General features: G+C 38.2%; 1 protein-coding gene across 2 annotated transcripts; it reads left to right on the plus strand.

Annotated features, from left to right (window-relative positions):
• The first annotated feature begins 528 nt into the window (after nt 1-528).
• Nucleotides 529-97,301, plus strand: LOC149148863 (uncharacterized). 2 transcript variants are annotated; one of them, XM_089440822.1, is made up of 4 exons: nt 529-1,455; nt 55,432-55,653; nt 89,209-89,265; nt 96,770-97,301. In XM_089440822.1, exons 1-4 carry the CDS (start codon nt 799-801, stop codon nt 96,773-96,775), a joined length of 942 nt encoding a protein of 313 aa, XP_089296948.1. In that variant the 5' UTR covers nt 529-798; the 3' UTR covers nt 96,776-97,301. The 2 variants fall into 2 exon arrangements, with proteins under 2 accessions (XP_089296948.1, XP_089296949.1); XM_089440823.1 differs by lacking the exon at nt 89,209-89,265 and having other exon boundaries at nt 532-1,455.
• Nucleotides 97,302-123,538: the final 26,237 nt, after the last annotated feature.

The following is a 123,538-nucleotide window of genomic DNA, read 5'->3' on the forward strand; positions in this document are numbered from 1 at the left end:
GATCCCCTGTATCATGAGAATTACCACTTCACTGATAAGATTGATGTTTACAGCTTCGTGGTGGTGTTGGTAGAGAACATAACTGCACTGAAAGTAGTAGATTTCTTATGTAAGAAGAACGAGATCAACCTCCTTGCAATAACAAAAATTGGTAAATTGGTGTGTATTACATTTAACATTAAGATTTATTTTTTCATTTCTTTTCTCATTCAAATTTGGCAATAGTTAGATCACATAACATATCGCATTTTTTTCATCTATCCTCTTCTTCCATATGCACTATCGACTTACGACGTTTCTTTGGAACCTCTAATGCAAATGCTAGTATAATCTAATCTTTACCCATTAAAATGGAAAATCTAACAATAAATTGATAAAAATGGAACGACGGTATACCACCGCAATAGCGCTTGAGCTTGCTTATAAACAAGCGAAATATTACAATACAATAGAATCGCAGCGAATATATACTACCGGGATAGCCCTCGAGCTACTATAAATTTATAAATACAAAGACAAGACCTCCTCAAAAGAGACAAGTCTTGCGAAACTTTGAATATTGCTCTGATCCGTTAAAAGGTTAAAAAATATATTTATGCACTCCGGAGTGCATCGGTTGACTAGGCTTTGTCTTCCCTTTTCTCCGAGTTCAATCAGCCAAGCAAAGCTTTCAAAACTCGAAGAAATGGCGGAGAGGCCGTCGCTATTTGCTTATAGGGCTTGTACTTTCGCAAGGTGAGGGAAATGGGTGGAATTCTGTAACAGATTCGGCGAAACCGCGTATTGAATCGAATAAAAATGAGTGGTGAATCCCCAGCACAGAACATGTTAAACCAAGGAGGAGGAGGAGTTCACGGGAGCAGCGGCAATATTGGTGCAACAACTACTACCACCTCTGCATTGGGCTCCATGGGCTCCATGATGCCCAATTCAGTTGGTAGTCCAGCCGGGGCAGAACCCCAGCTTAACGCCACTCAGTTGCCCTCCAGTCAAGGGTCGGTGCCCCAAAATACAGGGCAGGTGTCCCAAAACTTAGGGACAAGTGTTCCTAATTACCTAGGACACACACAGATTTTAGGTCAACAGAAGCCAGGGATGGGAAGACAACAGCAGCAGCAACAGATGCTTGCTTGTCCTCCGTCTGCCCTACAAGCCCAGCAGAATTTGGGTTCCAATCCTAGCCAGTCCCCAACGGGTAGCCTCTCTTCCATGCATCGATCTTCTTCGGCGAATCGTCTTGGCCAGCTTCCGTATACTTCATCTGCAGTGAGGCCTCCTCCACTTTATGGGCATGGCCAATTACCCTTCAACCCTCATTTGCAGCATCAACAACAGCCACAAATGACAAGGTCAGGCATGATAGGACAGGGTCCAAGCCCTGGGCATCTCTCGATTCTTTCTGGCCAGTCTGGTCAGCTTTCTGGTTTTTCTCCCCAGTTCTTGCCTCAACAGCAGGTATCGTTCCTCATTCTCTCATAATTTAAATTTGAATTTTTTTTTTCCAAATCTGATATTAATACTCGACATTTATTCATTGCATGGCAGTACCAAGTGGTAAAATTACACTAGCACAGGCTCATTTAAACTAGGGTCCGATATGCATCTCCACGTTGCATATCTCTAATTCTAATACTTAACCCAAGATATGCATCCTCGATCATCTCATCCTCGACCTATTCAATCTTGAGGTGCATATTAAACCGGGATTTAGGTAGGCTTTTGCTAGTTACCGTATTCGATGCACCTCTTCTAGATTTATTGCACCATTATACACACAGAATGTCCTCAATCCTATCCCTACCCCCACCCTCAGCCCCACCCCGGTCCCCAACCCCAACTGTAGATACCTCACTTTTCTCTGGATTAGTTGTCCAGGTCAGTATTAATTCCATCACTTATACACCAGAAATTTCAGTTGTTCAAAAACTACTGGGAAGTTTACTGGTTTTATCTCTTGTGCCTCCACCTCCTTTATACTCAACCGTGACAGAAACAACAAATATAGAATGCCCGTAAGCAGGGTGAGAGAAAGGTCCAGATATTGGCCTCCAAACAATCATCGATCCATAACCTGATAAGTTATAACAACGTCACATAATAGTTTGACGCTGAGCATAACGACCAGGGTGAATGAACAGCAAATTGGGGTCAGAGGACCCAGTATTTGCCTCCTTCCCTACCATTCTTATTGTCTGGCCCAGTCATGGAGCCTACATTTTCATTTCTATCCAACAACAAGTTCCCATCTGGTGGCACTTGATTGACACCACACTTTCCTCTAGCAATGAGCGGCAGTTAAATGTCTGCTTCCTAGACGAGCTATCCACCTTGCCAAAGTGTTCCAATCAGGGCAGGTCTTGAGCAGCTCCTCTCCTACCTCTCGGAATTGTTCTTAGACCTCTTATTTTTTAGGAGATAGGCCGGGTACTTCTTATTTTGTTATGTTTACTAACCCTGCTCTCGATTCTTCCTCTCCTATTTCCCAGAGTTGTTGTTTGCCTAGACTTGTTAATTTTTTAGGAGATATGCTAGGCAGTTCTTATTTTGTTATTTTTATGGACCGTGCTCTTGACTCTTGATTTCCGTTGACCTTTCTTTGGTCATGAGTGGACACTGGTATAATTTCATTTTCGTTTATGGCTCTGGTAGCCCCATTCCCTAGTTGAACTGTTCCTAGGATCCTATGACTTCTCTCCCTGTTGCTTACCATATTGTTGTTTAAATGCCGATGAAAAGCTAGAATGGAAAGATTAGAACAAAGCCTGGGACTTGTGGATGATGAGTAGTTCTTTTAAGAGGACGATAACATTAAGGAAGTCATTATGGAGGAGCTATTAAAATTTGGCTCCTTGGGAGATGTTTGGGTGAGGCGAGGGAACATTTACAATCTAGCCCTGCATTCTGAATTATGACTATTTCTCCTAAAGCATGTATAATAGTTGAATAGATAATATTCACCATGACTGGGGAAGAAAGAAAGGAGGTTAAATCTAGCATGGCTAGGAGTTTTAAGGTGTTTGAGGAAGAAAGCCGAAAAGAGAATTACCACCTGTGGAGAGTGGAAAGAGAACTACCACCCCTCTTTCCGAAGGTTGTAGTTCTCTTTCTGACCCTCTTTCTCAGGCACCCCAAAATAACTAGCCATGCTGGCTTTAACCTCCATTCTTCTTGCACAAGAATGCTAGATTTTCTCCATTCTTTCTATTCAGCTGTTGTACATACTTCAGGAGAAATGATCATAAATCGAAATGTAGCCTAGGATGTAAGCAATCCCTCACCTCATCTGAACATCTCATGAGGAACCAAATTTTAATTGCTCCTGTGTGATGACTTCCTTAGAGTTGTCATCCTCTGATAAAAGACTACTCCTTTTCTCGCTATCCTAGTCTGCACACGGTTTGGGTTTGAGTTCAGGTTTGGGAACGATTAGGCTCGGTTCGAATTCAATTTTTCCAATGAGGTTTGGATGAGGTTCTCTGTTAGGTTCACTTCTCTCTCTCTCTCTCTCTATATATATATATACATATATGTTAGGTTCGCCTCTCTCTCTCTCTCTCTATATATATATATATATAGATATAGATATACATATATAGATATTAAAATTAGTATTATTGGAACCAGTGGAACTGACCGGTCTGACCTTTTTTTGGCCCAAAATTGTTCCGAACCGGAATAGGCCGGTTTGGTATCGAACCAACCTATTTCTTTGAACCAACGGGTTTAGGTCCTATTCCGTGCAAAAAGAAATTACCTTTTTTTTTTTTTTGATTTTTTAGTTGGTTGGCCCACTTCTTACTCTCCCCTAGGCTAGCCTAATATTCAAGCTCATGGCCCTCAACCTAATAATCAAGCCTATGTCCCTAGTATTGCTATGCAATATCCTTTTACTTAAATTGTTAACATTACTATGAAATGACTCAGGATGTTTAAGAGTGGTTCCAACCTCATTGGATTTCATATGGAGAAAATAGAATTTTAGATTTCACTCAAAATCCAGTAGACTTAACAGTTTTTCAGGATTGGGGGGATTGCAATGTTTTCATTGGATTTTGTCATGTACGAGGGTATAAGTATTTAATAAATAGCACCGAGCCTTCTATGTACTTTGATATTAGTGGCATTGGTTGTCGAACTCCTCTATCATGACTCTATTAAAATTGTACCCATCACTCAAACAAAAGCTTGACATGACATGCTACGTTTTTTCTATCTTATTTTAATGCCTAAATGGTTATATTGATGGCGAAGACCCCAATATAGGCAATGATTTGATGATATATAGGCATTTGTTGTAGGATGATTTTTTTGGATGCTAGAGGCCACCTAGAGCCTATTTGTTAATGTATTTTCGGTTCAGAGATGGATTGGACTCGATGGTATTTTGGTTATGTACACCCTTCACCATCTAGAGCCTATTTGTTAATGTATATTTGGTTCAGAGATGGATTTTTGCACTCGATGCTATTTTGGTTATGTGAACCCTTACATGTTATGTAAATGAGAACTTTTGCATATGTGTATAAATGGTTTGGATTCATATGGATGCAGTGTGCACGTGAATATATATGTTTTTCTTTAAGATGCACATGAATATATATGTTTTTCTTTAAAATATGAATATTTTGTGTTTTTGGTAAACTGTTTTTTTTTTCTTCCGTTTTTTTACCAGTTCCGGTCTGGTTCTCGGTCCACAAGGTTTTTTAGTTGGATCACCGTTTCGGTTCTGATAATGTTGATTAAAATGAAATATAACATAAAATAGTAAGAAATCAATGGCGGCAATAAACTAAAAAATGTTATGATGGACTTGGAAATTGCAAGGATTGAGCTTGAGCTGGGACACGAGGTTACAAGCTTGAGCTGTGGACTTGGTCAACAACGATGAGGTTTAATGGACCTCGAAACACTTTTTAGGTTCACTGAATTTCAAACTTCAAGGCTGAAGTTTGAATCTTGTGAGATAGATCCTAGGGGCCACAAGTCCTAGTCTTTGTTCTGATTTATTCATTCTAGCTTTTTGTTGGTACTTAAACCGAATGTTTGTTCCTACAAGCAATCACTATATCGACACATACATTTTTATTGGAGCAATTTAACTATTTGATGTTTTGAATTTTTTGGCTGGAATCCAATGATACAATTTTTGACGAGATTGTGATTTTTCGTTATTTAAAATGTGTTTTTGAATGCATAGATGGATTCAACATCATGAAAAAATCATAGGGCACTCAGATTGTGTAGATTACACGATGCAAACTTACGATTCCAACAAATCCCTGTCGGATTTTGGGCAAAATCAACCAGAAAACATGCCCAAAAAATGTTAAAACCTTGAATAATTAGGCTACACTATTTTCATATGTCCGCTGTTAGCATTTAGGATGGTTGTGGATATGAAAACCACAACTCCTGATCTTCTCTAATCATTTCTAGCGGCAGGCTGATGTATATTTGTCCAAATTGTAGATATTTCTGGATTTTATTATTATTACATTCATCCCTAACCATGGGGAGACTACTCGCTAGTCACTATTAATTTCTTGATACGTACATGAACATCTAATATCAAATATCTGTTGGAGAATCAAGTAGGGGCAGCTATTAAAACAATTCTCTTTATACTTGATAAAAGCTTGTGAATTTATGTTATCTTCTTGTTATTCTTTGTTAATTTTTTTTCATCAAACAATTATCAAGATCATAGACCATGAAGATCAAGAAAGACAATGGACACAAAATATAGGTTCCAAGCCAGGGCAAAACCCCTCTAAGGGGAGAACCTAGAAATAATTTCTTCTCTTCTTATAGAATCAAATCAAATGAAAAATCCAAGACCCAAACTTCAAGACCAAAACCTCCTCCAAGCACCAAGTCAACCCTCCAAAAGTCTCTTCCAAAAAGTCAAAGATCAACCAAGTCAACAAAGGTCAAACCTCCTCCAATCTATTCCAAATTACAGTTTCGACTCTCTACCTCAAGTTTGAAATTCAGACTTGCAACTTTGGTCCTTAGTGGACTGCAGAAACCCTAGCTTTCTCACACGTGTGAGTAGAAATGTGTACACAAGTTAAAATTTGGTTTCTTCTTGAGATTCTTCCTTCTCGTAGACCTTCACTTCCTCTTTCTTCTTGCTTCTTATTGCATATCGAAGATGAGATGATTGTGTGCTAATGAGGGTGAAGTTCCTTCTATATATATGCTTCTCATGAGGTTGAATTAGGCCTCTTCTAGGCCAACTTCCTCTAGCAAGGCCGACTTGGTCTTGGAGGTTACAAATGACTTTCTAGACACAAAAATAATATCTTTTACATGTTACAACTTGCCCAAATGGGTCTTATACAAATGATAATGACTCTCTTGACTCATGACAAATATTCTTTTGACTTGACAAACCCTAGAAGCATAAAATGTATGCTTGACCTAATTGACCAATCAAATGGAGCATGAAACCCATGCTTGAAAATAATATTTTTCTTTCTTCTTTTGCTTGTTACATAAGATATACATAATGACATGAGTACAATGACAATTATGAAGACCGAAATTAGTTACATTTTCCGACACTCCCTCTTAACTAGGGAGGTAAGTATTAATAATTGTAAAATCGATACAAGGATTCTCTCAAACTGAAATATTCTCATAAGAAGAGTTGGAATGATAAGCCATTCTTAAGCATCAACATTATAACCAACATTGTCAACATAGCAAGGCCTTTAACTAACAAGCTCTATCTATATCAGAGCATAATGCTAGGAGGCTTTACACGAGACACCACACTACCTCTTAAGGCACATACCCCTCCAGATGTTCACTAGGTATGTCCTTTTAGGACTTCTTTTCTTGGATTTCCAATCCTCAAAGAATATGGGTCCTTTACGACCACTCTTGTCTTGGATACCCTATCCAATCCTCAAAAAGTGTTGGCCTACTTCCTATTTTGGATTCTTTATCCTCAAGGAGTATCAATCTTAGATGCTTATCCAATCCTCCATTCTCCTTCCTAGTGCCTTCACTAGACTTACGACTGGTAGTCCTGGTCTAGTGCATGATACATGGGGAATATGATGTCTAACATCACTCCCTCTCAACTAAAAAGTAGATCCTCATTCCCTCTTGATTTAGGGAATATATCCTTGGTCCTTCTCAAACATTTTAAGGAGACTTCTTATTCCCTCTCAAGTATAGAGGAGATTTCTTACTTCCTTTCATTTGGGAAGTCTTAACCACGTGTCTTTATCAATACATCAACTTCTGGTTCTTCATGGTCTCTTCAAGTAGCAGTTGCATGGCTCTTCCTCCCCTTTGCATCTCATCATATTGAGCTTTTATTTTTCTGGATGTAATGGAGCCAAACCTTTTCTTCAATTTGTGACAGGGTTGAGGCCATCAACCTTCTCATATCTCTTTCCTCTGGTCATCATCAATAAAGGTATTATATTGAGCCAATCAAAGTAGAGCTTAGTCATAGCTCCCTCTAATCATGAAGTGATCTTTTTCGTCATTGAAACATGAACATCGGGTTATCTTTTTGTACGGCTACCTTTCAATCCCAAGATATGTAGACATCTTTAATCCTTCAAGGATTACTAGAGCTATCCACTCAATCCATGTATACTTTGAATTGAGTTCAAAACAAATAGTTGCAGATACACTTGCCTCAACTGCCATTATGCCTTTTTGCAACATTCTTCCAGGTAACGAAATTGTTTCTTTGAGATCAACATCCTTATGCATGGTATGTCTCCATATCGTAACAAGTTCCTTCTCCATGCTTTTACTTTTAATCAAAGTACCCATGGAATGAACTAATCAACAAGCTACAGTATCTTCTTCCTTGGAGTTTGTCATTTTCAACTCCCTTTCTTTCTTTAGGAGACTATATTTGATATTGATTAATATCATGTCTTATTTCTTTCTTTAGGAGACTATATTTGATATTGATTAATATCATGTCTTAAGTCATGTCATCTTATGGAAGAGTCTTGTTATTCCAAAGCATACCAACTCCTTTTTCCAAGCATCAAGTAACCGTATGGAAGACTTCTCATGCACATGTTACCAAGCATATTTTTACGACCAACTATTTCTGCAAGTAGACATGCATTATACCTTCTAGAGAAGAGTTACTGAAGACATGCATACCTTTAACCATCTAGCCATCCTTCCTTTGAATAAGTTTCCTTCTTATCCTTATCGAAGATAAGCTTCCCTTCCTAAGAGGAGAAAGACTTCAATTCTGCCTTTGAAACTGCAACTTGACCATCATCATCCCTTCATCCTTCAAGATTATTGTTTCCATACTAAATGGAACATATATTAGTCATGTCATGACTGAATGCATCTTTTAAAGAACCTTCCATAAATGATGGTACTTATTGAGGATCTTGATGATCCTTTCTACAAGATGACTACTTCTAACATTATGTTAGAAAATACTTGATGAATTGTGATGTGCAAGATGGGCCAAATCTTCTCATCCTTGTTAGCTAGATGACTTCTTCCAAATTCGTCTACTATCATATGCTTCCTTCTATGATGCCATGCTTCCTTTCATGATGCCACAAAAATGAAGACTCTTCAAGAGAATACAATAATGCATGCTACTCTAACTTTTACTTTCTAATAAAAGCAAGACAAATTACAAATGAACCTAATAGAGATGAAGCTTCCCTTTAATAGTATAGATCCTTGGGATCCCCACCTTTCAGCTTCTTCCCTTTCTTCATGTATGTGAGCTCCACTTCTTTCCTTCCTTTTGTTGGTTTTCTTGTTTGGACAATCCCTCTTAAAATGTCCATACTCATTGCATCCAAGGCATTGTATCTTGGACATATATGGGTTTCCTTTGGACTTTCCAAACTTTCTTTTCTTCTTCTCGAATTTGACAACAAAGACTTAAGACTTTTCATTGGATTCAATGTCATCCTTTGCCTTTATTCTTGTTTCTTCCAAGATACATTGAGCCCTTAGTTCATCAAAGGGAGTAGTATCTTTTTTTAAGTAGACACTAGTTGCAAAATTGCTCCATTCATTATACTTGTCATCATGTTCTAGACCCTTATTGGGCCTTTTGTATCAAAGAAGAAAAATCATTTTTATGTAAAATGGTCATTTACACCACCACCACCAAGTTGGCCCACGTCCTCTCCATGTCGGCCTCAAGATCCTTCATGTCGGCCTTATTAAGAGTGATTCAACCTCTACAAATGGGCAAGGCACTCGACCTATCGAAAAGCATCATAAAGAAGTATTCGATCTGAAATTGAAGTGAAGAAAGAGAGTGTGAAAAATATAGAAAAAGGTCTAAACCTATTGCCAAAGAAGAAGAATGCATGCGAGAAAGGAAGGAGCATTTTGTCAAGCCTAGACAGATCAAAATTTCTCTTTGTTTGTCACACGTGTGAAAAAGTCTGAGATAGAACAACAGGGTCGAGGGTACAAAAGTTGTAGAGATAAAAGGAAGGCTGAGATCTTGAATGGAGCAAAGTTTGCATTGACTTGGTTTGACTTTGATGGTATAACAATTTGTTGACTTGGGCATCTTTGTCTTGATGAAGAAAGGATAGTTGAAAGGCTAACTTGGTGGATGGAGGACCTACTATTGGTTTAGAGGTCTTGGTTATCTCATTTGATTTGGTTCTAAAGAAGAGGAGATTTTGGTTGGGTTTTCCCCTAGGAGAGGGTTTTTTGCTTGACTGAGAGCCTACATCCTGTGTCCTTGTTGTTTTGATCTTCATGCATTTATGTCTAAGTTGCACGATATGGGGAAACGGGTATGGGTACAAAATGTGACGCCCCCAAATTTTGGAAATGGGGAAATATATATATATATATGATCACATAATGAAAGTAGTGATATCGAAAATAAATCTTGGTAAACGAGGTTTATTATAAATATAGATCTAAAATCAACCTTTATATAAAAAATCCTCTTTTTTCCTTTCTAAAATCGCCCCTTTCCAAGTGAAATGACTTGCTTAATTCGTATGATGAGGGAATGAGGTGAGAGTCTTTTTATAACTTGTGAGAGACATCTAGAAACATTCACAAATTAATTTAATCACCAAATAAAAAAGTTAAAAGAAAAAAAAAGAAAAAAAAAACGACCTTTTTGGCCGAAAACGCGACCTTACGGATGAAATGTGTTTTAGGCAGTGTTGTTAAAATCGCGATAAAATTGCGATTTTATCGGAAAATTGCGATTTTTTCCCCTACCCGCTTAAATCGCGATTTTTATACCAAAAAATCGCGGCCTTTTTTTTATACCGATTTTTTCGGAAAAAATCGCGATTTTTATGGAAAAAATCGCAGATGGTCGGGGCAGCGGGCTTTTAATAGGCAAAAAACGATTTTTTTTATGTCATTGTGCTGTCTGCGCGCGGAGGAGGAGGAGAAGAGGTGAGGGAGAGGAGCTGAAGGGTTTCCGTCGAATTTGGGAGCGAATCCAAGTGGTTTTAGGAGAAATCCAAGACAAGATCACCAATTTGTCCATAAAAAAGGTATGTAGATTAATTTTTTTTTGTTTTGCTTCTATAAAAACTTTGTTTTTCATTGTTTTTAAAGAATTTTTTGTAATTTTTCATTGATTTGGGATGGGAAATTGGTTATGACTATGAGAACCAATTTTTTATTTTTATTTTCTCATTTTTTTTAAACATTGTTTATTTTTTTTGAATTTTCATTGTTTTTTGGCATTTGCCATTGGCATTTGGTTGGGTAACTTGGGTTTGGAAATTGGGATTTTGGAAATAATTAACTTGTAATTTTGTAAATGCTAAATTGTAATTTGTATTATGTAATCCTAAATTCCTATTTCCTAATCCTTATTTTTCCATAGGTTTGCAAATTCAAAATTCAAAAACAAACATGCCAAGGAAATTGGATCCTTTCTGGGAATATGGTGAACCTAAAACTCCGAATGATAGACAAAACTTGTATTGCAAGTTGTGTGGAAAAGAGATATTCGGGGGGGTGTACAGGTTGAAGTTCCACCTTGCACAAATCCCTGGACATGATGTGGGGCCCTGTCTAAATACAACTGCTGAAATTATCTAAAGAGCCATGAGAGCATTGGGAGAATTAGAGCACACTAGAGAGGCCAAAGAAGAACTCAAAAGGCAACTAAAAAGGTCAGCTGAAGGAAGTGGGCCAAGTGGCACTGGTTCTACTGCAGCGTCAGTCAATCCGGTAGCTGCATCATCATATTTTGTTCCTCGAACCACACCTGGTTCACAACCAACTATCGGTTCAATGCTAAAAAGAACTGAAAAAGAACAAGCTGACAGGTTGATGACAAAATTTCTCCTCTGGAGTGATATTCCTTTCAGCATTATAAGGAATAATCCATTTTTCCAACCTACTGTTGATGCTATTGCCAGTGTTGGCCCGGGGTACAAAATCCCTTCTCTTCATGATTTCAGAGGCCGGCTTCTTCAAGATGAAAAGCGTGACTGCACCCAAAGATTGGAGGATTTTAGGGCATCATGGGCACAAACAGGATGCACTGTTATGTCAGATGGTTGGACTGACCAAAAGGGGAGAACCCTTATAAACTTCTTGGTTAGTTGTCCCAAGGGGACTATGTTTATCAAATCTATTGATGCAACTCATCAAATCAAAGATGCAAGAACTTTATGTGATTTGCTGGATGTGTTTATTTTGGAGGTGGGTGCAGAAAATGTTGTCCAAGTCATAACGGACAATGCTGCAAATTATGTTGCTGTTGGTAGAATGCTTATGGACAGGCATCCTACTTTATTTTGGACACCTTGTGCTGCCCATTGTATTGATTTGATGTTAGAGGACATAGGGAAAATTCCCTTTGTCAAAGAGATTGTTGACTCATCAAAAAGCATCACAAAATTTATTTACAATCACACATCTGTGCTTAGCTTGATGAGAAAATGCACCAACAACAAAGAGTTGGTGCGCCCCGCCATTACACGGTTTGCGACGAGTTTCATATCTCTTCAATCCCTCTTGAATTCTATGTGGGATTTGAAGAGAATGTTTCTTTCAGAGGAGTGGCGTGCTTCGTCAATGAGCCGCAAACCAGAAGGAGAGGCCGTGTGCAGACTAGTTTCATACCAGGAAGACTTCTGGGCGGGAGTGCAGGAGGTGTGCGCTGTTACTGAACCTTTGGTAAAGGTTCTTCGGTTGGTTGATGGTGAGAAGCCCGCAATGGGCTATTTGTATGAAGCCATGGACAGGGCCAAAGAAGCCATTCGGTCCTACTATGATGATAAGGGAGATGATGAGTTTCAGAGACAACTCCTTCTATGGGAAGTCATTGATGAGCGATGGAACAACACACTCCATCGTCCCATTCATGCTGCTGGGCTTTTCCTGAACCCTGCATTTTCTTATGCATGTGGGTTTGATTTTGATGTTGAGGTCGTGGAAGGATTATTAACCTGTGTCCAGAAGATGGTGAGATCTCCAGAAGAACGTATAGAGATCTCTAGACAAATTGAGACATATAAGATGTCAGGTGGCACATTTGGCTTTGAGATGGCTGTCACTGATAGGACGATTAAAATGCCAGGTATTTTTTAGTTTGAACTTTGTACTTTGTAACTTTGTTTCAAATTTCATTGTCTCTTCAAATTCCATTTTTTTCTTATGTTTATTTAAAATTTTATTTGTAATTTTGTTGTAGACGCATGGTGGAAGATGTATGGTGTCAGAGTACCCCTTTTGCAAAAGCTTGCCGTACGCATCCTCAGCCAAACATGCAGCTCCTCGGGATGTGAGCGCAATTGGAGTGTATTTGAAAAAATACACAACAAGAAGCGCAATAGGTTAACACTTAAACATTTAAAATATTGCAAATTTCCAAATAAATTTTTGAATTCATTAAAGTTTTAAACAATATTTTTTTTATAATATTAATTATTAATTATTATTTCATGAACTTTGTACAGGTTGGAGTCCCATAGACTTAATGACATGGTCTATGTCTACTACAATCTTCGATTGTGGGTGAGACAACTAGAGAAGACACCTGATACGGAAGCCATCTCATTGGATGGGATTGACACCACTGCTGAATGGAGGGTTGAGACCGAGAGGCCTCTCATGGATCCCACTGATGATTGGTTAGTGCAGGATGAGGGGGAGGAGGAGGAGGAGGAGGAGGAGGAGCAGGAGCAGGAGGAGGAGCAGGTGGAGGAGGAGGAGCAGGAGGAGGAGGTGACACCGCCTACCCGGGCTACCACTACCACCAGTAGAGGACGTGGTCTCCGTCCACCTCAGCCTCCTGTCGCTGCTACTACTAGTTCTTCAGCTTCTAGAGCACGTCAGACTCCACTGCCATTTCCACCAGCACAGGCACCAGCTTCTACATCTAGAGTGAAAGAGAAAGTTGTGCCATTTTCTCGCAAGAGGGGCAGAGGAAATCAATAGGATTAGACTTTCATTTTATTGTATATGACATTATGACATGATGAGATACATTATCATATTTTTTGTTGATATTTTGAGGCTGAGTTGGGACTCAGGACTTACTATTCAGGACATGATTCAATGTTATGTGTGATTTTAGCGCTAGAAATGATATTAAACATCTTATATATTAGTTTTTTTATCATATTTATGTGTCAATGTATTTATTTTATGTTGTAGATGGTTTAGATATTAAAAAAATTGAAAAAAAATGAAAAAAAATGAATATTTTTGTGCCAAACGCTTTTTTCCCGCTTTTTTCCGCTTTTTTCCCGCTTTTGTCGATTTTTTCCGCTTTTTTCCCGGCGCCGATTAAATCCCGATCGCGCTTTTAACAACATTGGTTTTAGGCTACATGGGCCGTGTTTTAGCCTCGTGAAACGCTCAAGTACGGCTTGAAACGCGTTTCAGGCTAGTACCAAATGCGTTTCAGCGTTTCATTTCCGTTTCTAGGATGAAACGTGCTCCTGGCTAGCATTTCCTACAACATAGATTTATGTTTTGGTAGTTACTTGATGAAAATAGTATATAAAAGAAGCTAATAAGAGCACATAAACATCACAAGTGATCCGTGATAAGTAGGTGTCTTCAATAAGTAGGATCTGTGATAAGTAGGTGTCTTCAATAAGTAGGATTTGTGATAAGTAGGTGTCTTGGATGGCACTGAGGTCTCTGATAAGTTAGTTTCTTGGTAATTGACATTTGGATCCCTGATGATGATGAATTATATCCTTGAATTTGTGTCTTCGCAAGAAGCCTAGATGACACCTGGATATTTGTCAGGTGGGTACTGTTACCGCTCAAACTAGCAAGGGACATAAAGGGGGCAAATGCTAGACCAAGGGCAACAAATGGAGACTTAGCCCATTGTCACCTCAGCTAAGGCTCCCTACTATTTATGGAGTTTCACTGATGGGAGGAGACCTGATATATATGGAGTCACAATTGAAGGATAAAACGACAAATGGATATAGAGTGACCCAAATAATCCCTTTTTAGAAGAGTTTGAAGAATGGAGCTTGCTCGTTTTCTAAGCAAGGTACAATGTCTTCTAGGAGAAGGATGGGAAGATTTGAGGGTTAGGCTTAAGGGAATATGACTTGTGAGAGAGTTTCCTAATCCTTGAAATCCTCATTGAAATTGGTATCTCGGATGGTTCTTGAAGAATTTCCCTTTCAAAGGAATGGGACCACACGGGACCAGGTGGACCTAGCCTAGGTTAGGAGGTAAGAGTTTATCGACCAACGATTTTCTTAACCCATACATGAAGGGGGAAAGGATCAAAGAAAGGATTTTCACTTAAAGGTATTGATTTGATCCTATGAGGCACTAGCCTTGGTATACTAGGGAAAAGTTTCATTTTGGAGCTAGGGCTTGGCTTTCCTCACAACTCCATCGTCAGAATGGCTTCGAAATTGGAGGAGGCCTTGAGGAGACACCAACGTAGGGGATACTAGGAGATCGAACTTTTTGGAGGGCTATTTTGTCGGGAAAATGATGCCCTAGGTGACCCAACCTAGCTAGACCTAGGAAAAAGTGAAAAAAGGATTGATTTAGGGTGACCACCTCTTGGTAGATCAGTGCCTTAGCCTTGGGAGAATGGAGTCTATGATAAATATGAATGAAGACTTCGTTTCTTAGTCAAGTAGGCCTTAAGACTACCTCGCTAGCCTTCTAGGGCAAAGGGAACTAATCTTACAACTTTTATACTTTGACTTGCAAAAGGAAATGGCTTATCAAGATGAATTCACTGATAGAATTATCCCTAGAAAATTTCATTCAAATTACATGGCCCATGCATTGAGAGATGCTATATAGAGACAAAATTCCGCAATTTAAGCAGTAAATGCATGGAGCAATTAGCCCTAAAAATAGAGAAAATTCCAATCCAATGTACATGACAAAAGTAAAACAAGTACAACATTAAAAACATGTACTTACATGTAATAGAAGATATCCAACCATCCACATCTTGACAATAGAGAAGCTCCAAGTCAAGATAAACGAAATCCACACATCAAAATTCATCCATAAAGCTCCAATTCGTCCTCCAAGAAAAAGTTCAAAGCTCTCAAGAGAGAGAATAGATCCAATCCATTGTGATGATGAGCAAATGAACTCATCTCAGTTGTATTTATACACTAATGAGGAGTTCAAATTACTCTCCTTGGCCCACATAAGCCCGAAAAATAAAATAATATGCTATTAGCTAATAATGGTGACAAGCCCATCAAACCAACTCACAAATGAAAGAATAAGCCTCTTAATAGGTCAGATGATGAATAATGCATTTCGTAGGGTCCTCCAAGAGGCTTGATGAGGTCCATGGGTACCATAATGAAGAGTAGGACCCTCAAAAGCGATGGACAAGGGGTTGGCCCCTTATTATCCAAACAATAAACCTGTGGTGGTCCCAATGGGCGTGGGGGCACAATAATAAAGTCATGGATCTCCAAATGAGTCGAAGATGCATGTAGATCGTCTGCAAGGGTTCTGATGATGGTGTAGGGGATGCCACATCATCCTACAAGTCCTAGGCTAGCTTCCAAGTGCATGGTACATCTATGGGGTTGACTGTGCAAAGGTGCACCAGGTGCATCTTCCTCGTCCAATAAGAGTATCTCGAGCATCTCTGACCATCTTCAGGGATCCATGGAATGCTGTCTACTGCTATGGAGGCCCATGGCTCTCGACACACACCCTAAATGTGCCAATGTAGCCCTTTCGAGGATTAGGAACGTGTATAGGGAGACCAAACCCAGATCAAGACCATCTGCAATATTGCATAAGATCCAATGCGTCCCCTAGCCTTCTAGTACAAGTCATTAGAGAAATCGAGTAAATGAGCTTACCAGTCCTGGACCATAGGTGGGGACTTCATAATGGCCTGCCCTTCCATAATGGGCTTCAAGATGTGCTAATATCTCCTAAACTCCAAATGGGGTTGACCAAGTATTTTATTAGGTGGTTTCTACTTCTAAAGGGGATAATATATTTAAGGTACATCCTTCAAAAGGTGGTGGCATGTGATAGATAGGTGAATGAAGTAGGGGATGAGAGGGGGCAGCCTTGGGCCACATGCTGGGGTACAAGGGTAGCTAATAAAAGGGAAGCCCACAATTGGGTTCATAATGTATAGGAGGGAGCAATTGTGGTACATGAGGTGCCTCGACCTTGATTTTTCCACCCTTTTTTTGATGCTTTTTGCCTTTTTATGATTTTCTTTGATTAATTTCTTGGGGCTCAAGGGGTAAGAGCATAACACATAAGATATTGCAATGAGGACCCCCTTTAATGGTAGGGTGATTCATTGCCCACCAGGGGTTGGGACAATCATGGGTTCCTATATGATGAGGGAGGTTCATAGAACTTGTAGGAACCAAGATGATGCCCATGATGATGGGGTAGAGCTCATGTTTTGGCTTTTGCCCACGTGCTAAATGTGTTTGTCCTGACCATCTTTTGCATTTTGTGGTACATTTTCCTATTGAATGTGGCCAAATATGCTTTTATTTTTATTTTTAGCTATATCAACCTCCAGGTTATCATTCCAGGCCTAACCCAAGGTGTGGGCAAGGGGAAGGGGTGAGCTAGCCTTATGTGGACCCAATGGAGGAATGTGGACCTAGGTGGGAGAAATGATGAATGGGGTAATAATGAGTGGAATGGGGGTAATATATGCAGATAAGGGAGCGAGACCACGTAACCAAAATAAGGGTTTCTTGTGAAATACCATCCCTAAAGCCAAATGGTTAGTAAAATAGATCCCACGAGACTAGAATCCAAGTTTAATATCCAAAATGGGTCTATGGGACAAGAGCACAGACCTAGCCCATTCTTTACACTGAATCCCCCAATTAATGCATGCCCAAAAGTGTCCATGATAAGCAAACTACAATACTCAGTTACCAAATGACAAGGCATACCTTTAGGTTCAGGAGGCCCACCTTTTAACATATGATCATGACAGATGGGCGAGGGACCACATGGCTGGCTCAGGCGGCATAGAAATTGCACAATGAGCTAGTTGGTGGCTGCAAGGGGCTGCTGGCTTTCGGCTGAGGACCATCTTGGAGAAATTTTTTCTTCTAGGGATATCACCTACAAAATGGTGGGTAACATCTAGCTCCAACTGGACGTGATCTCTCTCGAAGTGGGCAAAGCTACTCGAACGGGAGGTCACAAGAGCTCCAACAATCTCTTGGTTACCATAAACTTGTTACCTGCACATATACTAGATGAAAAACATGGGGCAACATGCTTTTGCGGCGTATCATGATCGCACATGTTAAATGTTGGGCCATAAAATCAACAAACAAATAAAATATGCAAATATGCATATATCTACCATGAGAAATATCATATGATGTTAATTCCAATGCAAATATCATCATGCAATGCATCCTACCCTACCATACATATGACGAAGCTATTATTAACTGTAATCATAAAGCCAGTGCAACCAACATATTATCAAGTCAATATAAATATGCCTGCCTCTATGATTACTTATGCAACAAATCCCAAAGCGAATGCAAACCCAAACACATGGAGAATGCTGCGGGCAGGAGGTGGGAAAACATGATGCCCAGACATGGATGGTTATGTGAGAAGAGGTAAGAAAAGGATGTAATCTAGTCCACGAGATCTTCTCTTGCAACCAAAATACAGACCAAGCTCATAAGCTTTTGATGGATGGCAATCTTTGGCATATCTCCTTATTATTTATGTCATGGCTTATGACCATCATGTTATGATTAGTAGAAAAGGGAGGCCGATGAGATGGAGAAACATGAGTAAGTTGCACATGGTGATTTCACTGGAGAGGGGAGATTATGGAGTGATCAAAACTCTGAGGGTGCATCAAGGGGGAAAAGTATAATCAATGAAGGGCTTTTCCTTGACACCATACTCGGGAGGAGGGAACGCTGACAGTTACTTGAGATCATATGACCAAGGGTGAGGGAATCACTTGATGAAGGCTCAAGATGATGACCAATAGGAAAAAGGGAGAAAGAAATATTGTATTCAACGGGTTGTGCTTTCCCAAAGTCATAATCTAAAGGCTCAAGTGATTTGAACATAGAATCATACTCAGGAGAAGTAGGAGCCTTATCGATTTCCTTAGTATCAAAGATCGTGTCTCTCCTAAAAGGAAAATCGATTACTTCCAATTGCCCCTCTTTATGCAAAGGAAAATGAAGGTTCTCCTTTGCAAGGGTATCAATGGGTATGTCATCATAAATAGTGCCTGAGGGGAAGGGAAGACCAATCTCATCCTCACCCTCCTTGTCAGTGTCGTAAATGGGAGCATAATCAAATTGAGGACCAACAATTTCCCATTTCTCCTTTTCAATGTGGAAATAACCTTCAATGTCATCTTCCAAGGAGCTAATGGTAAGGTAAGGTTGGTCTTAATTTCACTTTCCATAAACTTATCCATCCCAGCGCATGTGTCCTCAAAATCATCATTTTCATCATGTGGACCCAAGGAGGACTCGTCCTCTTGCTCATTACCTAGATTCTTAATGTCTTGATGATGCTCGATGTGTTCGAAGTGTAATTAGGTTTGGTCTTCATAATGACATGTAATTATGACTTTTGTAAATGATGTAATAAAATTATTTTTGTATTCCTTGCTTCATGGGTTTCATGAGCAAGAAATTTTATTTATTAGTGGCTGCCATTGAGAGCTTTAGGATTTATCATTAAGTCAAAGAGTCAATGTCATCTATGAAGAGCTCTTCTTGAGCATGAGTTAGTGTATACAAGTCTATGAATATGTCTAGAATCTAGATAGCCCTCCAACGACAAGCACTTACCATCCTCTTCTACATCGGGCTCCAAATTGTGTGGAAGATCTCATGTCGGCTCACATCAATAGACCCATCCATTAGTAATGCCATGTTAGCTTAATATATGGAACATACTACTATATATAGGAGTCTAGGCTCCTCACATTTGAACAGAATAGTACTTTGCATCTCTGAAATTTCGGTGAACTAGGATACCAGAGGAATGCAGATCATCTATATTTCTGTGGAAGGTACAATTGGAAGGTTACAAGATCACAATTCTACGGAGAAAGGAATTTAGATCGCTCTTGAATGTAGATTACAATGCAAGAAAGATTAATCTATGGTCAACAAATTTCGGATATCCTCTGAGTTTTCGGTGATGATGATCAGTGGAGCATCTCTATGATTTGAATGTGAGAACAGAGCTCGGTCTATCAGACAAAAGAAGACGTTGGGTGTTTGAAGGAATTCAGATCTCTATACAGTTCGTGTTTCAGTAGCAACAAAGAAGATGATATAGTTCGTAGGGTACCACAATCATACATCTCTATATTATGAAGGACATGATAGTGAGAAGAAGATCTTGAAGACAATGATGAAAGAATCTTGATAAGACAGTAATGTGAAGACGCAAAGAAGGTTGAAGCGAAGGACGAATCACGAAGAAGAAAAGATAGTCAAGAGAAGCAGTGTCTTGGTCTTGGAGTGGCTAATAGGTCAAGGGTCTTGGTCTTGGTATTCGTCAATTGGAATCTCTATAAGAAGAATTTGTGCGGGTTTTCTGCTCAAAAAGTGAGAGGTTTTGGCCCTAGCTTATAGCCTACATGATGTGTCTCTTGTGTATTTATGTTCATGCATTGGTTACTGTTTGATGAAGAAGAACACTAATAATCTAACACGAAGAAGAACCTAATCTAAAGAAGTAAAAAGCATTCACAATCAGTCACTAATGGAAGAGAAATCAACTAACACTAATGCCCTAGATTTCTTAACATGGTACCAGAGCTAAGTTGCTGAAGTTAAAGGAAGGGCATCTAATCAAAGAGACATTCAAGGATCAAAGGGTATCAAAGCAAGTTGAAGGTTATCAAAGCAAAAGATCAAGATATACCTTGAAGAATCAAACCCTAGATCGAAGAAGCAATCTACAACAACAATAGCTTTTGTTTCTATAGTCATCATCAAAAGGCCACAAAGACCCTCATCATATTGTCTACAAGGCAAGATAGCTCGAAGGACTTTAAAGATGAAGATCACATTATCTTGGAGAAAGTTGAAACCCTAGAAGCATTTCAAATCTACACTACAAGAGGAGTCGAAGTATATCAAAGGCGAGAAGGCATTGTCACCATTTTCAAAGTTATAAAGCAAGCAAGAATCCTCTCCTTGTCCTAGAAGAAGATCATCCAAGGAAGCAACAAATCATCCGCATCAAAAGGAGCAACCTTTTCTATTGAAGAAAGGCTTTTTCATTTGGAAGAAGATCATCCAAGAGGGATTACTAATACATCTTCTTCAACCATTATCAAAGTGATCAAGGTGAAGATTTCATCTTCACTTGTCAAGTAAGTATTTTTCATTTTTTAATCAATTTGGTAAAATGACTTCGTGTTTGTAAGGAGATCTATAAGTTGGATGGGTCATCAAAATTCCTTGCATTTTAAAGGAGGATAGATATAGTCCTCTAAGAAGTTCAAGTCATTGAGCATATCAATGGAATAGTGTCCTTCAAATTCATGGAAAGGATTCTTATTAAAGGTCCCTTCATATAGCAATATTGGAAACATCAAAGAGATGTATATGATATTCTAGTAGGAATACTCTCTGAAGATGCGGTCTACGCAAAATCAAAGGTATCAAAGGATGAAGGATATCTTCATAAGATCTCATCTACGAGATCTAGGAAAGAAGATAATCATCATTGATCTATAATGCACTAGTTGATGGACAGGGTAATAGATATCCATGAGGATAAGAAGGTTACCTCATTCAACAACTTGTGATTTCTATGCAAGATAGAAGCAAACAAGTTGATGGCAAAAGTGTTGAAGGATGAAATGAAAGGATTCAGACACTTTGTCAAAAGGAAAGAAGAACATAGCTAAGATTCATTGCTATGAACATTATAGGAAAGATTGTCCTTAGCTTAAGAAGGATAATAACATGAAGGATAGAAAAGAAGTCCATTTCATCGAAGAAATGGAGGAAGCTGAAAGAAAGAAGTCCAAGGAAGAGAAGCATTAGAAGCAAGAGCTCGTGACATTACCATAGGGAAACATGAAGGACCGTTGGAACAAAATATATGGTAGTCAACTTTGAAGGATATAGCTCTTGTTGACCTCATTGAAAGATCAAAGGAAGAAGTCATCTGGGACAAGTCTCATCATACATCAGTCAAAAGGGAAACATCTGCTGAATAAGGATATGCGAGATGGAATCCTCATTGGAGGATTCACCGATCTAGAGAGGAAGCAAGTGTTTCATCAGGAACTCCAACTTGTGGAGTTCATGGGATGATGGTATGATGACATGAGAAATGAAGCAGATCAAGGGGTTGAAGATCTTTTCAATCAAAGAAGCTGCTGAAAGAAGTCTAGATGACCTAAAGGTAAATAAGGTATGCTTGTATTTAATATTATAAAGTCATGTTGTATGGTTGTAGGTAACAAGGATCACTACTTCTATTTTGGGAAGCATGATAAAAAAGAATCTCCTTCTATGAAAGAATGTCAGAAAGGCATGAGTCACACTAGATGAAATCAAAACAATATGTCCTCATATGAAGTATGAGGTGGTTGACTACGATTGAAGAACTCTGATTAGAAGCCCCTGGGAATGAAGTGTATGAAAAGATAGGAAGAGATCGTGATAATATGCAACAAAGAAAGAAGGCATTCAACATTCGAAGTCCAAGAAGATTTGACTGGAAGATCTCCTCGAAGGATGTGAAGGCTCTGATGGAAGTCGGAAAAAGATAGAGACCCTTGACACTGAACATCTGTGGGACGTGTCAATCTGCATACAGGATGATGATACTTACAGGAAGATGTCATCGTGAAAGATCATCACAAAGGTAAATCTGATTTGAAGTGTTCAGTGATTATTTTTGAACTAACATCTGGTTGGGCTTATGTAGGATTGTCAACGGGAAGGCCTATGAATGACTTCCAAGCAGACCATATAAAAGGATGTAGTGTCCTTCTGTGAAATATGGCATGCATGCAGAATGACATGAAGCAAAGCTAGATGGAAAATCTGATAGTTCACTTTCTGATGAGCTAAGGACATGACTAACTCGTGGATAAAAGTGATGGATGATCTGTGCCCTATATATAGAAGTTCCCAAAAGTTGAAGACTCCTTAAAGGAATTCCTGACATCGAAGAAAGGAGCCCTTCATGCAGCTGATTGTTTTAGGATCTCCACATGAAGAGCTACTATAGATCCCTGGTTAAGAGGGAGCTTGAGAAGAAGTTTCTTACTTGGAAGAAACTCAGAAATTCCTAAGTCGGAAGCTTAGGTAAATTCCTCTATGATAGGAATGAGTACATTCCTTTAATGGAATAAAACCTCTTGGTATAAAAAGGAGTGATAGACACATTGTTCTTCTTCACATGGGAAGACAGAATGGAGGATTGTGCAATCATTTGGCATCCAATGCTCTTGTGGGATGAGATAGGGCATCCCATGAAAGAGTAGTCTTGGAGGACCGATATTCTTTTGGGACTGGGGAGTCCAAGAAAAGAATAGTCCTTATGGAGCATATCCTGGGAGAACCCGGGTGGGGTGTGTTCTAAGAGAGACAATGATGAGTATGCTTATAAATCATTGGTCTCACCAACATTGTGCTTTGATCTTGTGGAGAGATAGAGCCATTAATCAAGGCCTTGCTATATAACAATGCTGGTTGATATGATGCTATACAAATGAGTTACAAATCCGAATTCGTCTTATGATAAATTCTTCAGATTGAGAATGACCAAGTACCATTATGAATACCTCCCTAGTTAAGAGGGAGTGTTGAAAAGTGTAACTAGGTTTGGTCTTCATAATGACATGTAATTATGACTTTTGTAAATGATGTAATAAAATTATTTTATTTGTTAGTGGCTCCCATTGAGAGCTTTAGGATTTATCATTAAGTCAAAGAGTCAATGTCATGTATGAAGAGCTCTTCTTGAGCATGAGTCAATATATATGAGTCTATGAATATGTCTAGATAGCCCTCCAACGACGAGCACTTGCCATCCTCTTCTATGTCGGCCTCCAAACTGTGTGGAAGATCTCATGTCGGCTCACATCAATAGACACATCCATTAGTAATGTCATTTTGGCTTAATATGGGATGAACTACTATATACAGGAGTCTAGGCTCCTCACATTTGAACAAAATAGTACTTCAAATCTCTGAAAAGTTAGTGGATTGGAATTTGGGACACCAGAAGAATGCAGATCATCTATATTTCGGTGGAAGGTACAATTGGAAGGTTACAAGATCACAGTTCTATGGAGAAAGGAATTCAGATCCTCTTGAGTGTAGATTACAATGACAACAAAGATTAATCTATGGTCAACAGATTTCGGATATCCTCTTTGAGTTTTCGGTGATGATGATCAGTGGAGCATCTCTATGATTCGGTTGTGAGAACAGAGCTCGGTCTATCAGACAGAAGAAGAGATTGGGTGTTTGAAGCATAAAAAATGATAGCTTGTAGGGTTGAATGTAAAAATATACAAAAGTATTTGTAATAATAATTTATTATATATAAAATTGTACAAGTGATGATCAAATGTTACAATGAGGACCCGCATATATACCTAAGCAGGTGTCCTTTTGTGACTGGGCATGTCTTTTAGACATGCCTTTTCACTTAATTTAATGACTATTTAACATAATCAATATTTAATTATTTAATATCTACATTTATTTACTTGTTATGAATTATATTCATAATAGTGTCTGAAGGAATTCAGATCTCTATACAGTTCGTGTTTTAGTAGCAACAAAGAAGATGAGACAGTTTGTAGGGAACCACAGTCATACATCTCTATACTATGAAGGACATGACAGTGAGAAGAAGATCTTGAAGACAATAATGAAAGAATCTTGATAAGGCAGTGATGTGAAGATGCAAAGAAGGTCGAAGTGAAGCACGAATCACGAAGAAGAAAGGATAGTCAAGAGAAGCAATGTCTTGGTTTTGGAGTGGCTAATAGGTCAAGGGTCTTGGTCTTGGTATTCGTCAATTGGAATCTCTATAAGAACAATTTGTGCGGGTTTTCCTCTCAAACTGTGGGAGGTTTTGGCCTTATCTTATTAGCCTACATGATGTGTCTCTTGTGTATTTATGTTCATGCATTGGTTACTGTTTGATGAAGAAGAACACTAATAATCTAACGTGAAGAACAACCTAATTTAAAGAAGTAAAAAGCATTCACAATCAATCACTAATGGAAGAGAAATCAACTAATACTAATGCCCTAGATTTCTCAACACGATGAAGGCTTCCTCTTGGATGCTTAATGCAGGGTGTACTTGAAAATGTCTAAGAAAGCCATCAACGAACTCTTCAATAGATGAGATGCTCCTAGGTTCATGATCATGCAACCATGAGTTATGACCACCGAGAGACCCCACGAACAATAACATAAGGACATCTTGATGAACAACCTTCTCTCTTGAAGCATGTGCATTAAATCTTTCTACGTGGTCAATTGCGGAGAGTGAGTCACCATCAAACACGGGCACCCCATGTGCCATCCTTCTCGAGACATGATTAGGATGCCCTAGGATGCTAACAATGTCCAAAGCGGGAAATTTATCAAAGAATGACAACCTATATAAGGTATACATGAAAAATATGTAGGAGTCGCCAGGGTGAAATTAAAGATGCCTAGAAAAATGCTTGCTTCACCCTACAAGCATCTACCTTAAAGTTCAATGAAGAACTAAGGCTTTGTTCTTCCAATGGAGTCGCCAATAATGATATGTCAGTATGTCATATGGGGAACAAAACACACGTTTTGTGTCCCCGACAAAGACGCCAAAATGCTACCACTCAAACTAGCAGGGGACTTAAAGGGGGCAAATGGTAGACCAAGGGAAACAAATGGAGACTTAGCCCAATATCACATCAACTAAGGCTCCCTACTATTTACGAAGTTTCACCGATGGGAGGAGACCTGATATATATGGAGTCACAAATGAAGGATAGATCGACAAATGGATGTAGAGTGACCCAAATAAGCCCTTTTTATAGAGTTTGAAGAATGGAGCTTGATCGCTTTCTAAGCAAAGTACAATGTCTTCTAGGAGAAGGATGGGAGGATTTGAGAGTTAGGCTTAGGGAATATGACTTGTGAGAGAGTTTCCCAATCCCTGAAATACTTATTTAAATTGGTATCCCGGATGGTCCTTGAAGAATTTCCCTTTCAAAGGAATGGGACCACATAGGACTGAGTGGACCTAGCCTAGGTTAGGAGGTAAGAGTTTAGCAACCAATGATATTCTTAACCTAGACAGGAAGGGGGAAAGGATCAAAGAAAGGATTTTCACTTAAAGGTGTTGATTTGATCTTATGAGGCACTAGCCTTGGGGATATCAGGGCAAAGTTTGATCTCGGAGCTAGGGCTTGGCTTTTCTCACAACTCCACCGTCGGAATGGCTTCAAAATTGGATTAGGCCTTGAGGGGACACCAACGCAGGGGATACTAGGAGATCAAACTTTTTGGAGTGCTATTTTGTCGGGAAAATGATGCCCTTGGTGACCTAACTTGACTAGATCTAGGAAAAGGTGAAAAAGGATTGATTTAGGATAGAAGATATCCAACCATCCACATCTTGACAATAGAGAAGCTCCAAGACAAGATAAACTAAATCCACACATCAAAAGTCATCCATAAAGCTTCAATTCATCCCCCAAGAAAAAGTGCGAAATTCTCAAGAGAGAGGTGATCCAATCCAAAGTGATGATGAGAAAATGAACTCATTTCACTTGTATTTATACACTAATGAGGAGTTTGAATTTGTTGGACACCTAATCCTCTAAGGGTTAGTGTGGAAGCCGAATAGACTAAGGAAGTCCAAGAGACCTTGGGACGTGGAACCCAACAGTCACACCATGTACTATAAATGTATATCATTTGTTAATAATAAAAGTACTCTCATGTTTTATTTTTCATACTCTTTCTGCCATGTGTGTGTTTAACATGTTATTAGAGCGGGCGAACTCCTGCCCTGCTCAAGTGTGAGCTGCTTGTTTTCCTGTGGCCTTGATGTGCATGTCAGTCTTGCACCTCTACCCATAATCTTGAAATAGTAAAATTGGCGTCCTAGGTCTGCAAATTCAAATGTTTTATATCAGCTTGCGTTACCAGAGAAACCTCCTTCACTCAACATTATTTGTGCCATTTTTATCATTTCCATCCCGATAAATTTGCTCCATTCTGGCAGCACTGCCCTCTCCAAAGAATACGCTTCTGACTGTTTACAACACTTGACTTCGGGCCACGAAAGCTTGGGTCGAACGGTGGTATCAGAGGGCGGAATTCAACATCTATTGAAGTACTTGGACTGCTCTCCTCCTTGTGGGTTCTGATAGAGGTAACGTCCCTCAGTTCTGCCATTCCTTTGTACTGCGCAAACCTATTCTTATGACTGTAGAGAGGAATATTTCTTGCTCTGTCCTCGATGAATAATGGAGCGTTCTTATCATTTCTATGATAGATTCCCAAAATCCATTATCCGTTTCACTGCGCACATGTCCGTTTCAGAATTAACGCTTTGCTTGTAGTTGCACTGTTCAGGTAGCCCATTCACCTCCTCCCACGCTGCGCTGCTCACCTCGGCCATACCCCATCTCACACCTTCCTCCACGCTGAACACTCCCATCACTACGGCTGCGTTCCTTGATGATCTCTTGACATTCACCTGCAGCAAGTAATTGACTGAAAATCATTGCATCGCATCAACACGTTGATAGGCCACTCACAACGAATTTGCACTGAAACGAAGGCTTTCATAGTTGGTGATTGTGTCTATCTTCGACCCCAACAGATGTCAAGGCCAAAGGCAAAGATCTATGTGTTGTTTTCATATATATAGATGTTGTTTTGATATATATATATGCATTGCTTTTACACACTGTTTTGGCATATATACGTTGTGTCTATGCTGTTTGGCCTCTTAGATCTCGAGCAAGCTGTGTGATACCATGTTAAACACACACATGGCAGAAAGAGTATGAAAGATAAAACATGAGAGTACTTTTATTATTAACAAATGATATACATTTATAGTACATGGTGTGACCGTTGGGTTCCACATCCCAAGGTCTCTTAGACTTCCTTAGTCTATTCGGCTTCCACACTAACCCTTAGAGGATTAGGTGTCCAACATTCCTCCCCTTAATCCGAAGGGTTATGTATGAGTCCAAGAAGAGAGTTGTAATACAAAATGTGCAAAAATGCATGGCAGCACTAGGCCGAAATGTTGGTATAAAGGGCGGTGGTTTAAGGATGACCACCAACACTGGAACGCTTAGTGCAGTTCCCTGAACTCTTCCAATTCTGGCATGATGCTCAAGTCTTTTGCTAGAGGAAGTGTTCCTGATGTTTTGAAGAGGGAAACCTTCAACCTTGAAAGGGAGGTCTCACCCCGCATGAAAGGGAGAACTTCAACCTCAAAAGGTAAGCCTCAACTTGTGATGGTTTAAGGATGACCAACAACTCTGGAATGCTTAATGCAATTCTTGGAACTCTTCCGAAACTGGCAAGAAGTTGAAGTCTTTTGTTAGAGGAAGTGTCCCCAATTCTATTCTTGGAACTCTTCCAAAACTGGCAAGAAGCTGAAGTCTTTTGCTAGAGGAAGTGTTCCTGATGTTTTGAAGAGGGAAACCTTCAACCATGAAAGGGAGGTCTCACCCCGCATGAAAGGGAGAACTTCAACCTCAAAAGGTAAGCCTCAACTTGTGATGGTTTAAGGATGACCAACAACTTTGGAATGCTTAATGCAATTCTTGGAACTCTTCTGAAACTGGCAAGAAGTTGAAGTCTTCTGTTAGAGGAAGTGTCCCCAATTCTATTCTTGGAACTATTCCAAAACTGGCAAGAAGCTGAAGTCTTCTGCTAGAGGAAGTGTCCCAAATTACCAACTTGAGGCATGCTCATGGGCATCTTTGTCTCTGGCTACAACTCTGAATCTAGTATGGCAGGTTGTGGCTCAGGCTCAGTTGATGTGGCTTTGAAGCTTGTAGATGACCATCATTTCCCCCCTTGTTAGATACAAGGTGAGATGATGGAGAAAACTCAACTGCAAGACTGTTCAATACTCTTGAACAAGTTCTGACATGTGACTGAAATATCTTCTTGGCTGTTGTTGCCCATTACCAAGAAGCGATCCATCCAAGATGAATCTTTGTTCTTGCAGGAGGTTTGTTTCTGAAGCATCTGTTTGAAGAATGACTGGTTTTATGATAGTGCTTACATGGATGAAGATCAAAACAGTGATCTTTCAGATGGCCAACTCGGTCACAGTGTTGGCATTTCACAATCTGTTGCTGTGCAAGAGGGGCAGAATCTGGAACAACTGGAGGTGAACTGTCATGAGGAGCAGGTGAATCCAAATCCAGCACTTTGAAATTGGATTCACCTGCTCCTCATGACAGTTCACCTCCAGTTGTTCCAGATTCTGCCCCTCTTGCACAGCAACAGATTGTGAAATGCCAACACTGTGACCGAGTTGGCCATTTGAAAGATCACTGTTTTGATTTTCATCCATGTAAGCACTGTCATAAAACCAGTCATTCTTCAAACAGATTCTTTAGAAACAAACTTCCTACAAGAACAAAGATTCATCTTGGATGGATTGCTTCTTGGCAATGGGCATCAACAGCCAAGAAGATATTTCAGTCACATGTCAGAACTTGTTCAAGAGTATTGAACAGTCTTGCAGTTGAGTTTTCTCCATCATCTCACCTTGTATCTAACAGGGGGGGAAATGATGGTCATCTACAAGCTTCAAAGCCACATCAAGCGAGCCTGAGCCACAACCTACCATACCAGATTCAGAGTTGTAGCCAGAGACAAAGATGCCCCTGAGCATGCCTTCAGTTGGTAATTTGGGACACTTCCTCTAGCAGAAGACTTCAGCTTCTTGCCAGTTTCGGAAGAGTTCCAAGAATAGAATTGGGGACACTTCCTCTAGTAGAAGACTTCAACTTCTTGCTAGTTTCGGAAGAGTTCCAGGAATTGCATTAGGCATTCCAGAGTTGTTGGCCATCCTTAAACCATCACAAGTTGAGACTTCCCTTTCCAGGTTGAAGTTCTCCCTTTTATGCGGGGTGAGACCTCCCTTTCAAGGTTGAAGGTTTCGCTCTTCAAAACATCAGGAACACTTCCTCTAGCAGAAGACTTGAGCTTCATGCCAGAATTGGAAGAGTTCCGAGCACTGCACTAAGCGTTCCAGTGTTGGTGGTCATCCTTAAACCACCGCCCTTTATACCAACATTTCGGCCTAGTGCTGCCATGCATTTTTGCACATTTTGTATTACAACTCTCTTCTTGGACTCATACATAAACCTTTGGATTAAAGGGGGGAATGTTGGACATCTAATCCTCTAAGGGTTAGTGTGGAAGCTGAATAGACTAAGGAAGTCCAAGAGACCTTGGGATGTGGAACCCAACGGTCACACTATGTACTATAAATGTATATCATTTGTTAATAATAAAAGTACTCTCATGTTTTATCTTTCATACTCTTTCTGCCATGTGTGTGTTTAACAGAATTAGTCTCCTTGGCCTACATAAGCGCCAAAAATAAAATAATGTGCTATTAATCTAACTTTTGGTGACAAGCCCACCAAACTAGCTCACAGATGAAATAATAAGCCTCTTAAGAGGTTAGATGATGAATAATACATGTCGTAGGGTCATCCAAGAGCCCTGATGAGGTCCGTGGGTGCCATAATGAAAAGTAGGACCTTCAAAAGTGATGGAGAAGGGGTTGGCCCTTGTTCTCCAAACAATAAACCTGTGGTGCTCCCAATGGGTGTGGAGTCACAATAATAACCTCAAGGGTCTCCAAATGTGTTGAAGATGCCTGTAACTCGCCTGCAAGGGCTCTGATGATGGTGTAGGGGATGCCACATCATCCTACAAGTTCTGGGTCAGCTCCCAAGTGCATGGTACATTTGTGGCGCTGGCTGGGCAAAGGTGAACCAGGTGCATCTTCCTTGTCCAATAAGAGTATCTCGAGCATCTTTGACCATTTTCAGGAATCCATGGAATGCTGTCTACTGCTGTGGAGGCCCATGTCTCTCGACACACACCGTACATGTGCTAATGCAACCCGATGGAGGATTAGAACCTTGTATAGGGAGACCAAACCCAAGATGAAGACCCTCTGCAATCATGCATAATATCCAATGCATCCCCTAGCCTTCTAATACACCAAGTCATTAGAGAAATCAAGTAAATGAGCTTACCAATCCTGGACCACAAGTGGGGACTCCATAATGGCCCGCCCTTCCATAATGGGCTTCGGAATGTGCCAATGTCTCCTAAACTCCAAATGAGGTTGACCAAGTATCCCATTAGGTGGTTTCTACTTCTAAAGGGGATAATATATTCAAGGTACATCTTTCAAAAGGTGGTGGCATGTGACCGATATGTGAATGAAGTAGGGGATGAGAAGGGGCAGCCCTGGGCCACATGTTGGGGTACAAGGGTAGCTAATAAAAGGGAAGCGCACAATTAGGTTCATAATGTATAGGAGGGAGCAATCGTGGTACATGAGGTGCCCTGGTTTTGATTTTTCCACTCTTCATTATATACCTTTTGCCTTTTTATGATTTTGTTTGATTAACTGCTCGGGGCTCAAGGGGTAAGAGCATGATGCGTGAGATATCGCAATGAGTACCCCCTTTAATGTTAGGGCGGTTCATTACCCACCAGGAGTTGGGACAATCATGGGTTCCTATATGATGAGGGAGGTCCATAGAACCTGTAGGAACTAGCGTGTGTCTATGATGATGGGGTAGAGCTCATGTATTGGCTTTTGCCCACGTGCTAAATGTGTTTGTCCCAACCATCTTTTGCATTTTGTGGTACATTTTCCTGTTGAATGTGGCCAAATATTTTTTTGTCTTTCTTTGTAGCTGTATCAACGTCCGGGGCATCATGTCAGGCCTGACCCAAGGTGTGGGCAAGGGGAAGGGGTGAGGTAGTCCTATGTGGACCCAATGGAGGAATGTGGACCCTAGTGGGAGAAATGACGAATGGGGTAATAATGAGTGGAAAGGAGGTAATATATGCGGATAAGGGAGCATGGCGACACAACCAAAATCAAGGTTTCCCGTGAGATACCATCCCTAAAGCCAAATGGTCAGTAAAAGAGATTCCACGGGACTAGAATCCAAGGTTAATATCCAAAAAGGGTCTATAGGACAAGAGCACAGACCTAGTTCTTTCTTTCCGCTGAATCCCCCAATTATATGCCCAAAAGTGTCCATTATAAGCAATCTACAATACTCAATTATGAAATGAGAAGGCATACCTTTAGGTTCAGAAGGACCACCTTCAAACATACGATCATGGCAGATGGGCGAGGGACCTAATGGTTGGCTTAGGTGGTAGAGAAATGGCACAATGAGCTAACTGGTGGATGCAAGGGGCTGTCGACTGAGGACCATCTTGGAGAAAAAATTTCTTCTAGGGATATCACCCACAAAATGGTGGGTAACGGGTACCTTGGCAGGTAGCCTAGATGGTACCCTAGTGGATCCTTGGCTGTAGCTCGATGGTACCTAGATTGGCAGTGAGCCTAGATGGTATCTTGATCCCTAACAATGTGTGTGCTATGACACTTAGATTCATGAATTATTGTCTTGAGAGATTACACTTGGATCTTTGATGAGTTGAGTTGGTGCCTTGACAAGTAGTCTTGACTACGCCCGCATTCTTGTTGGGTTGAGACCTTGGCAGTTTTTGGCCTTGATGGTATGTAGCATTGTATATGCTGTTATACTCTTTTTGGAACACTTCAAATTGAGGTCGTCCTTGCACTAGTTGAACAATTATGAATACCTCCCTAGTTAAGAGGGAGTGTTGAAAATGTAACTAGTATCGGTTTTCATAATTGTTGTTTAGCTCATGACATGATGTAATTCTTATGTATTTGTAAAGAGAAGAAAAATAAAATTATTTTAAAGATAAAAAATGATTCTATAAGCATGGGTTTCACGCTCATTTGATTACGTTGATAAGTCAAAAGCACCCATTGAGTGCTTCTAGGGTTGAGTCATGAGTCATACTTGTCATCATGTTCTAGAACCTTATTGGGCCTTTTATATCAAAAAAGAAAAATCATTTTTATGTAAAATGGTCATTTACACTTCCACCACCAAGTCGGTCTGCTTCCTGTCCATGTCGGACTTATTAAGAGTGATTCAACCTCTATGAATGGGCAAAGCACTCAACCTATTGAAAAGCATCATCAAGAAGTATTTGATCTGAAATCTAAGTGAAGACAGAGAGTGTGAAAAGCATAGAAAAAGGTCTAAACTTATTGCCAAAGAAGAAGAATGCATGCGAGAAAGGAAGGAGCATTCTGTCAAGCCTAGTAAGACCGAAATATCTCTTTGTTTGTCACGCGTGCGAAAAGTCTAAGATAGAACAACAGGGTCGAGGGTACAAAAGTTGCAGAGATAAACGGAAGGCTGAGATCTTGAATGGAGCAACGTTTGCATTGACTTGGTTTGACTTTGATGGTATAATAGTTTGTTGTCTTGGGCATCTTTATCTCGATGAAGGAAGGACAGTTGAAAGGCTGACTTGGTGGATGGAGGAGGACCTATTGTTGGTTTAGAGGAGTTGGTTGTCTCATTTGATTTCTTTCTTGAAGAAGAGAAGAGATTTTGGTTGGGTTTTCCCCTAGGAGAGGGGTTTTGGCTTGGCTGAGGGCCTACATCCTGTGTCCTTGTTATTTTGATCTTCACGCATTTATGTTTTGGTAGTTACTTGGTGAAAAGAAGATAAAGAAGATATAAAAGAAGCTAATAAGAACACATAAACATCACAATTAATTATCAAAATAAAAAAATATTTCTGCGTTTTTTGATTTTGTAAAAGTAGTCATCTTTGAATCATAAATGACATCCCCAAGAATTTTGAGGTCTTCATAAGATATGTGGACATATCTTCATTTTTTGACATCCTTATTTTATACAGTTGATTCCTCAAGGATATTTTCTAGTCTGATGTACTTAAAGAGTACAATTTTACCAACTTATTATAGATAGCTTTAGATGTACTCAAATCAACAACAAAGGGAATGAGATGATCCTTTATGTATTCAATAACAATCCTTTGTGCCCTCACTTCTTCCTTCTTATATTTTGCTAATTTTTGAGTCTTCTCTTTCTCTGGAACGATAACTTCAAAAACATATTCCATGACTTCATTTTCCGTGAGCACCAAATCAATCCTTTTCTTCTATGCTAGGAAGTTTGCTGATCCAATGAGCTTGTTGCTTTCCTTGCAAAACAAAGTCATTTGATTTGTACACTGAGACATGGAAGACAATATAATACTTACTTGTCAAATAAGTGTTCTTCTTGATGACGCCTTCAACTATCTTGATGCTTTCAAGACCTTTCAAAAATGCCTTCTAGGATGCCTTCAACAATAGTGTCTTCAAGTTGCTTTAAAGAGTGGATGATGTCCCCAGGATTCTTGATGCTTCCTTGTCCTTGTATGATGCTTCCTTCCTTTAAGATGTTCCTTTTGATTCTCTTTCTTGTAGCCTTCCTTGTATCCTTCTCTTATATCCCTCTTTAAGTTTTTATTAGTCTTTCCTTGTGACCTTGCAAATTATGCCCCTCTTAGTATCTTTGATGAAAGTCTTCTCCTTGTGCCACCAGGAGTGATCTTCAAGCTGCCTTCTTCTTCACCTTAGCTCTGAAACCATGTGGGAGAATCAAGTAGGGCAACTATTAAAACAGTTTTCCTTATCCTTGATAAAAGCTAGTGAAATTATGTTATCTTGTTATTCTTTGTTAAATTCTTTTCATCAAACAATTAGCAAGATCATAAATCATGGAGATCAAGAAAGATAATGGACACAAAATCTAGGCTCCAAGCTAGGGCAAAACCCCTCCAAGGGGAAAACCAATTTTTATTTTTTATTTTTTTAATAGGATCGGATCACATGAGAAACCCAAGACCCAAACTTCAAGACCAAGACATTCTCCAATCACCAAGTCAACACTCCAAAAATCCCTTCCAAACAAGCCAAAGATCAACCAAGTCGACAAAGGTCAAACCTCTTCCAATCTGCTCTAAAATATAGTTTCGACCATCTACCTCACGTCTGAAATTCAGACCTGCAACTTCAGCTTGTAGCGCACTGCAAAAACCCTAGCTTTCTTACGTGTGAGAAAAAATGTGTTCAAAAGTCAAATTTTGGTTTCTTCTTTGTTGAGAAATCAAAAGGGAAGTGATTATATAGATTTCTCTTTACTTGATAATTGTTTGTGATGTAGTTTTACTTCTTAGCTTTGTTACTTATTCTTATATGTGTGAATCATCAAACAACTACCAAAACAAGAAGAACAAGAACCCAGAATATAGGCTGCAAGCTAGGGACAAAACCTCTCCACTTGAGAGGAAAGCCCGTAAATCTCTTCTCTTCCTTATAAATTCTTCAATTGATGAATTCCAAGACCTTAAGACTGACTTCAGAGCCCTCCAAGACCAAGGCCAACCTCTCCAGATGATATGCTAACCCTGATCCTTTCAAACCTAGTCAAATCTCTACCAGTGTTACTTCTTCGACCTCCAGCTGCAGAAATTTCGGCCTCCACTATAGATTTGAAAATTCGTGCCCCCAACAATTGCTTCTACCACGTGTGAGCTTCGATCTGCCTTTTGAGCCCTCCTTTGACCTTTGCTTGACCTACTTGTCTCCTTTTCTCCAAGATTGAACTTGAAGATAGAAACCCTAGGTCTTGCTGCATAAACCCTAATTCTCCTTATGCAGCAAGACCTAGGGTTTCTATCTTCAAGTTCGATCTTGGAGAAAATTGGCCCAAACACAAATCTCCTTCGTCCTCCTTCTTCGTTGCCTTCCTCTTCCTCTTATTTCGCTAGAATGAGTGGTGAGTGGATGTGCTTCAAGTAGGATGAGTCCTCTTCTATTTATAGGCTCTTCAAGGGTGGACGTGGCTCCTCCTTTAGGTTGACTTGCCAGCTGCTAGGCTAACTTGGTCTTGGAGGGTATCTGGACACTTTTTAAGACAAAAATAAATTTTTTTACAAGTTACAATGTGCCCGATGGGGTCTTCAACTTATGACAATGAATCTTTTGTCTTCATGACCTAGGACAAACCCTGGAAGCACTGAATGGGTGCTTGACGCATAAAATAAGAGACCTTGAGCATGAAACCCATGCTCCAAAAATAAGAATAATATATTTTTTGTTTTTCATTTTACACTTTACAAGAATCAGAAGTACATTTCATCTATATAAAGACCGCACCTAGTTACACATTTTTCAACACTCTCTCTTAACTAGGGAGGTCTTCATACATGGTACATGGACATTCTCAATCTGAAGAGATCTCATAAGAAGTGTCGGATTGGTAACCCATTTGTCTAACATCATATCAACTAACACTGTCACATAGCAAGGCCTTGACTAACAACTCTATCTCTCCACAAGATCAGAGCACAATGTTAGTGAGATCAATGATTTATAGACACCATCATCATTGTCTCTCAAGGTGCATACTTGACCCAGGTGTTCACTGAGTATGACCTTCTTTGGACTATTTTTGTCTTGGATAACTAGTCCTCAAAGAATATCGGTCCATGACTACTCTTATATTTGATGCCTTACCTCATCCTCAAAGAGTATCGAATGCTAGATGGTTACCCAATCCTCCATTCTGTCTTCCCATGTCAAGACAAGAATGATGTGCTATCTCTCCCTCTTGTTGATTTTTAACGTACCTTGGACAAGTGGTTTCCCATTGGTTAGCCATTACCTAGGGAAAAGTGTACAAAATAATTCTTTTCCTAAGTGTGACTTTATAAAGTGAAAGTGACTTTATAAGTGGTAAAGTCAATGTTAAATTATAAAGTGAAAAGTGACTTTAGACATAAAGTACAATGTGGTTACTTTAATTAATGGGTGAGTTAAAAAACATAAAGTGAGAATTAAATGCACATTAAATTATAAAGTGATTTTTTTGGGGGTAAAATCCGTACCGTTCGTACAGTGGCACGAAAATCTGTATAGTCAGTACAGAATCTGTACAGTACATCCCGTATAGTTTGTATCCGTACAATACATATTTTCAACTTCAAGTGGGCATGGAAATCGAGGCAAAATGGGCACGGTTTTCAAGGAGTTTTGGGCTGAAGAGATAAGTTTCATTTTGCTGTTTTGTTTTCTTTGCAAATGTATTTTTCCTGAACTTGAAAGATAAATAAATTTGAAGAGCTCTCTAACAGGTTTTCCCCAGAGACGATTGAAGGGGTTTTGCCTGGGTCTAAGTTGACCAAAATCTGTGTGTATTTTTGTGTGTTGCTGGTCTGTTTATGTCCATATTTATTTTCGGTATGTGTTGACAGTCCCATGTGTTTTAATCTGAAAATTTCATTTCTAGAATTCTATATGTTGAATGTTTGTCATGGGAAAGGGCATTTAACTAAATGGGAGTGATAACATGAAATTAAACCGGGTTGAGATTGCAAGAAACTTTTTAGTCATCAAATTTCAACATGGTATCAGAGCTACATGCTGAGAAACTCAGTTTGGATAGCAAACTGATATTCTGGGACAGCAAGGTGAAGATTCACACAGATTGAACTTTTGGGACAACAAGGTGTGTTGGAAAGTTTATTTCTCCATTTTCTTGGTTTGTAAAATTTGGATAGTAGTCATGGCCATGTTCTTAAGGATAGAAGACAAACTGGATGGGATATCCAACTATGCCGTTTGGAAGGACAAAATTTAGAAAGTGTTTGAGGAGTCAGCGATTTGCGACATAGTGTGGCAAGTGGTTGTATCTCCTACTGCTGCAGATGAACTTGCTGAATTCACAAAAAATAATGCAAAGGCAAAAAAGATTTTGATAGATAGTTTGAAGGCTCTTGTGGTTCCTTAGATGAGAGGAAACACATATGCATAGTAGATGTGGAAAATTCTAACCACTCTCTATCAGAGTACCAATGAGAGCAAGAAGATGGTACTCAAAGAACAATTGAAGAACATTAAGATGACAAAGGATGAAAGTGTAGTTCATTATCTTCGCAGGGTCAAATAGGTACGTGATGATTTGACTGCTACTGGTGAGGCAGTTGCACCCACAGAGTTAGTCAGGATAGTTGTAGCGGGACTTCCTAAGTCTTGGGAGGTCTTTGGAGATGTTGTTACTTCTAGGGAGAATCTTCCCAATTGGGACAGATTCTGGGATGATTGTGTGCAACATGAGATACGAAAGACTGGCAGTGGTGGGGTGAATATAGCAGATGAGGAGGATTTAGCCTTGACAACCAAGGGGAAGAACAAAGGGAAGGCCAAAAAAGGGGCCTCATCAGATGGGGCTAAGGGAAAGGAGAAGAAGAAGAAGAAAGATATGAATATGTCCAAAGTCAAATTTTGGGCATGTCAGAAGATGAGACACTATGTTGCTATGTGTCCTAAGTGGAAGAACAAGGGGAAGAAGGGTACTGCAACTTCAAAAGAGGTGGAGCAGTTTGCTTCATAGTTTGACACGAACTTTGCATCTATTACTTCTACATCTAGTAGGAGTACATCATCCGATGTGTGGTACATAGATAGCGAGGCTTCTTGCCGTATGATAGGTGCACGAGAGTACTTTTCAGAGCTTGCTGAGAGGGCACTTGATATTGAGATTGTACTAGGATATGACCGCACTATGAGAGCCGTTGGTGCGGGGACTGTGACTTTTGAGAGGGAGTCTTTGCCTCCTTTCTGTGACCTTTGAGAGGGAGTCTTTGCCTCCTTTGAAGGTCATGGATGTTTTGCATGTTCTGGGGATGAAAAGAACTTGATTTCAGTGTCTCAGGAGGGCAGGTATTGATGCATCCTAGGGGAGCTTCTATCACTTCGGCCAAAGTGATTGTAGTCCGCTCTGGGAAACTATACAAGTTCAATTCTCAGTTGGCATGAACATTGGTGAGTAGCACATCTGGTAGCACTCACACTGGTACCACTAGTAGTAGAGACTTGTGCGAGTTATGGCACCGGAGGATGGTGCATATGCATCATGGAGCTTTGAGAGTACTGAGGGAGATCACAACTAGAGTTCCTGATTTCAGTGTCGAGCATTATGAGGTCTACAGAGGGTGTGCTTTGGGAAAGTACACCAAGTTACCATTCCCAACGAGCGACAACAGATGTACAGGTATAATAGACTTTTTTCATACTAATGTTAGTGGTCGTATGTCTCATGTGTCTTTGGGTGGTTATGAGTATTATGTTATATACATTGATGACTACTCTAGGAGGACTTGGATATATTTCCTAAAGATCAAGGGTGAGGTCTTTAGTCGCTTTAAAGAGTTCAAAGCTCTTGTGGAAATGCAGACAAGTAGGAAGATTCGGGTCTTGATGTCAGACAATGGTGGCGAGTACACCAATGGTGGGTTTTCTGACTTCTATGCAGAGGAGGGAATTAGGAGAGAGTTCACGGTTCTTTACAACCCCCAGCAGAATGGGGTGTCTGGAAGGAAGAACAAAGCTATTGTTGGGGCTGCTAGAGCGATGATTCATGATCAGGGGTTGCCTTTGTTTTTGTGGGCTGAGGCCCACAATGCTGTTGTTTATCTTTAGAACAAGAGTCCTCATAGAGTATTGAGGAATATGACTTTGGAGGAGGGTTTCACTGGAGAGAAGCCTCATGTGGGGCATCTTCGTATCTTTGGATATCTCACATATTCTTATATCCCCAAGGAGCAGAGGACGACGCTGGAACCCATGGCAGAGAAGGTTATCTTTATGGGTTACAGTGAGACTTCAAAGGCCTATTGGATCTTCATTCCTTCTAAATCGAAGAGTGGTGATTAGGAGGGATGTGAAGTTTGAGGAGGAGATGGCCTATCAAAATCATGGGAGTATGATGAGAGAGTCACAGACGTCTCCTCAGTAGGGAGGTCAGGTACAGGGAGTAGGACCTCGGGGTTCTGGGTCAACTGGTACAAGAGGTACTTCAGTGTCAGTGACATTTGGGGCACCAGTGGCGAGTTCACCAAGCACTGCTTTAGGGAGTCCACTGGTACAGAGTTCTCATGGTACTTCAGTTGACACAGGTACAGGTGCCGGTATAGGTTCTTCGAGGACAGGTGCTGGTACAGGCACACCAGGGTCAGTTGGCAGACCTTCGGGTTCACCAGACTGGGGGGCAGAGGATGAGGTTCCCCATGGGGAAGCTTCTTCAGGGAAGAGGAGGCCCAAGTGGCTTCTGTTGATTTGGGGTAGCACTGGATGTGCTCTAGCCATGAAAATTGGTGAAGAGGCTAAGGCACATGAGATCTGCAATACCCAAAAAGGGTTTGGGCAGATTCTAAACAGTTTGGGAGATATTGAAATAATTAATATATTTAATGGAGTCCCTAAGTCTAAACTTAGGGAAAATAAAATATTAATGTGAATTAATATAAAACTGTGTTAGAATGGTCCAAAAGTCATGGATCAAGCTAGATCTAATCTTAGCCGTTGATTAGGGACTTAATCTCGGCCGTTGATTTGTTAACAAGAAAAGTATAAGAGGAGGTTTGAGGGTCACTTGGAGAACACACCAAGAGATCAAGATTTCGACTTTCTGGGGCTGGGTTTGTTGAGAAAGTTGAGAGGGTGATTAGAGTTGCAGCTGAGGGGCAGTGAATACAGAAGCAGAGAGGCAGAGATAGCACCGGGAGGATCAGCACAGTAGCCAGAGAGAGGGACGCAGAAGCAGCTAAGGGTTCACGTAGAGGCAGCCAGGAGCTGCACAGTGCCTTAGAGGGGCTAGCGTGGGTGACACAGAGTGCCAGAGCACTGATACAGTGCATCCAAAGGCTGATGCAGGCCAAGCCAGGGTGACGCTGGGCCAACACTGGGCTAGAGAGAGGTTGATGCAGTCCCTAGAGGTTGACGCAGGGGTTTTGTGGGGCAGATTGGAGCTGTGGAGCTGCCGGAGTGTTTATCCAGGGTTTCAACCGGAATATCTACTTCCGAGTAGAGAGGTACTACTGCCGAGAGTTTTCTTTGTTGGGTATACTGGATTTGGCACCCAAATTGTATTTTGAAACTGCTTAATAAATCAAACCCTCAGATAGCTGCACCGGTTTTCCCGCATTGGGTTTTTCCAGGGACATTAGTCCAAAAATAACGGTGTCACTTGTGTGCTTGTTTCTATTTCCTTCAATTGATGATTTGTAATGTGTTGAGCATGTACTTGTATTTATATTTATTTCCAGTATTTACATGGTAAATAACTTGTTAATTAACAGAACAAGTAGGTAGGAATAAATCAGTAAAGTGCATGAAGGGTTTCTAACGTGTCAGACTTAGAAATTCCAATAGCTTCAAGACACCTTGAAGGAAGCAGAGTCCGTTGGTCCTTCGAAGAGGGTGAACAGGGAGAGCGTGCCACCTGAGCGGTTCTACAGTTATGTAGCCAAGGTTATCAGCATTGTTGACTATGAGTCTACTAACTATGAGGAGGCTGTCAGCTAGGAGGTATGGAGAGAGGCTATGGTGGAGGAGTATGCCTCTATCATTAAGAACAATGTCCGGGAAGTGGTGCCTAGGCCCGAGGGAAAATCAGTTGTGACTTCTAGGTGGCTCTACAAGATCAAGCATGCTGCAGATGGTAGCATTGAGAAGTTCAAGGTGAGGTTTGTGGCTAGAGGGTTCTCACAGACAATGTTTTAAAACTCCGACTTCGACTCTGACTCGGCCGAGGATTGAATCCGACTCGGTCAACTCGATTTCAATGACTTGGTTGTTGTAAAAAATACATTAAATATATATATATATATATATATATATTTTTTTTTTTTAAAATTAAAAAAACATAATTTTAAAGATTTTCATTCACGTTTCCAAACACACAACATTTGAATATAGATAGAAGACAACATATGATCAAAGTAGGCTCACGAATATATCCATTATATCAAAATGGCACCCTGTGTACTGTCCACTACATACATGATGATGATATAGAGATCAAAACAAAAACACAACCAAGGAGGCTAGAAATGGCGTTATCCTCCAAAATAGATTGTAAGTCATCAAGGAACTAATACAAGGGTCCAAGAGTGTTCCTCACTCCAAGAAAGTCCCAAAGTGCATGTGTACATCTTCAAAAGGTGCATCCTCCACCATGATGTCATCCAGGAGAGATTCGATGTCACCCTTTTCAAGCATCTGAGTGACATGGCACTCCTAAGGGCAAGCACTGGCATCAAAGAGGTATGTGTTAGCCCTCCTAAGTCATCTCAATGATAACCATCCTCATCTGTGCTTTGGAAGAAGGCACCATCCACCAAAATAGGGTCAAGGCCAACCAGGGGGCATCTTCAGTCCATTTGGGCATATCATCAAATAGTCCAACGTCCAAGCTTTTAAGTTTAGTGTTTTAGCATTTGGAGGCTCATCAAGGGGTGTAGCATCACGTGGAATCAACTCAAGGCTCGATGCTCATCTTTGGAGGGCCAAGGTTGGGGCCACAAAGTTAGGTTTGCTTTAAGAAAGGGGCAAAGAACCTATTGGAAGGTTTTGAAGAAGAATGAAGCTATCCCTTAAGGAATCTCTACTACATATGTGATACCATCTAAACAAAGTTGCAAACCTCTCAAGATCAAACAAGATAAACTTATTTAGGGACAAAAAACCATTAAAGTATCATAGTGAAAACTTTGGAGTCCCCCAAAAGCAAAAAAAATAAAAATCGTTGTTTTTTAGTTCACGGGCCGCTGTCATCCAACCCGGCCGAGTAGGCTCGGACTTGGCTGAGTCGGCCGGGTTATTACTGAGCTGGTTCATTGGACGAGTCGACTTGGTGAGGCCTTGACTCAGACCAACTCGGCCGAATCGGTTTCGAGCCGGCCGAATCTTCAAACACTGCTCATAGATAGAGGGAGTTGACTATGTTGAGACCTTTGCTCCCGTAGCTTGGTACACTTCTATCCGGTCCCTTATTTCTATTGCTGCAGAAATGGGTTGGCAGATTGTTAAAATTGGCAACTAGGGCCAAACTCCATACGGGTCATCTTATTCATGGCTGATAATAATTTTATTAGATTCCTCTCGTTGAGAGGTGTAGGATTTATCTAAAGATCATCCGATTCCGATAAGTATTTATGGAGATATGAATTTATTTTGATTATGTATTAAGTATCAAGCCGACCAGCAACTCATGTAGGCTTAGAAGCTCAACAGTCGCATCTATTCAATCATCAACATTTGTATATAAAGATAGGAGGTCTTTTCCTCATTTGTACACTCTCATCTCATTACATCTCTCTCTCTCTGGTGCGCGGTGAAATCTTGCACTGGTGCGCGGCGAAATCTTGCACTGGTGCGCGGCGAAATTTGGACTGGTGCGCGGCGAAGTCTTGGACTAGTGCACGACGAAGTCTTGGACTGGTGCATGGCGAACAACTCACTGGTGGAGACTTGACAAGTTTGTTCTAGGGTTTGTTGCCCTAGTTTAGGGCTGATCTGAGGTTTGCTGTTGCTGATGTAAATCAGATTTATGTACTATTTCTCTCTGTTGAATTATTGAAGATAAAGGAAGATTTGATCAAAGGGTTTCCCCATATTGGGGTTTGTCCCTGGCTAGCCGCTACATTTTGTGTCTCTTGTCTTGGCTTGTTTTCTGTCGATCGTTTAATGTTCTATCTGCACTTTACTTAATGTACATGTGATTGCTAATCTATGGATAATAATAAGAAAAAGAAGTAAACTGCTCTAAGCGTAGAACATACCATAACTTAACATGGTATTAGAGCTGAGGTGAAGACAAAGGCCGAGCAAGAGCAAGAGCAATGACCGAAGAGAAGATTGGCAAGGCTATCCTAAAAAAACTATGGGGTCCTCAACACTCTTCCCTGCCGAAGACAAGCTCCGTGAGAAAGCTGACTATCACGGATGGAAGATGACTCTCAATCTAACCTTAGAAGATCAAGGAGTGTTGGACCATGTGAGAGGCAATATTGCTGAGCCTCCATCAAATGCACCTGCTGTTGCCAGGAACAAATGGAAAACCGGCGATGTCAAAACAAAGAAGATCATCCGGGACTCTATTGACAAGCGCTTGGTGGCCTATGTTTCTGAGCTAAACACCTCCAAGGAAATCTACGATAGACTGGTGAGTTTGTTTAAAGTTAATGATTTAAAGTTAATGATGCAAATCAAGTTTTGTTTCTCAAAAATAAGCTGAAGGAAATTAAGAAGGGCAGAGATGAGAGTATGTAAGCATACTTCTTAAGAAACACCGAGATCAGGAACGATCTCCTATCTATTGGGGAGATTGTTACTGATAGGGAAATGGCACTCACGACTCTTGGAGGATTACCATCCGAATGGTATGTGTTCAGGACTACTCTTCTCAACAACAATGTAATTCCTGGTTTCGAGGAATTAATGGCAAGATGCATTCAAGAAGAAACAAGGATAGAAGAGCAAGAAATGCCCATGCCTAAAGGTCCTCCTGCTGCCTTTTCTTCTCATGCTAAGAAAAGAAATAATACCGGGACTAAATCAAAAGGAAAGGCTAGACCTAAGGATGGAAGAAAAGGACGATGTTACATTTGCGATAAAGCAGGTCACTATGCAAGGCACTGCCCTGATAAAAGGGACTCTCACCGGGACGATGATCAAAATCCCTCTCTTGGCAATCAAAGGAATGGAAAATCTAGTAGCAGAGGTAAAAGGAGTGCTAAAAATCAAGGAAGAGAACAATCATTCAAGAAGGCTAGAAATTCCAGGTATGAATCTAACACTGTTGACAATAAGCAGGATGAATATTATCTACTAGTTGCTCTATATACCTCTGCTCCTTCGGACTCCCTGGGAATTTGGCTTATTGATAGTGGTGCCTCAAGGCACTTCACTGGTTACAAAGAAGTTCTCCATAATCTGATAGAGAAAGAATCTAACCTGGAAATTGTCCTTGGAGATAATATGAAATATCCCGTGAAAGGTGTAGGCAATGTCTCTCTTAAATTGAATCAAGGTAATACGATCCACTTACAGGATGTAGTATATGTACCTGACCTCAAAAAGAACCTGGTGTCCATTTCGACAATGGAAGACAAAGGCTACAAGGTGGCTTTCATCAATGGCAAGGTACGTGCATGGAAAATCAATACTAAAGATGCCTTCACTCTTGGTTTTCGAGTTGATTCATTATATCAGGTCGGAGGAAGTCCGCTAGGTGTCATGCCTTGTGACACATCTCAAGCCTTGATCGAGAAAACCGAAAAGAAGATCAAGATCTTAAGGACTGATAATGGGACTGAATATGAATCTAACGGGTTTCATGACTTTTGTAAAGAGGCTGGCATTAAGAGGGAGACTACACCATATTCTCCTGAACAGAATGGTGTGGCAGAAAGGAAGAACCGTACGATTGTGGAAGCTGTCCGTGCCATGCTCCGTGATCAAAGACTTCCAAAGTTTCTATGGGCAGATGATGCCCGAAGTGGATGAACCCATGGATCCTATTGATCCACCTGAGCCTTCCTCTTCTACAAAGAGGCCCTCTTGGCTTAGGGGGCTACTCGATGATGCTGAAGGACACACTGCACCCTGAGGAACCTTTCGTGAAAGTAAGAAACCTAACAGGTATTAGGGATACCTGACCATCATGAGCACGATCATACAAAATGAGCCTTCATCATTCTCAGATGCCGTCAAGCATCAAGTATGGAATGATGCTATGACCGAAGAATATGAGTCTATTATGAAGAATGATGTCTGGGAAGTAGTTCCCAGACCCCAGGACAAGACAATTGTCACTTCTAAATGACTTTACAAGATAAAGCATGCAACAGATGGAAGTACAGAAAAGTATAAGGCTCGTTTTGTTGCTCGTGGTTTCTCCCAGAAGGAAGGTATAGGCTACGACGAAATATTTGCACCTGTTGCTAGATATACTACCATTTGCTCGATCATAGCCCTTGCGGCTTCACAAGGATGGAACCTACATCAGATGGATGTCAAAGACCGCGTTCTTGCATGGTTCGTTCAAAGAAGAGGTCTACGTGGAGCAACCCGAAGGATTTGAGATTTCTGATCGAAAATCTCATGTATGCAGGTTGAAGAAGGCTTTCTATGGGCTGAAGCAAGCACCCCGAGCATGGTATGAGAGGATTGATAGCGACTTGATGAAGCTGGGATTCACTAAGAGTGAAGCCGATCCTAACCTTTACTTTAAGGTTGAAGATGACAAGCCTCTCATACTAGTGCTGTATGTGGATGACCTCTTTCTAACAGGTGCAGACCCTTCATTCACTAATGTAAGAGGGAGTTGGCTTCTGAATTTGAAATGAAGGACCTAGGACTGATGCACTATTTCCTACGACTTGAAGTTTGGCAGAAGTCAAGGGAAATTTTCCTATCTCAAGGAAAATATGTGGTAAAGATATTGGAAAGATTCAGTATGGTGGACTGCAAGCCTGTTACTACCTCGATGGAGATTGATTTTAAGAAGTTAAGTGGTAGCGTTGCTAGATCTATTTTACAAAATGCCACTTAGTATCGTCAACTCTTCGGAGCATTAATGTTCGCAGTGAACTCCCGTCCAGATATATGCTTCGTAGTCAACACGTTGAGTCAACATATGGTTGAACCTCACCACATATATTGGATTGGTGCCAAGAATCAGTTAAGATATCTTCGTGGCACAATTACTTATGGGTAAAGATACACTGCTGAAGATGTGAGACTACTTGGATACATTGATGCTGATTGGGCTGGCAATGTGGTGGACCGTAAGAGCACTTCTGGGTGCTGTTTCTCCTTGGGATCTGCTTCAATATCCTGGATGAGCAGGAAGTAGAAGTCGGTGGCTTTGAGCACCGCCGAAGCAGAGTATATTGCTACTAGCACGGCCTCCTGTAAGGCAGTCTGGTTGCGAAAGCTCTTTAGTGAGCTGTTTGGATTTACATTGGATACCACGATGATCCTATGTGACAACCAGAGTGGGATTCGTTTGTCAGAGAATCCCGTATTTCATGATCGCTCCAAGCATATTGATATCAGGTACCACTATATTCAAGATATGGTGCAGTGAGGAGCAATAAGGCTCCAACATATCGGTACAGATGAACAGGTCACCAACATTCTGACAAAGCCCCTAGGGAAGGTCAAATTCCTGACCTTCCGAGAATGATTTGGTGTCGTTCAAAGACCCTCTGATGAGGGTTCTGTATGATGTATTGAGCTCTGGGAGCTCGGGGGGGAGCGGGGTACTTCTTGGAGCGACATATGACCACAAGGTGACTCACCATCCCCTGGTGGTGCACCTTGTACAGGGTAAAAGGTTCAAACTTCCCCTGTGACACCCCGTGGCGACTATGTAGCAGGATGATTAGTTCTCCTGTGAGGTCTGGATGATGTGTTCTCCATGACGATTATGTAGCAGGATGATTAGTTCTCCTGTGAGGTCTAGATGATGTGTTCTCCATGACAATTGTGTAGTAGGATGATTAGTTCTCCTGTGAGGCCTGGATGATGTGTTCTCCATGGAGATTGTGGGACAGGATGATTCGCTCTCCTGTGGACGGGATGATTCGCTCTCCGTTGGACAAGATGATTCGCTCTCCTGTGGACAGGATTGATTAGTTCTCCTGTCAATGCATCCTACCCATGCTGTCTGGGACTCATGGGACCTCTCATCTGATCAATGAGCAGGGAAATGAGGATAGGGATCATAGTAGTACCGATGGACGCATCGCTGTATCTACCGTACTCCCTATGCTAGGATGACATTCATTGATCTGGGATCAATGATACTGGTCTGGGACCAGTGGTAGGAGTTGTACCCACTATGACACTGACTTTGGGTCGGTTGAGGAGTGGTCTGGGACCAGTGGAACACACTTTGAGACTGACCTTGAGTCAGTGGATGATGATACTGGTCTGGGACCATTGGTAAGAGTTGTACCCACTATGACACTGACTTCGGGTCGGTTGAGGATTGGTTTGGGACCAGTGGTACACACTCTGAGACTGACTTTGAGTTAGTGGATGATGATACTGGTCTGGGACCAGTGGTAGGAGTTGTACCCACTATGACACTGACTTCGGGTCGGTTGAGGACTGGTCTGGGATCAGTGGTATACACTCTGAGACTGACTTTGAGTCAGTGGAGGATGGTATGATACATCCTCGATCATTTCTTCTTCTTCATAATTCGGACAAAGCAGAGCAGATCAAAACAGAGCAGAGTAGAGCAGATCAGAATAGGGAAGAACAGAATAGAGTAGAGCAGGCAGAACAGAGCAGAAGAGCAGGGGTCAAGCTGTACAAGGCAGTGCATTTGATGGATGAATAGTAGCGACTGACAGACGAATTGCAGATGGAGTTCTCCCTAGCTGAGAGGGAGTGTTAAAATTGACAACTAGGGCCAAACTCCATATGGGTCATCTTATTCATGGTTGATAATATTTTTATTAGATTCCTCTTGTTGAGAGGTGTAGGATTGATTTGAAGATCATCCGATTCTGATAAGTATTTATAGAGATATGAATTTATTTTGATTATGGAATAATTATCAAGCCGACCAACAACTCATGTAGGCTCAGAAGCCCAACAATCACATCTATTCAGTCATCAACATTTGTATATAAATACAACAGGTCTTTTCCTCATTTGTACACTCTCATCTCAACACATGTCTCTCTCTCTGGTGCACGACGAAATCTTGCAATGGTGCGTGGCGAAATCTTGCACTGGTGCGCGGCGAAATCTTGCATTGGTGCATGGTGAAATCTTGGACTGGTGCGTGGCGAAATCCTGGACTAGTGCACAACGAAGTCTTGGACTGGTGCACGGTGAACACCTCACTAGTGGAGACTTGACAAGTTCGATCTAGGGTTTGCTACCCTAGTTTAGGGCTGGTCTGAGGTTTGCTGCTGCTGATGTAAATCAAATTTATGTACTATTTCTCTCTGCTGAATTATTGAAGATAAAGGAAGATTTGATCAAAGGGTTTCCCCATATTGGGGTTTGTTCCTGGCGAGCCACCACATCTTGTGTCTCTTGTCTTGGCTTGTTTTTTGTCGATTGTTTAATGTTCTATCTGCACTTTACTTAATGTACATGTGATTGCTAATCTGTGGATAATAATAAGAAAAAGAAGTAAACTGCTCTAAGCATAGGACATACCATAACTTAACATAGATCCATCAAATGGATGTGAAGACCACATTTCTGAACGGAGTTATAGAGGAGGAGGTATATGTTGAGGAGCCACAGGGCTTTGAGGTACTTGGGCGGGAGACCCATGTATGCCGGTTGAGGGGAGCACTCTACAATCTTAAGCAAGCTCTGAGAGCTTGGTATTCGAGGATTGATACTTACTTGCAACAGATGCATTTCACGAAGAGTGATTCAGATCCGAACCTATACTACATTGTTGTAGGGGATGATCCACTCATTCTTGTGCTGTATGTTGATGACTTGTTCATCACTGAGGCAGAGAGATTGATTAGTGGTTGCAAGGAGGATCTTGCTATGGAGTTCGAGATGAATGACATTGGGTTGATGCATTACTTTTTGGGGCTTGAGGTGTGGTAGGAGGAGGGGCATATCTTTTTGGGGCAGGGGCAGTATGCTGTGGATTTGTTGAGCAAATTTCACATGGTAGACTGTAGAACCATGTCTACACCTATGATCATCAATTGGTTCACATTCTAGTTTGGTGGATCCCACATTGTATAGGCAACTTATTGGGTCCTTGATGTATATGGTCAACACAAGGCCAACTATATGCTTTGTAGTGAACACACTTAGCTAGTTCATGGTTGAGCCCAGGAGGGTGCACTGGGTAGTTGCAAAGTACATTCTTTGCTATGTGCAGGGGAATGTTAATTATGGTCTGGACTATAGGCAGGGAGATGGAGTGAGGTTGGCAGGTTACACAGATTTAGATTGGGTAGGGTGTGCTTCTGACAGGAAAAGCACTTCAGGGTGTTGCTTGGGATTGGGTTCGAAAGTTGTGTCGTGGTTCAGTCAAAAGAAAAAGTTAGTTGCTTTGAGCTCTTTTGAGGCCGAGTATATAGCTGCTAGCTAGGCTAGTCGTGAGGCCATTTGGCTTCACAAGTTGTTGTATGGCCTATTTGATAAGGAGTTGAGATCGACGGTTGTTCACTGTGATAACCAGAGTTGTATTAAACTCATGGAGAATCCAGTGTTTCATGAGAGGTCAAAACACATTGACATCAGATATCGTTTCAACAGCGACTATGTTCAGAAGGGGGCGGTGAAGTTGGAGTATATATCGACAGATGAGTAGGTGGCCGACCTTCTCACGAAGTCCTTGCCAAGAGGCAAGCATGCCCAGTTTAGGGACAAGATGGGTGTGGTGAGAAACACTTTCCTCGGTAAGAGGGAGTGTTTATTTTTAAATCTACCTTGGACAAGTGGTTTCCCATGAGTTAGTCTTTACCTAGGGAAAAGTGTCCAAAATAATTCTTTTCCTAAGTGTGACTTTATAAAGTGAAAGTGACTTTATAAGTGGTAAAGTCAATGTTAAATTATAAAGTGAAAAGTGACTTTTGACAAAGTACAATATGGGTACTTTATTTAATTGGTGAGTTAAAAAATAGAAAGTGAGAATTAAATGCACATTTATTCTCATCCCTTGATCTAAATGAATCTGAGCCATTAGATCTTAGGGTTGCCCAAAATTCATTTAGGGAAACAAAAGGGGGAAAAGAAAAGAGAGACCGTATTCATTCTTTATGAGCAGATTGGAGAAAGGAGGTTGAGAGTTGGAGAAAAGTTCTGAAGGAGAAATTTGTTGCAACAAGCTGAAGGAGTGATTTCTGGGCAAAGCTGGGCACGACATTCAAGGCATAGACGACTGTAGAAGGTATAGTACGAAAAACATTTAATGCTGTGAGCTGCATGCCATTCGAGAGAAGTTTTTGAGATTTTTTTTGAAAAATCCGTACAATCTTTACAGGATTCCGTATTGTCCGTATCCATATAGTACATATTTTCAGCTTCAAGTGAGCATGGAAGTAGAGGCAAATTGGGTTCGATTTTCACTGAGTTTTGGGTTGAAGAGATACTTGGAAGGATCCATAGGGCTTGATTCAGAACTCCTTAGCCTTATCAAGCTTGTGATCATCGGAGTGGTCATAGGTTTGCAGTCCATCATGTCAAACATTTTCAACATCTTGATCATGAACTTTCCTTGACCTAGATAGATTTCATCAGGTCCTTGCCAAACTTCTAGTCCCAAATGGTAATGCATCAACCCTAGATCCTTCATGTCAAATTTTGCTGCTAGTTTCTTCTTACATTCTTCGATTCGACCTTCTACACTTGTCAAGAGAAGATCATCTACATACAGAAGAATGATTACAGGTTCGCCATCTGCAACCTTGATATAAAGGTTCAGATCAACAAAACTTTTTGTGAAGCTTATCCTTTGTAGGTATGCATCCATTCTAGCATACCATGTCCTTGGTGCTTGCTTGAGGCCATATAATGCTTTCTTCAAATCCCAAGGGTTTCTCTATATAGACTTCCTCATCTATTATGCCATTCAGAAATGCAGTCTTGACATCCATTTGGTGGATGTTCCATCCCATCAATGCTGCCAGAGAGACCAATGAACGAATCGTTGTATATCTTGCTGTTGGAGCAAATGTCTCTTTGTAGTCGATGCCTTCTTTCTGAGAGAAGCCCCTAGCCACAAATCTTGCCTTATACTTATCTATACTTCCATCTGCCACACGTTTGATCTTATAGATCCATTTGGAAGTTACCACATATTTGTCTTGGGGCCTAGTTACGATCTCCCAAACTCCGTTCTTCATTATAGATTGATATTCTTCATTCATGGCATCCTACCATTCTCGATGATTGACAGTGTCTTCAAAAGTGGATGGCTCTACTTCTATTAGTTTTGTAATGTATGCAACATACCCATAATATCTCTTGGGTTTCTTGCTTTCTCTAAATGAGCGTTTCGTTGCCCCATGACCTTCTACATCAAGTAGTGTAGATTTCAACTAGTTAGTTCTCTTTCTTGATTCGGTGAGGAGCACAAGTTGAATGGGTTCACTGGGACACTCATCTTCATGATGAGATTCTTCTTCTTCTTTGTTAACTTCTTCTTCAAACATTGGAAGTTCTTCGTCATTAGAATCCATGGGAAGTTCCCTAGATTTCTTGAATGCAATACTCTCATCAAATATGACATCTTGACTTACTTCTATATGGTGTCCTTCCTTTATGTAGATCCTATAAGCCTTAGAGGAGTTACTGTAGCCAACAAATGTTCCTCTCATGCCTGATGGATCTTGCTTCTTTCTTTTGTCCTTTGGTATATGAATATATACAGGACACCCAAAGATACAAAGATGTTCTACAATTGGTTTCTTCCTAGTGAATACTTCTTCGGGAGTCTTGTTGTCTAGTGACCTGTGGGGACTTCGATTTTGAATATATACTACTGTCTTTGTGGCTTCACCCCACAAGAATTTTGGTAGATCTTGATCATGTAACATTGCCTTTACACTTTCTTCAATGGATCAGTTCTTTCGTTCTGCAACTCCATTTTGTTCATGATTATATGGGACTATCAATTCCCTCTTAATCCCAGATTCCTTACAGAAGGCTATAATTTCCTTTGGATTTATACCCTCCGCCATTATCAGATCTTAGTATCTTGATTCTTCTTTCTGTAAGGTTCTCTACTTCAACTTTGAATTCTTGAAATTTTGTAAATACTTTGTCCTTAGTTTTCATTAACTAAACCTAGGTCTTTCTTGAATAATCATCTATAAATGTGACATAATATAGATGACCTCCAAGAGATTTAGGAGTCATAGGGCCACATACATTGGAGTGAATGAGAGCCAAGATTTCTTTTGACTGTGAAGCACTGCTTCCAAATCGTCTCTTGGTATTCTTACCCAATGCACATCTCTTACATACTCCTTCGTGATCTTCTTTCAATTCAAGGATTCCATTTACTATGGAGCTTAGAGTTGGATGGATTTTGAAATGAAAATGACCAAATCTTCTATGCCATAACTCACACAGGCTGATTTCAATGTGAACCAAAGCTTGTGCTAGAGGAGATATCAATTTGTAGAGTCTTTCTTCTCGGATACCAATTACTCTAGCATTCTCTATGCCTGAGTTTTTACTTCGTACTACAACCTTTCCATCACTGAAAGTTACTCTATTACCCTTATCTTCTAGAGTTGAAATGGAAAGTAAGGTCTTATGCAAACTTGGAACAAATAGGATGTTGTTTAGGTGACTGTTGCTTCCATTTTCTAGCTCTATGGAGGTTGATCCAATTCCTCTTACGGGATAACCCTTATTATTTGCAAGTTCCACTGAGTAAGAAGATTTTCCCTTTGATAATGTCTTCAATTGTTTATGATGACTAGTCGTGTGCCTAGATGAACCACTATCAATTACCCAATTGCTTTCGTCTTGGAATGTGCCATTGAGTGCCGAGAAGTGACCTTCATCTTTTGCCTTGATTGCTTCATCCTTTGTAGTGAATAGGAGATTCCATGCTTCCTTGAAGCTTTTCTTGATATAGCTTGCTACCTTTGAACACTTTTTGATGAGCTTCTTCAATATAGTGGAGATCTTCTTAATGCCCTTAGTCAACCTTATCTCTGGTACCATGTTGAGAAATCAAAAGGGTAGTGATTATACAGATTTCTCTTTGCTTGATAATTGCTTGTGATGTACTTTTACTTATTAGCTTTGTTACTTATTATTATTATTATCCAATTTTATATGTGAATCATCAAACAACTACCAAAACAAGAAGAACAAGAACAAAAAATATAGGCTGCAAGCCAGGGCCGAAACCTCTCCACTTGAGAGGAAAACCGGCAAATCCCTTCTCTTCCTTATAGATTCTTCAATTGATGAATTCCAAGACCTTAAGACTGAGTTCAGAACCCTCCAAGACCAAGACCAAGCTCTCTAGATGATATGCTAACCTTGATCCTGTCAAACCCAGTCAAATCTCTTCCAGTAGCACTTCTTCGACCTCCAGTTGCAGAAATTTCGGCCTCCACTGCAAATCTGAAATTTCGCCCCCCTAGCAGTGGCTTTTGCCACACGTGTGAACTTCAATTTGCCTTCTTAGCTCTCCTTTGACCTTTGCTTGACTTTCCCTCACTTCAGGAGCATGAAGATTACCCTTGGTAACGTTCGCTTGACCTACTTGTCTCTTTTTATCCAAGATCGAACTTGAAGATAAAAACCCTAGGTCTTGATGAAGAAACCCTAGTTCTCCTTAGCACGTGTGGGAGAAAACTAGCCCAAACACAAATATCCTTCGTCCTTCTCCTTCTTCGCTACCTTCCTTTTCCTTCACTAGAATGAGTGGTGAGTGAATGTGCTTCAAGTAGGATGAGTTCTCTTCTATTTATAGGCTCTTCAAGGGTGGACGTGGCTCTTCCTTTAGGTCGACTTGCCAGCTGCCAGGCTGACCTGGTCCTAGAGGGTATCTGGAAACTTTTAAAGACAAAAATAATTTTCTTTACAAGTTACAATGTGCTTGATGTAGTCTTCAACTTATGACAATGACTCTTGACTTCTTGACCTATGACAAACCCTAGAAGCACTCAATGGGTGCTTGACCTATAAAATAAAAGACCTTGAGCATGAAATCCATGCTCCAAAAATAATAATACTATTTTCTCATTCTTTCATTTGACACTTTACAGCAATCAAAAGTACATTTCATGATTCATCTATATGAAGACCGAACCTAGTTACACATTTTTCAACATTCTTGAGATTATTCTTTCTCCTAGACCTTCACTTCCTCTTTCTTCTTGCTTCTTATTGCGGATCAAAGATGAGATGATTGTGTGCTAATGAGGTCGAAGTTCCTTCTATGTATATGCTTCTCATGAGGCTGAATTAGGCCTCTTCTACGCTGACTTTCTTTGGCAGGGCCGACTTGGTCTTGGAGGTTACAAATGACTTTCTAGACAAAAATAATATCTTTTACATTTTACGACATGCTGAAATGGGTCTTATACAAATGAGAACGACTCTCTTGAATCATGACAAATATTCCTTTGGCTTGAGAAACCCTGTATGCTTGACCTAATTAACCAATCAAATGGAGCATGAAACCCATGCTTGCAAATAATATTTTTCTTTCTTCTTTTGCTTTTTACATAAGATATACATAATGACATAAGTACAATGACACTTATGAAGACCGAAGCTAATTACATTTTCCAACAATATCCACATCCATACAAAAGCATGTACAATGTATATAAAACCCTTTAGCACCATGATGTATGAAAACAAATTTTTGTGTCTACAAGACATAATGTGTTTAATCCATAGATAATATCCTTTATGTGGAGATGACTGTTTTGCCACAAATTATTTAGGGAGCTGGCTTGGGTCATGGAGTGTGATTAAAGGAAAAAAATTAAATTTTTGCTGAAATGAAATGAAATGATTGCGTCAGTAATGTATTGGATTATGAAGCTACATATTGAGTAAGATTAGACTTGATATGTGCCACTTCGAAGATTCTGACAATTTTTTTGCTTGCATAGAACATGGTGACTGACAGGCCACTGAAGCCAATCGCGAGTAACACAGTTGAAATAAAATATGCACAAGGAAAACCATAGGTCATAAGACTATTAGATGTCTCTTTTGTTTACACATGATGATGGCTGGTTTAGTGCTTTCCTTCAAAAAATTGACCAACACATTCCAAGCTTTTTGCACACAGTAAAATTTTATAGCCCACTTAAGTGACGGGAACAGTGTTTTGAGCTGCTGCATAATTCTCCTCCAAAGATACTTTTTGTAGTAGTGCACAACAAATCACCTCCTTTTCTTATGGAAAACTTTAATATCAGTTACTATTGGTCACTATTCTGTCTCACTGATGCCAGTTATATTACATTGTGTCTTGTAGGTGAGACAAAAGCCAGGACAAATTCAGGGTTCCCAGTTCCAGCAGCCTGTTTCTTCAGGGCAGCCTTTGCAAAGCATGCAAGCAATTGGATTGATGGGGTCAATTGGTTTAGGCTCACAAAATAGAATGAGTGGGTCTCTTTATGCCCAGCAACGCATTGGACAAGGCACATTGAGATCACCACCGTCACAGTCTCCACAACAATCACTCTCTTCTCCTCAGGTGCAGTCTTCAGTCAAACAAGTTACAAGTTTTTAGACTATTTATTTACCCAGAGCTAATAAATATACTTGTCAAATTAATTTATATTCCGACCTAAACGTTTTGCTTAAAATACAAAGCTATTGGAAAACACCCTGAATAAAGTGTCTAGGCACACCATTTTTTGGTAATATTTATTTGTCTTTGACTACAATTTTTGGGTTGTAGAGATTAATTAACAGAAAATCATTTTAGCATTGCATTTTAAAAATGGATTAGGTGGCCATAGCTACCCAGCTGCCATGCTGATTCTGTCGTTTTTTTTCTCTTGAAAATGATACAATACATTGGAAAAATTATCAATGTACATCTTCAAAAGCTCACATAAGCTCATATATAACTGAGGGGATATTCACACCATGGTTGAAACTAGGGGAGAGCGGACAATTAGAATCTTATACCACTAGTCAGGATCCACAAAAAAAAAATTGGCTCCACTTGAGGTGAAGATGAAGCAAATGTGAAAATTTTGGAAATGTGCACTCTAAAGCAATTCAGAAATTTCACCTCATGTACTTGAGGTTCCTCAGGTCTGTTTCAATGTTATCAGAACCAAACCGGTGATTGATCTGAAAAACTTTGTGGACTAGGAACCGGTCGGAACTGGACCAGATCCAGTAAAGAACCGGAAAAAAACGGTTTACTAAAAACACACAAAATTTTCATATTTTAAAGAAAAACATATATATACATGTGCATCCATATGAATCCAAACCATTTATACACAAATACACAAAAGTTCTCATTTATGTAGTATGTAAGGGTGCACATAACGAAAATAACATTGAGTGCAATCCATCCCTAAACCGAAAGTACATCAACAAATAGGCTCTAGATGGCCTCTAGTATCCAAAAAAAATCATGCTACAACAAATACATACATATCATCAAAATCATTGCCTATATTGGGATTTTCGTCATCAATATAACTGTAAGCATTAAAATAAAAAACATAGCATGTCGAGCTAAGATTTTGTTTGAGTGATGGGTACATTTTTAGTAGAGTCATGATAGAGGAGTTCGACAACCAATGCCACTAACATCGAAGTACATAGAGGGATTGGTGCTCTTTATTAAATACAAGTTCCTTACCCTCGTACATGACAAATCCTAATGGAGACGTTACAATCCCTACAATCCTGATATCCTGAAAAATTGTTAAGTTTGTTGGATTCTGAGTGAAATCTAAAATTCTACTTTCTCCGTATGAAATCTATTGAGGTTGGAACCACTCTCAAACATCCCAACTCCTGAGTCATTTCATGGTAATATTAAAAATTAAGTAAAATGATGGAAATGAAAGATTAAGGAGAATGGCACTTTTACATCCTTAATATTTCATTTTCATCCTTTTACTTTAAGAATTCAACATTACCATGAAATGCATAGCAATAATAAGATTATATGCTTGCATATTACGCTAGCCTAGTGGAGAATTAGAAGTGGGCCAACCAAATGAAAAATTAAAAAATTAAAAAAAAGGGGCAATTTTTTTACGCTGACCTGGGACGGTACAAACCACACAAAACCGGTCTTGAACTGGCCCATTCGGTACCGAACCGGCTGGTTTGGTGGAATAGGCTCTTTCGATACAGAACGACTGGTTCGGAGGCCTGGTTTGGATTGGTTTTGGGCCAAAATCGGTCGGACCAGCCAGTTCCACCAGTTTTGTTCCAGTTCTGATAACATTGGTCTGTTTCATAGAACTCTCAGCCTTGTGGCTGGATCTGAAATATTTATTATAATAGAAAACACTTCAATTCTGTCCAACCTTTTCACTAAGCAACCTCAAGAAGATAGATACCGAAATTGTACTCGGAAAAGCAATAACACAGCTTTTAGGGCACAATCTCAACCAACACAAAGATCTGAAAATTACTTTTATAACAACAGAGAGTCTAAATCTGTTTCTTAGCTTCATCTATGCATGCTAAAACACATAACCTTTCAGCCTGGCTCCCTCAACAACGTAATTCATTAAAACAGCGATGAAACTATTCATGACGGTGGGAAACCAAACATAGAAATTTAAGACTGCAATAGTACACTTCATATGTTACACAAATGAAGATAATGTACAATACCTTTTAGCTCATCCCAAGTTGGTACAAGTCGCTTCAGCTGATCCCATGCAAGGACCCTCCATTGGCTTCCCAAACCCTAGTTAGGGTGTCTATGATCAACAAGAAGCCCAACCAACAATACAAAGACCTAGCATGGTATCCCTGTTAGAAAATAGATTAGAACAACATTTAATTCATCTTTTCCACCATGACAGTTATTTGTGATATTATGTTCTTCCTTTTATTTATTATGCTTATGTTCTTATCATCAAATAAATGCCAAAACAATGAAGATCACAGCCATACAAAAATGAACACAAGATATAAGCTCCAAGCCAAGGCAAAACCCCTCCAAGGGGAAAATCCAGAAATAACTTCTCTTCTAATAGAATCAACTTTGAAGGAGATTAACAAAGACCAAACCATAGACCATGGCTGCCTGCAAGAACCAAGCCAACCAACCAATCTTCCTTCTGCAATGCAAGACAAAGTCTACCAAGAGCAGCGAAACAATATCCTTACAAAGCAAGGCTCTTCTAGCCTTTTGGTTCCGCAACAAAAGTCTATAACTGTCCCTGCAATTTTCAGACCTGAGATACACTCAGAAACTCTAGGTTTCTCACACGTGTGAGCTGAAAGATACAAAATTCAGACCTTGGATCTCCTTTAGGGCTTCTCCCTTCCTGCGCTAGCCTTTTCCTTGCTTTCCTAGGACTTTCACACTCCTTCCTAATTGCAAACCGAATCCAAGATGCTTATGCTTGATGTGTGTCACAATAGGTTGAATTTCCATCCTTTATATAGCATTTCCTAGGGCTCGAATAGCCCTCACAAGGCTGACTTCTTCCTAGCTGGCCGACCTGGTCTTGGGAGGCTTCTAGACACTTCCAAATACAAAATAAAATTTTCTTTCCAAATACAATGACTCTTTGACTCGTGTAAACCCTAGGAGACCTAATGACAAATAACTTGAGCATGAAACCCATTCTCTAAAATAGTTTTCTTTTATTCTTTATATCATTTTCTTTCTCCTTTTGATAGACAAATAATATTTGCATCATGTTATGAGTCAAATGACAATTATGAAGATTGAAACTAGTTACAATTTCCAATACTCCCTCTTAACTAGGCAGGTATTCATAATTATCCAACTAGTACAAGGACAATACTCCCTTTGAAAAGTTCTCATAAGAAGAGTTGGATTGATAAGCCCACTGTAAGCATCAACATTATGATCAACTAGCACCGTCTTTGAGGCCTAACTAGACAAGCTCTACTTCATTCAAGGGCATTATTTTGGGAGGCTTTACTTGTGATACCGCACTACCTCTACAAGGCACATACCTCATCCGGATGTCCACAAAGTATGTATGTTCTGTTACCGTTCAAACCAGCAGGGGTCCTAGGAGGGGATCCTAAAGGGAAACTACTAGGTCAAGGGCAACAATGGAGCGATAACCCACTGTCACCTCAGCTAAGGCTCCTTGCTCTTTATGAACTTTTACGAACATCAAAATTCATCCACGACATACAAACTCGTCCTCCAAAAGGGATAGCAAAAATATCACAAGAACAAATAACCCAATCCAAGTGATGATGATCAAAATGAATCATCTCACTTCTATTTATTCGATTTAGCTAAATTGGCCTAATTGAGCCCCTAAAATAAAACAATGTGCATAATAACAATACTTTTGGTGACAAGCCCACCAAATAGCTCAATAATGTAAAGATAAGCCTCTCATGAGGGTCGAATGATCAATAAAGTTAGTCGTTGGGCCTTTGAGGAGGCCTAATGAAGTCCAAGGGGTGCTATGATGTAGAAATGGTCTCCAAATGTTGGTTGATATGATGGTATACAAATGGGTTACCATTCTGATTCTTCTTATTAGAAATTCTTCAGATTGAGAATGACCAAGTACCATTATGAATACCTCCTTAGTTAAGAGCGATTGTTGAAAAATTTAACTAGGTTTTGTCTCCATAATGACATGTAATTGTGATTTTTGTAAATGATGAAAAGAAAAAAATGGAACTATTATTATGCTTGCTTCATGGGTTTCATGAGCAAGAGATTTTATTGGCTCCCATTGAGAGCCTTTAGGATTTGTCAGTAAAGTCAAAGAGTCAATGTCATGAATGAAGAACTCTTCTTGGGGATATGACAAATGTATACGAGTCTATAAAAGTGTCAAGAAGCCCTCCGACGACAAGCACTAGTCCTCCTCTTCAGGTCGGCCTCCAAATGAAGTAAATAACACATGTCAACTCACCAAATTAGAGACACATCCCTTCGTTGAGGTCATGTCAACTTATATATGGGTAGACCACTATAGATGAGAGAAGGATAACGAGGATCTTTGTTTGGGCTAATTACTGAAACATAAGTTCGGATCTTTAAGTGAAGATATCAGTGCTACAACAGAGGGATACAGTTCAGATGAGGGTATATATACCACAACTTATATAGAAGCCATAGTTTGGTGCTAGTTCGATGCTATGAAGGAGTTTTCTATTCAGTGATATATTATATTATTTCGGTGTTGTTATAGTTAGGGCATTTTGGTGACAATATAGTGATATGGTTCAGTGCCATCTCAAGTATGTCTACAGTTCGTTGCTATCAGACTATGCTCTGAAAGGAGACGATCTCAACCCTACAAAGGTCAAAGCAAAAGAGGAACTCAAAGGAGGAAGGAGAAGACAGTTATGAGAACTTGGAGTGGCTAATAGGTCAAGGGTCTTGTTCTTGGTATTCGTCAATTGGAATATCTATAAGAAGAATTTGTGCGGGTTTTCCTCTCAAAGAGTGAGAGGTTTGGCCCTGGCTAAGAGCCTACATTCTGTGTCTCTTGTCTATTTATGTTCATGCATTGGTTATTGTTTGATGAATAAGAACGCTAATAATCTAGGAAGAAGAAGATTCCAGTCTAAAGTTGTAAAAAGCATTCACAAGTAGTTACTAATCGAAGAGAAATCACTTAATACTAATGCTCTAGATTTCTCAACATGGCATCAGAGCTAAGGTGACGAAGTCAAGAAAGAAGGGCATATAATGAAGCATAAAAACTGATAGCTTGTAGACTTTAATGTAAAAATACAGAACAGGTATTTGAAATAATAAGTTATTATATATATAAAATGTATATGTGATGATCAAATGTTACAATGAGGACTCACATATATACCTAAGCAGGCGTCTTTTCGTGACTGGGCATGTCTTTTAGACATGCTTTTTAACTTAATGACTATTTAACATAACCAATATTTGATTATGTTAAAATTGGCAACTAGGGCCAAACTCCATGTGGGTCATCTTATTAATGGACACTGATATTTTCCTTGGATCCCTCTCAACGAGAGGTGTAGGATTGATTTAAAGATCATCCGATTTCGATAAGTATTCATGGAGTTATGAATTTATTTGCGTTATAAGACAATTCGTCAAGGTCGGCCAACAACCAAATAAACCCCACATGTGCTCAACGTTTTAGTATAAATAGAGGCGACCTTCAAGTCATTTCAACACACTCAGGATCTCTTCCTCTCTCTACTTATCTTTGGGTTTTAGTAGGAGGAGAGATCCTAAGGAATAACGTTGCCATGATCCAGAAAAGTCGGAAAAGCCAGAATTGCTGGAAAAGCCGGAAATTCCAGAAAAGACGGAACAACCGGAAAGGCGGAATTGCTGGAAAAGACAGAAAAGCCGAAAAAGCCGGAACTGCCGGAAAATTCGGAACTACCAGAAAAGACGAAACTTCTGGAAAAGCCGGAAAAGACGGCACTGCCAGAAAAGCCAGAATTGTCGGGAACGGCCGGAACTGCTAGAACTGTCGGAACAACAGGAGCATCTGTCTCCGAAGGAGAGCAGCATGCAAGGGACAACTAATTAACATTGGGATAATTGTATGGTACTTAGCAACGAATACACCAAGCCTGGAATGTTACAGCTAGCATGCAAGGGACAATTAGCATGCAACAGCAGGCATGCTAAGGAAAACAAGCATGCTAGGGACAACAAGCAAGCAAGGGACAACAAGCAAGCAAGATGAGCCAACACATAGGTCAGTATGGCAACATGGTGCAACAGTGGCACATAATGCAATACAGTGATGGGTAAAGTCATGATTAATGAAGCATGATGAGATGCAACATAGTGATGATGGGTGCAACATGGTGCAACACAGTGAAGTGCAACATGATGACGAAATGGAACACAACGATAGGTGAAGGAGTCACCTTGGAGAATTAGTTGAAGCAACATGTTTTCAACTGATCTCATGTATCATCTTCTTAGAGATGATCTATGCTCTTATCTAGATAAGTCAAAGTGTTGACTTCTATTGTAAACGTACTATCTCTCTCTCTGCTGAACTATTGAAGAACATATAAGAAGAATTGATTGTTGAAATTTGGTACTGGAGGACAGGTGGTTCCCTTAGGCTTTGATCTTTGGCCTAGGGAAAAGTGTCCAAAAGAATTTAATTTTTCTCCTAAAGTGACTTTATAATTTTATAAAGTTAAATCTAATTTAAAAGTGACTTTAAGTGATAAAGTTACTAAGTCTAATTTTAAAGTGACTTTTATAAAGTCAATGAAAAATTAGAAAGGAAAAGTGACTTTGGAAATAAATGACTAAGTGGGTCTTCATTAAAGTGGGGTGAATTAAAAAATAAAAAGTGAGATTTAAATGAGCATTTAATCTCAGCTTTAGATCTCAATCTATTTCAGCCATTGGATTTAGGGATCACCCAAAAGTCACTTGGGGTTAGATTAAAGGAGGAAAATGAGGAAAAGGTCATTCATTCTTTCATGAGCAGATTGAGAGAAGGAGAGCAAGAGAGCAAGGGAGATTTCTGGACAGTGAGCTGCGGAGTTTTAGCAGCGGAGTTTCAGTAGAGCGGAGTTTCAGCAGAGCGGAGTTTCAGCAGCGGAGTTTCAGCAAGGCGGAGTGAGTTTCAGCAAGGCTGAGTTTCAGCAAGGCTGAGATAAGTTGTAAAAGTTTGTTTGCTGATTTTTGCTGAATATTTCTCTTACTGTAAAAAGGCATTTTCCAGAAATAAAGAAGAGCTCTCAAACTGGTTTTCCCCAAGAGTTGTAGGGGGTTTTTCCAGGGTCACATTGACCAAAAATCTCAGTGTTTAAATTGTTTTAATGGCTTTTTATTACTGCTGATTTTTATTTCTGCAATTTCCAGCATTCTGTAAAATTTCCAGAATTTGTGTTTTCAGCAAATTTATTTTTTCCAGCTTGTTAAATGTATGGTTATGGGAAAGGGCATTTAACTATATGGGAGAAATAAGGAGAAACTGAAAACCGGGGTGGGAAATGAGAAATTTCTACATGGTATCAGAGCTTGAGTGCTGAAGGACAGTTTGGGACAGCAAAATGAAAAATTACAGCTGCTGATTTTTCACTCAGAAAATTCCAGCAAGCTGATTTTTTCATAAACAGTAGTTTTATCTTTACTACAACAGTGCTATTTTTCAGTTTTAGGACAGTAGGATGTCATTGGGATTGAGGGTGGAGGATAGGCTTGATGGGCATAAAATTACAACGTTTGGAAGGAGAGAATGCAGAGTATCTTTAAGGAGGCAGAAGTCTGGGATATCATGGTGCATACCACACAGAACCCTGTTGTTGTGCCTACTGATGCTACTCAGTTGACAGCTTATAATAAAAAAAACAAGGGTAAGAGGCTGATTCTAGACGGAATCAAAGACCATTGCATTCCTCATGTGAGAGGAAAGAGCAATGCCCATGAGATGTGGATAGCATTGTCCAATCTCTACCAGAGTACCAATGAGAACCGGAAGATGGTCCTGAAGGAGAAGTTGAAGAACATTAAGATGGGTAATGATAATGCAACTGGATATCTCACAAAGATCACTAATGTGAGAGATGAGTTGGCAGCGATTGGAGAGGCCATTCCACCCACTGAGCTGGTGCGGATTGCAGTGAATGGCCTCCCCCATTCATGGTTGAACTTTGCTGATGGGGTTTGTGCACGTGAGACCCTTCCCACATGGGAGAGGTTTTGGGATGATTGCATTCAGACAGAGATCAAGAAAGGTCAGCTTGGGGTAGCCAAGCCAGTTGAGCAGGATGAGGATGTAGCACTGGTGGCAGGAGGCAAGAAAGGCAAAGGGAAGAAGTAGGCTTCCACAAGTAGTGGTGGGGGCAAAGGCAAAGGTAAAGGTAAACAGGGGAACACACAGAAGGACTATTCCAAGGTGAAGTGTTGGAATTGTCAAAAGATGGGACACTGCAGTTGTGTGTCCGGAGAAAAAGAAGAAGAAGGGGAAGAACCAGGACGTGGCAGCTTCAGCAGAGATTGAGGACTTTGCAGGTCGTTTTGACCGGGAGTTTGCGTTCACTACGTGTGAGTCCTCTAGTGCAGGATCACCTGCCACACAGGTTCAAAGGGAGCATGCTTTTCCCTCGATTAGCGGAGCATCTTCAGGTATCTGGTATGTGGACAGTGGGGCTTCACGTCATTTGACAGGAGTCCGTGAGTACTTCTCAGAGCTTTCAGAGAGTGGCACTGATATAGAGGTAGTACTCGGTGATGACAGAGTTGTTAGAGCAGTCGGGGTGGGGACACTGACATTTCAGAGGGAGTCCAAACCTCCCTTGAAAGTGTCAGATGTTCTTTATGTGCCAGGGATGAGGAAGAACCTCATATCCGTCTTAGCTTTGGAGGACAGAGGATATGAGGTACTGTTCAGGGGAGGACAGGTGTTGATGTATCCCAGGGGCACTCCAGCTGATTCAGCTAGAGTGATAGGTGTACGCCATGCAAAGGTGTACAAGTTTGCATTCCAGCCCCTTTTGGCATTGAGCAGTAGTACCGACAGCAGAGCTAGCAGTTCTGAGCTTTGTGAGATTTGGCAATCATGGAGCCTTGAGGACATTGCGGGAGATCACTACAGGTGTGCTAGATTTCAGTACTGATCACTTTGATACTTGCAGAGGTTGTGCGATGAACAAGTTTGCCAAATCCCCTTTTCCCAGCAGTGACAGCAGAGCGACCTGGATACTTGATTTGATTCATTCGGATGTGAGCGGTCGGATGTCTCATGTTTCCTTGAGTGGATATGAGTACTAAGTTTTATTCATTGATGATCACTCCAGGAGGACCTGGATTTATTTTTTGAAGACCAAGAGTGAGGTCTTCAAGCGGTATCAGGAGTTCAGAGCTCTTGTGGAGACACAGACAGGTCGAAAGATCAAGTCCCTGAGGTCGGACAATGGAGGAGAGTACACCCTTGGAGAGTTTGTTGATTATTGTGCGGAGGCAGGCATTAGGAGGGAGTTCACTGTTCCTTACAACCCCCAACAGAACGAGGTTACAGAGAGGAAGAACAGATCCATCATAGGGGCTGCCAAAGCCATGTTACATGATCAGGGGTTGCCATTGTTCTTGTGGGCAGAGGCCTGCAACACAGCTGTTTACTTGCAGAACAGGAGTCCGCATCGTGCCTTGGGGCACATAACTCTGGAGGAGGCTTTCTCTGGGAAGAAGCCTGATTTTGGTCATCTTCATATCTTTGGATGCATTACATACTCCTATATACCCAAGGAGAAGAGGACCAAACTAGAGCCCACCGCAGAGAAGGGTATCTTTGTGGGCTACAGTGAGACCTCAAAGGCCTTTCGGATTTACATTCCTGCACAGAGGAGAGTTGTTGTCAGACGGGATGTGAAGTTCGATCTTTGTTGGAGCTGGTTTGTTCAGTTTTTCTTTTGCTTGGCTCTGATAAGCCATATAAGTCTCCCTTTCTCTTTCCTGTAGGCATTGAACCTTGTCGGTATCCTTCTTCCTCTTATGTAGCCATTTTTTGGTGGCTTGAACAACTTGATCAATGACATGGAAAAGCTTCTTGTCACTGGAGAGTTTAATGTCAGAATATTTTTAGTGATATTGACAGGCTTTTTTTTTCCTTAGTTGCTGGAGTGGTGTTGAAGTCAGTTCTGCCATTGTTTGAATTGATGGGATATCTTTAATACCAGGATTTTTTGCAGCTATTATTTTACCAACAAGTACTTCATTCTTTTCCTCTAGGTGGTGCTTAGCTGAAGTTCCAGCAGACTATTGATTTTCATTTCTTATGATTTCATTGGATTGGGTCCTTTCAGATGAATTAAATTTATAATTAACCTCTTAATTATTTTGAATATCTGATTGATTCAATCCCAACTAGTTATATTTTGATTGGGTGTGCTACAGCTAGTTTCCTTTGACTTGTTCCAACTTCTCTTTATTTCGACTACTCTTTGTTCGAGTTTCTTAGTTCAACCATTCTTCTTCAAAGTGCTCCTTATCATATTGTTGATGGTTCGGCATATTGCATTCTTCTGTGATGTTGGTTGGGGAATGTACGGGAGAATCAACTGTAAGGTCAATCTTCATGACTGTAGCAGACCATCCCGTTTAATTCTCTGGCTAGTCTGTTATACCATTAAGTACCATTACTTTGTTGTGTTTGTGAAGAAGAACCATTATCATGCTTATGGTTTTGATGTGCCTCATCCATTTTGTGTTGGATGCCTTCAGAGAGAACACTTTTGGAATTCTCTAAAGTATCACGGACTTGTGTTTTGAAGGATGGGGTCTTCAGCTTGTGAGGCCTCTTTGTTGACTTCTCTTCAGGCTGTGATTTCTTGATTACCTCATCTAACTATTTTTGTTGCTCCAGGTTGTTCAATTTTATGGATTTAAGTGCTTTTTTCCATTGAGATGACTTCAATTTTGGGATGGTGGATTCTTTGCGAGAAAACCTGTGGGAAGACTTAGGCAGAGGTGCAGACATATACACTTTGAAGGGTTGTAGGTATAGGGTGGCTTGGAATTTTTCTTCGACCTCACCATTGCATAAATGAGTGATAATTTCATGATAGGGTTCAAAGACTATGGTTAGGATAATGTAGTTGGTGTACGATTAACGACATAGATCATTAAATATTTCGTCAATAGTGGGCTGATAGGGGACTTCGTGGGGATCAACCTACGCTGAATTGTTATACCAAACTTTGGTATAATTGAGACAAAGTTGAATATGAGAATAGGGAGGAAGATATCGATAGAAGTGTTGGGGAAATCTCCACTTATTAGAAATATTCTTAATGTTCAATAACCAGTTCCTAAAAATTTCACAGGGTCCTAGGAACTGGGGTTTCCCCTACTACTTACTCGAAAAAAGTTGACTTCCCCAACTAGTGGGCTCTCCTTCATGACAATCCATATTAAGAGAGAGGGAAAGAGAATAACCTTATCGGAATTATGGAAATCACTTGAATTGGATTTGATGAGATCAGCTACATGGTCAGCCCAATTTTGTTGAATTCAAAAATTTTCAATTTCACTAATATCTTCAAGCACGGTAAGATTGATATCCAAGGCTCTCCCTTCTGAAGTAAGACATAGAGAAACAATCGTGCATACCCATCCCCTAAAGATCTGCGACTAAAGGGGTGCTAAGAATGTCACTAATTCTTCTTTTCTCTAGGTGGTTTGTGTGAGCATTCCATTAGTTTCCCATTTTGTCCCACTTGAGGTAGGCTTCGAAGTTCATCTCCCATGCAGGCTCACCAAATTTCGCTTGCCTTGTATTGTGAATGCATATCTCAAGCTCAGTTTTACCAGAAATATCAAAATGAGCTTTGCTCTGGGGCTCTCCTGTAATTTCTTCTTCATCTTTTTTGGTTTTTCTCTTCACCATGGAGAGGTCATCTATAAATTATTTTGTGTGGAGGAAATTTAAGGGCTCTGAGTCCAAATTTATGGGACTCGGTATATCTGGGTTGTCCTCAAGGTCGTGGGGGATGTCACTCAGAGTTTCAGGAAATATTTTTACAAACTTGCCCTCTCCTTGATTTTGATAGTTGTGGCACTAAATGTGGCATCATTGTCGATTGATTGTTTTCATTCGAAATGTCTCTTCAACTTTCGCTGGATTTTTTTATTGTCATCTCGCTCATGCATGTCATCAATTCACCACCTTTAACGCAGAGTGGGTAGTAAATGAGGATTAACTTGAAATGACTTTTGGTAATTATCTAACTGTGGTGGAATGTGTGAAGCATGCGATGTGTCAGGAGCATGTGGCAGTACTTCATTACTTTGTATTTTAGACCCTCTTTTGTGTTTTTACACAAAACTATGTCAAAGTCACACATGAGATAATTTTGTGCAATTGGAATTTGGCATTGCTTCCTGGTAAATAGACTTCATTTTCTTCTGGCTCCACTGCTCTATGGAATCGTACTCTACATGAAGGTTATGTTGAATTTTTTTTTCTAAGGTGACTACTCCCTTGGTATTTTATTCCTTGATCATCTTTGTATTGTCATTGCTCGGATCCTTGTTTTGCTCTGAGAAGGTTGTGTAAGTTGGCTCCTCGTTCCATAAAAATACTCAATCTGTTCACCAAATGTATTCCTGCAATTGGTTTTATTGATGTGTTGATTGTTATGTTAGTTATTTTTATAACTACTTTTTTTTATTTTATTAATTTTAATTTAAAATAAAAAAGCACAACGTTCATAATTATTAATAAATTTTCTTTTTATTTATTCTTTTTATTATTAATAAATTAATATTTTACATGTTAGTTGGCTATATTTTCTATTAAAAGGCTTATAGCTAACCTATAGTAATTATTGTTATGGGATATTTTTTTTTAATGGGCACCTATAGTAGTCCTTTATGTAGAGTTTTGTTGAACAATTCAACTACACCATTTTCTTGAGGGTGATATGTTGTGGTCTTTCTTTGTTTTATCATAAAGTTCTTTATGAGTTCTTCAATTGTGCCATTAACAAAATGTGTGCCCCTGTCATTGAAAAGAACCAGGGGCAGCCAAAACTTATCATTATGTTTTCACATATGAATCTAAATACTACTTATTTAGTACATGATGCTACTAGTTCTTCTTCCACCCATTTTGTTACATACTTGACCTTAGTTATGATGTATTTTTCACTTGTCCTTTTAGCTCTTTTAGGGAATGGACCGACAAAGTCAATATCCCATATTTCAAATGGTAATTATGAAACTATGGAATGTAGTGGAATTTGATTCTTTGGTAGGGTTCGACCCATTCTTTGACGTATGTCACATATTTTCACCTATTGTCGACAATTGCATAATACTATCATCCACCAAAGACCTAATTGCATTATTTTCCTAGAAGTTGAGTCTTCTTGATAGTGGCCTCCAAATCCTCCTTTGTGGACTTCATCAATAATTGCTTCTCTTTCATGTTCTAGGACGCATCTTTGATGTACTTCATCAATTCATAGTTTATATAGTTGGTCATTTATTAATGTGTATGGTGTTGCTTTGATTGTTGATATCTTTTTATTTTTGGTGCTTTACCTGTGTTTAGAAATTATGCTATTTCAGCAAGTTCAGTTTGTACTACTTCCATTCTGAATAAATTCACATCAGGAAGATCATCATCAATGTCCAACCATACTATAAATAAATATGCAATAAGCATACAATAAGCATATAAATATACGAGAACACAATAATGGAGAGATAGCCAAGTTGAACACAAATATATTATTATTATGTATCAAAAGACAATCATTACATCACCATATAGACACATATTTATAGACTAACAGAAGAATTACACGGGTCTAACTATCAGGTTGATTATCTTGTTTAAGCTTCCATTAGTTAATCTTACAATACAATGTAGATTTCTAACTTGACTGGGGCTAGATGGAAGGGTCGACTAGCCCTTTTTCTATCTGATTAGTCAGTGAAGTTGAAGGGATCATCCAACAATTACCTTTCACTTTTGTTGTTCTACTTTTCCTCAATATGTTCTCCCCTTCATATTTTGTGATGGAGATCACATCCCAAATGTAATCCACATGCATATTGTCTGCTCATATAAGGAGATATTGAGTAATGTACACCATGGATTCATATTCCACATATCCCTCCACCATAGAACCCTCCGGATGTGCTCTTTGTCTAACCAAAGTCTTCAATGATTTCAAATGCCTCTCCACAATCCACATTGACCTTGTTTGTACAAGTCCACACAATACAATCTCAATCAATTTGGTGTATGAGGTAGTGTTCTTGTGCATTGAAAAATGTCGGAGGTAGATACTTTCCATTTCACACATTAGTTGAGGAATTTCTCTCTTCCAATGCTTTATATCATTTTTATGTATTTCTTTTAATGACAACCATCTCCACATAATGCAAGAAAATAAGTACACTATGTTTCAACAAAACATAATATATTACATTACAAGTAGAAAACATGTCATTAAGTTGATAAAAAACTAATACAAAAACACTCGGAATATAAATTGTTACTTACCTCATATATTTTCCAAGATCATATATAACTTGTTTGGCATTGTTGTCGAAGTCAATTGGAAGAGATAGAGGTAGAACATACTATAATAATAAAAATTATTCATTATCTATTTAATCCAAAGTAGACCAAAAAACCCTTAAAGATGTCATATACCAATATAGAAATATATATACCAAAATAATAGGACCACAAACTGGACATGAAAATTTACCCTTAGTTTGAAGGCCTCCAGGAGATTTATTAATGTCAATTATAAAAAAATGGAATATTTAAAATACATGCATGATATGATCTAATTGAAATAATTATATATTATTAAACTTCAATGGAACATTACATACCACAAAAATGTGTTAGTCCCGGGGCATCATGAATTGCCCGTACAAGTATGCAATGGAATTGAAATTGCCTCTCTCTTATTGGTTTATAGATGTAATACATAGTGATGCTGACCCATAAATTCATTAACTCATCGATAAGAGGCTCAATATATAATTCATATCTTTAACTTGGTACTTACCTAATTGTTTGAAATTACACATAATTACTATTATGATATATACATATAAGTAAATAAATAAATATAACATATTGTGTAAACTACAAGACAAATGAAAATGATATCGTATTAAAAAAATTAATGTAAACAAATACTTGGAACAATCATTGTTAACATAATGTGCTTGCCCTTTATTGACATCCAAGGAGGAAGGTTATTGTTGATAACAAAAATCTACCACTTAGACCTAAGCTCTCCAAATGGATTAACATCGTCAACTGCCAATGGAATCTAACATTACAAGATTTATCTTTAAAATGAAACCATTTTTCCTCAATTTCTCTAAATGCATAACCATTTGAAAGAATTTGAAAAAAACCATCTTCACTTCTCTTCCATGCATGGAAATCGATAAACTTTTCTATGCTTTCACACCTGAACAATTGCTGCAAACATGGAATTATGGGAACATGACGAAGAACTTTTTGAGGCAGCTTTTTTGTTATTTTATCAATTCTATATTTAATATTGTTACATTTCGGGCAATTTGTTTTCAATGCATGTTTTCCATAATATATAATATGATCATTAGTACATGCATCTGTAGCATGGTACTCCATTCCAATTTATTTCATAACACATAAATCTTGGTATGTGTGAGGTAACTCATTTGGTAATGGTAACAAAAATTTACCTAAAAATATAGTACAACATAAAAAATCAATAGTTAGTGTAAACAATATTAATCATAAATATTGTGTTCTTATTTTACACATTAATTAACATTAAAAAAAAAGGAAAAAAAAAATCATCCTTTCATGCGATGAAACATATTACATTATACCTTAGGATCTATGTCATAAAAGTGTTTGACAAACCATTCAAAACCTTTAAGTTCACAAAAAATAATGTAGTAGAGAGAACATTTTCTCTTGAGCCTTCATAAAGTGGTTTCGTTGCCTTCTTTAGTACATATTTATCATCACAAAAGACATATATGTTCTCATTGAGACCAAGCACGTCTTGGATCAATTTATTTGTCCCATCACATGGAACTATCATTTCATCTTGTTGCATAAGATCATTATGGCCTTGAGATTTAATATTCACTCCATCTTCCTCAACTTGTAGAACATAATTTCTAGCACGAATACTTGGTGCAATAGTCAAATCACAGTACCTAGGGGGCCATGTTGACTTTATAATAATTTAAAAAAATAATGTGAAATAATTAGTCTGTAGAACATATATTATAACAATATTTTTTCTTACAAATATGATTGATATAAAGAAAATATATATAATGATTCATAACTAGCATAAGCTTACCATTGTATAGTATTCGTTCCCCACTTCAATGTGCCCATTCTTCCTATAATGTCTATCATATTTTTCATATCACATTCTCCACGAACGTCCGCAACTGTAAGAATTGCAAGGGAAATAATATTTCCCATCATTGACCCCTTGCAAATTAGTTGATCCCCATCTATTTTTTTTTTACATTCTTCCCACAACCACAAAACTATTATATAAAAAAATATGTTTTTTCGCTCACAAAAAAGGCCTTATAACGGCCTTTAAAATTATTGTTGTTATAAAAATATGTCGCAACATATCTTATATATGAGGTATTTATAAATTTATTTATTGTCACAATTGCAATGTTAGATGATTAGTCAAAGCCAAATATGACTAGTCAAATAAACAAACACATTAACCTCGCGACGCAAAAAACCATGTGTCGTTGCAATTGTCACAATTAATGCTTATCGTCACAATTCCGACACAAAACATTCTCCTTCTAACTTGCGATGGACCATTTTTATCGTCTTCATTGTGACGCAATTATAATGCACACCAAATATGACATCGTAATTGCAATGAACATGGGTGTTATGCACTTGACCTGTGAGAATAACAAAATTCTAGAAACACGAAAAACTATTGCCAGAAACACAGAAATATGACATGAATTGAGACAAGCTACAAAGATATTTTATTATTCATAAGAAAAATAAGATGTTCACTTTCCTCTTCAAGGGGGAAACCTCCAACAAAGCAAATCTCAATTACAATAAAACTCGATGATTCTTCCATTGCTATCTAAGACTATTTATAGCTTTATAACATCCAAAACCATAACTACTAGTGGTCCCTTGCATAATACAAGTTAACCACTTCATTTATTAACTATGGCCCATTTATAACTAATTGTTGTCCCTTTTATATAATGAAGGTCAACCACTTACAATTATTATTAATGCGGATAACCACTTACACGCTTTATTGACTTAACTAACTATCTATGACTTTGACTAGTCCCCTTGAGCTTATCACATAAATAAATGGGTTAGAGTTAGGCCCTAACATGCCTTCTCTCATCAAAAGAAACCTTTTCCTCAAGGATGAAGCTATGGAAACTACTGAAGAATAGTGGTTGGTTCCCATGTCATGTCTTCTAGAGAAGTGTATTTCCACTTGATGAGTACTTCCTTGATCGTGTGGCCACAGAGATGTCTTTTGCAAGTATCGAGGACCTATTTGGGTTGGAACCAAAGTGAACCTTCCTCATCCAATTCTGGAAGACTTGTTTGAACCCTGCAATTGGTCCCCACAACTTTCTTGAGGCAGGATACATAGAAGATTGGATGGATTTTTGAAGTACTCAACAGGGACAGTTTGTAAGCGACTGCTCTTATACATTGAAGTATCTGATAAGGACCATAGATTTTTGGAACTAGTTTCTGAGAGCCATTTTATTTGAGAGAGGTTTTCTTATAAGGTTGGAGTCTCAGGAACAACTTTTCACCTACTTGAAAGGACTTTAGATTCAATATCGAGCTCCTACAAAGTGAAAAAAGGTGTGTAGTTTTTTTTTTTTTTTTTTTCTTTTTTTTAATTTGCATAAGTTGGTTTGAAAAATTAGTTTGAAGCAATTCAAAGGGCATAGTGAAGCCTAATTATCATTAATTGATGCCCCGAATAAAGAAAATGGAAACGCCTAGTAAGAAACCTGAAAGCTCTAGCATGACTCAGGAAGATGCAGGGAGCTCCAATTTGTATGCCATAATACCAATATTTTGTAGCACTTTATAAGGACCATAGTACTTTGGTGATAATTTATTATCCTTCTTAGCTTGCTTGAGGGACACTTTTTTGTATGGTTGTAGTCGTAAAAATACCCAGTCGCCTATGTTAAAAATTCTTTCGCTGTGATGTTGATCTGCTTGTTGTTTCATTCGATTCTGCATGAAAGTGAGGTTGTCCTTTGTCTTCTTGATATGTCCTTCTATCTTGAGAGTTTGAGGAGTGGTAATTCTTGCCAATGCATTACAATATATGGCCGGATTCATTTCTTCTTTCTCTGGGGTTGGTTCTTGGTGTATATCCTCTTCTTTTGACTTTTCTTGATCATTTTCTTCCTCCTCTTCACAGTCAATTTAAAATAATTTCTTCTTAGCACACTTATGACCTTTATTGTATTTGTTATCACCATTGTAACAAATGTAATTTACTCCATTTTCTTCCAATTGTTATGGTGTCAACCTTGTAGGTTGTGGAAGGCTAGGAGCAACAACACTTCCATCTTTATAATTGTGAATGGTAGAATTTCTTGTTGCCATAATTTTGATTTAAATTTTTCTTTCCAATAGGAAAGCCTTCTCCAATGAATCAGGTTCCCAAAGACAAACCTCATGTTGAATTTTATCCTTTAAAGTCCCTATGAAGACACCAATCCTCTGCTTCTCTGGAATGTCATTTACCCTTATATTCAATTTTTGGAAGTCCTCAATGTGCTCTGCCATTGAACCCTTTTGTTTGAGATTCATCAATTGGCTAAAGAAGGTGTTTCTCTTTATATCACATAATGTGATATCATTTCCTCTGTGAAAATTGACTAGGTGATAAGTGGTTTACGAGAACAAAACTCTTTATACCATAAAAAATTATTTGTATCTAAATATAAATATGCAATACGTACCTTTTGTAACAGTTGCACATCATGTAGATCAAAATATTTCTCCATTTGTAGTATCCATGTTATGGGATCCTTGCCATCAAACTTCCTCATATCAATATTTGTAATATGGTGAGTCTTAAATCCAATGTTATATTCTATGAAATCATGATTAAAATTTATTTTTTTCTCATCATGAGTTCCTCTACAACCTTTTCTTCATTAGGAGGCCTTTCTTGTAGTAGCTTTGTCCTACCTTCCTTCAAACCTTCCATGTATTTCTTCAAATATTCCATTCCTTTATTCAAATCTACTTCCCTACCATCAATATTAGCTTCCATAGCAATTATAAAAATATTTATCTTAGCTTCGATTGCATTCTTTAAATCATCCATCCAATTTTTCTTATTAGTTGTTTCTATTTTCTTAATTCAAGTCATTCTTTTTCTTACTTTTAGGAGCTCAATCTTGAATCTCTTGTGTCTCTGAAATTTCAGATCTCCAAGGTGTGAAATTGTTACCTGCAGTAGCCCTCTACGTCCTATTTTCAATGCCACTAGTGTGATCGAAATTGGATTCTCCAAGAAAGAGTTATGCCCATTCTCCCAAGGTGACCTGATTATATAATTTTTTAGTATAGTGAACTTGTGCGAAGTGCCACATGTGACTATTTCAACCTTCAGACCTAAAAACAATATAAATAAAAGTATAGTCTGTCCTCTTTCTATAAATTTTTACGAAATTTCAATCTGATGCTCAGAGAGAAAGTTATGACGATTTTACCAAGGTCACATGTTTGGGATGTAATTCAGGAGCCAGTAGAAACCCTAAATATCTTGGATTGTATCTCCGAAAATATAGCAAAACAAGATTTGAAATGTGGGCCCAAGCTCACCACAATTTCAGCTCAAATGAGTTTTAATTTCAGAGTCTCAACCTTTGTAGAAAAAACATTATTGCGAAAATTCCACGATGACTTGTTTGAGATGGAATTATGGAGCTTGAAAAAACCCTAACTTCCTCAAATAATATCTTTGAAAATATAGCGATACAAGATCTAAAATTCAGACCTCAGGTTCAAAATGATTTCGAATCAAATGGGTTTTCTTTTTGGCTTTTGACACTTAGTAGAGAAGAATTTATAGCAAAAATTACACGATGACCTATTTGGAGAAGCGAAACCCTAGAATCCAAAGCTTTGATACCAAATGTTATGAAACCAGCTCACAAAAAAATAGAAAAGATAGATTAAAGAGTTAAGAATCAGCCTCTTCGAGGGAGAAACCTCCTTTACATTACACAAATGAACAATTCTTGGATGATACAAATGACAATACCTTCTTTCTATATATATAAGTCTAAGTGGTCCTAATATAATCAGAGCCTACATAACAATAATATTGTAGGGGCACAAAAATAACAATAGTGGGCTTCTATGGGGCACAATAATACCAACATGGGGACTACATGGGCACAAAATTACCATAAGGGGTTTGCACTGATAACAATAAGGGACTATACTAGTAGTATAGGGACCTAACATTAAGAAAACCTTAGATTTTGAGAGTCTGGGGAGGAAATGTTGACCAGGGCATGGAGTGAGATAACTGACTCATATGGTAGAGCTATAATATCAGTGTATGGGTTGTTTGGGGTTCACCTTCTTCCTCCTCAGGAACTTCATTGGATGGAGCTTCATCGACAGAGCTATTTTTAGTAACGTCGATTTGAAATAATTTTGGTTCCTTGCATTATGTCCTGGGGAGTATTTGTCATCATAGTAGTAGTAGAGTCCTTATTTCCTTCTTTTGGAAATTTTTTTCGGTGATATCTTTTGAACCTTAAGTGTTTGGGTGGGGCCCGCAGCCAGGGTGGGATGTGCTTGTGCTACGAAATTTGGATGATTGGATTGGGAATTTAAATTGACTTCTACCTCAAGGCCTTGTTGTATGCTTCCAACCAAGTAGCTAGGTGATGAATTATGACATGGGCTTAGATGGCTTCCTTTAGGCTACTGATGAAATGTTCCAAGTAAAAGGCATCTCCTAGCCCTCCATTTCTGATGGTCAACTATTCAAAGGTCGTAATATAGTCTTTTACTGTACCTGCTTTCCTGAGCTTAGTGAGATCACCCAGAAAGTGAGATTCCCAATCAAAGTGGTCACAAAGAGCTCCAAGTAAAGAGCTCCCACATGTAGTTTAGTGTCATCTTCCTAGGTATTATTAAGATGTAATATTGTTCCATTTGTACCACCTATACTGTGAACTTAGAGCCATCAAATTTGTACATGTCTAGCTTGAGTGTCCAGTGGCTCAAATATTGGTGACCTCCACAGAAATGAATGTGGTGGCTGGATTCTCCTTCTACGTGTGCATGATCAACACTATTTTATTCCCTCATGGGTTCACAAGATGTCCTCAGGGCTTCCAATATAGCTTTTTTGATGCTATCATTAAAGGGCGCCTGGAAGTCATTGAATTTTTTTCTTGAGGGCATCAAATTTCTCCAAAGCCTTCTCTGTAGCCATAACTAGAGACCTAATACATTGCATATACTATCCCTAGTCATATTTTGAGATTAGTTAAGAGTAGTATGGTTGGAAAGAGGGCAAGCTTGGGAGTCTAGTGATGTGGGTCACTTGAAGTCGCATCAGGAAAATTTTGGGACTGCATGAAAATTTGGGTGCTTATAGATGAAGTCTCTTGATATTATAGGCTAGGTCTCTTGCAAGTGTCTCACGATGGTCCCATTTTTTTTTCTACTTCGAAAGAACTTTTACTACCAGCTAATCAATATTGTGGTGGAAAAATCCAAAATTTTTGATACTGCTAAATATCCTGTGAATATTTAGGCTAGACTGTAGTAACAGGAACCCCAAAGTCTCAGCACTGCAAAATGTTCTGCAACAATCTGATCTAGACTATGGTGCCCAAAACCCTCCCCACACAAAGAGTCTAACCCACACTATGAAAACTCCAACTTTTGAATTTGATCTGTACGGTGATGACATAACCCCAAATATTGGATTTGATTTGTACAACGGTGTCTAAACCCAAACTGCTGGATTTTATCTGAATAAAAAGGTATGGGGAAATCTTCAGATAGCTGAGGTAACTATGGTCATAAAGGAGTGTCAAGTGCTATAGATCATGACATACGTAGGGGTCCAATAATAGTACCCAACCCAATCTTTTAGAGCATGAACTAAGGAGGATTAGTTGTACCCTTAGTCGTACTACCCGACTACCCTATTGTATGTGCGAGTAATCTCCTTGAGTGCTTTTCTAGGTGTACTGTAGTAGAAATAAAGTTAACAACTTGTCTAAGATTAGGTTTTAGGTTACCCTAGGGGGGCTTATAATATACCCAAGGGTGCGTGAAGGTGTAGTCCATGCATGGTTCTCTCTAATGCGCCACTACTCAAATGGTTACTAACAAGGGTTACAAGGGAGTCTGACAAGCATGGCCACCTCTTGTGGTTCCTACATGCATGCCTCCCCAAATTCGCAGGTTTATGTAGTCAACAAAAAATCCTGTGGTTTAAAGATACTCGAACACGTCCCTAGCATAAAAAAAATTCTACCAAAATTGGAGGTACATCTAGCCCTTGAAAGTTCTTTGATACAACTTGTTATGCACTTGACCTGCGAGAATATTTGAATGCCATAAATACGAAACAATATTGCTAGAAACATAGAAATATCACATGAATTGAGACAAGTTGCAAAGATATTTTATTATTCAGAAGTGGAATACAATGTTCGCTTTCCTCTTCGAGGGGGAAACCTCCAACAAAGTAGAGCTCAATTACAATAAAACTCTATGATTATTCCCTTGCTATATAAGACTATTTATAGCTTCATGACATCCAAAACCCTAACTACTAGTGACCCCTTGCATAATACGGGTTAACCACTTTATTTATTAACTATGGCATGTTTATAATTGATTGTGGTCCCTTTTTTTATAATGTGGGTCAACCACTTACACTTATTATTAATGTAGATAACTACTTATGATCTTTATTGATTCAACTAACTAACTATGACTATGACTAGTACCCTTGGGCTTATTACATAAATAAATGGGTTAGGTCTGGGCCTTAACAACAGGCACCAAAACTAAAAAAATGACATTTTTTATTGGCCTTTGTGACATTATGGGCCATACCGACATAATATGTTTCTGCAATTTAGTCATATATGTAGTAGTGAGTGGAGGTATAAAGCTTGTTAGTCAAGGCATGCTACGTTGACAAAATTGGTTATGATTTTGATGCTTAAAGATCGCTTATCAATATGACTCTTCTCATGAGAATGTTTCATTTTTAGAGGATCCTTGTACTGGTTATCTAATTATGAATAAATCCCTAGTTAAGAGGGATTTTTGGAGAATGTAACTAGTTTTAGTCTAATTACTTTTGTACATATGACATTGTACATTTTTGTAAAAAGAATAAAATAAATTATTATTTAACCAAGGGTTTCATGCTCAAATTGATTTTTATTCTAGTTCAAGAATGTTCCTCATGCTTCTAAGGTTTTTCAAGTCAAAAAAGTATTTTTCATAAGTCTTGGAGTGAAGTACCATTTGGAATTTGATAAGAAAGTGAAAATTGATTTTATTTGAGTCAAATGTCATTTTTCTCCATACAAGACCAAGTCAGCCCTATTTCTTCAAGTCGGCCTTGTTTGGGGTAATTCGACCACTTGAGATGTGTATATACAAGGGACATTCGACCTCATTTTAGAGATATCCAAGATAGTTTGATATCTTGTGAAATAAGGAACAAAAAAATCAATGAAAAGGTCAAGAGAAGAAGTCAAAGCAAAAGGAGAAGAAAAGAGAAGTTAAAATGTAGTGAATCTGCCCTAAAAAACCTTACACATGTGACATTTCAAAGATGCAGGAAGGCCAAAAATTTCAAGTTTGTTACATGAGACCCAAATTCTATTCCAGGGGTTGAAATCTGAATTTTTACCAACTTTGGAAGGGTTTGACCATTGTTGAGTTGTGGAGACTTTGAATTGTTGGAAAAGCGTGGAAGGAGGGATTACTTGGGGCTTTTGAGTGGACTTGGTCTTGGTGTTTGGGTTTTGGATTTATCATTTGATCTAATTCTATAAGAAGAGAATAAGTTTTTTTTGGATTTTCCCCTTGGAGGGGTTTTTCCTTGCCTTGGAGCGTGTCATCACTCCAATATTTCTCTAGAGTTGTTAAAAAATAAATGATTAGAGGTAACCAAAAACCTACTTTGGAGATTAGGATCTAACCTTCCTAATTCTCAGAGAGGGCTCTCTCTTTATGATTTAACTTTGTTTTAGTTATTTGATTTTAGGCTAGTTATTATTGTACTTGGGTTTTGATTTGGATTTGCTAGTGAGATCACTGACTTAGATGGGTAGAGGGATGTCTCTTACCATTGGGCTATGGGGTCAAGTGTCAAGACAAACAGGACTGGAGAAAGTTCTAAAACTAGTGTCTACAGGGAAAGGTAGCTAAGTAATTTTAGGTCTTAAGGATGGAATGATGTTCATTTCAATCGGATCCAAGGAGAAATTAAGGGTTCCTTAGGCCAGATAATGAAAGAAGTGAAAGAGGTCAACCAGGATGGGAGAGAAATTAAGGATTCTCGGATCGGGATATCAGAAGGAAACATAGAAATGATCAACTATTCAAAACAAAGCGTACTTAAACAAATTCTGAGATAAATTTCCAGTTAATACATTCAATTTAGATAACATGTAATTTTGTGTAATACATAAGAAGATAACAAATTTGACAAAGAAAATACTTCACTTTAATAGCTCAACACATGAATCCTGTAATGCAATCTTTTTATTACTCAGTCCAGTCTGCTGAATTGAAAAATTGGTACAATAACCCTCAGATTTCTGATCAATACAACTCTACAAATGTCTAGCAACCCACCTATTACTTCAAAAGCAGAAGTATTTATACAAAATTTAAAAACTGTTTACAATAAATGTTGTCTCTAACAGACAGGACATTTTTAGACTATAGATGAACAAAAAATCTCTAACTGCTGCAGATTAATAGTTTTGGTGGAATGTGTTGTGAAAATGTTGTTGTTGTGGAGCAGGTAGGACGTGGACCCAAATTTATGGCTATATTGGCAGATGAACTAGCAAATGCAAATGTATCTCTCTTTTTGTTAGCAATTCACTCAACTGCTTGCTAATCCTCTGACTTGATAATTTGAGACTTCCCTCCTCTGACTGCTTTGTTGTTTATCATATATATATATATATATATATATATTGAATAATATTTCTAAAATATTTTAAATGAAATTATAAATAAATTTCTGCAAAACCATGTGTTGTTTCCAATCCGTGGTTTTGTTTTCTCTTTTCATGAATTCACAAAACCATGTGTAGTTTTTTTCCTATTAATCCTTCTGATGTAAATTAATTTTATATGTATGTAAATTCCTTTTACCCTTCTAGAATACCTTGATGGTTTTGCAAAACCAAGTATTGATTTGTATGGTTGGAAAAGTATTCTCACTTTACTCTTTTACTTTTACCTACAACATGTTTTTACCGCTGTAAATTGATTTCACCACACCTGTAAATTAATTTCATGTGAAATTTTCACTTTTATTTTATCTGATAAATTCATGGCATCCTTGAATTTTATTTCATGTGTCACTGTAAAACCATTTTACCTTTGAATCTCATTCCGCAACCTTAGTTTTGTAGCTGTATAATTTTACCTCAAGCATGGTTTCACTAGTAGCTCTGAAATATTACCGCATTCTCATATCTTTGTATTTCACTTGAACCTATTCCACCCTATATTCCCATAACATTTATAAGACCTAAAACCAAAACAACTAATGGTTTATTGCACCGCTTTTGAGTGGTAGGTGGTATTTTTTAGAGGACGCGATATAACGTGGGGCTTCCACGTAGTTAAAAGATGGGCTGGGAAAACCACTAATCTCGCGTGCTTTTTGAGTGTTAAGTGTTGAATGAGCTGAGTGAGCATATGAAATTTTAACCATTCGCAAATAAAAGTGGTGGGTCATTGGTTGACTTTGCAGGGGGAAGAGGTAGTATAGAATTGGGTGGAGAAATTAGTATCATGTCCAAAACTTAATATTAATAGGGTTTGGTGTAGTAAGGGGTAAAAAGAGGGATTTTATACATATATTTGTCATGTTTACTTTATGGGATTTATCTCTGTTTTAACCATTACTGCCTCTGTATAAATGATTTCTTCTTGCTTTGTGGTAACTGTCTTTTCCTTCTCAATAAAGCCTTTGAATACATTTCCTTGTGAATATTGGAGTAAACAAGTTTTGGAACTAGTACCAAAATTGTTTGTCCAAGCTCTCGTTATGCAAATCACCTGCAAAATAAAACAATCATTAATAAATCACAGGTCTGTGGGGAAGGCAATTAATGGCTTTATTGAACTGAGATTTGTGGGGAAGGCAATTAATGGCTTTATTGAACTGAGATTTCTGTGGACGGAGTCTGGACTGTGGATGGCTCAATTCTGTTTGGAAAAGGCCTTTCATTTATTCATTTTAAATATAGGTAAGGGAATGGTGGAATTTCATATTGTAAAAACTATGTGATTTTTCACATTGTGCAGGTGCGATTAGATGGTTTAGTGCAAAACAATGGATGATAGGGCTTTCACAGATACATAGTGAAGCAGTTGGAGGAGGTTTTTGGGTGGATGGCTCAATTCTGTTTGGAAAAGGCCTTTCATTTATTCATTTTAAATATAGGTAAGGGAATGGTGGAATTTCATATTGTAAAAACTATGTGATTTTTCACATTGTGCAGGTGCGATTAGATGGTTTAGTGCAAAACAATGGATGATAGGGCTTTCACAGATACATAGTGAAGCAGTTGGAGGAGGCTTTTGGGTAGGAGGAGACAGTTGGAGGTCAGTCTTTTGAGGGGGATTTTTTGGTTTTTAACCAACAATGGTTAAATTTGGGCGCGGGATTAACAAATGAATAGTGGGTGCTTTCATTTTACGTGAGGAGGTGGTTTTATGCAATACCGCACTGCTTTTGGATGGCAGGCGGTATTTTTCGCAAGCACACGATATAACCTGGTGCCACCATGTAGCCAAACAATGCTTGGCAAAAACCGTGAATCTCACGTGCTCTTGGGCCGTTAACTGTCGAACGATGAATCCAAGTGATATAGTTGTGCATTGTCGGATCTAGGGGTGGGAGATCGGAGGGATATCACATGGCGGAGTTGCAAGGGTTGAGTTGGGGTATGGTTAGTGGGGCCCGGGGATTAATAATGTGACGGGTTAGATATAATCAAAGGTTTAGTGAGGGTCAGGGATTTATACAGTGGGGGGTTAATATACATAAAGAGGAAATATAGGTTAGGAGATAACTTAGGAGAAGGGGGTTTAGTGGGTTTTTAAGCGAAAAAAGGGAAATTAATAAGGGGAAAATGATTTCTAAAGGGTAATGTCTAGGGAAAAGTGTGAAATTGAAGGGAAAAAGGTTAAAATGAGGGGAAAGGGTATTTTTACAAGGGAAATGAAAGGGAAGGGTCATAATGAAGGGAAAGTTAGTGAATGAGAAGTAATGAAGGGGTAATGGAGGGAATTAACACATGAGTGAAATGAGGGGAAATTAGTGAATGAGGTGTAGTATTTAGGCCTAAAATCATATAGAACTTTTTAGGGTAAATACCCAAAGTAATACACAATTTTTGTGAATGTCCTCTTTCCTTTGATAGCTCCTCCTGCACATGAAACATAATATTTAAGCATGATGAAGGTGCATTTGAGCTAGCAACCTTGTGCATTCCATAACATCTTCTACCTACCCTTTATTTATCCTATATTTTTCTCTTCATTTATTGGGTGCATTTGAGCTTGCTGACTCTTTATTACTTTTTCTTTTGATAATCAAACTATCTAATTCTAACCTTATAACTTCCAAGAGCTCAGATTAAACTAATGAGCTCCTTATTATTCTCTATCTAACTACTGATCTACCAAGATTAAACAGTTTGGCTAGATCTTTATTTCTCTATTTATCAACATGAAATTTAAATCATGAATGAATCAAGATTAAACTATTTGATCATCATGGATTGTGGCATTTTGACAAGCTACACACAATATTATTTGCAAAAAGTAAACTGAGAGGAGTGGCATTTGAATGTGCACACTTTCATGATCTGTTTTTATCTCTTTTTGGTGGGGTTCATATTTAATATTCCTTTTTGATCTTTGTTTCCTTTTTTCCTTTGATTATCTTTTTAGGACATACCCTCTTTACATTTTTTAACATGGGAAAACATTTGCAGAAAATCAAAGGTATGTACAATATTACAAGACATAACATAGTCAATTCAAAATTCTGATCCCTATTATTATAGGAACTGAACAGTGGCTCCACTTGGGGATGGCATCTCCTTGTGAGATGTAAAGAACATCATCGACTAGTGCCCTGATCCATTGGGCTGATCCCAAGCCTTCACCTGCTTTGTTATATAATCTCTGTGACTAAAAATATTGAACTAAAATCTTAACCTTTTCTGCAAACTGAAATCTGACACATGTTGTATTGAAATCTTATATGAAATAAATTTGCTGCTGAAAAACTGAATTTAATCAAACTAAAATCCTACCTACTTACTCTAATCAGCTGTCCAACTACTGGTTAGCTAAAATGAAACAGACAATGCAACCATTCAAGCATCATATCATTGGTAGATTTTGTTGCTTGTGCTTGTTTGTAATTAAAATTGAATTTCTACAGCCCAATATAACCTTGCCAACAAATGAGAAGATAATGAAATATTGATTTCCTTTATTGACTCTAAAAACTGTACAAAAGGATCTTCCAAAATATATACACTATTGTTCAACTGATTTAAGCAACTGTACAATTGTTCTAGATGGCCTCCATGCCATGAAACTGAAATGTCATTTTTATCTTTATCCCCCTGTAGATTTTCAGACAAGCTTTGTGATGATATTTCTACTGATTGAAATGTTTGACTGATGAAACCTTTATCATCTTGATCCTTAAGCTCATAGTTAGTTAATGAAGAAAAATTCTGATTGCATTCATTATCCAACATATCAGCTATTGGATCTTAAAAAAATTGGAAGGATTGTTGCAACTTATTGCCTATAGGTTTGAATGGAACTTCATAGATTTCTACAAGCTGCTCATCCTTTTCTTTAGAGATTTTATACCACATTTCCTTTAAAAACTGAAATGATTCAAACCATAGTGGTATAGAACTTTCATGTTGTAGGTTTTAACCCCGTACAGAAATTACCTGCATACGAATTCTAAAACACAGAGAATAAACAATGCGAGAGCATAACACATAAAACACATATACACAAAGATTTTCCCCTGGATTCCAAAACTGGGACTACCAGCTTGATTTTTCATTATGTCCCTTTCAATGTTATAATACATATTTATACATGTCGAAGCATCCAATACCATGACCGAAAACCATCGCATCCAATAACATGGACCGAAAACCATCGCGTCCAAAAAACATGTGTGAAAATCATGCACAAAACCATAGGTGGTTCCACCCAACCTAACATAGGGTCCAAAACCAAAATTTTCTGGGGCACTGCTGAAGGTGACCTGTTGACTAGGTAACATGCAGTATCCACCGCCTCTGCCCAAAATTCCTATCCTAACCCGCCACCACTGAGCATGCTTCTTTCCCTTTCCAACAATGTCTTATTCATTCTTTCTGCAACTCCATTTTGCTGAGGTGTATATGGAGTAGTCTTTTTTCATGCTATACCACACTTCTTACAGAATTCTTCAAATTCCTTGCTGCAAAACTCTCCACCATTATCTATCCTCAGCACCTTTATCTTCTTCTCTGTTTGATTTTCCACAAGAGCCTTAAATTATTTAAACCTTTCAAAGGCTTCAGATGTCTTCTTAAGGAAATATATCCATGTATTCCTTGAGAAATCATCTATAAATGATACATAGTACACAAACTTACCCAATGATGGAACCTTCACAGGTCCAAACACATCACTTTGCACAAGTTCTAATATCTATTTCGCCCTCTTACCACCAGAGGGGAAACACACCTGATTCTGCTCCCCATATACACAATTTTCACAAAAAGCATACTCATACCTTCTACCATACCTTTACCATGAAGTATTCGAAGGCCCTTCTCTCCAACATGTCCAAGCCTTTGATGCCACAACATGGTCTGCTCTCCAGAGACCACTAGATTTTCTACTCCACTTTTACGAACCACAAAACTGTTGCACCCATCAATAAACCCATCAATAACAGTGCTACCTTGCAGCTTGTACAGAGTTCCAATTCGAACTCCCCACATCAATACCAATGCTTCCCAAACCATTTTGCAGGTATCCTTCTCGAAAACTATTTTTACACCTGCATCATCTAGCTTGCTTACAGAAATCAGATTTCTAGCCAATGCAGGAATATGCAGAACACCCAGAAGTGTTCTAACCCTTCCACCTTGCAACTTCAACTTTAATTTTCCGCGACCAATGATTCTAGCCTTCCTTTCATCCCCTAAGAAGACATCACCACCATTGTATTTCTCATACTCGCAGAACCACTCTCTATGGAGAGTGAAGTGAAAGGATGCACCTGAGTCAATCCACCATGCCTCATGATCTACATGTGTACTTGAAGAAGCCAAGTACACATCCCCACCTTCATCTGAGGTGGTTTTTGCCTCTGTAGAAGGAGCATCATCAGATCCCTTTCCTTTATCAGGAGCTTTAGATTTATAGTCCCTTTTGTAGTGCCCTTCCTTTCCGCATTTCTAGCACATCACCTTTACAGGTTTTCCTGGAGATTTAGATCTCCCTCTAAATTTAGATCTCCCACTCGATGACTTATTTTTGTTTCTGTTCTGGGACCATCCTTGTACAGACAAGGCATCACCATTCTGGCTCGCCATATTTTTCCATCTCATCTCCTCCATCAGCAAGGATGAGACTATTTCATCCAACTGAAAGGCAGTTGCATTGCTACTTATTGCAATAACCAGACTATCCCACAAATCTGGTAGAGAACACAACAAACTGATGCACTTATCTTCATTTGAAATTTTAATATCAACAGATGCTAACTAACTTACCACAATATTAAATGCGTTCAGATGCTCTATCAATGAGTATCCATCTTTCATCCTCAGGTTATATAGTTTTTTCTGCAGGAACATTTTATTCACCAGAGACTTAGATTGGTACAAAGTCCCTAACTTGTCCCGCAAAGCCATCACTGTAGCTTCGCCTAATACACTCAGCAATACTGAATCTGAGACACACAATCGCATTGTGCTCTTTGCCTTCCGATCCAACTTCTTCCATTCTTCATCGGCCACTCTCGTTGGTTTAGTACCCAGATCTACCGTGATTCACTGATATTTATGCACCAACAGATCCTCCATATTGAGTTTCCACAACTCAAAACTCTGACCATTAAATTTCTCAATCTCTATCTTTCCACTACTCGTCATCTTCTTTCACCACCAGAATCGGTCTCGCAGATCTCCCACTGAACAGGGTCTACCACAGGCCTGAGCGAAACCCCTCAGTAACAAAGGCATCTCCTTGAAACCAAAACTGCTCTGATACCAAATGTAGGTTTTAACCCTGTACAGAAATTACCTGCATGTGAATTCTAAAACACAAAAAATAAACAATGCGAGAGCATAACACATAAAACACATATACACAGAGATTTTCCCCTTGATCCCAAAATCTGGGCTACTAGCTTGATTTTTCATTATGTTCCTTTCAATGTTATAATACATATTTATACATGCCGAAGCATCCAATACCATAGACCAAAAACCATCGCATCCAATACCATGGACCGAAAACCATCGCGTCCAAAAAACATTTGCGAAAATCATGCACAAAGCCATAGGTGGGTCCGCCCAACCTAACATAAGGTCCAAAACCAAAATTTTCCGGGGCGCTGACCCAGACCCCATAAAGTGGGTTTACGGGTACACCTCAAACCCCCTGTGACCCCCACCCCCCACTACACAGTCGACACAACAAAGGGGGGCTTCGTCCTCCCTCTAACCCCCCAGTTAACTACGTCAGCTAGTCGTGGAAAGAATATAACAAAACCCAACACATGTGTCATTTGATTAGGTGTTTCAATGAAATTTGATAACTGTAGTTGTGAAAATGAAGAATCTTGATCAAGAGTTTCATTGTCTTCTTTTTTATCAATAACAATACCAAAAGGCTACTGATGTTTGATTGCTTTAAAGTTTTCTCTGATGAACTGAAATGAAGCAAAACAAAGATGCAAATAACCTTCACTTATTTCCAAATTTTCTGCACTTCCTTCCTCATTCTCATATCTTATATGTATAGGTTGATCACTATATTTAATTTGCTGAAACTGAATTTCCTCATCCTCCAAACTAGTTTCTGATTGCTTTGTAAAGCTAGCTTGAGTTCAAAGAAAATAATTATCATCATACTGATCATACTTAGGCAAATCGTTAAAAGAAGGAATGTCATCAAACATACACATTAAATCAATAGATTCCTCTTCCACATATTGATCTGTAAATCCACTTTCTGATCTATGGTAGTTGGAATTAGCAAGAATTTTTTCATGGCTATCAACCTCTTCTTTTTCTGAAATAAATAGGTCATGTTGATCTTGCACAAAAATTTATCTTGCATGGCTATCTTTTGTATCATGTCCTTTAATTTTCTTACCAAAATGTCAAGTTTTACCTCTGAAATGTTGTTCTTTTCTGCTTCTTCTTTCAACGTTTTCTTTTTAATCAAGACATGAACTTCTACATCTACTGCAATGTTCTGCATATTTTCAAGAGTTGTTGGGTTTCTTTCTCTTAGCTGAAATTATATTTCTGGATCAAATGCTTTTGGATAATGCAAGAGAGCTAAATTAGGAGGAGGTCTTATATTTGTTGGCATTGAATAATAAACTTGATTAAATCTATCAGAAAATTGTTGTATTGTTTCATTTGGTTGTCTTTTCAACTGATTATATTCTTTTATTATCTAAAAGAGATTGAATTTGATTATCCATCTATTAAGGAAAAATTTGAAAAACTGTTGGAAATTTGAGATGCTTGCAATAGGTATATTCTTGAACCAACTCTTCTACTTTGTAAAGAAAGAGCAAAAAGTCTGATTCTAACATCTTCATCAATCTCAAATATGTCTAGATAATTATCAAAGCCTTGAATATGTTTTTGGGTAGTGATACCATTCTCTCCATCAAAATTGGGGAGATATTTGTAATAGTTATCAAGGAAATCATGGAGTATAGGAGGTAACATGAGGGGCTTATATCTATCAGGAACTTTACAAGGTACAAGAATATGTACAGGGATTGTAAGATTAGTCTTGATTGTTTGAGGCTTCTCAATCAGAAAATGATCATCATAAGATTCAGAATAAAGTTTCTCAAATGGATAAGGAGAATATAATATATTTACAATCCTCAAAGGAAAATAATAAAAAATTAATCTAAGATCTTCTCTAAAATACAATATACATTGAAAAAACTTCTTAATGAGAAAAAACATAATGTCTTGGATTGTAATCCAAGTTAAAAGCCTAATATTTCGATATTGTTCTTTCAGGTTCATTCCTCTAGTGGAGTCTTGATTGTGAAATTGATTTGGAGCTGGAGTCGCCAGGTGGATGACTTTAACCTTTGTGTGTCCGATCATTGTCCACCATCATAAATCAAATCTGGTCTTTGTATAATCTTTCTGAAGAAAATGTTCTATTCCCTAGTATGGTCACCAATACGTTATCACTCCAATATTTCTCTAGAGTTGTTAATAATGCTTAGAGGTAACCACAAACCTACTTTGGAAATTATAATCTAGCCTTCCTAATTCTCAGAGAGGGCTCTCTCTTTATGATTTAACTTTGTTTTAGTTATTTGATTTTAGGCTACTGATGATTGTACTTGGGTTTTTATTTGGATTTGGTGGTGAGATCACTGACTTAGATGGGTAGAGGGATGTCTTTTCACATTGGGCTATGGGGTCAAGTGTCAAGACAAACAAGACTGGAGCAAGTTCTAAAACTAGTGTCTACAAGGCAAGGTAGTTGAGTAATTTCAGGTCTTAAGGCTGGAATGAGGAAGTTGGTTTCAATCGGATCCAAGGAGAAATTAAGTTTTCCTTCGGCTGAATAATGAAAGAAGTGAAAGAGGTCAACCGAGATGGGAGAGCAATTAAGGATTCTTAGATCCAGATATCAGAAGAAAGCATAGTAATGATCAACTGTTCAAAACATAGTGTACTTAAACAAATTCTGAGATAAATTTCTAGTTAATTCATTCACTTTAGATAACATGTAATTTTGTGTAATACATAAGAAGATAAAAATTTTGACAAATAAAATACTTCACTGTAATAGCTCAACACATGAATCCTATAATGAAATCTTTTTATTACTCAGTCCAGTCTGCTGACTTGAAAAATTGGTACAATAACCCTCAAATTTCTGATCAATACAACTCTACAAATGTCTAGCAATCCACCTAATACTTCAAAAGCAGAAGTATTTATAAAAAATTTACAAATTTTTTACAATAAATGTTGTCTCTAATAGACAGGACATTTTTCGACTATAGATCAACTAAAAATCTCTAACTGTTGCAGATTAATAGTTCTGTGGATTGTGCTATGCAAATGTTGTTGTTGTGAAAGTGGGAGCAAGTAGGATGTGAACCCAAATTTGTGGTTGTGCTGGCAGATGAACTAGCAGATGCAGATGTATCTCTATTTTTGTTAGTAATTCACTCAACTGCTTGCTGATCCTTTGACTTGATAATTTGAGACTTCCCTGGCTGATGGCTGATCCTATGACTGCTATGTTGTTTTATTATCCATTAGTGTCACAAAATATTTTGGAAAATATAATATATATATATCTATATATATATATATAAATGAAATTTATAATTAAATTTCTACAAAACCATGTGTAGTTTATTCCTATTAATCCTTTCTCTATAAATTCATTTTATCTGTATGTAAATTCCTTTCACCCTTGTAGAATACAAGGATGGTTTTTAAAAACCATGTGTTGATTTATATGGTTGGAAGAGTATTCTCATTTTACTATTTTACTTTTATCTGCAACATGTTTTTACCCCTTAAATTGGTTTCACCACACCTATAAATTAATTTCATGTGAAATTTTCCCTTTTATTTTCTCTAATAAATTCATGGAATCTGTGAATTTTATTTCATGTGTCACTATAAAATCATTTTACCTTTGAATCTCATTCCACAACCTTAGTCTTGTAGCTATATAATTTTACCTCAAGCATGGTTTCACCGGTAGCTCTGAAATATTACCGCATTATCATATCTTTGTATTTCACTTGAACCTAAACCACCCTATATTCCCGTAACATTTATAAGATTTAAAACCAAAATAGTTAATGGTTTATCACACCCTATATTCCCGTAATATTTATAAGATTTAAAACCAAAATAGTTAATGGTTTATCACACTGCTTTGAATGGTAGGTGATATTTTTTCAGAGGACGCGATATAACGTGGGGTTGCCACCTAGTAAAAAGATGGACGAGGAAAAACACTAATCTCTTGTGCTTTTTGAGTGTTAAGTGTTGGATGAGCTGAGCGCGCCATATATAATTTTAACCATTCATTTGTTTTCATGAATCTCAAGGCAAATGAAAATGAAGGGGCATTGGTTGTGATATGGAATTTTAACCATTTATTTGTTTTTCCGAATCTCGAGGCAAATAAAATGAAGGGGATTTAATTCTCAGTGTGGGGTGGGCCATTGGTTGACTTTGCAAGGGGAAGAGGTAGTATACCCTTGCGGGGAGAAATTAATATAAAGTCCAAAACTTTATATTAATAGGGTTTGGTGAAGTAAGGGGTAAAAAGGGGGATTATATATATATATATATATATATATATATATATATCTTTTTCCTTTATGGTATTTATCTCTGTTTTAACCATTACTAACTCTTAGTAAATGATTTCTTCTTGCTTTGTGGTAATTGTCTTTTCCTTTTGAATAAAGCCTTTGAATACATTTGCTTGCGAATCTTGGAATAAACAGGTTTTGGAACTAGTATCAAATTTTTTTGTCCAAGCTCCCGTTATGCTAATCACCAACAAAATAAAAGAATCATTAATAAAGCACAGGTCTGCAGGGAAAGAAATCAATGGCTTTATTGAACTGAGATGTCTGTGGATAGAGTCAAACTGTGGATGGCTCAATTCTGTTTGGAAAAGGCTTTTCATTTATTCATTTTAAACAAAGGTAAGGGCATGGTGGAATTTCATATTGTAAAAACTCTGTGATTTTTCACATTGTGCAGGTGCAGTTAGATGGTTTACCGCACAACAATGGATGATAGGGCTTCCGGGGATACACAGTGAAGCAGTTGGAGGGGGCTTTCGGGCAGGAGGAGACAGTCGGAGGTCGGTCTTCTGAGGGGTCCTTTTTGGTTTTTAACCAACAATGGTTAAATTTGTGCGTGAGATCAATAAAGGAACAGTGGGTGCTTTCATTTTACGCGAGGAGGTGGTTTTATGCAATATCGCATTGCTTTTGGATGGTGGGTGGTACTTTTCGCGAGCACGTGATATAACTTGTTGCCGCCATGTAGCCAAACAATGCTTGGCAAAACCCGCGAATCTCGCTTGCTCTTGGGTCGTTAACTGTCGGACGATGAATCTGCGTGATATAGTTGTGTGCCGTTGGATTCGGGGGTGGGAGATCGAAGGGATATCGCGCGAAAGAGTTGCAAGGGCTGAGTCGGTGTGTGGTTGGCGGGGCCCGAGGATTAATAATGTGGTGGGTTACATATAATGAAAGGTTTAGTGAGGGTCGGGGATTTATACAGTGGGGGGGGTAATATACATAAAGTGGAACTATAGGTTAGGAAATAAGTTAGGGTAAGGGGGTTTAGTGGTTTTTTAAGGGAAAAAAGGGAAATTAATAAGGGGAAAATGATTTCTAAAGGGGAATGTCTAGGGAAAAATCAAAGGGAAAAAGGGTTAAAATGAGGGGAAAGGGTATTTTACAAGGGAAATGAAAGGGAAGGGTCATAATGAAAGGAAAGTTAGTGAATGAGAAGTAATGAAGGGGTAGTGGAGGGAATTTTAGACATGAAGGGGTTGAGTGAAATGAGGGGAAATTAGTGAATGAGCTGTAGTATTTTGGCCTAAAATCATATAGAAATTTTTAGGGTAAATACCCAAAGTAATACACAATTTTTGTGAATGTCCTCTTTCCTTTGATAGTTCCTCCTGCATATGAAACATAATATTTAAGCATGATGAAGGTGCATTTGAGCTAGCAACCTTGTGAATTCCAAAACATCTTCTACCTACCCTTTATTTATCCTAGCATTTTCTCTTCATTTATTGGGTGCAATTGAACTTGCTGGCCCTTTATTCCTTTTTCTTTTGATAAGCAAACTATCTAATTCCAACCTTATAACTTCCAATGGCTCAGATTAAACTGATGAGATCCTTATTATTCTCTACCTAACTACTGATCTACCAAGATTAAAATGTTTGGCTAGATCTTTATTTCTCTATCTATCAACATGAAATTTAAATCATTAATGAATCAAGATTAAACTTTTTGATCATCATGGATTGTGGCATTTCGACAAGCTACACACAATATTATTTGCAAAATGTAAAATGAGAGAAGTGGCATTTGAATGTGCACACTCTCATGATTTATTTTTATCTCTTTTTGGTGGGGTTCATATTTAATATTATTTTTTATAGTTGTTTCTTTTTTTCCTTTGATTATTTTTTTTAGACATACCCTCTTTACATTTTTTAATATGGGAAAACATTTGCAGAAAAGTAAAGGTATGTACAGTATTACAAGACTTAACATAGTCAAATCAAAATTATGATCTCTATTATTATAGGAAACCAACAGAGCGTACTTCTTGTGTCCATTGCCTTTTATGACCTTCATGGTTTACAGTCTTGATAATTGTTTGATGAAAATAATCTAATAAAGAATAATAAGAAGATAATAAAAGTTCACAAGCAATTATTAAGGATAGGAGATTTGTTTTAATAGTTCTCATACTAGATTCTCCAACACCTATAGGGACCAAAGCCAAAGTCATGAGATAAAATAAAATTTTGTTATATCCTGAATCACCTCAACCTTAGATAATATGATCTTTGGGAATTGTGCAGGTAGTTGGGAACAAATTCTCATAGTGACAAGTGTCAAGTTAAAAGAAATCAATAGAAAATTGAGCCATTTCTGTGTTGGGGACACATTCTCCCATTATTTTCTTTCATACTAAGCTATCAAAAATAATTTGGCTATCCATATTGAGTAAGAGAAACATGCCAGAGATTTGAATTGAATCAAAATCTATTATAAGAGTTCATAAAAGAATCCCTAGTATCCAATAATTGATATTTTCTTGGCCAACTTGCACTAGATACATGAAAAATTGGGTTAACTTGAGGGATTGGGATGACAGAGAAGGGATATCCCCTCTTGGGTTGTGTAGAATTAGGGGGGAAACAGAGCAGAGATTAAAATGGTTAGTTGAGTGAACAACCTAAGTGCTAGTGGGTTGTTTTTTGGCTAAGATTAGAGCCATAGTTTTCCCTCATAGTGTCATAGCTCTAGCTCGAGGGTGGCATGTTGTTGAGATCTAGAACAATAGTTCTTAAGGTTGCAATGATTGTCCTTATTCTACAACTAATTTATGTTTTTCTTAAAGATAAGTGTCTACTCTTGTATAAGATTAAATGTGACTAATTATGTGTCATTCCTATTTAAACATATTATTGATAATTCAATGTGTATATTGCATTACATATCTTTATGATTTAAGTTAATCTTGGTAATATATCTTGGCAAGATTACATTTTCATGCATATGTAGAGCATAATGATATTATGGTATTTGTGTTACAATTATTAAATCAAGATCCAAATAGAATTAAAATATAGACTTCATAGTATAAGAGTAAGTTTTTGGTAATGTGACCTACCCTAGGAACCGTTGGGTAAATTACAGAGAATTAATGTACATTAGGTGAGTACCCAACAACATTATAATTGAATTTTCTTAAACACTCTTTAAATTTCTTTATTTTTAAAATTCGTAGGTGAGCGATAATGCACTTAGGAAATACCTTTTTTTTTTTTTGTAAGTTGAGGTATGATTCTATTAATATAAAAATAAGAAAACTATGTACATATAAATGCCGCCACCCGCCCCGAAGGGAAACCAGGTGGGCTTCAAAAATAGCTCATGTCCAGCCAAAAGGAAGTATATGTTCAAGTTGTCTAACACGAAAGAAAAACCTACTATTCGACCTTAACATACTATGCAAAGCTGCAGAGACTTAACTTAAATCGAAGCCCTCTATGATAGCGAAACTACAAAAAAGAGTGATATAAAAACCGCCATACGCTACTGCTAGGAAATACCTTTTTAGTTTTATAGGTAAATGCCTTAAAAAAATAACACAAAGGATACCTTGAAAATAAACAATTATTCAAAGGATTTAACCCATTAATCAAATGAACAATAATGTTATATGTGCAAGAGAAAAAATCCAATAAACAATTAATTGAAGCCAAAAAATGAATTATCGTACCATGGTAAACCAAAAATGGATTGGAAATATGGTAGTTGCAATTAATCGACAATTGAGAAATTTAAAATAGATATTGGTATTGTATTTGTAAATCAACAGTAAGCATAACCCATGAATTGCATTTCTCCTAATGATTTCCACATAGAAATTCACCAAAAGAATGGAGCAACAAAAAGTTTGATCACACAACAATGAATTTGTATCATAAGACAATTTTTTCACTATGGAAAACAAAATTGATTACGGATTTCATTAAGGAGGAACTTGATTACAAAAGGGTATCATATTGTTACTTAATAACAAGATATTTACAAATATATATGGTTCAACAACATTATTCTTTCATTATGGCATAGACCTGATGTCTTCTTCTACTCTAATCATCAAATAGACTACTTCCTTGTACTCTCATCTCTAATGTTGTACTTCATTTCCTCCCCTCTATTTCCTTGAATGTTATTTTTCATAAAAATTTTAATTTTTTTAATGGGTTATCTTGGAAGGCCAACTATCATAATAATTCATTTCAACTTTCAATTTTTTTTTTTTTAAATTTACGGAAAGCAATTAAATAATTATTACAAAGTTCAAAATATATATATATATATATATATATATATAAGAAAATTCGATTCATTTCACATCAACGGATAATACAAGATGTAAAGAAGATATAGGAAACACTGAAAAAGAAGAGCAATGGCATACACTTTAACATAAAGGAAGCAAAACATATAAATAGATAAACAAAATAGAATGGTTTGTGAGTACAAGACTTCAAATTATATATATATATATATATATATATATATATATATATATATATATGAAGTCTTGTACTCACAAACCATTCTATTTTGTTTATCTATTTATATGTATATATTTGTTTGTTTAATTCCTAATATTTTAGGGAGTTGAAAAAATTAAAATTATAAATTTTTTTAAGTTTATTTCAAAAGATATCATTGCACTTCGAAAAAAAATGAAAAATGTTTATTTCAAACTTGAGTTATTTTTGTGTTTTTAATCTTTTGCCCCTCTCATCAAGAAATCTTAGTTGCCTTGTTTTCCCATATCTCCATTATATAGTGTCGATTCGTCATCACCTTTAAAGAAAAATATTAGAGGAGGAGACCTTTAATGAACCAGGTCAGAGGATTCCAAAGGATGATTCTATGCAGTGCATGTAGTAAGGATACACTACTTATATCTATTATATTGCTTCTTTTATGTAAATAAAGAAACTAATATTCCCATTTTGATTTCAATGTTATATGTGAATTGTTTCCAATTTATGCATTGAAATTTTATTATATTGACATTTTATGTACATGTATCACTTATGGTTCTTGTTTTCTTTCTATTTTGATTGCAAGTTTGAATATGAGGAGTAGAGAAGGAGAAAAGGCTTCAATATCTACTTTAACCAATGAACTACCAAGGAGTTCTCCAATTTATGCATTGAAATTTGTTTATATGGACATTTTATGTACATGTATCACTTATGATTCTTGTTTTATTTCTATTTTGATTGCAGGTTTGAACATGAGGAGTAAGAGAAGAAGAAAAAGCTTCGATATTTACTTCAACCAATGAACTACCAAGTAGTTCATCCACCTTGTGGATCTTAGATTGTATTTGCGGGGTGAATTTTTGGGTGTATATGTTGAGTCTTTTTCATTCACTTTTCTAAGGTTTCCAACCCTAATTGTGAGGGAAATTTCTCCTCAAAATAACTGGTGATTCCACTAGGGAGAAACTCCATAATGATTCTCTCCTAGTGTTTTTCGACAATTTTATGTTCTTTATATTGTTCTGTTTTTGGTTTATTAACCATTTACAAAAAAAATTAGTCTTTAGTACAACTAGATATTTTAGATCTAGGCTTTCCCTTTTTTATTTTTCCTTTTATAACAGGTATATGCAACCTTCTCTGAATGCAGTTTCATAGATATGAGGGTTGGTTCAGATACAGTTATGTATGCATGCACTTTGCTTTGGAAAAAGTCTTGTATCCATCTTGAAAATTGTATTCACTTTATAGATTGTTCATGGATTTCTAGGAGGGATTTATGTTTGTTTGGTCCTTTTCTTGAAGATATTATGTTTTACTATTGTATAAAAAGAAATTATTTTATTTTCCATCTTTGCTTATACAAGTTTCTTGTGTCGTAGCTTTTGTTTTGGGTACCTTAGGGTTTCTATTCCTTTCTCAAGTTTCTTTGTTGATTTTCAGTGGCTTTGGTTGAACTTTTAGTCATTTTTTCTTCTAGTTGTTGTTACTGATTAGTTGGTAAGGTGTCATCTCTCATATTTTGCTTACCTAGTTGTTGAATTCAATTGTGTTACTTAATTTTTCTTTTGGTGTTACTTCTTTTACAAATTTAAAAAATAAAAGTATTTCTTGTTTGAAAGTGTAACTTCTTTCTTCCATTTAGTTCATCAAAGTTGAATTAAAAAGAAAAGAAAAATAGACACTTAGTAGGAATTTTTCATTCGATTTCTTTTGAAAGTGCACTAGTTTTATGACCCCAAGGGGGGCTTATATTGAGTTAACCATATAGAGTATGACCCAATGTTGGGAATATATAGGACTAAATGTACATGTAAAATATAAAGGTATATGAAATAAGGTAATCATACTAATGAAGGCATGACATGTTCAATATGATGATAGGTATATATATATATATATATATATATATATATATGTATTCAATATGGAGAACATGTGATATGAATGGATGAATATATTTGGGTATTCAGATGATCTTATCCTATTATTATCTATATTGGATTTTAGAGACCCGGATAGTGATCAGGGAGGGAGGGAATGGAACAAACTTGAGCTAGGGTTACTCTGTGAAAAATCAAGTTTTTGTGAGCTGTCGCCTGGCTCATTTCGCTGGATGGATCGAATAGTGGACATGGTTCATCTAGGCGTTGGAGGGCTTTGCATCTGGAGGTAATATTGACCTCCTCCTACCGACCTTGGCTTCATTTGCTCCATGGGCCCTTGGGGGTATGTTCACACAGAACGGTCAGGATGTTGTGGGCTCTCTGGCATCTGTTGAAATGGACGTTTTTGGCGTCCCTATGATTGGATTTGGCTACTCCTTACATGTTGAATCGAACTCTAGAAGCCTACACAACATGGGTTGCGACCTGCGACGTCCCCTGTCTTGTGCTTGAATCAATTATCGAACAATGCATGCTCCCAAATGACAATTTGTGGGCGCTCCACGGACTATTGGCACGGAGGAGGGCGCAGGTCAACCACATCTATTTCTCTGACATTTTGTTAACTTGGGCAATGGACAAACCATAATCCTGGCTTCTCCGGCTTCAGAAAAACATAGGTTGCGGTCAAACTATATTCCAGCCCCATATTGCCAATGTATCTCTTAATCACAAGTTCCCCTAGGTCTCAACCGGTCCAAGCGCTATTATTGGCCTCCATTGCAATGGATCTATCTATTTATTTCGCCATTAATCATTTCATCCGACCCTCTGTGGCTCACAGGCTTTCCTTTTTTGCACGACATTAGGGCAAGAAGGAGGATGGTTCTCGATACCTGGTAATCCCTAACCATTTTCAATTTTTTGTTAATTCTCTAGCCTGGTTTTCATTATTAATCTGGATTAATCAAGCAGATAGTGTGAATCTCCTAAAGCAGTCCATCATGCAGAAGGCTTGATATTCTACACATGTGCAAAATCTTATATATGGAGGCAGAGCATTACAGGATATTTGGTCTCTGCAGGATTACCACATTCAATTTGCTTCCACCATAACCCTCAACCTAAGATTAAGGTGGGGATTGGGTCAGTGAAAGGACCTTTCAATGCCGGTAATGGCTTCGGGAACTTTACTTCAAAAAACCCAGAAGTCAATCTGAAACAAAAGAATGGAGGACTTTCCTTTATGAATATCCTGCAAGGGAAAAGAACAGTGACAAAAACAAAAAACAAAAAACAAAAAAAAAAACAAAAAAACAAGAAAAAAAAAAAAAAAAAAAAAAAAAAAAAAAAAACAAGAGGGTACATCCTCTAGCCCATACATTATGGAGCTACTAAACTCAAGCTCGGAACTTAATCTAGATGATAGAGAAGCAGATGAGCATTGTGCAAAAAAATAGTGCATCTTCAAAATATATGCCCTTAAGCCAGAAAAGGCACCAGCAGAAGGAAGAAGAATGGGAAGCAACCCAAAGGATGGAATTCCCCTCCATGCCAATAGGATGAGGAAGAAGAAGAATATGGGGAGGAAACCACACAAACCGGGAATAACCAGACATCACAGGTAACAAAAAAAACACGGGGATTTCTCTCAAGAACCTAACGGAATTCAGGACAATCAAGTACAAACAACAAACATGATAGACGTTATGGAAAATAGTGGGTATAAACGTACCCACACATTAGACAATTCAGATTCAGACAAGGACAATGCAGGCCCTGGACCTGGAAATCAGCTTGCACTTGTCTCTTATTCGCCATCCCAAGGGGAATGGCGCAAGGTGGAAAAACGTAAATGGAGAAAAGCATAGCTTTTCCTCCTAAGTGTATATTAATTTGCTTTTTGTATGTTTCTGCTTATCATCAGTCATGCACTGATGTTGCTATGAATATTTGTAAAATGTAACAAGTAATTTTTTTTTCGCTAATAAAATTAAGCTTTTTTCCTAGGCAAAAAAATTGGTATGTACTTCTGATTTTTATGTATTTGGATCATAACATTTGATATTAGAGCATATAAACCTAGGTTTTTCTTGCTTCAAACAAGCCATCATGGTATTTTCACTATAAATTTTTCTATGAGGTTTAAAATGGTGAAACTTGGATAATACTGAGGATTATTCTTTGAGATCATCTACTTCAAATTTTATATCTTGGTTTGTTGTACTTTCCAAGATATACTCTAAGGAAATTAGGGTTCCTAAATGCTCCCAAAATGAATTTCAAATATGTCAATTTGTAATTTCCACTATAACATTTTTTATGGAAGGTTTTAGATGATAAAACTCAGAATGTTGAGGAAAAATCACAAGTAATATCTAGATAAGTTTTCATATATTGGTTCACTATAATTTCAAAAGTACGCTCTAAGGTTGTTAAGGTTCTTGAATGCTCTTGAAATCAGATTCAAACATGTCATTTTGGCATTCTCACTATAACATTTTTTTGGGAAATTTCAAATGGTGAAAATTAGAGAATATTGAGGTTAGATTTTGTGGAACATATGGCTCAAATTTTAGAGTTTGGTTCACTACAGTTTTAGATATATACTGTATGGAAGTCAAGGTTTGTGAAGGATCAGGAAATCTATTTCAAATGGGTCAACTTAGTACTTTTTCTATAACTTTTTTTTTGTGAATTTCCATAGTGTAAAATATTTCTAAATATTAGGATACATAAAAAAAGTACCTTGTGCAATAATTTCAAAATTATATTTGAATAATTGGACATGTGGTATGGTATACAAGTTTGCTAAAAAAAGAGACAAAAAATAAACAAGCTTAAGGAAAGTTACTTTAAATTTCGCTTGACACATTAGACATTGATATGGAATATGGAACTATAGAGAAGAAATAAGGCCAAATTTTTAGACTCATAAGGACCAAAATTTTAGAGATACTACAAAGTCAATGTCTGTTAGAAGGACCCAATCCAAAATGGTCTTTTAAAAGGTATGTTAACTTAAAACTACCATAACGTTTGATTGGGATGTCCTATTGAGGCGTTTTAAAATCCATTCGAAAGAGAAAACATAGAATAATATATTTGAGAAAGGATTATAACTATTTTATATCATTAATATTAATATATTGAAGTTGTAGTATAAAGTTTTGTGTTAGAACTAAATTAAGAAGCAATGACAATACCTGAATTTAGTGGAGACGAAGATAAATATGCAATCAATTCCAAATAATGGTTGAGGATGGTAAATGAATATGTTAATTGTCGTTTATTGGAAAGCAATTATTTTATTGGTGGATCTCATGGGTGGTGGTGGAATTTTTACATGGGTACTAGATGGAACATTACATGGGAAGCATTTTAAAAACTATTTTCCAATAAATGGATAACATATACAAAACATTAAGCATTGTATAAAATTGAAGATGAATTAAAATAAGTTATAGAAGAGGTCAAAATGGAATGTTATGAGCTATATATGATACAAAAACTTAATGAAGCAATCACTAAGGATACTAAACAATTAAAACAAGGAAAGAGTAGCAAGGAGAATTGGAAAAAGGATGAATCAAAGGAATAATTGAAAAGGAAAGATGAAGAAATATTTATATTATGGAACCATAATGAAAAATTACTAGATGATATTAAGATATTAAAAGAAGAAAATAAGAATGATCAAAGTAAAAATGAGACAAGGATTATAGATGAAGAGACTAACAAAAGACTTGAAGATGAAATTCGTAAGAAGATTAAAGAAGCCATAAACATGGATGTGGTAAAATAAAAAATGCATTTTAGAATTGAAGAATGATGTTAGCCCTTGATAGATGAGGTCATATTGTATCTTTGAAAAGAGAAAGAAGACAAGATTAAACAAGGTCTAAAAAATAAGTTGAACTCCGTATAGAGGATGTCTATGCAAAATATGATGGTATTATCATGAAGGCTAGAGAATTCAAAGACCAAGAGAAGAGGATACTAAATACAATTATCCATGGAAAAAAGATAGAAGAAACACTTGTTATGTATAATGAAGGAAAACCATAAAATATGAAACCATATCAACATCCTCATTAGCATGAAATATTTCAAGGAAGACAAGAACATAAATATCAACATTATCAAGGAAAACAAGAAGATCCATATCAACATTATCAAGGAAGACTATGGAGTACTCATCAATATTCATGGAAACAAGAATCACCAAATCAATATTAATAGGATGTTATTGAAGACCAACAACTACTACAAATTGGAGAAATCACAACAAAAATCCATGGAATCAATGCAAAAAAAAACTATGCAACAACCATCCACCAAGTAGTAAGACCAGAAATAATTGAGTTTGGATGGATATATTATCATCAATGGCAACAAGAATATTGAAATCTAAGGAAATCCTATTATTTGGTTTCATCACATATAACGCCCTTAATAAAAAAATATTTAAGGAAAAATATTTGTGAAGGACTGTACTATGTTATGACCCCAAGGGAGGCTCATGTTGGGTCAAATGTATATTGTATGACCCAATGGGGGCCATATATTGGGTCAATTATACATGTAATATGCAAATGTATATGTAATAGGATCGTCTTAACAATGAAGGGACCACATGTGTAATATGTGGATAGGTATATAGAGAGATCATGTATTAATTATGAAGGGCATGTGATTTTGATGTATAATTATATTTTATTATTTGGAGGATCTTATCCTACTTTATCTATATTGGAGATGTGCTCCAAGCTCACATTGTTCTATATGATGTGTACTTCTAATTTTTATGTATTTAGATCATAACAATTAGTAAATTTTTATGCTTCTTTATATGCATTTAGGCTATTTTCATTTGATTGTGTGGATTCTTGGCATGTTCCTTGCATTACTTGTTTAGCTTTTGCTTAATCTCAATCTCATTTTCCATAGTTTCATTTATTGCATCTTGTCGCATATTTCTACATTTATTACATCTTATTGCATTTCATGCATTTTTATTTTTCTTAGTTGCATTAGGGCAATTTTCATTGTCTGGTATCTTGAAACATACTGTGAAATTGTTGATTTCAAAAGTTTGCAAAATGTTGTCTTTATTTTAGATAGGAAAGAAAAGGAAAGAGAAAAATTGCGTTGTAGTTCATAAAAGTTTCATTATTGAAGATAAATCGATATTTTCATTTGAGGAAAAAGGAACTTGTGCATGCATATAGTTAGATTTTTCGTACTTTAATTTCCTTTGGTTATGTATAAAACATCATTAGTTCCACTTCCGTAACCTTGAGTAATTAATAGCCTCGTATAATGAGTATTTAATATAAAATATATTATATTTTTTCTTTTATCACAACAAATGAACTGGTCTAAGTCAATTTAGGGCCTTAGAATAGGTTTGGAGAGTTAAATCTCCAAGGCCATATGAAATCAAACATAGAAGTTGAATAATGAGTGTAAAGTCTAGTTTTTTAATAGGTTGTCAATGAAGCTCCTATAGCACAAGATTTAAGAACTAGTCGTGTGAATATAAGGGAAAATAGATGCCTACTCTTAAACTTGTTTGAATACCTACCCATGATTGTCCCACTTAGATTTTAATTATGATTTGGAAATTTAGTTTCCTTTCCTAGGTACCTGATAGGTGACCGCAAGAGGGAACACTTAACATACTTGAATCAAATGTTGTACCACTACTATAGTTCTCATGGAGGGTGACACACGAAGAAAGGTTACTTGCACTACCAAAGGTTATATTAGGAGGTTAGGGTAACTACTTCTATTGCCATTTTTGGTAGGACTTGGGTCCTCATTATCCAAAGCTTGTCTTCAGATGACATTGATATCCACTTTTATGCATTTTAGTGTCTAATCCTAATCACCCAAAGTGGAAATATTAGAGAGTTGTTTTCTTGTTTGCTTCTCTAGGATATTTTAATAGAGTGCTATTTTCTATTGTCTTTCCTTAGGATACTTAACATCATTTTTATTTTCAAGGTGGCTAATATATTGACTTGTTAATTGATAAGTATTTGTGGACGTTCTCTTGAGAGTGTGGAGCCCTCACCTCAATCAAAGGAGTAGGGTGGGTGATACTAGTTCACTAGATCCAATTAGACCAAACACTAAAGAAGTGAACCCTCCCCCAAAGGGATAACTATTAGAGGAGGAACTAAAAGCTCAAGGGTTTCTTTGTGATATTAGTGGTCATGTCCCTATTTTAACTCTATTTTAGTCAAGTTCACAAGGAAATTTAGATTATTTGAGGTCAAACATACCCTAGATACTTCCAATCTTAAAGTTAATCCCCTACGAGGGGATGATCCTTTGGTTGTATCCTTTGTAGGAGTTATGGTTTAGAATACTCCTCTGAATTCTCATTGTTCATCATGTACAACATAAGTAGCACTAGCACTGCTACTAGAACCAATGGTGTTCATACCTTGACATTTGTTGTTGGCAAAGGAGGAGTTACCCATCCTTTCTTGATTGTTTCTATGTCTACTTAATTCTTTGTATCTGTTGGGCTTTACTCCACTCTTGAATCGAGTGGGAACACCAAAACTTTTACTTCTTATGCTAGTGAATTTACTTGAGGGATGTCTTTAGTTAGGATTCCTATGCTCTCATCCTTGTTTTTCATAGTATTCCCCTCTTCCATGTATAACATGGAAAGTTCCTTGCCTCCTTTACAAGGTTTCTCATTTAGTGAAGGATGTGTTCTTTCTTTGATTTCTTCACGAAGAAGTGGGCCTTTCCCATTTCTCAAATTTTCTATGGAATCAAATCCTTTATGAGGGCTTGCACAGTAGATGAGTGGAACATTTACCCATTTTAGTGTTTTTATGGGTGGCATCCCATATTTTATATTTGGTTAGAATGAGAGTAATGTCTTCCCTTCCTCTAGGATGTTGGTGGGTTCCATACTATTTTCTAGCTTTTGGAATCCTCTTCATGGTATTCCTTATTCTTATGGGACATCAGCATGGGGAAACCCCTCTTAGTCTTTTGGAAATCCCATAAATGATTTTCCCCTTCCTTTGGTCCTAAGAATTAAGGCTTTAATCCAAAATTGTGCCGTTCTATAATATATCCCTAGCATCCTAGGGTTAACCAAAAAATAGGATATTCTTTTCCTAGTTTTAGTCAATCAAGAAGTCCTCTCCTTGGGGCTTGGAACCCTACACTTAATTGTTCTTAATTTTATAGAAACCTTGAATTTACAATACCTTTGAAAGTTAAGAGATTATATGATATATTATGATTGGAATTACTTGGGACTTGGAACCCTAAACTTAATTGTTCTTAATTTTATAGAAACCTTGAATTTACAATACCTTTGAAAGTATATGATATATTCTTATTGGAATTACTCTCCAATTCCAACCAAACTTTCATTAAACATTCCAAAGTTTGAAGGCAAGTTAGGTGAATATCCAATAGATCATATCACCACTTTTCACCTTTGGTGTTTTTCAAACTCATTGATCGATGATTTGATAAAAAAGAGAATTACCCTAACTAGGAATGTGGAAAAGAAATATATTGCATTAAATGGAGGTTTGTTTTTCAACTTTCAACAATTTGGTCATAATATTTTTAAAACATTTCCAATTTCTTGTGAGATATCATGTCATTATTGAACTCCTGGATAATTTTAAACAACGTAAGGATACTCATATCTCCAACCATATTCCAGAGTGGCATAGAAGGAAGTGAATGATCAAAGCAGAAATTCCCATTGAGTTTATGCCAGAATGATTCCTAAAATATCTATAGCCTCCAATTTCAAAGGATATGCCTCTTTGAGGAGTTTACACAAAAAAGAAAGCTATATTTAGAGCTCAAACTTGATCTTATGTATTGGCAATTAGGTGTTTTGTATGATATCTTTTCTGATGCACTAAGAACAAAAAATGATTCACTCAAGTTGAATCCATGACCCCATGTTGATGGCATGGTCAGTTTATTGATTCAAATATTACAATTTTCCTTGTAAGTCAATTGCATGGATGTCTTTATGCCATCTATTTCCTAGGAAAACTTAGATATGGATCCATTCCCCTTTGAAATATTTCATAGTTAATTTTGTACAACATTCTACTCTAAAATGAAAACAACAATCTAGAGGGAAAAATAAGAATAAGGGTGGTAAAAGTAATGGGGAGAGTAAAAATAATGTGTTGGGTCCCTATAATACTAGTGATTACCCCATTACTATTGTAGTTATACCTCTTATTAATATTGTTGTACCCCTATTTCCCCCATGTTGTTATTATTGTGCCCCATAGAATCCCTCTATTGTTATTTTTGTGGCTTTATATTAGTATTGTTAGGTCGGCTGGATTATATCGTGACTCCTTAGACTCCTATATATAGAAAGGAGGTTTTGTCATTTGAATCATCCAAGAATTGTTCATTTATGTAATGTAAAGGAGGTTTCCCCCTCAAAGAGGCTGAATTCTAAGGCGTTGATCTATCTTTTCTATCTTTTCTTGAGCTGGTTTCATAACATTTGGTATCCGCGCTTTGGATTCTAGGGTTTCCCTGCTCCAAACAGGTCATCGTGGCATTTTTGCTATAAATTTTTTTCTACGACGTTTCAGAAGTTGCCAAAAAAACCCCTTTGAGAAGAAATCACGTTGAATCTTGGATCCGAATTTCAGATCTTTTAGCACTATATTTGCAGAGATATGATCTGAGGAAGTTGGTATTTTTGCAGACTCTTGAATTACATTCCAAAGAGGTGACCAACAGAAAATCATCATAACTTTCTCTCTGAGCATTAGATTGAAATTTCGTAAGAAGGCACAGAAATAGGATGGATTGTAGTTTCTTGTATGCATTTTTCAGATCCAAAGGTCAAAACAGTGACTCGTGGCACGTCGTACAAGTTCGCTCTACTGAACTAGTCTATAATCAAGTCACTGTGGGAGATTTCGCATAACTCTTCCTTGGAGAATCCAATTTGGGTCAGACTTGTGGCATTGGAAAGAGGACACAAAGGGCTACTGCAAGTTACAAATTCAGAACTAGATGATTGGAAAATACAGAGATACATCAGAGGCAATATCGAGCTCCTACAAAGTGAAAAAAGGTGTGTAGATTTTCTTAAATTTTTGCTTAAGCTTGGTTTGAAAATTTATTTTGAAGGAATTCAAAGGGCATAATAGAGCATTATTATCAGTAACTGATGCCCTGAGGAAAGAAAATGCAAACACCTAATAAGGAACCTGAAAGCTCTAGCATGACTCATGAAGAAGAAGAATAAATGCTACATGATATATCAAAATTACAAGAACAAGTGCAACAAATGTCACGCTCACAAAAGCTAATAGAAGCTCAGATAAATGGCGTGGAATTTAGGATAAAGGGCATGGAAGCTAAGATGGATGATTCAAAGATAGATTTGAAGAGAGACATGGCAGATTTGAAGACAGATTTTAAGACAGACATGGTAGATTTGAAGACAGATTTGACAAATTTTCTACAAGAAATACTTACTAATGGTGAAAAGGTTGTAAAGGAAACTCATGATGTGAACAAAATAAATGTTAATCATGATTCCATAGACTCTAATGTTGGATCGAAGATCCACCGTATTCCAAAAATTGATATGAGGATGTTTGATGGCAAGGATCCTGCCACATGGATACTACAGATGGAGCAATTCTTCGATCTCAATAATGTGCAAAACACACAAAAGGTACGTATGGAAACTTTATATTTGGAACCAAATCAGTTTGTATGGTATCAATGGATTTTCTCTCGTAAACAATTTATCACTTGGGCATTTTTTACAAAAGAATTGATAGCACATTATGAGGATACAAAAAGCAACACTTTTTTTAGCCCAATGCTTTCCATTCCAATGGGAGGTGCTGATGTTGTACTAGTAGTCCAATGGCTACAATCCTTGGGTACAATAGCTTTTAATTTTCAAGAACTTTTCATCAAATTTTCTGTGGAAGGAAAGGAAGTTGAATTAAGGGGTATTGCAGGGAAACCAGGAAAGATAATCAGCTCTAATGTTATGAAAAAGCTTCTAAAAAAGGAGCAAAGAGGTGTAATTGCACAATTATGTTCGCTAGATGTTTCCACATTGGAATCATCTATTTCTCCAGATCTCCAAAAAGTCCTGGACAATCATTCCAAGGTATTTGAGACTCCCAAAGGTCTCCCACTTATGCGTGATCATGATCATTCTATTCATTTGATTCCAGGAAGTGTTCCTCCAAACATCAGGCCGTATAGATATCCCTATGTCCAAAAAAGTGAAATTGAACATATGGTTGCAGAAATGTTAGAGGCTGGTATAATTCAACCAAGTCAAAGTTCTTTCTCTGCTCCAGTAGTATTGGTGCACAAGAAGGATGGATCATGGTGCATGTGTCCGGATTATAGGCAGCTCAACAAGCTCACTATTAAAGATAAGTTCCCCATTCCTGTCATTGATGAGTTACTGGATGAATTGCATGGATCAATTTACTTCACCAAGTTGGATCTTCATTCGAGATATCATCAAATCAGAATGAAGATTGAAGACATTCTGAAAACGACATTTAGAACTCATGAGGGTCATTATGAATTTTTGGTCATGCCTTTTGGCCTTACCAATGCACCTTCAACATTTCAAGGTTTGATGAATTCAATTTTCAAACCATTCTTTAGAAAATTTGTGTTAGTATTTTTTGATGATATACTAATCTATAGCAAGTCTTGGAAGGATCATGTTGAACATGTTGACAAGGTGCTACAACTATTGGAGGAGAAACAATTATATGCAAAAAGATCCAAATGTTTCTTTGGAGTCTAGGAGGTGGAATATTTGGGTCATATTGTATCTCATGAAGGAGTTAAGGTAGACCCTAGCAAAATTAAAGGCATTAAGGAATGGAAAATCCCCACATCCATAAAGAATCTGCGAGGATTTCTCGGGTTGACAGGGTATTATCGCAAGTTTGTTAAGAATTATGGGAGAATAGTAGCACCTCTAACAACATTATTGAAGAAGTATGCATTTTCATTGACTCCGAAAGCAACAAAGGCCTTTGAACATATTAAAGAGGCAATGTGCCAAGCACCGGTCTTAGCTACACCAGACTTCACAAAAACCTTTATTGTGGATGTGATGCTTTAGGAAATGGAATTGGTGTTGTTCTAATGCAAGATGAAGGACCCATTTCTTTTGAAAGTCGTCCAATCAAGGGAAAGTTTTTAAGCAGAGCTATTTATGAGAAGGAAATGTTGGCAATACTCCATGCACTTAAGAAATGGCGACCCTACCTAATGGGAAGACATTTCAAGGTAAAAACGGATCATGATAGCCTTAAATACTTTTTAGAACAAAGATTATCATCTGAAGAGCAACAAAAGTGGGTCACAAAGATGTTGGGTTATGACTTTGTAATCATCTACAAAAAAGGGAATCAAAATGTGGTGGCAGATGCACTCTCAAGAAAGGATGAGGATGTGGAAGCATTGTTGTGAGCCATTTCTATTATCCAACCAGATTGGATAAACGAAGCAAGGGAGGAATGGAAGAATGATGAAGAAGTGTGGGCACTTATTCGAATGTTACAACAAGATTCCAGTACGTCTGATACATTTAGCTGGCAAAATGATTCATTATAGTACAAAGATCGCTTATACCTATGTAAGAATTCCCAGCTAAAACAAAAGATTCTTATGGAATTGCACACTTCTCCCTTAGGAGGGCACTCAGGATTTTTAAAAACTTACCATAGGGTTAAGAAGGAATTTTTTTGGGATGGCCTTAAATCAGATATTCAAAAGTTTTTGGTGGAATGTTTAGTTTGCCAACAAAATAAAGTTGAAACAATTAAGACACCGGGTCTATTACAACCTTTATCCATTCCAAGCCAACATTGGGAGGAGGTTTCAATGGATTTTATCATAGGTTTATCCAAGTCTAAGGGAAAGAGTGTCATCATGGTGGTAGTTGACAGACTTACCAAGTATGCACACTTTTGTGCATTATCACATCCATTTAAAGCCAGTACAGTTTCTACTGCATGTATGGAAACAATTCAAAAGCTACATGGAAACCCAAAGATTATTGTAAGTGACAGAGATCCCATTTTCACTGGAAATTTTTGGACATAATTATTTTCTTGTCTTGGTACTCAGTTAGCTCATAGCTCATCTTATCATCCTCAATCTGATGGGAAAACTGAGATAGTAAACAAATGTTTGGAAGGATATCTTCGTTGCTTTGTATCTAATAAACAGACACAATGGGTCAAATGGTTGCCTATGGCTGAATGGTGGTATAACACTTCCTTCCATACAGCAACAAAAATGATCCCATTTATGGCACTTTATGGGTATCAACCACCATCCATCACATCATATTTAAGAGAAAATTCTAAGGTTCAGGCAGTGGAACATCACATCAAACATCAACAACAAGTCCTCCAAATCTTAAAGGATAACCTTGTGTTGGCATAGAATAGAATGAAACAACAACCAGATCAACATCGCGGTGAAAGAAGTTTTGATGTAGGTGATTGGGTATTCCTACAGCTACAACCATATAAGCAAATGTCCCTCAAGCAAGCTAAGAAGGATAATAAATTATCACCAAAGTATTATGGTTTGTACAAGGTGTTGCAAAAGATTGGTTGATCCAGGTGGATATTGGTGGCCACCTGCCAAGTCCACCTAGACCCCCACCATTGTCTTTCTCAGCATTTTCAGTTTCCTTAATTGTAGCACAACTTACTATTTTTAGCAGTTTTTCGGGTCCTGAACTTCCGGAGCCGTTTTGAGGCCCTAAACGACGTTTTTTGGGGAATCCGGGGGCAACAAGAGTCCATCCCGTTCCAACAATGATAGTGCTCGGATAGATCTTTCTAATGAGCTATTGTACGCGTCAAACGAAGATCATATGCCAAAGTTACGACCCCGGGAAGTTGATGTACCAACTTACCCCCAAACGGGGCCCACAGTTTGGCGTTTCATCTCCTAGGGTTAGGTTTTGGAATGTTAAGGGTTTTTCCATTGTTTCTCAACAATAAATAGGCCTTCGAGCCTCATTGTAACACAGTTCAGAGGCATGTAGCCATCACATCTCTTCTCAGAGATAAGCTACCATCGCCCTAGCTAGTTTATTTCCATTTCTGTTTGTAAGCATATTTCAGTATTTTCCATTAATGAAATGAAGTATTATTTCCGCTGCATCTTTGTGTATATGTTTATCTCTGTAATTTGTTGCGTTCCTGTTTAAATCCGGATCAGTGGTATCAGAGCGGTCTGCTTTTTCTCTGTTTTTCTTTGCATGTCCCCAACAAGGTCGGGATATAAGGAGTTAGGGCTTGAACTGGTTGAACCTTTGCAAGACCAGCCTCGCAAATCCCGACGGCCTCCCATGGCGGACGAGAAGAAAGACGAGGGGGCAGGAGATCCTGTCAAAATCTTGCTCGAAGAAGCGCTCGAGCGACAACGGAACGCGATGATGGACAGCTTTGCGCAGATCCTTCAGCGGCTACCCAGAAGCAGCGCATCGGCTTCCAGCAGCTCCTCTGGAAACGCCACACCCTTTAAGGTACAAGTTAATTTTGAAATCCCCATATTCGAGGGTCAGATAGACGCCGATGTCGTAGATAAATGGTTAAATCTGCTAGAGGGTTATTTTTCTGTTCATGAATTTTCGAGTCGGGAAAAGATTGTTTTTGCTCTTCTCAAAGCAGCCCCCCACGTCAAGGACTGGTGGGAAACCTACTGCGAGCAGAAGGATGAAAGTACTGGCTCACTATTTTCAGCCGCACCCACCTGGGATTCGTTCCGGGATGCCATCAAGGAGCAGTACTACCCTGTCGGAAGCTATGAGGATGAATACATAAAGTGGACCATGCTGCGGCAGGGAAGGGACCAAGACGTGCCGGAGTTCACCAATCTTTTCCATACCCTTCACACAAAGTTGGGTATCAAGGATTCGGAGCAACATTTGATACTCAAATACCGTGGCTGCCTGCACAAGTACATCCAGGAAGAAATGTAGTTCCTAAACATCCCCTCGCTCGGCGCAGCATACCGGTATGCCGTCAAGGTCGAGCAGAAGTTTAAACAAAAGAAGCGAGACTTTGGATCTGCGAATCCAAAGCAGGGGAAAGGTGCCCCTAAACCACAAAACAAAGGACAAAGCCAAGGCGGGACAGCCCAAGACAACCAGCCGAAGCTGCAAGCAAAGAGCAACGCCGCGAAGCCGAGAAAGGACACTGGAAAATGGTGCGAGTTCCATAAGAGCTCCACTCACAACACAAGTGAGTGTCGGGCCAAGCAGTCACTGGTGGCTGAGCTAAAGGTTTCAGAATCAGATGCATGTTCCGACTCTGAGTCAGAACCTGATAAGGGGTATGAAAAAGGGAAGCAGATCATTGATGCGGATCCCAGTGCCACTGTTGCTACCGCAAAGGTCCAGAAAAATGAACCCGAAGATCCAGAGGAGGAGGAGCGTCTCTTCCACTCCCAGATGTGGGTAAAGGGCTCCCCGATACAGTTCATTGTTGATAGCGGGAGTCAAAAGAACCTCATTTCGGCAGAGGTCGTGAAGCGGTTGGGCTTACCGACCACAGCACATCCACAACCATACACCATTGGGTGGCTTCACCAAGGGCGAGATCTTCGCGTGAGCCAACAGTGTCGCCTTCCATACAACATCAAGCCCTTCACGGATGAGGTATTGTGTGACATTGCTCCCCTTGAAGTTTGTGATGTATTACTAGGACAACCATACTTGTGGAAGCGACATGCTGTGTATGAATCAAGGCCCCGTGCTGTTATTATTACATTGGGAAATAAGTTGTTCAGGATACCAGAGGTAGCACCACCTGCCGCCATCTCTTTGATTACTGCAAAACAATGCAGTAAGATCATTTCCAAAACCAGGAAATTTGTTTTCCTGATGATACGCCCTCAAGGGAAGAAGAAGACAGTGGCCGTGGCCTCCAAACGGGGTCCCTCTGCACGGCAGCTACAGATGGACAAGATTGTGGAGGAGTACGAAGACATCTTCACCTCCCCGGTAGGGGTTCCTCTGCACTGTCAAGTCAAGCACTCCATCGATCTGACCCCAGGTGCGCCGCTACCCAATGGACCAATTTATCGGCGCTCCGTTCTGGAGAACAATGAAATCAAGAGGCAGATTCAGGAGCTCCTGCAGAAAGGTCACATCCGTCCGAGTTCTTCGCCCTGTGGGAGCCCGATAGTGTTGGTACAGAAGAAGGATGGGACGTGGAGACTCTGTATTGACTATCGGGCGCTGAACAAGATCACTGTTCGTAATAGGTACCCGATCCCGCGGATTGATGACCTCCTAGACCAACTAAAGGGGGCGAAATATTTCAGCAAGATCGATCTGAAGTCAGGATATCACCAGGTACCAATTGAACCCTCAGATGTGTGGAAGACTGCCTTCAAATCCAAGGAGGGCCTCTTCGAATGGTTGGTCATGCCTTTCGGATTGACGAATGCTCCTGCAACCTTTATGAGGCTAATGGATGACATCTTGCGGCCATTCACCAACTCCTTTGTAGTAGTATACTTGGATGACATTCTGATCTTCAGCCAGAGTTGGGAAGAGCACCTCCACCACATCCGACAGGTTCTCCAAACACTGCGGCAACACAAGCTATGTGCCAATTTGGAGAAATGCACTTTTGGCATGACTGAGGTTCAGTATCTGGGATACATCATTGATGAACAGGGGGTGCATGTCGATCCAGCCAAGGTCCAAGTCATTCGGGATTGGCCCTCTCCAACCACTCTAACAGAGCTCCGCAGCTTTCTAGGTCTTGCCAACTTCTACCGCAGGTTTGTGTTGGGATTTTCTCATATTTCTTGGCCCTTGAGTCAAGTCACAAAGGGCAGGGCGAAAGCAAGATTCTTTTGGTCTGAATCTCAACAGAAGGCATTCAGGGAGTTGAAGGATCGCCTCTGCACGGCACCAGTGCGCGCGTTACCAGATTTACAACAACCATTTGAGGTCGAGACAGATGCCTCTGACTATGCTATTGGGGCAGTCCTTACTCAACATGGACATCCAGTGGCATATCACAGTGAAACACTTTCAGACACAGTCCGGAAGTACCCCACTTATGATAAAGAGATGTATTCCATTGTACATGCCTGCCGACAATGGAAGCATTACATTTTGGGGAAGGAAACGGTCATCCACACAGACCACCGACCTCTGCAGTTCGTACAGACCCAAGGGAAATTGCAGAATGATCGCCATCAGAAGTGGTCTACATACCTGCAACAGTTTCACTTGAATATCAAGTATAAAAAGGGCAACACCAATAATGTTGCAGATTGCCTCAGTCGACCACCGATCATGGCGCTAACCACCGTGCTCAACTCTTGCGGGCACGAGACTTCTGATTGGCCACTTCTCTACAAAAGCGACCCAGAATTCGGCCACACATACCAGACACTCTTGGAGGGTCGGCGGGTTGCAGATTTTCACCTCCAGGATGCCCTATTATGCCACCTCGGTCACCTTTCTGTTCCTTCAAGCGAGCGTGCCAAGATGATTTGGGAAGCACACTACAGTCGGGCTGCTGGGCATTTCGGGGTCGAGAAAACAGTGGCAGTACTGCAAAACTATTTCTATTGGCCGAACCTTCGACAGGATGTTGGGAAGTACATCCGATCATGTACTGCCTGTGCCATTGCCAAACCGACCATTAAGAAGCAAGACCTCTATACCCCGTTGCCTACCCCTAGTCGACCTTGGGAATCCATCTCCATGGATTACATGTCAGGCCTTCCTTCCACTAAGCATGGAAATGACTGTGTTTTTGTGGTCGTCGACAGGTTCTCAAAGATGGCCATTATGATGGCCTGCAAGAAGAATATCACAGCAGAAGCCACTGCTAAACTCTTCTTTGAACGAGTGTGGGTGCACTTTGGGATCCCACAGTCTATCATCTCAGATCAGGACAGTCGGTTTCTCAGCACCTTTTGGTCCAGTCTCTGGTCAATGATGGACACCAAACTCACGAAGTCCACAGCCTTCCATCCTCAAACTGATGGCTAGACAGAGGTTGTCAATAGGATGATTGTGCACATTCTGCGCATGTATAACTCAAAGCATCCACGCACATGGGACGAGAGCCTCCCCTACGTTCAGCACAGCTACAACCAAGCTCTTCACAGCTCCACTGGCCATAGCCCTTTTCAGGTGGGTTTGGGATTCCAGCCACTATGCCCCATTGATGTGGCCATGCCACTTGCAGCTACTCACATGAATTCAGCTCATGTCCAGTCCGAAACAGATAAGGCCACCAGCTTCATTGAGCGCATCCAACATATTCGCCAGCAGGTCCATGACATTCTTGAGAAATCAAATGCCAAGTACAAGCAGCGACATGATCAACATCGGGTGCCACACAAGTTTCAGGTGGGCGACAAAGTCTGGTTGCATTTGCAAAAGGAACGTCTTACTGGAGCCTATCGGAAATTGAGACCACTCCGATATGGTCCTTACACCATTACTAAGGCTATGGGAGACAATGCATTTGAGCTCAGCATTCCCCCATTCCTTGGCCTACACCCAGTATTCAATGTGGACCGCCTTCGGCCATACTTTCCACCATTGCTAGACACATCCGACATTGCAGAATAGCTCAAACCCACAGAATTAAATCCAGATTGCATGGAACAAGCTGCAACTGATCGGATCATGGACACACAGATCAAGAACACTCGCCAACAGAATATCCAACTGTATCGAGTTGTCAAAGCGGGCCAACTCCTTCAGCAGGGCAAGTGGCTCACCAGGGAACAAGTTCAGCAGAAGTTTCCTCATCTCATGGAGGAGCTCAACGCAATGGGGACCATTGCTTCCTAAGGGGGGAGGAATGATCCAGGTGGATATTGGTGGCCACCTGCCAAGTCCACCTGGACCCCCACCATTGTCTTTCTTAGCATTTTCAGTTTCCTTAATTGTAGCACAAATTACTATTTTTAGCAGTTTTTCGGGTCCTGAACTTCCGGAGCCGTTTTGAGGCCCTAAACGACGTTTTTTGGGGAATCCGGGGGCAACACGAGTCCATGGAATGGACTGGTGTTGCCCGTTCCAACAATGATAGTGCTCGGATAGATCTTTCTAATGAGCTATTGTACGCGTCAAACGGAGATCATATGCCAAAGTTACGACCCCGGGAAGTTGATGTACCAACTTACCCCCAAACGGGGCCCACAGTTTGGCGTTTCATCTCCTAGGGTTAGGTTTTGGAATGTTAAGGGTTTTTCCATTGTTTCTCAACAATAAATAGGCCTTTGAGCCTCATTGTAACACAGTTCAGAGGCATGTAGCCATCACATCTCTTCTCAGAGATAAGCTACCATCGCCCTAGCTAGTTTATTTCCATTTCTGTTTGTAAGCATATTTTAGTATTTTCCATTAATGAAATGAAGTATATTTCCGCTGCATCTTTGTGTATATGGTTATCTCTGTAATTTGTTGCGTTCCTGTTTAAATCCGGATCATTGGTACTATGGCATACAAATTGGATCTTCCTGCAGCTTCTCGATTGCACCCAGTTTCCCATGTTTCATGTCTAAATAAGGTTATAGGCGAAAAGCTCCCAGTTCAAACAATATTGCCAGAACTTGACGAGGAAGGAAAAATTATATTGGAACTGGAAGCAGTCACAAAAACAAGAACTTGACAGCTACGAAATCGATCAATTTCAGAGTATCTTATCAAGTGGAAGAACTTATCTGCTGAAGATTCCACATGGGAGGATGAGAATTTTATGCAGAAGTATCCAGAACTACTCAAGCGTTGAGGAAAACACTTTTTTGAAGGAGAGGGGCATGCTGGGTCCCTATAATACTAGTGATTACCCCATTACTATTGTAGTTATACCCCTTATTAATATTGTTGTACCCCTATTGCCCCCATATTGTTATTACTGTGCCCCATAGAATCCCTCTATTGTTATTTTTGTGGCTTTATATTATTATTATTAGGTTGGCTGGATTATATTGTGACTCCTTAGACTCCTATATATAGAAAGGAGGTTTTGTCAATTCAATCATCCAAGAATTTTTCATTTATGTAATGTAAAGGAGGTTTCCCCCTCGAAGAGGCTGAATTCTAAGGCGTTGATATATCTTTTCTATCTTTTCTTGAGCTGGTTTCATAACATAATGTAGCTAATTCTAGTGATAATACTAGTAGGGGAAAGAAAGAGTAGAAAAAGAAAGTGAAGTTTCCTTGCAAGATCTACATGGGTGATCATATGATTCATATTTTTTGTGAGATGCAATATTCGCAATAGTTGTTGGTGCAAAAAGCCTTTTCTACTCAATAAGATATGCTCAATAACCCTTTTCCTCAAGGTTAGAAACTTCTTGTTGGTGCTACTTATAAATTCGGTTCTCGACAAGGGAGAAACAAGAATGATTCAAATGCATAGGATATTCCATAAAACATATATATTCTCATGATCTATTGGATATTTCAACTCGAGTTGGTGATTATTGAGAAATTGATTATTCCAAGTGGAAACAATCTTCCATTCCATAGGGACCTCTCCATATCGAGCGACCTATGGTTGAGTCTTTACCTTGTATACTAAAAGGATCACTAAATTTTTGAAACATAAACCTAATTCCATGGTTGAAAAAAATTATTCTGTTGTGGAATATTTGGTCTGATAACCTTGTACCATGTTAGCTTTAGAGGTGTTCTAATTGTGTCATACACAAAGAGTTTCATTACTAAACACTATTGGAGTTGTAGACCTAAAGAAATTTCAAACAATATGTTTGACACTAGAAATGCCAAATATTAACTCCCTCATCATGTTTTCTTTCAAATTCATGTGACCTATCGTGCCAATACCATCTTTATGATGGTTGTTGATGGAGTATCCATATGCATCATTTCAATGTTATGTTGGAAATAAATTGGGTCTCTGGAGTTGGTTGTGTCTCTAATCTTGTTAACTACATTCAATTTTTATTCTCAACAAACTCTTGGGATTATTCCTACCTTTTTAATAAAGTTAGGATGAAAAATGGTCAATGTTGAAGTGAAGGTAGTAGACGCCAAACTTGATTACATTTTATTGTTGGGAAACATTTGGGTCTACACAATGCAAGTAGTTGTATCCACACTCTTTCACATATTATCCTTCCCTTATGAAGGAAATATTGTTATACTTAATCAATTTAATGGATTATTACTATCTTGACCCATGTGTTGCATCATATTTCATTATCACATTAATGGAACAATCCTAGAATCCTTTATAGAATTTATGGGTTGGAGTACCCATCACTTATAATAACCTTTGATCTCTCTCCCCCTATCACATATGTCAACACCATTTTTGCTACATCCATGGAAACCAATCAAAATCATTCTTTTTGTACTAATTATTTTAAGGACCCATGGATATCACCTTCACCCTTTACCAAATTTGAAGAAGTTCAATAGCTGGGAATGGTTGTTCTATTATCTGCAACAAAATTTTCTTACCAATCCATAGCTGATAATGCTACATATAGAAATTCAACCTTGTTATCTATGGAGGATTTAGACCCTTGTATGGTGAGAATTTGGCCACCAATTCAACCCTTTTTATGGACTACAATGATATTATTTTTCCACTTGATGAGGGACTCCCAAAATAAATGACCAATCCTAAGAGATAGTGGGATGATTTGCATCATCGATCATATTTTCTCCCAGAATTTCATAGGGTTGAAACTAGTGACTTTTTTTCGACCATGTTACAAAATGAGATTTGACCACAAACCTTTTGGCATCACATTCTATTTATATTGAAGGGAACATGGAAACCATCTCTGAAACCATGCCTATTGACATTTACAAGAGCCCCAACATTGTAGATAATGTTTTTATAGGGTAATATTGTTTCTTCAAATACATATGTATTTATAATGATATTTTAAAATAATTCCATGATTTATTTTCTTGATCTTATGAAGAAATGATACGAATTTATCCTAGCATCATCCATTATTAGATCAAAACTTATGAGAATGTGAAGCCTATTAGACAAAAGCTTTTATTGGTTAATATAAGAAAGGAAGTGACAACAAAGGTTGAGGGAGAAAATCTACTTAGAGTGGCATATATCTACTTAGTCCCTATTATTTAATGGGTTTCATATCTTGTTCCAGTGGATAAAAAGTACGAAATCATCCTAGTGCATGTATTTTCAAGATCTAAATAAGGATTGTCCTAAAGACAACTTCCCTATAATGTTTATTGATCAAATTATTGATGTGTGTTGGAAGCAAGATTCTCTCCTTTATGGATGGATTCTCTAGATACAAAAAGATAGTGATTCATCTAAATGATCATAAAAAAACAACATTTATATGCGTATGTTGAATCTTTGCATAATAAAAAGTTCCATCTGGCTTCAAAAATGTTGGAGCCACCTTCCAGCAGGCCATGTTGTATGCCTTTCATGAAATCAAGCATATCATGGAGGCTTATTATCTGTATTTATGAAGGGAACAAAATGAAATACATATTTAAAACCAAAACACAAATATATAGTGAAAACTTGACTTTAATTAATAAATGGAAAATGTGGAAACTGTATACATGCAAAATAAAAGCAAACTAGCTCGAATGGTGGTAACTTATATGAGAAGAGATGTGATGGATATGCACCTTCTCGAGCTATGTTACAATGAGACTCTTATGAATTTTGATTATGAAGAAACAATGAGAAAACCTAAACATCCAAAATCCTAATCCTTGGAAATCAAGCGCTAAAGGATTATGGGCCCTGATGAGGTAAGTTGGAGCATAAAATTATCAGGGTCATAACTTTGGCATATGTTCTTTGTTTGGTGCGCACAATAGCTTGTTGGAAATTTCTATTCGGGGAGTACAATTTCCATGGAATTTTTCTTAAAATAAATCTCTTTTAGATCCTCAAAAAAAATCTATAAGTTTAGGACCTAAAAACTGTCAAACATAAAAAAGTAAAAATAAAAACTACCAAAATAGGAAAATTGTGTTGTGATCTAGTGGAATAGGTGGGTTTCCACCAATATCCACTTGGATAAACTTATCTCAATGACTTAGTTTCTCACTCTCATAAGAGATTTGATCATTGTGGTCACCTCCATCATATCTTTGAAAGGTGTTATTATTATAAGATATAGTTGACTTTGCACAAATGTATATTTTGTGTGACTTTCAATCATCTATTAGTGTTTATCATTTTTTATAAGGAGAGCATGGCCAATCCAATACTTCAATTGCTTCCCCCATCCAACATCCATCAAGTTTAGAGTTTATAAGGAGAAACCAACTTTATAAAATGTTTAATTGTAAATAACATTGAGATTACAAAATGTTTTATGCACTTTTTGAAGAAAGGGGTCCCATTTATATGAGGCAAATATGATCAATGATCATTTTATGATTTGAAAAAGGAATTGACCTATACTCAAGTGGATAATAGCTCATATTTCCTTTTGTATTTAGTTGTGATGGAATCTACTATTGGTATTCTTATGGTTCAGGAGGTTGATGACCTCAAATAGCATATCATTTATTATCTTTGTTGTGGTGTAATGGGTCCTAAACTTAAATATTATGTTATAAACCTTACACCTTAAAAATGATAAGAAACTGATAATTGTAGTCCTATTTAAGGGGGAAACATTCTTTTACAATGAATACAATGTACAAGATAATATTTAATGATCTTAAGAATATTTATCCTTAGTATATATATAAGAGACAAAGGGTACAATTATAATAAAATGGGACCACGAGATATTCTATACAATATAACAATAAAAATGTAATCAACCAATATCTATGATATAATAACGGGTTTTACAGTTGACTTGTTTCTTATATAGGGCTTAACACGCACCTCCCAATCAAAGAAGTGTTATCATCAACACTTAACTATCTATGTGTGTTTCTGCATGAACAAATCATCTTCCCATATCACTTATTCCACTAGTAGGTTCTTCCATTTGATGGGGCACTTAGTAATTCCTCACTTTCTTAGCTTCTTAGTCCTTGTTTCGAATATTATTTTGGGTTATAGTATTATTTTCCCTTATTCATTAATCTATAGTAGAATAGTTTGGATTTGGATATTGTCAATAATTACCTTCTTTTAGCAAGGAACATGGAATATTGGATGTACATATGAAGATGGAGGAAGCACCAATTTGTAAGACATACTTCCAATCTTTTGAATCGCCTTATAGGGGCTATAATATCTCGATGTTAATTTATTGTCCTTTTTTTCTCTTGAGGTATATTTGTTTATATGGTTTTACTCTCACAAATACCGAATCCTCCTCTTCAAATTCCCTTTCATTGTGATGTTGATATGCTTATTATTTCATTCTATTTTGTGTTAAAACCAAGTTATCCTTCAATAGTTTGAGAACCTTGTAACAACCCTGGTGAAAAGTTCATGTAATAAAAGTTAATAAAGGAAAAATAAGACCACGGGTAAGGGACACTTATTACAATCTAAATATTGGGAAAATATATCCTAGTCGGCATCACTGGATGTGTGTTTTGGCTAAGGAAACTTGGCAAAGTCTAAGGAAAAAAAATCATTTTTGGCACATTTATTTGTGAAAATAGGAGAAAATTAAGGTGAAAGGTCAGGTTGCATGTGAGGAGGAAATTGAAGGAAAATAATGGAAAATGAAGAAATTAAAGGCCTTATGCATAAAAAGGCTTTTGAGGATCAATTCATGGATTTTGTTAGTTCAAGTTTGGAGCTCTCTCATTATTCTCCCTCTCTCTTCTCTCTCTCTCTCTCTCTCACTCTCTTGGTCACTTAAAGTTTTATGGGAGCACTTTAGTTTGGAGCAAGAACAGGAAAAGTAAGCAAAGGAAAGGAAAAGAAAGAAAGGATAAAGGAAAGTAAAGCAGGATCAAGCAGCTTCAACAGGAGTACTTGCAGGTAACCTTTTGCATGTGTGATTTCCTAGCTGGTTTGGGCATGCATGACTTTTCATGTTGGTGTATGGTTCTCTTGCTATCGGTGGCATGGTTTTGTTGGGTTATGACAATGGATTTCAGCCTATCATAGACTTTTTCCAGATGTCATAATATGTTGGGATGTTTATTTCAGTCTTAGAACTTTGGTTGTCAGATGAATTTCAGAATCCAGGGTGGAGGTGGTCTCAAGGTTCATTCCCAAAGGCCTAGGAATCCTTTGACCAGTTTTGGTAGGATACACGGTAAAGCTTGAGGAAGAAGTCTTGGTTTAGGGCCTAGTGATCTGGATTTGGATAGCAGTAAAACCTGAGAAACAAGAAAAGGGAAAATTCTGGAAGGAGAGTGATGGATTCCATATGGCATTCCAAGTTCTATTCGGTGTGATCGAAGCACCAATTTTGGTGTGATCACGATTTGGTGAGGGTGGAGGTCGTTTAACCTATGGATTCCCTTGGTTTTTCTTGGATTGGTTGTTCTATGATATCTTACATTCATTCTTGGAATATGGAATGGGGATGACTGGCTTAAAGAGAAATTTGGTTCATCCATGTCTATGTTCAGGTGGTACATGGAAGTCCTAAACCTAATCGGATTTTCCTATGATTAATAAAAGCTAAGTTCTCTTACTTTTGCATTGCTTTATATGTGGATTTAATGGTTGTCATATCTATGATATTTATATGGTTTATGTTGGTTATATGCATGGTTGAATCACTGGTTCATGTCATGGTTATTTCATGTATTTACTTGTAACTGTTAAATGGATGGATGCAAGACCTAATTGATGATATAGTAGTTCAATGGAGAAGGAAGGTATCCTTTTGGTTATGTTTCATAAGTTGTTTCGGTCTTTTAGGCTATGTATTGTATCCTAGACCTATAGGTTGCATTGGTGCCAAGTGTTAGACAGAATGTCAGTCCCGGTTTGGGATGCTCAGGCCTAGTCCTAAGGGTGATTTTTGATCGATCGACATTGTTATTATGCTTTTAATGAATTCTAGAAGTTACAATAAGCCATGGGCATAGGCCAGGACTCTTGCTAGAAAAGTGGCTTAAATCCTGGGGTCGTTAGCACAAAAATGGCAATTTTGGACGACATTCGCTAACATGCAAGCTTGTGAGAGCGAATTTAGGTTGTTAGACACTCCCTTGCCCATAACATGAGAGTGAATATAGCCTAAGAGTTGTAAAATATTAGTGGGACCCAAGGACAAGCTGTCTGAGTGGCTGACTTGTCTCCTGAGGGTTATGTTGATGATGTTGGATGACTGTATGTGATGTTCCAATGATTCCACTTCCTTAAGGTGACATAGGAGGTCGAATTTGATCATAGTAGCATCTCTCCTTAATTTTACCCCAGTTGGCATGGTTACCTTGTGTAGACCTTGGAGGGGGTGTTACAGATTGGTATCAGAGTATGGTTACACTCTCTTTGGGTCATATTTGGTGCTACAGATATGGGTGAATGTGTTGGTTGTGCATGCATGTCAGTTTCATGTGTGGCTCTTACACTTGCGTTCCACGTGCTTGTTCCATTGGATCATATTGATCATGGTAGTAGTAAGGTTATCATGAGGAACTTGATGTCGGTTTTATGGAATGCATCGT

This window comes from Pinus tabuliformis, chromosome 9, assembly GCF_031772625.1.
Source record: "Pinus tabuliformis cultivar Carrire ecotype Pingquan chromosome 9, CPIR1, whole genome shotgun sequence".
Lineage (NCBI taxonomy): Eukaryota > Viridiplantae > Streptophyta > Pinopsida > Pinales > Pinaceae > Pinus > Pinus tabuliformis.

Coding starts and splice junctions, on each gene's coding strand:
- LOC149148863 (XM_089440822.1), top strand. CDS start 799: ATGAGTGGTGAATCCCCAGCACAGAACATGTTAAACCAAGGAGGAGGA. Junction 1,456..55,431: donor AGTTCTTGCCTCAACAGCAG/GTATCGTTCCTC, acceptor TGTGTCTTGTAG/GTGAGACAAAAGCCAGGACA. Junction 55,654..89,208: donor AATCACTCTCTTCTCCTCAG/GTGCAGTCTTCA, acceptor TTGTTCTTTCAG/GTTCATTCCTCTAGTGGAGT.